Below are 119,478 nucleotides of genomic sequence, written 5' to 3'. Positions count from 1 at the left end.
CCGAACCCGAACCCGAACCCGAACCCGAACCCGAACCCGAACCCGAACCCTAACCCTAACCCTAACCCTAACCCTAACCCTAACCCTAACCCTAACCCTAACCCTAACCCTACCCTAACCCTAACCCTAACCCTAACCCTAACCCTAACCCTAACCCTAACCCTAACCCTAACCCTAACCACCCTAACCCTAACCCTAACCCTAACCCTAACCCTAACCCTAACCCTTAACCCTAACCCTAACCCTAACCCTAACCCTAACCCTAACCCTAACCCTAACCCTAACCCTAACCCAACCCCAACCCCAACCCCAACCCCAACCCCAACCCTAACCCAACCCTAACCCTAACCCTAACCCTAACCCTAACCCTAACCCTAACCCTAACCCTAACCCTAACCCCAACCCCAACCCTAACCCTAAAACCCTAACCCTAACCCTAACCCTGACCCTAACCCCTAACCCCTAACCCTGACCCTGACCCTGACCCTGACCCTGACCCTGACCCTAACCCTAACCCAACCCTAACCCTAACCCTAACCCTAACCCTAACCCTACCCTACCCCTGACCCTGACCCTGACCCTGACCCTGACCCTAACCCCTAACCCTAACCCTCACCCTCACCCTCACCCTCACCCTCACCCTCACCCTAACCCTAACCCTAACCCCAACCCTCATTATTCTCGGCTGCAAAGAGGAAGGATCTTTACCGTGGATGTGGCCCCCAGTTGTCCCAAAATGAAGCAGTGCCCCCAACGTCTGTGGAGAGGCATGCGCTGCTCCACCTTCGCGATGTCCCCCGCGTCTGTGCTGAGCAGAATGCAGCTCCGTCATCGCGTTCCCCCCGAAGTCTCTGCAGAGGAAAACGGAGCTCCTCCTTCGCGATGCTCTCCAGGTCTGCGCTGAGGGGAACGCAGCTCCGCCCTCGCAAAGGCATAGAGCCATCGCAGGCGCAGAAAAAAACGTCGGTGCAGCGCAGGCGCAGAGAAAAACGACGGCGCGTCCCTGGGGGGCGCGGCGCAGGCCGAGAGAGGCATGCCACCGTGGCGCCGGGGCGTGGGGCGCGGCGCAGACGCAGAGACGCACGCCGGCGCGGCGCCGGGATGGGAGCGCGGCCCAGGCGCAGACACGGACGGCAGCGTGGCGCCTGGCCCGAGGCGCGACGCAGGCCCAGAGACACACGGCGGCGCGGCGCCATGATGGGGCCCCGCGCAGGCGCAGAGACGGATGGTGGCGCGGCGCAGGCGCAGAGAAAAACGCCAGCGCGGGGCGGGGGGCGTGGCGCAGGCACAGGCGCAGAGACGGAGGCGGGCGCGGCGCAGGCGCAGAGACGGAGGCGGGCGCGGCGCAGGCGCAGAGACGGACGCCGCCGCGGCGCAGGCGCAGAGACGGACGCCGCCGCGGCGCAGGCGCAGAGACGGACGCCGCCGCGGCGCAGGCGCAGAGACGGACGCCGCCGCGGCGCAGGCGCAGAGACGGACGCCGCCGCCGCGCAGGCGCAGAGACGGACGCCGCCGCGGCGCAGGCGCAGAGACGGACGCCGCCGCGGCGCCGTGGCGGGGGCAAGAGTCACGCGGAGAGATGCACGGCTGCGTGGCGCAGGCGCAGAGAAAAACGCCGGCGCGTCCCCGATGGGCGCGGCGGAGGCCCAGAGACGCACGCCGGCGCGGCGCCGGGGCGGGGGTCGGGGCGCAGGCGCAGAGAAAAACGCCGGCGCGGCGCCGGAGCGGGGGCGCGGCGCAGGCGCAGAGACCCACGCCGGGGCGGGGGCGCGGCGCAGGCGCAGAGACGCACGCCGGGGCGGGGGCGCGGCGCAGGCCCAGAGACGCACGCCGGCGCGGCACCGGGGCGGGAGCTCCGCGCAGGGGCAGAAAAGGACGCTGGCGCGGCGCAGACGCAGAAAAAAAATGGCGGCGCAGCGCAGGCGCCGAGAAAAGCGCCAGCGCCGGGGGTCGCGGCGCAGGCGCAGAGAAAAACGCCAGCGCGGCGCCGGCGCAAAGACGGGCGCAGGCGCAGAGTCGGGCGCTGGCGCGTCGCCGAGGTGGGGGCGCGATGCACGCGCAGAGACGCACGGCTGCGTGGCGCAGACGCAGAGAAGAACGCGAGCGCGGCGCCGAGGACAAGGCGCAGGCGCGGAGACGCACGCCAGCGCGGGGGCGAGGCGCAGGCGCGGAGATGCACTCCGCCAGGCGCGGGGAGGGGGGCGCGGCGCAGGCGCAGTGACGCACGCCGCCTGGGGCGCAGCGCAGAGATAGGCGGAACCTCAGTAATCTGAAAAGCCAGGTTGCCCCCTCCTTGCGGCCGGGCACTAAAGGGCCCACTTGCTGAAGGCGCTGTGCCAGCGTGCCCCCTGCTGGTGACTGGGGCAACTGCAGGGTTCTCTTGCTTCCATTAGTGGCCAGCGGCCCCTGCTGGCTGCGGGGCACCGCAGGGTCCTCTTGCACACAGTATAGTGGCGGCATGCCGCCTGCTGGCAGCTGGCGACATTGCAGGGCCCTCTTGCTCATAGTATAGTGACAGGACGCCCGCCTGCTGGCAGCTGGGGACACTGCCGGCCACTCTTGCTCCAAGTGTAGTGGCTGTTGGCTCCCCTGCTGGCAGCTGGGGACACTGCCGGGCCCTCTTGCTTGCAGTTTACTGGGGGCACGCCCCCTTCTGGCCGCTTGGGGCACTACAGGATGCTCTTGCTCACAGTGTAGTGGCAGCTCGCCGCCTGCTGGCAACCAGGGTACTGCAGGGTTCTCTTGCTCATGGTGTGGTGCCCGTCCACCACCTGCTGGCAGCTAAGGACACTGCAGGGCCCTCTTGCTCAGAGTGTAGTCGTCGTACACCCCCTGCTGGCAGCTGGGGATGCTGCCGGGACTTTTGCTGGCACTGTCGTGGCAGCACACTACCTGCAGGCCGATGGGGACTATGCAGGGACCTCTTGTTCAGGGTGTGAGGGCTGGCACGCCCTACTGGCCGCCTCCTGCACCACTTAAAGTCGGAGCGCCAGTTGTTAAGCACCATCAGTTCTGGAAATTGAAACTGAAATGGAGCTATTACTGAGGAGAGTTGATGTCCCAGTTCTTGTCTAACTTGGAAGAAAGATTTTTCACCAAGAGGCAGTAAAAACATGGCAGATAACTTCATTGAAAACAAATACAGTGTAAAGAGCTTATTGTAGAATAATAGGGAGGAGTGGGCTGATTGTGCAGGAAAACAGCCTGAGAGTCCTGTGCAGGGAATTTTATTTTGGACTTCTTCACATTTCTGCCTCTGTCTCAAGTCTCCACCTGTTTTCTTTGTCTGGTTTTCCTGCTACTGCCTTAGGTCCCTGAGTTGCCCCACTTAGGCTTATGGGACCTCCTCACTGTTGGTTGAGGCACATGTGTGGTGATCAATCCGAATCCACTCTGGTACCAGGCTCCTTCCCCCCATCCCAGGCAGGCTGACAGCGGTCATGTTTCTGCCTACAGCGCCTGCCTATCTCTTTTGAATGTCCTTCTCTACCCTACTCTGTACTTATGGTGCCAGGTTTCTCTTAAGAATGTCCCCTTTGTCCTTCTTATCAGCATGTAGCCAGCAATATTGTGACATTTTTACTGCAGAGTGAATGATGACTGGGGCATCTTAAATGGAGTTCTGGGGTGTTTCTTTCTGCATAGGTACCTCTGCAGTAGTAGTTTCCAAAATACTTTTGGTAATTTTTAACCTTAAAGTTAACCTTAAAGTTAAGCTAAGTAAAAGATTTGCATTAAATATCTAGACCATTTATAAATAAGATACAATACTAAAACATTACTGAAGATAAATAATTCAAGTTTACATACTTTTGGCTACTTATTTTTACAGAGAAACTAAAGATATTTTAGCCCATTAATAAACATGTTTTTGTCTACCACACTGAGAAATTGTACTATGAGGAAACACATCCCTCTAGATGTTGGGAGATGGTATACTCATACATTTTCTAACCTACTATAGAATGCTAACATATGACAGTTTATAACTGTCTACTTCCTAGTTTTCTCTGGAAAATAAAAGATTACTAAGTATTAAAATTATAATCAATATGTGTAAATAAAACTACTGGAAATAATAGAATAACTAGAAACAACTCTATGCAAAGCATGCAAGAAAAGTAGTGCATGTTTTGCAAGTAAAGTAGGACGTATTTTTTATAAGGAAAACCATACAAAAGATACAAATAAAAAGAGATACCTAGCCTTCCCTGTGTTATATTTGTATGGGTAAAATGTCATGTTTTCAGAAATTATATAAAATTCCTGGAAATTTGTCAATGTTCTCCTTATCCATGCTATGTGCCAGTATAGAGTTATGAGTCATAATTCCAATTATTATTTTAAATGTTGTGCTGGGTGCAGTGGCTCACGTCTGTAATCCCAGCACTTTGGGAGGCCTAGGCAGGTGGATCACAAGGTCAGGAGATCGAGAACATCCTGGCTGACATGGTGAAACCCCATCTCTACTAAAAATACAAAAAATTAGCCAGGCGTGGTGGTGGGCACCTGTACTCCCAGCTACTCAGGAGGCTGAGGCAGAAGAATGGCATGAACCAGGGAGGCAGAGCTTGCAGTGAGCCAAGATAGCGCCACTGCACTCCAGCATGGGCAACAGAGCGAGACTCTGTCTCTAAATAAATAAATAAATAAATAAATGTTGTATCCCACAGAAAAAATCGAATATCCTTGTCAGTTGTGGTATAATGAACTCTCATCAGATCTTTCATCACAGCCATTTCATATTCTTTATCATTTAGATATTATTTCCCCCTGATGCTTTCCTGAAAGCTCCTGCAATCAGCTACAGGTCAGAATGTTCATCTCCATCACGGGATTCCCTCTGAGACACACAGAAAAGAGTATGCAAGATAGTCTGGTTATAGGCTTCTGATGATATTGTTTAAATAACTTTAAGACCATACACTTCGCTCAGTGAAGATCTCCAGAAGTCTGCTTCAGAAATTGATGGGTTCATGACACTGCTAACCCAAGATGCAACAAGACTGGAATTGATTACATGGTACTGAATGAACTGATGAAAATTGATTATAATTTTATAGCTTTTTGGAGCATTGCTGGTTCTTTAATGTTCTAGTTTCTGGACTTAAGAAATCTCTTTCTCTTAACCTAACTGTAACATACAATTTAGTAGATTATACTTTTGAAAACAGAAGTGAAGCATTTATCTTTTTTCCCCTGCCTGATTTTTCCAGAATTTTGAAATCCTTACTGAACACTCTTATTTTCACGATGATATAGTTGTTAGCAAAAGTCCAATAAGAATCTGTTCACCTTGAACAGAGACCTCAGAAATAATGCCGCATATCTACAACCATCTGATCTTTGACAAACCTGACAAAAACAAGCAATGGGGAAAGGATTCCCTATTTAATAAATGGTGCTGGGAAAACTGGCTAGCCATATGTAGAAAGCTGAAACTGGATCCCTTCCTTACACATTATACAAAAATTAATTCAAGATGGATTAAAGACTTACATGTTAGACCTAAAACCATAAAAGCCCTAGAAGAAAACCTAGGCAATACCATTCAGGACATAGGCATGGGCAGGGACTTCATGTTTAAAACACCAAAAACAATGGCAACAAAAGCCAAAATGCACAAATGGGATCTAATTAAACTAAAGAGCTTCTGCACAGCAAAAAAAAACCTACTGTCAGAGTGAACAGGCAACCTACAAAATGGGAGAAAATTTTCACAACCTACTCATCTGACAAAGGGCTAATATCCAGAATCTACAATGAACACAAAGAAATTTACAAGAAAAAAACAAACAACCCCATCAAAAAGTGGGCGAAGGATGTGAACAGACACTTCTCAAAAGAAGACATTTATGCAGCCAAAAGACATGTGAAAGAATGCTCATCATCACTGGCCATCAGAGAAATGCAAATCAAAATCACAATGAGACACCATCTCACACCAGTGAGAATGGCGATCATTAAAAAGTCAGGAAACAACAGGTGCTGGAGAGGATGTGGAGAAATAGGAACACTTTTACACTGTTGGTGGGACTGTAAACTAGTTCAACCATTGTAGAAGATGGTGTGGCGATTCCTCAGGGATCTAGAACTAGAAATACCATTTGACCCAGCCATCCCATTACTTGGTATATACCCAAAGGAGTATAAATCATGCTGCTATAAAGACACATGCACACGTATGTTTATTGCGGCACTATTCACAATAGCAAAGACTTGGAACCAACCCAAATGTCCAACAATGATAGACTGGATTAAGAAAATGTGGCACATATACACCATGGAATACTATGCAGCCATAAAAAATGAAGAGTTCATGTCCTTTGTAGGGACATGGATGAAGCTGGAAACCATCATTCTCAGCAAACTATCACAAGGACAAAAAAACCAAACACTGCATGTTCTCACTCATAGGTGGGAATTGAACAATGAGAATACATGGACATGGGAAGGGGAACATCACACTCCAGGGACTGTTGTGGGGTGGGGGGGGAGGGGGGAGGGATAGCATTAGGAGATATACCTAATGCTAAATGACGAGTTAATGGGTACAGCACACCAACATGGCACATGTGCACATGTATACATATGTAACAAACCTGCACATTGTGCACATGTACCCTAAAACTTAAACTATAATAATAATAAAATAAAATAAATTTACCAAAATAATAATACCAATACCAATGTGCTCTAGTTTTGTCAGATCATGAATGCATCATGCATCCCAATAAAAGATTATTGAACATAAAAAAAATCTGTTTACCTTATAACAGGACATAATTGGAAATTTTTGTTATATTATCAAGGTTTTTACTGGAATATCATATTTAGGAAATGTACCTAAGATCACTTATGACCAGCAATTTTAAGGAAGTAAGGTTGACTTTTATGCAGACAGTGCTTACAAAGCACTCTGAGAAATGAGAAAATTCTTCTTCAAAAATTATAAAAAGTCACAATTTCTTACTATGAGATTGCTATCCACTATTTATATGTGTGTGTGTGTGTGTGTGTGTGTGTGTGTGTGTCTTCCAAGTCAGTTGTCCTAGCTTGCTCCAGCATGCCTGGACAGAACTAGACAAGCCCCAGCCCATAGTGCATGCCATTCCTTATTTGGAGATGCTTCCTTAACTATCCCTGGGCAACTTCCTGTTCTTTCTTTGTTCTATTCCCCTTACCTAATTAATAAAGTTTTAAACTAATAGCCAACTGGGTAAAGTGTAAAATGTGAGGTCTTATTCCAGCCAATGGAAACTGCACACAGCAGTAGGGTAGACACATAAGGTTATAAGTAACTCTGTCTCCTTTGTTCGGTGTGTTCTTCTGGCTGGACAGCTATTGAGTAGCACCCTTTCTGCAGAAAGTAAAGCTCACCTTGCTAAGAGATCATTTGTTCCCATGTTAATTCTTTTTTTTTTTTCCTTTTTTGGAACATCAAAAACTTCATTCCCAACAGCACTCTGAGAAAAGCCAGCCTGATACCTAGATTACAGGGTTCACAGCCTTACAGGTTAGTAAGGAAGGTCATTTCCTGGTAGGCCCAGGAATTTAGGGATATTTTGGGGGCCTCAAGAAGAGAGGAATTCACACAAAGCTATAAGGACTGCAGCTGAAATTTGATAGTATGTTCTTAGCTTGGCTTTTAGCCTGAATAAGGCCTTTAAAAGTCAAATCTGAGATTCTATATGAAAACTTCCAGCAAAGAAACTTGAAAGCACCTATGTGGTCATCGCCTGTTCTTGCTGCAATTACATAAATAATCAAGCAAAATCTAATAAAACAAGACTTATTTTTAAAACAAGAATAGTCTTACTTTGATTATGATAAAAAATGATGGTTACTACCAAGAGAAATTTTATATTTCAAAGGAAAACTATAACATGGCCGGGCATGGTGGCACATGCCTATAATTCCAGCACTTTGGGAGGCCAGGAGTTCAAGACCAGCCTGGGCAACATGGTAAAACCCTGTTTCTACCAAAAATACAAAAATTAGTTGGGTATGATGGCATGTGCCTGTAGTCCCAGCTAATCAGGAAGCTGAGGAGGGAAGATCGTTTGCACCCAGGAGGTAGAGGTTGCAGTGAGCTGAGATTGCACCTTTGCACTCCAGCCTGGGTGACAGAGCCAGACCCTGTCTCAAAAAAAATGTTTTTAAAGGAAAACTACAGCCTTTGTGGGTTATCAGATTCTAGTCTTGTTTCTTGTTTCTGGGCTGTTTTTACCTCTTTGTAAACTAGATCCTGCCATCTGATGAATTCTGTCCCACAATGATACTTGGGGAGCAAGAAGCCAATTATTGTCTCTCCTACTAATGTATCTATTGTCAGTTAATTTGATGGTCACCAACCCTGGAACAAAGTTAGAAGAGGAAGGTTTTGCTCCCCAAAATGCATAACCAAATTGTGGTACATTCATGCAATGGAATGCTACTTAGCCATAGAAAGGAACAAGCTATCAACTCACACAAAGACATGAGCGACTCTTGCATGCACATTGCTAAGTGGAAGAAGACAGTGTGAGGAGCATACACACAGTGTGACCTCATTTAATGAGACACTGGAGAAGGCAAACTACACAGATGGGAAGCCATTGGCTCCATGGGGTGGGGGTTAGAAGCATTCCATATTATACTTATTAGTGGGATACCTGCCACAATGCATTTGTCAAAATATGCAGAATTTTACAGCCAAATGGTTAAAGAAAACTCTATTCAAATTAAATAAAATTACTCAGGATGTGGAGTATCTCAGGACAGAATACATCATGTGAAAAAGAATTTAACTATGCTACAAATTACTATCTTTTGGATGTGGCTTGTCCCCGCAAAAACTCATATTGAAATTTGACCCCCACTGTGTCAGTGTGGGGCGATGGGGCCTAGGGGAAGATGTTTGGGTCATGGTGATGGATCTCTCATGAATAGATTAATGTACTCCGATGGGGGTGAATGAGTTCTGCTCTCACAGGAATGGATTAATTCCTGCAGGAGTAGGTAGTTAAAAAGAGTCTGGCTTCCTTGGCTTCCCTCTTGCTTTCACTTTTGCTATGTGATCTCTGGTGCACCCCTTGCTCCCCTTCCACTTTCCACCATGAGGTGAAAAAGACTGAAGCCCCCCAGATGCAAGTGCCCAATCTCAGACATTCCAGCCACAAATATTGTGGGCCAAATGAACCTTTTTTACTTATAAATTACCCAGCCTCAGGTATTCTGTTACAGAAGCACGAAATGGACTAAGACACAAATGGAGGTAAAAACTCACTGAAGGTGTAGGGAAAATGATGTTGACCTAAGTCACTTTGAAAATGAATAGAATCTGTAGGCCGAAGGCAAATGAACTATACTTCATCATTGGATTCCATTTTATAAAGTTCTTTCCAGCAGAAGCAATTGTTAACAGTTGTAAAACCACAGTATCTGTATCTGGAATAAAACAATGACTTACATAAGTTGCAGATGGTAGGAACCAGATCTCTCACTGGTGAAGTGGGAGGTTACAAATTAGCAAGGTGAGAAGGCTAGAATGATTCATGTGATAGTAGATCAGAGGTGGAGACATCAACGTTATAGGAAAAGAAAGAGAGATCAGACTGTTACTGTGTCCATGTAGAAAGGGAAGACATAAGAAATTCCATTTTGATCTGTACCTTGAAAAATTTCTTTGCTGAGATGCTGTTAATTTGTAACTTTGCCCCAGCCACTTTGCCCCAACTTTGAGCTCACAAAAACATGTGTTATATGGAATCAAGGTTTAAGGGATCTAGGGCTGTGCAGGATGTGCCTTGTTAACAAAATATTTACAAGCAGTATGCTTGGTAAAACTCATTGCCATTCTCTAGTCTCAATAAACCAGGGGCACAATGCACTGCAAAAAGCCACAGGGACCTCTGCCCTGGAAAGCCGGGTATTGTCCAAGGTTTGTCCCCATGTGATAGTCTGAAATGTGGCCTCATGGGATAAGAAAGACTTGACCATCCCCCAGCCTGACACCCATAAAGGGTCTGTGCTGAGGTGGATTAGTAAAAGAGGAAAGCCTCTTGCAGTTGAGATAGAGGAAGGCCACCATTTCCTGCCTGCCCCTGGGAACTTGATGTCTCGGTATAAAACCCGATTGTACACCTGTTCAATTCTGAGATAGGAGGAAAACCACCCTATGGTGGGAGGTGAGACATGTTGGCAGCAATGCTGTCTAGTTATTCTTTACTCCACTGAAATGTTTGGGTGGACAGTAACATAAATCTGGCCTACATGCACATCCAGGCATAGTACCTACCCTTGAACTTAATTATGACATAGATTCTTTTGCTCACATGTTTTTTTGCTGACCTCCTCCTTATTATCACCCTGCTCTCCTACAGCATTCCTCTTGCTGAGATAATGAAAATAATAATCAATAAAAACTGAGGGAACTCAGAGACCGGTGCTGGTGCATGTCCTTGGTATGCTGAGAGCCAGTCCCCTGGCCCCACTTTTCTTTCTCTATACTTTGTCTCTGAGTCTTATTTTTTTTCTCAGTCTCTCATCCCATCTGACGAGATATACCCACAGGTGTGGAGGAGCAGGCCACCCCTTCATCTGCCACCCAATGTGGGTGCCTTTCTCTAGGATGAAGGTATGCTAAGAATGTGAGCATTGAGGACAGTCGAGAGATTCCTGAGTACATCCACCATCAGCCTTGCGGTAAGCTTGTGCGCTCAGAGAAACCCAGGGTAACAATGGGGCAAACTGAAAGTAAATATGCCTCTTATCTCAGCTTCATCAAAATTCTCTTAAGAAGAGGGGGAGTTAAAGCTTCTACAGAAAATCTAATTACACTATTTCAAACAATAGAACGATTCTGCCCATGGTTTCCAGAACAGGGAACTTTAGATTTAAAAGACTGGGAAAAATTGGCAAAGAATTAAGCAAGTAGGGAAGGTAAAACCATCCCACTTACAGTATGGAATGATTGGGCCATTATTTTTTATTTATTTATTTATTTATTTATTTATTTATTTATTTATTTATTTTGAGACAGAGTCTCGCTCTGTCGCCCAGGCTGGAGTGTAGTGGCGCGATCTCAGCTCACTGCAAGCTCTGCCTCCTGGGCTCACGCCATTCTCCTGCCTCAGCCTCCCGAGTAGCTGGGACTACAGGCGCCCGCTGCGATGCTGGGCCATTGTTAAAGCAACTTTAGAATGGTTTCAAGTAGAAGAAGACAGCATTTCAGTTTCTGCTGCCTCTGAAAGCTGTGTAATAGATTGTGAAGAGGCGGGGACAAAATCTAGGAAATGAATGGAAAGTTCATATTGTAAATATGTAGCAGAGCCGGTAATGGCTCGGTCAATGCAAAATGTTGACTACAATCAATTACAGGAGGTAATATATCCTGAAACATTAAAATTAAAAGGAAAAAGTCCAGAACCATCGGGGCCATTGGGGCTAAAAGCATGATGGCCACCTCCTCCTCAGCCCAGTGACTTCTGGGGGAGGGAGCCTGAAACTAGGCTTGCTGCGACTTGGCTCGAGGCACTCATTATTGTCCAACCTACAGTTCACTGTGGTGAAGGAGCAATTCAGACTCACCCTGCAGCTTCCTGTATAGGTCAAACAGTGGCCGCTCCCTAAGGAAAAGTTGGGGGTGCTACATAAAATAGTTAAAAAGCTATTTTATAAAGGACATGTTTCACCCACTTTCTGTCTTTAGAATTCTCCTGTTTTTGTAATTCAGAAAAAATCAGGCAGATGGCGCATGCTAACTGACTTAAGAGCCATTAATGCAGTAATTCAACCTATGAGGCCTCTCCAACCCGTGTTGCCCTCTCCAGCCACGATCTCCTTTAATTATAATTGATCTGAAGGATTGCTTTTTTACCATTTCTCTGGCAAAACAGGATTTTGAAAAATTTGCTTTTACTATACCAGCCATAAATAATAAAGAACCAGCCACCAGATTTCAGTGGAAAGTGTTGCCTCAGGGAATGCTTAATAGTCCAATTATTTGTCAGACTTTTGTAGCTCAAGTTCTTCAACCAGTTAGAGACAAGTTTTCAGACTGTTATGTCATTCATTATGTTGATATTTTGTGTGCTGCAGAAACAAGAGGCAAATTAATTGACTGTTACACATTTCTGCAGAGGTTGCAAACGCAGATTCAGACCTCTACTCCTTTTCATTATTTGGGAATGCAAGTAGAGGAAAGAAAAATTAAACCACAACAAATAGAAATAAGAAAAGACACATTAAGAACATTAAATGACTTTCAAAAATTGCTAGGAGATATTAATTGGATTCGGCCAACTCTAGGCATCCCTACTTATGCCATGTCGAATTTGTTCTCTATCTTGAGAGGGTATCCAGACTTGAATAGTAAAAGAACATTAACTCCAGAGGCAGCTAAGGAAATTGAATTAGTTGAAGAAAAAATTCCGTCAGCACAAGTAAATAGAATAGATCACTTAGCCCCACTCCAACTTTTGATTTTTGCTACTGTACATTCTCCAACAGGCATTATTGTTCAAAATACAGATCTTGTGGAGTGGTCATTCTTTCCTCACAGTACAATTAAGACTTTTACATTGTACTTAGATCAAATGGCTACATTAATTGGTCAGGGAAGACTACGAATAGTAAAATTGTGTGGAAGTGACCCAGATAAAATCATTGTTCCTTTAAACAAGGAACAGGTTAGACAAGCCTTTATCAATTCTGCTGCATGGCAGATTGGTCTTGCTGCTTTTGTGGGAATTGTTGATCATCATTACCCAAGAACAAAAATCTTCCAGTTTTCAAAATTGACTACTTGGATTTTACCTAAAATTACCAGACATAAACCTTTAGAAAATGCTCTGATGGTGTTTACTGATGGTTCCAGCAATGGAAAAATGGCTTACCCCAGGCCAAAAGAATGAATCATTGAAACTCAATATCACTCAGCTCAAAGAGCAGAATTGGTTGCTGTTATTTCAGTGTTACAAGATTTTAATCAGCCTATTAACATTGTTTCAGATTCTGCATATGTAGTACAGGCTACAAAGGATGTTGAGACAGCCCTAATCAAATGTAGTATGGATGATCAGTTGAATCAGCTGTTTAATTTTTTACAATAAACTGTAAGAAAAAGAAATTTCCCATTTTATATTACTCATATTCAAGCACATACTAATTTACCAGGGCCTTAACTAAGGGAAATGAACAAGCTGACTTGCTAGTATCATCTGCCTTCATGGAAGCACAAGAACGTCATGCTCTGACTCATGTAAATGCAACAGGATTAAAAAATAAATTTGATATCACATGGAAACAGGCAAAAAATATTGTACAACATTGTACTGAGTGTCAAGTCCTACACCTGCCCACTCAGGAGGCAGGACTTAATCCCAGAGGTTTATGTCCTAATGCATTATGGCAAATGGATGTCACACATGTACCTTCATTTGGAAAATTGTCATTTGTCCATGTGATGGTTGATACTTGTTCACATTTCATATGGGCAACCTGCTAGACAGAAAATGTACTTCCCATGTTAAAAGACATTTATTATCTTGTTTTGCTGTCATGGGAGTTCCAGAAAAAATTAAAACAGATAATGGACCAGGCTACTATAGTAAAGCATTCCAAAAATTCTTAAATCAGTGGAAAATTACACATACAACAGGAATCCCTTATAATTCCCAAGGACAGGCCATAATTGAAAGAAATAATAGGACACTCAAAGCTCAATTTGTTAAACAAAAAAGGAAAAAGAGAGTAAGGAGTATAACACTCCCCAGATGCAACTTAATCTAGCACTCTATACTTTAATTTTTTTAAACATTTATAGAAATAAGACCACTACTTCTGCAGAACAACATTTTACTGGTAAAAAGAACAGCCCACATGAGGGAAAACTGATTTGGTGGAAAGATCAAAAATAAGACATGAGAAATAGGTAAGGTGATAACATGTGGGAGAGGTTTTGCTTGTGTTTCACCAGGAGAAAATCAGCTTCCTGTTTGGATACCCACTAGACATTTGAAATTCTACAATGAACCCATCAGAGATGCAAAGAAAAGTGCCTCCGTGGAGATGGAAAACCCGCAATGGAGCACCATCGACTCGCCAGGTGAACAAAATGGTGATATCAGAAGAACAGATGAAGTTGCCATCCACCAAGAAAGTGGAGCTGCTGACCTGGGCCCAGCTAAAGAAGCTGACACAGTTAGCTGAAAAAAAGCCTGAAGAATACAAGGTTAACACAAACTCCAGAGAATATGCTGCTTGCAGCTTTAATGATTGTACCAACGGTGGTAAGTCTCCCTATGTCTGCAGGAGCAGCTGCAGCTAATTATACTTACTTGGCCTATGTGCCTTTCCCACCCTTAATTCGGACAGTCACTTGGATAGATAATCCTATTGAAGTATATGTTAATAATAGTGCATGGGTACCAGGCCCCACAGATGACCGTGGCCCTGCCCAACCTGAAGAAGAAGGAATGATGATAAACATTTCCATTGGGTATCATTATCCTCCTATTTGCCTGGGGAAAGCACCAGGATGCTTAATACCTACAACCCAAAATTGGTTGGTAGAAGTACCTACTGTCAGTGCCATCAGCAGATTTACTTATCACATGGTAAGTGGAATGTCACTCAGGCCACAGATAAATAATTTACAGGATTTTTCTTATCAAAGATCATTACAATCTAGGCCTAAGGGGAAGCCTTGCCCCAAGGAAATTCCCAAAGAATCAAAAAGCCCAGAAGTCCTAGTTTGGGAAGAATGTGTGGCTGATACTGCAGTGGTACTACAAAACAATGAATTTGGAACTATTATAAACTGGGCTCCTTGAGGCCAATTATATCATAGTTGTGCAGGCCAGACTCAACCATGTTGACAGGTCCCATCCATCTGGCCCATTAATCTGGCCTATGAAAGGCTGGACCAGGTTTATAGTAGGTTAGAATCACTCTATCCATGGAAATGGGGTGTGTAAAACCCCCTTATATGCTAGTTGTAGGAAACAGAGTTATTAAACCAGATTCCCAAACTATAACCTGTGAAAATTGTAGATTGTTTACTTGCATTGATTCAACTTTGGATTGGCAACACTGTATTCTGCTAGTGAGGGCAAGAGAGGGCGTGGGGATCCCTGTGTCCATGGACCAACAGTGGGAGGGTTCCCCATCCATCCATATTTTAACAGAAGTATTAAAAGGAGTTCTAACTAGATCCAAAAGATTCATTTTTACTTTGATTGCAGTGATTATGGGTCTTATCACAGCTACTGCTGCGGCTGCTGGAATTGCTTTACACTCCTCTGTTCAAACTGCAGAATATGTGAATAATTGGCAAAAGAATTCCTCAAAATTGTGGAATTCTCATACCCAAATAGATCAAAAATTGGCAAACCAAATTAATGATCTTAGACAAACTGTAATTTGGATTGGAGATAGGCTCATGAGCTTGGAATACCTTTTTCAGTTACAGTGTGACTGGAATACATCAGATTTTTGTATTACACCTCGAGCTTATAATGAATCTGAACATCACTAGGACATGGTGAGATGCCATCTACAAGGAAGAGAAGATAATCTTACCTTAGAGATTTCAAAATTAAAAGAACAAATTTTTGAGGCATCAAAAGCCCAGTTAAATCTGGTACCAGAAACTGAGGCAATCATGAAAGCTGTTGATAGCCTCACAAATCTTAACCCTGCCACTTGGGTTGAAAACATTGGAAGTTCCACCATTGAAATTTTTGTATTAATCCTTGTATGTCCGTTCTCTCTGTTGTTAGTCTACAGGTGTATCCAGCAGCTCTGGAGAGACAGTGACCAGTGAGAATGGACCATGATGACCATGGCAGTTTTGTCAAAAAGAAAAGGGGGATATGTAGGGAAAAGAGAGATCAGACTGTTACTGTGTCTATGTAGAAAGGGAAGACATAAGAAATTCCATTTTGATCTGTACCTTGAAAAATTGTTTTGCTGAGATGCTGTTAATTTGTAACTTTGCCCCAGCCACTTTGCCCCAACTTTGAGCTCACAAAAACATGTGTTATATGGAATCAAGGTTTAAGAGATCTAGGGCTGGGCAGGATGTGCCTTGCTAACAAAATATTTACAAGCAGTATGCTTGGTAAAACTCATTGCCATTCTCTAGTCTCAATAAACCAGGGGCACAATGCACTGCAAAAAGCCACAGGGACCTCTGCCCTGGAAAGCCGGGTATTGTCCAAGGTTTGTCCCCATGTGATAGTCTGAAATGTGGCCACATGGGATGAGAAAGACCGGACTGTCCCCCAGCCTGACACCTGTAAAGGGTCTGTGCTGAGGTGGATTAGTAAAAGAGGAAAGCCACTTGCAGTTGAGATAGAGGAAGGCCACTGTTTCCTGCCTGCCCCTGGGAACTTAATGTCTCGGTATAAAACCCGATTGTACATATGTTCAATTCTGAGATAGGAGGAAAACTGCCCTATGGTGGGAGGCGAGACATGTTGGCAGCAATGCTGCCTCGTTATTCTTTACTCCACTGAGATGTTTGGGTGGGAAGAAACATAAATCTGGCCCACGTGTACATCCAGGCATAGTACCTCCCCTTGAACTTAATTATGATATAGATTCTTTTGCTCACGTGTTTTTTTGCTGACCTTCTCCTTATTATCACCCTGCTCTCCTACTGCATTCCTCTTGCTGAGATAATGAAAATAATAATCAATAAAAACTGAGGGAACTCAGAGACCGGTGCTGGTGCAGGTCCTTGGTATGCTGAGTGCAGGTCCCCTGGGCCCACTATTCTTTCTCTATAGTTTGTCTTGTATCTTATTTCTTTTCTCAGTCTCTCATCCCACCTGATGAGATATACCCACAGATGTGGAGGGCCAGGCCACCCCTTCAAACATAAACTTATGTTTAGTTTAATATAGATACACACAGTTCTACATAGAAAACTTTATAATCAGGTGTGTATAGGTAGGTTAGACACACACATATACTTCCTAGCATTGCTAATGAGGGACAAGATACAATGTGCTAATTCAACAGCCAGATGTAAGTTTTCCTACCATTCTGAAAGGAATCAGGCTCTTTGAAGAAATGTCTGATACTAGAACTGGGACAGTAAATATAGGAGCCAGGATAATCTTGAAGTATCAGAAAGTAAGTACTAAAAAAAATTAAAATATATCAAAGAAAAATAAGAGCCAATAATAACAGCTACCGAAGGCCAACACAGGAATGAATTGTGCAACACAATGCTGCAGTGTTGAATAATAACTGAAGCTTAAAGTAATTATCTAGGTGTCTGTATTTGTATACATAGGTGAATAAGCTAATGGAGTTGCATAGAAATCTCCTTTGCAAAAGAATTCCAAATAATTGATGTAGACACTCAGCCATCAGGAAGGTGGAGCCAACTCCTCACTCCATGAGTGTGGGCTCTGCATAGTGACTTGCTCCAAAAGAACACATGCAGTATGGACAAGGAGGAAAAATAACTTCACAGTGGAGAAACCTGACAAACAGTAGCTCTGCCAAATGATCCAAGTGAACATCAAAAATGACAGTTTACCTTGAGAACATGAAGTGAAAATGGGGGACATTCTACAAAATTCCTGACCAATCCTCCTCAGTACTGTCAAGGTCATCATGAGATGGAAAGCCTGACACACTGTCACAGCCAGGAAGAGCCTATGTGATGACTACATGTCGTGCGGGATCCTGGATGGGATCCTGGGTCAGAGTAAGACAGACCTAAGGGAGTCCAAATGAAATGTGAACTTTAGTTAATAATAGTCTATCAGTATTGGTTCATTAACTGTGACAAATTATGTAAGATATTAATAAGCCATGTGAGACACACTGATAGAAGATGTTAATGAGAGGAAACTAGGTTGTGGCTACATGGGAAATCTCTGCTTTTTTTTTTTTTTTTTGGTAATTTCTGTGTAAGTAAAAAAAAAAGATGTAAAATAAAACTTTATTTAAAACCTTTTTATATTTTTTAATGCTTCCTTGCTTAATTATTTATACCGTGAATTACTAGTAATTGACACTGTTAACTAGTCCTGTTTTTTTAAATAAGAGCATTTATGACACAAAAAATTAAACAGTGCAGACTGATATATAAATCAAAACAAACGCTCTGTATATGTTTTCTGTTACAGTAGTAACACATATGTGTAAACTTAATTATCGTATTTTTGTCTTGTGCTATGGTTGTGTCCTGGTTCATTCTCTAAAATGCTGATCACCTTAGACCAGGAAAAAAAATAAACTTACAGGATCTGTTTCAATTCATGGCTAAATATTTTCAAAAGAGTGACTGTAAAAATATGTTCCAATGGCAAATTGATTCATTGTGATGGGATCACTTATTCTAAAGACTTCTTGTCTTTACTTTGTTCCCATGCCTACCTTTTAGCCATAATACAACAGAATCAAATATTGGCCATTGGGAAAAAATATTCAAAGAAAGAAAGAATGTGAACAGAACTTACAACCATGATGATTCAATGTTTTACCACAATGCTTTCTAAAAATAAGAGTGTAAAAGGATATTCAAAGTCAATTTCCTCAGCGAGGCTTTGCAGAAAATGAGGAAACTAAAGAAACAAAAATGGCAGGACGTTCTACGGGTGATTTTAGATGTTGCTATGTTTTATGGGAAAAAAATACTTTACCTTTTAAAGAATCACTAAGAATTATTGGAAACCCAAACTCTGGAATGTTTGCAAATTTAGTTGAGCTTCTGTGTAATTATGTCTATGTAGCTAGGCATGAAGTTGATGATTTTTTAAAAATCTTTGCCTTATTTGTGTAATAAAATACACAATAAATAATTAATGCTCATAGGAAAACATGTTAGACCTTGTGAAGGGAAAATAAATCTTGGGGACCCAAAATCGCTAAGCTAAAGGGAAAAGTCAAGCTGGGAACTGCTTAGGGCAAATCTGCCTCCCATTCTATCCAAAGTCACCCATCTGCTCACCGAGACAAATGCATATCTGATTGCCTCATTTGGAGAGGGTAATCAGCAAAGCAAAAGAATGAAACCATTTGTCTCTTACCTACTTATGACCTGGAAGCCCCCTGTCTGGCCTTCTCACCTTTCTGGACTGAACCAATGTACATCTTGCACATATTGATTGATGTCTCATGTCTCCCTAAAGTGTATAAAACCAAGCTGTGCCTCGACCACCTTGGGCCCATGTTGTCAGGACTTCCTGAGGAGGCATCATGGGGGCGCATCCTCAAACTTGGCAAGTAAACTTTCTAAAAAATCCGAGAGCTGTTTCAGATTTTCAGGGTTCATACATGTAATATAGTATGTCAATGTTTATAAAACAGACATTATTCTGTCTACTATTACAACTATGCTGCCAATTAACCTTAGACTTTCTCAACAAAATAAAAAATGATGAGGTACCAACAATATATTTAAACTTAAATAATGTTGCAAGTTTTAATATGCCTACTTTTCAATTTTTCAATACTATTTTTACTACTTTAACACTGTAAGAAAAATGAGCAACTAAAACATGAATAAAAGTGTTTACAGGGGGTGCACATGTTTCCTCCAGCCTCTGCCCATCCCCAGCTTTCATCCCAACTCTTCTGATGGTGGCTCTAAGCATTTCCCCTGTCTCTATACCAAGATCTCTCCCCAGAAACAAGCCCAAATCTTACCATATGTTATGGCACGCTATGGTGATGAGAAGCGATGAGCAGCCGAAGCCTCAAGGAAAGGATGCTTTTGTAAAACAAGACTTGTAGAATAAAACATGTGAAAGTAAAGCCCATGGCAGAGCTCCCTCCTCAGCACATGGGGAGCAGACAGGAAGCTTTTGCCTCACCTTCCTCAATGGCCAGCAGCCACGTCTGCCCAGGTCAGTCTTAAGGACAATGAAACTCTGGTCTTCACTGTAGACATGCTACACTACCAGGTGCTCCAAAGCCATGGTGACCCACCCTCGGGTGGGTCCTGAGGAGAACAAAGCTCTGGTTCTAATCCTAACCCTAACCCTGTCCCAAGACTTTGACCCTGAACCTAAACACTGATCCCTACCCTGGGCCCCAATTCTCACCCTTACTTTGACCCTGATTTTGATCTTGACCCTGACCTTGACCCCACCTCTAACCATATTTCTGGCCCTGACTCTGACCCAGATCCTAATCCTAACCCTAACCCTAACCCTATTATTATCTTTACGATCTATCTCTAATCTTACCCTCTAGTGCTAAATAGCTGTATCCAACAGCACTTTTAAACTGTTTAACTTCTTTTCCTTGAATTCTCTAAGGATATCCTAAAGGAGATGTCATTATGTATTTTGCATTCCCTCTGAGTGGTATGGCTTCAGATATGCAGTTCTAATACTTTGCAAGACATAAAAAGTTTGGAGGGAAATAGCACCGGGTTGTTAGGGATGCATGTTTGCATTCATGATAGTCATTGGTGCTGTTCTCCAAATATTTTCAGTTCATTTGTTTGTGAATGCATTCTGACTGTTCCATCCCACCTACTTAAATTTTCCCATGGCCACATGACTTTTTTGTTTGTTTGTTTGTTTTTTGCCAACGGAGGTGAGAAGAAATAACATGTGACTTTTTCAGAAGAAATCTCCAAGAAACAGAGTTCTATTCCGCATGCTTTTTTCTTTTTTCTATAGCAATGGGGATCTTATTGATGGTCCCTCCTTCCGTCTGGATTCCTGTGTTAGGATGACACAGCACAGAGCTACCTCACATCTGACCCATGATGAGATGTAAATAAATGAGGAAAAAGATTTTTGAACCACTGAAATTTGGAGGTTGTTTGTCACCACAGTTTAACCTAGCCCCCATTGACTGATGCAGGGCTGAAGAATGAGTCTGAACTGGATCTGGACAAGACATGTGAAGAGCACTGCAGGCTGAGTAAAACTCAAGTGTTGTCTCAAAGATAACAGTGAGCACAATATGTTATTAGGGTGAGTGTGGGATAAATAAGGTATATCAGGTGAGAATAATGAGAAACTCAACTTCAAAAGATGGTGCTGATTTGGACTGTGGAGAGATTCAAATGCCCTGCTTAGCATTTGAGATTGTGATGGTTGAACAAACTAATTAAGAGCCCAAAATGAAGGCTTGGGATAAATATCTGAGGGTGTCTAATATCCCAATTTTTCATCCTAGAGTGGGCAGAGTCCTTGATCCCATTCTAGGGAGACTTCCAAAAGAAAAAAGACCTGCATTTCTTCAACAACCCACATTGAGAGACTTTCCTGCACTTTTGACCTATGGTTAACACTCCTCACCTTTCATTCTGTCATCAGTGTTTTGGGGAAACACCTTTAACTCTCTATGATTTACAGGTTATGAAGTGGCCCTTATAATTCCTTCCAGGGGTGGAAAAGACTAATGATGATGGTGTCTGAGCTCACAGCCACAAGCGGGCATGTGTGTTCAGCAGCCATGTGGCTCATGTGCTAGGAGCTTACTAAATACAATGTTCTACATCATTGCTTAACACAAGGGGAGATGCTCCTGACTCAGAGGGTTTAATTGCTCACCTGCTTCTTTTTCTGCCCTCTTGGGCTCCTAAAATGAAAAGAATCCTGGGGTGATAAAGTGAGTCAAAGGGGTGCCAGCCACATCACAGCAAAATAGATTCCTAAAAAAATCCCTGGCCTAAGATGACAGCCTTGGCTGGATAAGTTTGAATGTGCTGATAGTGGACATGGTAGAATGAAGGTGGTTGAAATGTTCATATTAAAGAACTTCTACCCAGATTGCAAGAAAAGAGAGAGGAATGGAGATGGCAGCATGATTCCCTATAATAAAAGCAGATGATTTAAGATCAGTTATCTTTGTTCTGAAAAAAATAAAGACAGAAACAAAAGTTTAGCCTGAGGCTACAATTAATTGGGCAATAAGTGAGAGGCACATATGGCATAGACAGATTTAAACATTTCTCCCTTATATTAATACAAATACTAAAATTACAAATAAATTGATTCCAAATAAAACAAATATTTAAAAAACTTAATGAATAAACACCGGAGTCTACAGTAGTGTTCGAAGGAGATCTCACAAACAAGTTTGGTTTTTGAAGGTTAGAACTGATGGTCTAGAGAATTCATATCATTCCAGAGAGAGAAAGAGAGGAATTTTTTAAAAAGAACACTTGCAGTGTTTGAAGTGACAAAGGCTGCTGTGACAAAAAGGAAGGGAAAGGGAATTTTTTTTAAAAAAGCAAGCAACAACAACAAAACCCCACAAAAAAGCAGACAACAAACAAACAAAAAACAGAGGAAGAAGTCAAAACATGCTGGGCTGTGACTACTTCCAGGAAGGGGCTACAAGAGGCAGCTGGAAATTCTATTTGCTTTGCAACTGTGAGTTTTCCGGCCTGCTTCCTTTCTAAAGTATATTACTTTGTTTTTGGTTCATGAAGTTATCCATTTCTGTTTTCTGGAACAGCTATGTATTTTCTTTATCTATCATCTATCTACCTGCCTATCATCTATCTATCTATTTACTATCTATCTTTTCTACCTTTCACTATCAAGAGCTTGGGTCAAGCAGGATAGAATTCCAGTGTATGTTCACTCTACCATTTAAAACAAGAGCTCTTGTAGGCATTCTCCAACACATCATAAACCTGAGCTTTCTAAAACAGGGTGTGGCAAACTACCATTCATGGGCCATGTCTGACATAGTCTGCGTTTGTAAGAAAAGTTGTAATGGGACACAGCCACATACATGTGTTACATAATGTCTCTGGCTACTTTCATGGTATAACGGAAGAGCTGAGTCATTGAGAGAGGGACCACATGGCTTGGAAAACTTAAAATATTTAACATTTAGCCCTTCGCAGAAAATATTTGCTGACTCTTGTTTTTAAAGATCTCTGTTTAGAATGCTAACTATTGCCTTCTGGATAGAATCACAACTCTTTACCACAATCAACACAGCTTCAACCCTGCTTCTATATCCAGCCTCATCTATTATTTCCGCTCCTCCTCCTTATTTTCCTTCTGGCCATGCTGATGGATTGCCAGCTTCCCAGATGTGCAAGAATCTCTCCTCCCTTCCCGACATTCTCATGCTCTCCCTCTGCCTCTCAAGAACTTCCTGTCCCATCTCTCATGACGAATCTCTTCTTCATTCTTTAAGATGCAGCTCCTTTGCTCCTTCCTTAAAGATGTCTGTCTGGCTCTATTTTGGGTGACATGCTCCTTCTGCATCTCCCAGAGCCAGCCTGTGTGTGTCAGCTACAGCATTTATTTGCATCTCTGTGTCATATATCACCAAATCTGCCTAAGCTTGCGTGAGTCACTGCATGACAACTTCAGCCTCCACCAGCATTGTCCCCACTAACCATGAGGCTTAGATATTTGTCCAGTATGCTCGGGGTTGTGGAGTGGTAGCAGTAACCAACTGGTGAGCATCATTTCTTACATCAGAATCAAATCTGTAGATCTCTGCAATTCATAAGTATTTGGAGTTTAAAATTAGCATAAAGATTTTCTTTAAAATAAGAACAAATGGCTTGAGTAGGCTTTTGGAATGTATAATACTTCTGCTGGCTCCTTTCAGTGTTCAGTATTCCCACATGAATCTAAACACAACTCTGCTCTTAGTAGCTGTGTGACCCTGGGAAAGTCACTCAATCTCCCTCAGCTAAATTTTGTTGTGTGAGTAATGAGAAGAGAGTTGTGATTTGTATTTAGTGAGTAATAACAAACAAAAGGCATTTAGCTTTCTGGAACCTGGTATGTAGTAGATCCTCATGAAATACTAACTCTGTTGATAAAACTAGACTGAAAGAAGCTTTCAAAGTCAACAGCAGTATCATGCAGGGAAGGATGTAGATGAGAAGCTGCTGCTGCTGCTGCTGCAGCCTACAGCTCCTGGAGGCCCGTTTTGTCCATGATTTAGCAGGAATGCACTACCTTTCCATGAGGAGACACTGCCCACAGAAACCAAGGCCATTCTTTGAAGACAAACATGTTTTAATAGCCTTTACATTATGTAATAGTGTAATATAAATAATAATTTATTTACATTATTCTGTTATAACTTTTGTACAGAGCTTTACACCTAGATATTCTGAAGTTGGTGGTCTGTGAGTGGCATCAAGTGGTGAGTGACACACTCTGACCTTGGGTAGAACAACACAAGCATTCTTATACACCAATAACAGACAAACAGAGAGCCAAATCATGAGTGAACTCCCATTCACAATTGCTTCAAAGAGAATAAAATACCTAGGAATCAAACTTACAAGGGATGTGAAGGACTTCTTCAAGGAGAACTACAAACCACTGCTCGATGAAATAAAAGAGGACACAAACAAATGGAACAACATTCCATGCTCATGGATAGGAAGAATCAATATCATGAAAATGGCCATACTGCCCAAGGTAATTTATAGATTCAATGCCATTTGCATCAAGCTACCAATGAATTTCTTTGCAGAATTGGAAAAAACTACTTTAAAGTTCATATGGAACCAAAAAAGAGTCTGCATTGCCAAGACAATCCTAAGCCAAAAGAACAAACCTGGAGGCATCACACTACCTGAATTCGAACTATACTACAAGGCTACAGTAACAAAAACAGATTGGCATTGGTACCAAAACAGAGATATACACCAATGGAACAGAGCAGAGCCATCAGAAATAATACCACACATCTACAACCATCTGATCTTTGAGAAACCTGACAAAAACAAGCAATGGGGAAAGGATTCCCTATTTAATAAATGGTGCTTGGAAAACTGGCTAGCCATACATAGAAAGCTGAAACTGGATCCCTTCCTTACACTTTATACAAAAATTAATTCAAGATGGATTAAAGACTTACATGTTAGACCTAAAACCATAAAAACCCTAGAAGAAAACCTAGGCAATACCATTCAGGACATAGGCATGGGCAAGGACTTCATGCCTAAAACACCGAAAGCAATGGCAACAAAAGCCAAAATGCACAAATGGGATCTAATTAAACTAAAGAGCTTCTGCACAGAAAAAGAAACTACCATCAGAGTGAACAGGCAACCTACAGAATGGGAGAAAATTTTTGCAATCTACCCATCTGACAAAGGACTAATATCCAGAATCTACAAAGAACTCAAATTTATAAGAAATAAAACAAACAACCTCATCAAGAAGTGGGCAAAGGATATGAACAGACACTTCTCAAAAGAAGGCATTTTGTGCAGCCAACAGACACGTGAAAAAATGCTCATCACTGGCCATCAGAGAAATGCAAATCAAAACCACAATGAGATACCATCTCACACCAGTTAGAATGGCGATCATTAAAAAGTCAGGAAACAACAAGTGCTGGAGAGGATGTGGAGAAATAGGAACACTTTTACACTGTTGGTGGGACTGTAAACTAGTTCAACCATTGTAGAAGATGGTATGGTGATTCCTCAAGGATCTAGAACTAGAAATACCATTTGATCCAGCCATCCCATTACTTGGTATATACCCAAAGGATTATAAATCATGCTGCTATAAAGACACATGCACACGTATGTTTATCGCAGTGCTATTCACAACAGCAAAGACTTGGAACCAACCCAAATGTCCATCAATGATAGACTGGATTAAGAAAATGTGGTACATATACACCATGGAATACTGTGCAGCCATAAAAAAGGATGAGTTCATTTCCTTTGTAGGGGCATGGATGAAGCTGGAAACCATCATTCTCAGCAAACTATCACAAGCACAAGAAACCAAACACTGCATGTTCTCACTCATAGGTGGGAATTGAACAATGAGAACACTTGGACACAGGAAGGGGAACATCACACACCGGGGCCTGTTGTGGGGTGGAGGAAGGGGGGAGGGAAAGCATTAGGAGATATACCTAATGTAAATGACGAGGTAATGGGTGTAGCACACCAACATGGCACATGTATACATATGTAACAAACCTGCACGTTGTGCACATGTACCCTAGAACTTAAAGTATAATAATAAAAAAAAGAGTGAAAAAAATAAAGAAGCCCATGAGAAAGATCTCCATCAAGTTCACGCGGAATGAACTCCAGCAAGACCTGGAAAATGCTCAGTTCCACAAAATATCTGCGTCCAAATACTTTGAGTGCACAGCTCTGGCATCAGGTTACTGTGAGGACAGACCCTGAGATGGATTTCTGGATGGAGGCTGCTGCTGGAGGAGACAATGTCACTGCAGATGGCTCATGCTGCTCCCATGCTGCAGGGGCCAGTGATTTGGGGCTCCCACCTGCTGTCCCGTTGGGGAACTGCGGAGATTCACCCCAGCTGGGTGGACTCTGCTGTGTCTCCTGTCAAGAATCTCCTCAGCTTACCTTGGTTTTTCCTTTTTAAATACTCTCTGGTGTTTTCCTCTCCAGTGGGGGCTGCATCTCACCTTAGAAGAAAAGATTTTCCAACTAGGGGCTGTCTTGGTAGCTGGTCCAGAAGAAGGTCTCCTCTCTCTGGAGTGAGGTCCAGCCAAGTAACTCCAGCCAGAACTCTCACTGAGTGCGGCTGGATCTGCCCTGCTCTCCTCCCATCCTCCTGTGGACTGTGGAAACCCATCCATGCCCTATGCAAAGTCCTGCATCTCAGACTGTAAAATGGCAGAAGCTGAATTTAAAATAAATGATTATATTGACTCTATGAGGGAAACAGAGTTCTGAGGTAGGCAATTGGTAAGCAAGCAATTATGTGTAACTTGTTAGAACACTAGGGTGTTTTTTGTCTTACTGATTATTTTCTGGTTAACAGGCTGGCTAGGAGCCAGAGGGAGAGAAAGCTGGCTGGGAATTGAGAGGCATGAAGTCACCTCAGTCCCAACATTTCCATGTAAATGATGATGCGAGATGGGCTGGTGGCAGGAGTCCCTGGAAATCCTCACAATCTCAGCTTTTAACTTCTGTAAAATATTATGTCATTTATGATCTCTTTAACAAATAACTTTTTTTCTAATTATAAAAGTGTATATTCTCTTTGGAGGATCTTTGGTGAATATAAAATGAGTTATAAGAAAAAGAAAAATTCATAATTTTATCACTCAAATTTTGATAATTATATTCCTGCACTTTTAATGAAATGTAGAAATTTTAGATTATACTGTACATAAAATGTTTCTGTTTTTTCATCCAATATTGGATCATAAACGTCTTACATGGCATAAACTATATATGTAAATCAACTATTTCCACACCTGGATGCTTGATTTAACCCTCCTTATACTGTTAGCCATTTAAATGATTTCTACTTTATCCTATGAATAACACTTCCACCAGTTATTATTCTTATATATAACTCATTCAATCATTTCATAATCTTGTTGAGCATTTATTTATAATTTGGTTGCCTATTACCTGAGTGGATTGTGGTTATATGTTTATATGCTTATTCCAAATATAGTGCTAAGATTAGCATTAGAGACAACAAAATATTTACAGGTTTTGAAACTAGAAGGAGCCAAACAAATCCATGATCCAGCTCTGCATACTCTCACCCAGCCTTAGTTCTCTCACACAGAAAGTGAAGACAGTGCTATTTGCCTTGTGGCATTGCTGTGAACTTAAAGAAGGCACCGATTGTACACACAGCAGTGCGCAGACCGTGGAAGGCTGGGCTCCGACCAACTCTAAGGACAATCACCATCGGATGCCCCACGATCCTACTCTCAGGATGCCCATATGCCATATGCCATGTGAGTGTCACTCAGTGAACACATATTTGTTGATTATAAATTACTCCCATGCTGTTTTCTTTGTTTTACATGTTCACAAATCTGTAAAAACAAAGTTACAATTATGAAATTAAAAGTTAACTAAAGGAGGAGATTTTCATTATCTCTGAAATGTAACCCCCCAAATCCAGATTATAAAGCAAGGAAATGTCTTATGGCCCAACACTTGCCATCAATACTTTTTTTATGTTAGTGGGCAGGGGAGGGTAGTGAAAATGAAGGAATCAGAGCTCCGATGGGTGCACATTGTCTTCCCTACAAATCCATTGCTTGTCCAGCCTTCCTTCCTCATTGGGGCTGCTCTATCCTTTTCCACACATTTGAACTGCTCCCCTGTAGGCCTTTCTCATTTGCTTTACTTCCTAGTCTGAATTCCATGGGACCCACATTTAAGGAGAGGGGAACAACTCTGGGACTGGAGGAAGATCACCTTATGAGTTATACCTGCCTCCTTCCTCTACAGTGAACGGTCTCTGGTGTCCCTGGGTGTTCAGTTTCTTTCCACTCATGTGTTACTGACTGTTCAGGTGGCAAATGGCCCATGACCTTTATGGGATTAAAAAGAAAAAAAATAAAAAGCTGTGTTTCTTTTTTTTTAACTTTTATTTTAGGTTAGGGGGTACACGGGAGGGTTTGTTATACAGTTAAATACGTGTCACAGGGGTTTGTTGTACCTGTTATTTCATCATCCAGGTATTAGGCCCAGTATCCAATAGTTATCTTTTCTGCTCCTCTCCCTCCTCCCACCCTCCCCCCATCAAGTAGACCCCAGTGTCTTTTGTTTCCTTCTTTGTGTTCACAAGTTCTTATCATTTAGCTCCCACTTATAAGTTAGAACATGCTGTATTTGGTTTTCTGTTCCTGCGTTAGTTTGCTAAGGATAATACCCTTCAGCTTCATCCATACTAATGCAAAAGACATAATCTCATTCTTTTTTATGGCTGCATATTATTCCATGGTGTATATGTAGCACATTTTCTTTATCCAATCCGTGACTGATGAGTATTTGGGTTGATTCTATGTCTTTGCTATTGTGAATAGTGCTGCAATGAACATTTGCATGCATGTAACTTCATGGTAGAATGATTTATATTCATCTGGGTATATAACCAGTAATGGGATTGCTAGGTCAAATGTTGTAGTTCTGCTTTTAGCTCTTTGAGGAATCACCATACTGCTTTCCACCACAGTTGAATTAACTTACACTCCCACCAATGGTGTATACATGTTCACTTTTCCCTGCAATCTTGCCAACTTCTGTTAGTTTTTTAGTTTTTAGTAATAGCCATTCTGACTGGTGTGAGATGGTGCCTCACTGTGGTTTTGATGAGCATTTCTCTAGTGATCAGTGATCTAGAGCTTTTTTCCATATGTTTGTTTGCCACGTTTGCCTTTTTTTTTTTTTTTTTTCTTAGCCCGAGTCTCGCTCTGTCACCCAGGCCAGAGTGCAGTGGTGCGATCTCAGCTAACTGCAAGCTCTGCCTCCTTGGTTCACGCCATTCTCCTGCCTCAGCCTCCCAAGTAGCTGGGACTACAGGTGCCTGCCACCACACCCGGCTAATTTTTTGTATTTTTAGTAGAGACGGGGTTTCACCATGTTAGTCAGGATGGTCTCAATCTCCTGACGTTGTGATCCACCCTCCTTGGCCTCCCAAAATGCAGGAATTACAGGCGTGAGCCACCACGCCCGGCACACATGTTTGTCTCCTTTGGAGAAGTGTCTCTTTATGTCCTTGGCCCACTTTTTAATGGGGTTGTTTTTCTCTTGTAAATTTGTTTAAGTTCCTTATAGATGCTGGATATTAGACCTTTGTCAGATGCATAGTTTGTAAATACTTTCTCCCAATCTGCAAGTTGCCTGTTTACTTTGTTGATAGTTTCTTTTGCTGTGTAGAAGCTCTTTAGTTTAACTAGATCCCACGTCAATTTTTGCTTTCATTGCTATTGCTTTTGTTGTCTTTGTCATGAAATCTTTGCCTGTCCTTATGTCCAGGATGGTATTGCCTAGGTTGTCTTCCAGGGTTTTTATATTTTTGGGTTTTACACTTAAGTCTTTAATCCATCCTGAGTTCATTTTTGTGTATGGTGTAAGAAAGGGGCCCAGTTCAATCTTCAGCATGTGGCTAGCCAGTTATCCCAGCACCATTTATTGAACGGAGTCTCGAGTCCCGGTCTTTTGTCCCGGAGGAAACCGCCCACTCCCTGGGCCCCGGAACCGGGGCGAATGGGTGGTGCCCCGCCGGCCGGCGCGGCGGCTGTGGGCCCAGCCCTCAGCCCGCGCCGGACGCTGACCGTTTTCCCGGAGGGCGGGGGTCCCGCTACTCCCGGAGGCCGAGGACCGCTTTTCCTCCCTGCCTTCCTCCCCCCGTCCGTCCCCGGCTCCCTCCCGCCCGCCCCCAGTCCCTGCGTCGCTCTGTCTCTCCCTCCGTTCCTCCCTGCCTCCCTGCCTCCCTGCCTCCCTCCTAACGTCCCTCCGCCCGTCCTTCCGCCCCTCTAGGTCTCCCGTTCCTCTCTCCATCTCTGCCCGCCTTCCCTCCCGCCTGGAACGCTCAGCGTCCCCGGTGTGCGCCGGGCCTGGGGTCTGCGTTCCGCCGCCAGGCGCTCCGTGCTGGCAGCTGGGCGGCTGCAGGGGCCCGGGCGGGCGGGCGACGGTGGCGCGGGGGCGCAGAGGAGGCGAGCCGCCGGAGCGGTGTCAGGCCCGGACGCTGCGCGGGGCCCGGTGTTTCGCGGGACGGGGGTCTCCACCCAGCCCAGGGGACGACGCGTTTTCCGGGGGTGGGGGGTGGGGGTGGGGAGGGGGCGGTCAGGCGGCGGGGTGGGCTGGTGGAGAGGCAGGAGAGCTCTGCCCGGGCTGCTCCCACAGCCCAGGCGGCTGCCCGCAAACCCGCGCGTGCGCAGTAGGCGGCCCACCTGCTGGTACCTGGGCCGGCTCTGGGATCCCCGGGATGCCCAGGAAAGAATGGCAGTTCTCCGCGGTGTGGAGTCTCTCACCGGGCCTGGACCTAGAAGGCAGGAATCCCAGGCCGGTCAGCCCGGTGGAGGGGGCGGGGCGGAGACACGCCCCTCCGTAGCCAGCCAGGTGTTCCCCGCGAAAGAGAGGCCACCGCCCTGCCCCGAACCACCCGACCCCGTCCCAACCCCGCGTCCTAAAGCTCCTCCAGCAGAGCCCGGTATTCTTCCTCGCTGAGGGGTGCTTCCAGCGAGGCGGCCTCTTCCGAGGCCTCCAGCTCCCCCGGGGCCTCCGTTTCTAGGAGAGGTTGCGCCTGCTGCAGAAACTCCGGGCTCGCCAGGAGCTCATCCAGCAGCAGGCCGCAGGGGAGTGCAGACCAGGGCGCCGGCTCCTGGAGCGCCTGGGAGGGCGCCGGGATGCCTTGCATCTGCCCCTGCCGCGCGGAGGCGGAGGCGTCCGGGGGCGCGGGCTGGGGAGGTGGAGCTGCCCCGGCTTGGGGTTCCCACGCCGCCCCGGCGACCTGGGGACCCCGGCCCCAGCCCCACCACGGACTCCCCTGGGACGTGGGTGGCGCAAGCACCCCTTGGCCCTGCGGCCCCGCTTGAGCGGGCCCAGGCTGTGCCACCGCGCAGGGGCCCGGCAGGCCGTCGCGCTGCGGGTCCCGGTCCTCCCGGCTTTTGCCCGGGTGCGGAGGCCACCGAGGAGCCTGAGGGTGGGAGAGCGCCCCGTCCGGAGGAGCCGGGGCGGCGTAGGCGAAATCCCCGCGCGCCGGGGCAGGTTGGGAGACCCCCTCTGCCGGCGCGGCCTGGCTGGGCTGCAGCGCGGGGGCGGCCCTCGCTGCCTGGCTCACGAAAGCCCCCTGTGGGAGAGCCCCAGGCGCGCAGGGCACGTGGGGTGCGGGAAGCCCCGTTCCCCACGCGCCGGTGTGGGCGAAGGCGACCCACGAGGGAGCAGGGTGACCCCCGCCGGGGGCCGCGCTGCACAGGCCGCCTGCCTGCGCGGGCGCCCTGCCACCCTGTCCCGGGTGCCTGGCCCTTCGATTCTGAAACCAGATCTGAATCCTGGACTCCGGGAGGCCCGTCTCTCTGGCCAGCTCCTCCCGGGCGGCGATGCCTGGAAAGCGATCCTTCTCAAAGGCTCGGAGGAGCAGGGCGGTCTGGGATCCGGTGACGGCGGTCCGCTTTCGCCGGCCTTCTGGCGGGCCGCGTCTCCCGGGCCAGGGCCGAGATTCCCGCCGGTGCTGCCTCAGCTGGCGTGACCTCTCATTCTGAAACCAAATCTGGACCCTGGGCTCCGGAATGCCGATGGCCTGGGCCAGCCGTTCTCTGGTGGCGATGCCCGGGTACGGGTTCCGCTCAAAGCAGGCTCGCAGGGCCTCGCTTTGGCTCGGGGTCCAAACGAGTCTCCGTCGCCGTCCTCGTCCCCGGGCTTCCGCGGGGAGGGTGCTGTCCGAGGGTGTCGGGAGGGCCATCGCGGTGAGCCCCGGCCGGAATTTCACGGACGGACGCGGGCAGAGAGAGGCCGGCGGGCTCCCGTGCACCTCAGCCGGACTGTGCACTGCGGCAGGTGCAGCCAGGAGGCCTGCCCGGACAGCCAGCCAGCCAGCCAGCCGCCCTTGTAAAGGCCCACAGGCAGGCAGGCTCCACCCCTTCATGAATGGCGGTGAGCCCCCCTGGGACAGCCCGCCCCACCCCGGAAGGGACCCAGGGCGTCGAGGCCTGGGGCCGGCCGGCGGGGTGGTGGTGGTGGTGGTGGTGGGGGGGGGGGGTGGTGGGGGAGGGCGTGGTGGCGGTGGTGGTGGTGGGGCCGGAGAGACGAAGAGGAAGGGGGAGAGGGGGGAGGGGGGAGGGGGGCGCGTTTCGGGGGCCGGCTCTCCGGACCTCTCCAGGGATCCCGCGGGAACGGGAAGCCGCTCTCTGGGCTCCCACGCGTCGGCAGCAGGGAGAAACCAGCCTGGGAGGGTGGAGGGGAGTGTGGAACTGAACCTCCGTGGGAGTCTTGAGTGTGCCAGGCCCTCTCTCCGTGAAGGAGGCAATGCCTGTGGGCGTCGCCGTTGCCGGGACGGTCTCGCACACGCAGGCGTGTGGCTCTCGTTCATTTCCACGTAGAAGACCAGAGCGAGACCCCAGAGAGGAGATGCCTCCCCGGCGTGATGGCCTGACGATGGATTCCCGCGTGCGGCAACGTGGGGAGTCTGCAGTGTGGCCGGTTTGGAACCTGGCAAGGAGAGCGAAGGCACCATGCCGGGCTTGCACCCTTCCCTGCATGTTTCCGGGTGCCCGCAGAGCTCCGGGAGCAAACAGTCGGCATGGCCAGCCTTTCGGGGGCCGGAGAGACGTGAGCAACAGGCCGCCTTGCGGAGGGCAAAGCCACGCGGAAACCAAAATCACGCCTCCGTCGTCCTGCGTGTGGCTCCTCCGTGGCCGGGGCTGTCGGCCTCGCGCCGCGTTGCAGGGCTCAGCCTGGGGATGTGCGGTCTGTGAACCGCGCGGGTGAAGACCCGACGGCAACCCGAGTCCCGGTCTTTTGTCCCGGAGGAAACCGCCCACTCCCTGGGCCCCGGAACCGGGGCGAATGGGTGGTGCCCCGCCGGCCGGCGCGGCGGCTGTGGGCCCAGCCCTCAGCCCGCGCCGGACGCTGACCGTTTTCCCGGAGGGCGGGGGTCCCGCTACTCCCGGAGGCCGAGGACCGCTTTTCCTCCCTGCCTTCCTCCCCCCGTCCGTCCCCGGCTCCCTCCCGCCCGCCCCCAGTCCCTGCGTCGCTCTGTCTCTCCCTCCGTTCCTCCCTGCCTCCCTGCCTCCCTGCCTCCCTCCTAACGTCCCTCCGCCCGTCCTTCCGCCCCTCTAGGTCTCCCGTTCCTCTCTCCATCTCTGCCCGCCTTCCCTCCCGCCTGGAACGCTCAGCGTCCCCGGTGTGCGCCGGGCCTGGGGTCTGCGTTCCGCCGCCAGGCGCTCCGTGCTGGCAGCTGGGCGGCTGCAGGGGCCCGGGCGGGCGGGCGACGGTGGCGCGGGGGCGCAGAGGAGGCGAGCCGCCGGAGCGGTGTCAGGCCCGGACGCTGCGCGGGGCCCGGTGTTTCGCGGGACGGGGGTCTCCACCCAGCCCAGGGGACGACGCGTTTTCCGGGGGTGGGGGGTGGGGGTGGGGAGGGGGCGGTCAGGCGGCGGGGTGGGCTGGTGGAGAGGCAGGAGAGCTCTGCCCGGGCTGCTCCCACAGCCCAGGCGGCTGCCCGCAAACCCGCGCGTGCGCAGTAGGCGGCCCACCTGCTGGTACCTGGGCCGGCTCTGGGATCCCCGGGATGCCCAGGAAAGAATGGCAGTTCTCCGCGGTGTGGAGTCTCTCACCGGGCCTGGACCTAGAAGGCAGGAATCCCAGGCCGGTCAGCCCGGTGGAGGGGGCGGGGCGGAGACACGCCCCTCCGTAGCCAGCCAGGTGTTCCCCGCGAAAGAGAGGCCACCGCCCTGCCCCGAACCACCCGACCCCGTCCCAACCCCGCGTCCTAAAGCTCCTCCAGCAGAGCCCGGTATTCTTCCTCGCTGAGGGGTGCTTCCAGCGAGGCGGCCTCTTCCGAGGCCTCCAGCTCCCCCGGGGCCTCCGTTTCTAGGAGAGGTTGCGCCTGCTGCAGAAACTCCGGGCTCGCCAGGAGCTCATCCAGCAGCAGGCCGCAGGGGAGTGCAGACCAGGGCGCCGGCTCCTGGAGCGCCTGGGAGGGCGCCGGGATGCCTTGCATCTGCCCCTGCCGCGCGGAGGCGGAGGCGTCCGGGGGCGCGGGCTGGGGAGGTGGAGCTGCCCCGGCTTGGGGTTCCCACGCCGCCCCGGCGACCTGGGGACCCCGGCCCCAGCCCCACCACGGACTCCCCTGGGACGTGGGTGGCGCAAGCACCCCTTGGCCCTGCGGCCCCGCTTGAGCGGGCCCAGGCTGTGCCACCGCGCAGGGGCCCGGCAGGCCGTCGCGCTGCGGGTCCCGGTCCTCCCGGCTTTTGCCCGGGTGCGGAGGCCACCGAGGAGCCTGAGGGTGGGAGAGCGCCCCGTCCGGAGGAGCCGGGGCGGCGTAGGCGAAATCCCCGCGCGCCGGGGCAGGTTGGGAGACCCCCTCTGCCGGCGCGGCCTGGCTGGGCTGCAGCGCGGGGGCGGCCCTCGCTGCCTGGCTCACGAAAGCCCCCTGTGGGAGAGCCCCAGGCGCGCAGGGCACGTGGGGTGCGGGAAGCCCCGTTCCCCACGCGCCGGTGTGGGCGAAGGCGACCCACGAGGGAGCAGGGTGACCCCCGCCGGGGGCCGCGCTGCACAGGCCGCCTGCCTGCGCGGGCGCCCTGCCACCCTGTCCCGGGTGCCTGGCCCTTCGATTCTGAAACCAGATCTGAATCCTGGACTCCGGGAGGCCCGTCTCTCTGGCCAGCTCCTCCCGGGCGGCGATGCCTGGAAAGCGATCCTTCTCAAAGGCTCGGAGGAGCAGGGCGGTCTGGGATCCGGTGACGGCGGTCCGCTTTCGCCGGCCTTCTGGCGGGCCGCGTCTCCCGGGCCAGGGCCGAGATTCCCGCCGGTGCTGCCTCAGCTGGCGTGACCTCTCATTCTGAAACCAAATCTGGACCCTGGGCTCCGGAATGCCGATGGCCTGGGCCAGCCGTTCTCTGGTGGCGATGCCCGGGTACGGGTTCCGCTCAAAGCAGGCTCGCAGGGCCTCGCTTTGGCTCGGGGTCCAAACGAGTCTCCGTCGCCGTCCTCGTCCCCGGGCTTCCGCGGGGAGGGTGCTGTCCGAGGGTGTCGGGAGGGCCATCGCGGTGAGCCCCGGCCGGAATTTCACGGACGGACGCGGGCAGAGAGAGGCCGGCGGGCTCCCGTGCACCTCAGCCGGACTGTGCACTGCGGCAGGTGCAGCCAGGAGGCCTGCCCGGACAGCCAGCCAGCCAGCCAGCCGCCCTTGTAAAGGCCCACAGGCAGGCAGGCTCCACCCCTTCATGAATGGCGGTGAGCCCCCCTGGGACAGCCCGCCCCACCCCGGAAGGGACCCAGGGCGTCGAGGCCTGGGGCCGGCCGGCGGGGTGGTGGTGGTGGTGGTGGGGGGGGGGGGTGGTGGGGGAGGGCGTGGTGGCGGTGGTGGTGGTGGGGCCGGAGAGACGAAGAGGAAGGGGGAGAGGGGGGAGGGGGGAGGGGGGCGCGTTTCGGGGGCCGGCTCTCCGGACCTCTCCAGGGATCCCGCGGGAACGGGAAGCCGCTCTCTGGGCTCCCACGCGTCGGCAGCAGGGAGAAACCAGCCTGGGAGGGTGGAGGGGAGTGTGGAACTGAACCTCCGTGGGAGTCTTGAGTGTGCCAGGCCCTCTCTCCGTGAAGGAGGCAATGCCTGTGGGCGTCGCCGTTGCCGGGACGGTCTCGCACACGCAGGCGTGTGGCTCTCGTTCATTTCCACGTAGAAGACCAGAGCGAGACCCCAGAGAGGAGATGCCTCCCCGGCGTGATGGCCTGACGATGGATTCCCGCGTGCGGCAACGTGGGGAGTCTGCAGTGTGGCCGGTTTGGAACCTGGCAAGGAGAGCGAAGGCACCATGCCGGGCTTGCACCCTTCCCTGCATGTTTCCGGGTGCCCGCAGAGCTCCGGGAGCAAACAGTCGGCATGGCCAGCCTTTCGGGGGCCGGAGAGACGTGAGCAACAGGCCGCCTTGCGGAGGGCAAAGCCACGCGGAAACCAAAATCACGCCTCCGTCGTCCTGCGTGTGGCTCCTCCGTGGCCGGGGCTGTCGGCCTCGCGCCGCGTTGCAGGGCTCAGCCTGGGGATGTGCGGTCTGTGAACCGCGCGGGTGAAGACCCGACGGCAACCCGAGTCCCGGTCTTTTGTCCCGGAGGAAACCGCCCACTCCCTGGGCCCCGGAACCGGGGCGAATGGGTGGTGCCCCGCCGGCCGGCGCGGCGGCTGTGGGCCCAGCCCTCAGCCCGCGCCGGACGCTGACCGTTTTCCCGGAGGGCGGGGGTCCCGCTACTCCCGGAGGCCGAGGACCGCTTTTCCTCCCTGCCTTCCTCCCCCCGTCCCCGGCTCCCTCCCGCCCGCCCCCAGTCCCTGCGTCGCTCTGTCTCTCCCTCCGTTCCTCCCTGCCTCCCTGCCTCCCTGCCTCCCTCCTAACGTCCCTCCGCCCATCCTTCCGCCCCTCTAGGTCTCCCGTTCCTCTCTCCATCTCTGCCCGCCTTCCCTCCCGCCTGGAACGCTCAGCGTCCCCGGTGTGCGCCGGGCCTGGGGTCTGCGTTCCGCCGCCAGGCGCTCCGTGCTGGCAGCTGGGCGGCTGCAGGGGCCCGGGCGGGCGGGCGACGGTGGCGCGGGGGCGCAGAGGAGGCGAGCCGCCGGAGCGGTGTCAGGCCCGGACGCTGCGCGGGGCCCGGTGTTTCGCGGGACGGGGGTCTCCACCCAGCCCAGGGGACGACGCGTTTTCCGGGGGTGGGGGGTGGGGGTGGGGAGGGGGCGGTCAGGCGGCGGGGTGGGCTGGTGGAGAGGCAGGAGAGCTCTGCCCGGGCTGCTCCCACAGCCCAGGCGGCTGCCCGCAAACCCGCGCGTGCGCAGTAGGCGGCCCACCTGCTGGTACCTGGGCCGGCTCTGGGATCCCCGGGATGCCCAGGAAAGAATGGCAGTTCTCCGCGGTGTGGAGTCTCTCACCGGGCCTGGACCTAGAAGGCAGGAATCCCAGGCCGGTCAGCCCGGTGGAGGGGGCGGGGCGGAGACACGCCCCTCCGTAGCCAGCCAGGTGTTCCCCGCGAAAGAGAGGCCACCGCCCTGCCCCGAACCACCCGACCCCGTCCCAACCCCGCGTCCTAAAGCTCCTCCAGCAGAGCCCGGTATTCTTCCTCGCTGAGGGGTGCTTCCAGCGAGGCGGCCTCTTCCGAGGCCTCCAGCTCCCCCGGGGCCTCCGTTTCTAGGAGAGGTTGCGCCTGCTGCAGAAACTCCGGGCTCGCCAGGAGCTCATCCAGCAGCAGGCCGCAGGGGAGTGCAGACCAGGGCGCCGGCTCCTGGAGCGCCTGGGAGGGCGCCGGGATGCCTTGCATCTGCCCCTGCCGCGCGGAGGCGGAGGCGTCCGGGGGCGCGGGCTGGGGAGGTGGAGCTGCCCCGGCTTGGGGTTCCCACGCCGCCCCGGCGACCTGGGGACCCCGGCCCCAGCCCCACCACGGACTCCCCTGGGACGTGGGTGGCGCAAGCACCCCTTGGCCCTGCGGCCCCGCTTGAGCGGGCCCAGGCTGTGCCACCGCGCAGGGGCCCGGCAGGCCGTCGCGCTGCGGGTCCCGGTCCTCCCGGCTTTTGCCCGGGTGCGGAGGCCACCGAGGAGCCTGAGGGTGGGAGAGCGCCCCGTCCGGAGGAGCCGGGGCGGCGTAGGCGAAATCCCCGCGCGCCGGGGCAGGTTGGGAGACCCCCTCTGCCGGCGCGGCCTGGCTGGGCTGCAGCGCGGGGGCGGCCCTCGCTGCCTGGCTCACGAAAGCCCCCTGTGGGAGAGCCCCAGGCGCGCAGGGCACGTGGGGTGCGGGAAGCCCCGTTCCCCACGCGCCGGTGTGGGCGAAGGCGACCCACGAGGGAGCAGGGTGACCCCCGCCGGGGGCCGCGCTGCACAGGCCGCCTGCCTGCGCGGGCGCCCTGCCACCCTGTCCCGGGTGCCTGGCCCTTCGATTCTGAAACCAGATCTGAATCCTGGACTCCGGGAGGCCCGTCTCTCTGGCCAGCTCCTCCCGGGCGGCGATGCCTGGAAAGCGATCCTTCTCAAAGGCTCGGAGGAGCAGGGCGGTCTGGGATCCGGTGACGGCGGTCCGCTTTCGCCGGCCTTCTGGCGGGCCGCGTCTCCCGGGCCAGGGCCGAGATTCCCGCCGGTGCTGCCTCAGCTGGCGTGACCTCTCATTCTGAAACCAAATCTGGACCCTGGGCTCCGGAATGCCGATGGCCTGGGCCAGCCGTTCTCTGGTGGCGATGCCCGGGTACGGGTTCCGCTCAAAGCAGGCTCGCAGGGCCTCGCTTTGGCTCGGGGTCCAAACGAGTCTCCGTCGCCGTCCTCGTCCCCGGGCTTCCGCGGGGAGGGTGCTGTCCGAGGGTGTCGGGAGGGCCATCGCGGTGAGCCCCGGCCGGAATTTCACGGACGGACGCGGGCAGAGAGAGGCCGGCGGGCTCCCGTGCACCTCAGCCGGACTGTGCACTGCGGCAGGTGCAGCCAGGAGGCCTGCCCGGACAGCCAGCCAGCCAGCCAGCCGCCCTTGTAAAGGCCCACAGGCAGGCAGGCTCCACCCCTTCATGAATGGCGGTGAGCCCCCCTGGGACAGCCCGCCCCACCCCGGAAGGGACCCAGGGCGTCGAGGCCTGGGGCCGGCCGGCGGGGTGGTGGTGGTGGTGGTGGTGGGGGGGGGGGGTGGTGGGGGAGGGCGTGGTGGCGGTGGTGGTGGTGGGGCCGGAGAGACGAAGAGGAAGGGGGAGAGGGGGGAGGGGGGAGGGGGGCGCGTTTCGGGGGCCGGCTCTCCGGACCTCTCCAGGGATCCCGCGGGAACGGGAAGCCGCTCTCTGGGCTCCCACGCGTCGGCAGCAGGGAGAAACCAGCCTGGGAGGGTGGAGGGGAGTGTGGAACTGAACCTCCGTGGGAGTCTTGAGTGTGCCAGGCCCTCTCTCCGTGAAGGAGGCAATGCCTGTGGGCGTCGCCGTTGCCGGGACGGTCTCGCACACGCAGGCGTGTGGCTCTCGTTCATTTCCACGTAGAAGACCAGAGCGAGACCCCAGAGAGGAGATGCCTCCCCGGCGTGATGGCCTGACGATGGATTCCCGCGTGCGGCAACGTGGGGAGTCTGCAGTGTGGCCGGTTTGGAACCTGGCAAGGAGAGCGAAGGCACCATGCCGGGCTTGCACCCTTCCCTGCATGTTTCCGGGTGCCCGCAGAGCTCCGGGAGCAAACAGTCGGCATGGCCAGCCTTTCGGGGGCCGGAGAGACGTGAGCAACAGGCCGCCTTGCGGAGGGCAAAGCCACGCGGAAACCAAAATCACGCCTCCGTCGTCCTGCGTGTGGCTCCTCCGTGGCCGGGTCTGTCGGCCTCGCGCCGCGTTGCAGGGCTCAGCCTGGGGATGTGCGGTCTGTGAACCGCGCGGGTGAAGACCCGACGGCAACCCGAGTCCCGGTCTTTTGTCCCGGAGGAAACCGCCCACTCCCTGGGCCCCGGAACCGGGGCGAATGGGTGGTGCCCCGCCGGCCGGCGCGGCGGCTGTGGGCCCAGCCCTCAGCCCGCGCCGGACGCTGACCGTTTTCCCGGAGGGCGGGGGTCCCGCTACTCCCGGAGGCCGAGGACCGCTTTTCCTCCCTGCCTTCCTCCCCCCGTCCGTCCCCGGCTCCCTCCCGCCCGCCCCCAGTCCCTGCGTCGCTCTGTCTCTCCCTCCGTTCCTCCCTGCCTCCCTGCCTCCCTGCCTCCCTCCTAACGTCCCTCCGCCCGTCCTTCCGCCCCTCTAGGTCTCCCGTTCCTCTCTCCATCTCTGCCCGCCTTCCCTCCCGCCTGGAACGCTCAGCGTCCCCGGTGTGCGCCGGGCCTGGGGTCTGCGTTCCGCCGCCAGGCGCTCCGTGCTGGCAGCTGGGCGGCTGCAGGGGCCCGGGCGGGCGGGCGACGGTGGCGCGGGGGCGCAGAGGAGGCGAGCCGCCGGAGCGGTGTCAGGCCCGGACGCTGCGCGGGGCCCGGTGTTTCGCGGGACGGGGGTCTCCACCCAGCCCAGGGGACGACGCGTTTTCCGGGGGTGGGGGGTGGGGGTGGGGAGGGGGCGGTCAGGCGGCGGGGTGGGCTGGTGGAGAGGCAGGAGAGCTCTGCCCGGGCTGCTCCCACAGCCCAGGCGGCTGCCCGCAAACCCGCGCGTGCGCAGTAGGCGGCCCACCTGCTGGTACCTGGGCCGGCTCTGGGATCCCCGGGATGCCCAGGAAAGAATGGCAGTTCTCCGCGGTGTGGAGTCTCTCACCGGGCCTAGACCTAGAAGGCAGGAATCCCAGGCCGGTCAGCCCGGTGGAGGGGGCGGGGCGGAGACACGCCCCTCCGTAGCCAGCCAGGTGTTCCCCGCGAAAGAGAGGCCACCGCCCTGCCCCGAACCACCCGACCCCGTCCCAACCCCGCGTCCTAAAGCTCCTCCAGCAGAGCCCGGTATTCTTCCTCGCTGAGGGGTGCTTCCAGCGAGGCGGCCTCTTCCGAGGCCTCCAGCTCCCCCGGGGCCTCCGTTTCTAGGAGAGGTTGCGCCTGCTGCAGAAACTCCGGGCTCGCCAGGAGCTCATCCAGCAGCAGGCCGCAGGGGAGTGCAGACCAGGGCGCCGGCTCCTGGAGCGCCTGGGAGGGCGCCGGGATGCCTTGCATCTGCCCCTGCCGCGCGGAGGCGTCCGGGGGCGCGGGCTGGGGAGGTGGAGCTTCCCCGGCTTGGGGTTCCCACGCCGCCCCAGCGACCTGGGGACCCCGGCCCCAGCCCCACCACGGACTCCCCTGGGACGTGGGTGGCGCAAGCACCCCTTGGCCCTGCGGCCCCGCTTGAGCGGGCCCAGGCTGTGCCACCGCGCAGGGGCCCGGCAGGCCGTCGCGCTGCGGGTCCCGGTCCTCCCGGCTTTTGCCCGGGTGCGGAGGCCACCGAGGAGCCTGAGGGTGGGAGAGCGCCCCGTCCGGAGGAGCCGGGGCGGCGTAGGCGAAATCCCCGCGCGCCGGGGCAGGTTGGGAGACCCCCTCTGCCGGCGCGGCCTGGCTGGGCTGCAGCGCGGGGGCGGCCCTCGCTGCCTGGCTCACGAAAGCCCCCTGTGGGAGAGCCCCAGGCGCGCAGGGCACGTGGGGTGCGGGAAGCCCCGTTCCCCACGCGCCGGTGTGGGCGAAGGCGACCCACGAGGGAGCAGGGTGACCCCCGCCGGGGGCCGCGCTGCACAGGCCGCCTGCCTGCGCGGGCGCCCTGCCACCCTGTCCCGGGTGCCTGGCCCTTCGATTCTGAAACCAGATCTGAATCCTGGACTCCGGGAGGCCCGTCTCTCTGGCCAGCTCCTCCCGGGCGGCGATGCCTGGAAAGCGATCCTTCTCAAAGGCTCGGAGGAGCAGGGCGGTCTGGGATCCGGTGACGGCGGTCCGCTTTCGCCGGCCTTCTGGCGGGCCGCGTCTCCCGGGCCAGGGCCGAGATTCCCGCCGGTGCTGCCTCAGCTGGCGTGACCTCTCATTCTGAAACCAAATCTGGACCCTGGGCTCCGGAATGCCGATGGCCTGGGCCAGCCGTTCTCTGGTGGCGATGCCCGGGTACGGGTTCCGCTCAAAGCAGGCTCGCAGGGCCTCGCTTTGGCTCGGGGTCCAAACGAGTCTCCGTCGCCGTCCTCGTCCCCGGGCTTCCGCGGGGAGGGTGCTGTCCGAAGGTGTCGGGAGGGCCATCGCGGTGAGCCCCGGCCGGAATTTCACGGACGGACGCGGGCAGAGAGAGGCCGGCGGGCTCCCGTGCACCTCAGCCGGACTGTGCACTGCGGCAGGTGCAGCCAGGAGGCCTGCCCGGACAGCCAGCCAGCCAGCCAGCCGCCCTTGTAAAGGCCCACAGGCAGGCAGGCTCCACCCCTTCATGAATGGCGGTGAGCCCCCCTGGGACAGCCCGCCCCACCCCGGAAGGGACCCAGGGCGTCGAGGCCTGGGGCCGGCCGGCGGGGTGGTGGTGGTGGTGGTGGTGGGGGGGGGGGGTGGGGGGGGAGGGCGTGGTGGCGGTGGTGGTGGTGGGGCCGGAGAGACGAAGAGGAAGGGGGAGAGGGGGGAGGGGGGAGGGGGGCGCGTTTCGGGGGCCGGCTCTTCTGACCTCTCCAGGGATCCCGCGGGAACGGGAAGCCGCTCTCTGGGCTCCCACGCGTCGGCAGCAGGGAGAAACCAGCCTGGGAGGGTGGAGGGGAGTGTGGAACTGAACCTCCGTGGGAGTCTTGAGTGTGCCAGGCCCTCTCTCCGTGAAGGAGGCAATGCCTGTGGGCGTCGCCGTTGCCGGGACGGTCTCGCACACGCAGGCGTGTGGCTCTCGTTCATTTCCACGTAGAAGACCAGAGCGAGACCCCAGAGAGGAGATGCCTCCCCGGCGTGATGGCCTGACGATGGATTCCCGCGTGCGGCAACGTGGGGAGTCTGCAGTGTGGCCGGTTTGGAACCTGGCAAGGAGAGCGAAGGCACCATGCCGGGCTTGCACCCTTCCCTGCATGTTTCCGGGTGCCCGCAGAGCTCCGGGAGCAAACAGTCGGCATGGCCAGCCTTTCGGGGGCCGGAGAGACGTGAGCAACAGGCCGCCTTGCGGAGGGCAAAGCCACGCGGAAACCAAAATCACGCCTCCGTCGTCCTGCGTGTGGCTCCTCCGTGGCCGGGTCTGTCGGCCTCGCGCCGCGTTGCAGGGCTCAGCCTGGGGATGTGCGGTCTGTGAACCGCGCGGGTGAAGACCCGACGGCAACCCGAGTCCCGGTCTTTTGTCCCGGAGGAAACCGCCCACTCCCTGGGCCCCGGAACCGGGGCGAATGGGTGGTGCCCCGCCGGCCGGCGCGGCGGCTGTGGGCCCAGCCCTCAGCCCGCGCCGGACGCTGACCGTTTTCCCGGAGGGCGGGGGTCCCGCTACTCCCGGAGGCCGAGGACCGCTTTTCCTCCCTGCCTTCCTCCCCCCGTCCGTCCCCGGCTCCCTCCCGCCCGCCCCCAGTCCCTGCGTCGCTCTGTCTCTCCCTCCGTTCCTCCCTGCCTCCCTGCCTCCCTCCCTCCCTCCTAACGTCCCTCCGCCCATCCTTCCGCCCCTCTAGGTCTCCCGTTCCTCTCTCCATCTCTGCCCGCCTTCCCTCCCGCCTGGAACGCTCAGCGTCCCCGGTGTGCGCCGGGCCTGGGGTCTGCGTTCCGCCGCCAGGCGCTCCGTGCTGGCAGCTGGGCGGCTGCAGGGGCCCGGGCGGGCGGGCGACGGTGGCGCGGGGGCGCAGAGGAGGCGAGCCGCCGGAGCGGTGTCAGGCCCGGACGCTGCGCGGGGCCCGGTGTTTCGCGGGACGGGGGTCTCCACCCAGCCCAGGGGACGACGCGTTTTCCGGGGGTGGGGGGTGGGGGTGGGGAGGGGGCGGTCAGGCGGCGGGGTGGGCTGGTGGAGAGGCAGGAGAGCTCTGCCCGGGCTGCTCCCACAGCCCAGGCGGCTGCCCGCAAACCCGCGCGTGCGCAGTAGGCGGCCCACCTGCTGGTACCTGGGCCGGCTCTGGGATCCCCGGGATGCCCAGGAAAGAATGGCAGTTCTCCGCGGTGTGGAGTCTCTCACCGGGCCTGGACCTAGAAGGCAGGAATCCCAGGCCGGTCAGCCCGGTGGAGGGGGCGGGGCGGAGACACGCCCCTCCGTAGCCAGCCAGGTGTTCCCCGCGAAAGAGAGGCCACCGCCCTGCCCCGAACCACCCGACCCCGTCCCAACCCCGCGTCCTAAAGCTCCTCCAGCAGAGCCCGGTATTCTTCCTCGCTGAGGGGTGCTTCCAGCGAGGCGGCCTCTTCCGAGGCCTCCAGCTCCCCCGGGGCCTCCGTTTCTAGGAGAGGTTGCGCCTGCTGCAGAAACTCCGGGCTCGCCAGGAGCTCATCCAGCAGCAGGCCGCAGGGGAGTGCAGACCAGGGCGCCGGCTCCTGGAGCGCCTGGGAGGGCGCCGGGATGCCTTGCATCTGCCCCTGCCGCGCGGAGGCGGAGGCGTCCGGGGGCGCGGGCTGGGGAGGTGGAGCTGCCCCGGCTTGGGGTTCCCACGCCGCCCCGGCGACCTGGGGACCCCGGCCCCAGCCCCACCACGGACTCCCCTGGGACGTGGGTGGCGCAAGCACCCCTTGGCCCTGCGGCCCCGCTTGAGCGGGCCCAGGCTGTGCCACCGCGCAGGGGCCCGGCAGGCCGTCGCGCTGCGGGTCCCGGTCCTCCCGGCTTTTGCCCGGGTGCGGAGGCCACCGAGGAGCCTGAGGGTGGGAGAGCGCCCCGTCCGGAGGAGCCGGGGCGGCGTAGGCGAAATCCCCGCGCGCCGGGGCAGGTTGGGAGACCCCCTCTGCCGGCGCGGCCTGGCTGGGCTGCAGCGCGGGGGCGGCCCTCGCTGCCTGGCTCACGAAAGCCCCCTGTGGGAGAGCCCCAGGCGCGCAGGGCACGTGGGGTGCGGGAAGCCCCGTTCCCCACGCGCCGGTGTGGGCGAAGGCGACCCACGAGGGAGCAGGGTGACCCCCGCCGGGGGCCGCGCTGCACAGGCCGCCTGCCTGCGCGGGCGCCCTGCCACCCTGTCCCGGGTGCCTGGCCCTTCGATTCTGAAACCAGATCTGAATCCTGGACTCCGGGAGGCCCGTCTCTCTGGCCAGCTCCTCCCGGGCGGCGATGCCTGGAAAGCGATCCTTCTCAAAGGCTCGGAGGAGCAGGGCGGTCTGGGATCCGGTGACGGCGGTCCGCTTTCGCCGGCCTTCTGGCGGGCCGCGTCTCCCGGGCCAGGGCCGAGATTCCCGCCGGTGCTGCCTCAGCTGGCGTGACCTCTCATTCTGAAACCAAATCTGGACCCTGGGCTCCGGAATGCCGATGGCCTGGGCCAGCCGTTCTCTGGTGGCGATGCCCGGGTACGGGTTCCGCTCAAAGCAGGCTCGCAGGGCCTCGCTTTGGCTCGGGGTCCAAACGAGTCTCCGTCGCCGTCCTCGTCCCCGGGCTTCCGCGGGGAGGGTGCTGTCCGAGGGTGTCGGGAGGGCCATCGCGGTGAGCCCCGGCCGGAATTTCACGGACGGACGCGGGCAGAGAGAGGCCGGCGGGCTCCCGTGCACCTCAGCCGGACTGTGCACTGCGGCAGGTGCAGCCAGGAGGCCTGCCCGGACAGCCAGCCAGCCAGCCAGCCGCCCTTGTAAAGGCCCACAGGCAGGCAGGCTCCACCCCTTCATGAATGGCGGTGAGCCCCCCTGGGACAGCCCGCCCCACCCCGGAAGGGACCCAGGGCGTCGAGGCCTGGGGCCGGCCGGCGGGGTGGTGGTGGTGGTGGTGGGGGGGGGGGGTGGTGGGGGAGGGCGTGGTGGCGGTGGTGGTGGTGGGGCCGGAGAGACGAAGAGGAAGGGGGAGAGGGGGGAGGGGGGAGGGGGGCGCGTTTCGGGGGCCGGCTCTCCGGACCTCTCCAGGGATCCCGCGGGAACGGGAAGCCGCTCTCTGGGCTCCCACGCGTCGGCAGCAGGGAGAAACCAGCCTGGGAGGGTGGAGGGGAGTGTGGAACTGAACCTCCGTGGGAGTCTTGAGTGTGCCAGGCCCTCTCTCCGTGAAGGAGGCAATGCCTGTGGGCGTCGCCGTTGCCGGGACGGTCTCGCACACGCAGGCGTGTGGCTCTCGTTCATTTCCACGTAGAAGACCAGAGCGAGACCCCAGAGAGGAGATGCCTCCCCGGCGTGATGGCCTGACGATGGATTCCCGCGTGCGGCAACGTGGGGAGTCTGCAGTGTGGCCGGTTTGGAACCTGGCAAGGAGAGCGAAGGCACCATGCCGGGCTTGCACCCTTCCCTGCATGTTTCCGGGTGCCCGCAGAGCTCCGGGAGCAAACAGTCGGCATGGCCAGCCTTTCGGGGGCCGGAGAGACGTGAGCAACAGGCCGCCTTGCGGAGGGCAAAGCCACGCGGAAACCAAAATCACGCCTCCGTCGTCCTGCGTGTGGCTCCTCCGTGGCCGGGTCTGTCGGCCTCGCGCCGCGTTGCAGGGCTCAGCCTGGGGATGTGGGGTCTGTGAACCGCGCGGGTGAAGACCCGACGGCAACCCGAGTCCCGGTCTTTTGTCCCGGAGGAAACCGCCCACTCCCTGGGCCCCGGAACCGGGGCGAATGGGTGGTGCCCCGCCGGCCGGCGCGGCGGCTGTGGGCCCAGCCCTCAGCCCGCGCCGGACGCTGACCGTTTTCCCGGAGGGCGGGGGTCCCGCTACTCCCGGAGGCCGAGGACCGCTTTTCCTCCCTGCCTTCCTCCCCCCGTCCCCGGCTCCCTCCCGCCCGCCCCCAGTCCCTGCGTCGCTCTGTCTCTCCCTCCGTTCCTCCCTGCCTCCCTGCCTCCCTGCCTCCCTCCTAACGTCCCTCCGCCCATCCTTCCGCCCCTCTAGGTCTCCCGTTCCTCTCTCCATCTCTGCCCGCCTTCCCTCCCGCCTGGAACGCTCAGCGTCCCCGGTGTGCGCCGGGCCTGGGGTCTGCGTTCCGCCGCCAGGCGCTCCGTGCTGGCAGCTGGGCGGCTGCAGGGGCCCGGGCGGGCGGGCGACGGTGGCGCGGGGGCGCAGAGGAGGCGAGCCGCCGGAGCGGTGTCAGGCCCGGACGCTGCGCGGGGCCCGGTGTTTCGCGGGACGGGGGTCTCCACCCAGCCCAGGGGACGACGCGTTTTCCGGGGGTGGGGGGTGGGGGTGGGGAGGGGGCGGTCAGGCGGCGGGGTGGGCTGGTGGAGAGGCAGGAGAGCTCTGCCCGGGCTGCTCCCACAGCCCAGGCGGCTGCCCGCAAACCCGCGCGTGCGCAGTAGGCGGCCCACCTGCTGGTACCTGGGCCGGCTCTGGGATCCCCGGGATGCCCAGGAAAGAATGGCAGTTCTCCGCGGTGTGGAGTCTCTCACCGGGCCTGGACCTAGAAGGCAGGAATCCCAGGCCGGTCAGCCCGGTGGAGGGGGCGGGGCGGAGACACGCCCCTCCGTAGCCAGCCAGGTGTTCCCCGCGAAAGAGAGGCCACCGCCCTGCCCCGAACCACCCGACCCCGTCCCAACCCCGCGTCCTAAAGCTCCTCCAGCAGAGCCCGGTATTCTTCCTCGCTGAGGGGTGCTTCCAGCGAGGCGGCCTCTTCCGAGGCCTCCAGCTCCCCCGGGGCCTCCGTTTCTAGGAGAGGTTGCGCCTGCTGCAGAAACTCCGGGCTCGCCAGGAGCTCATCCAGCAGCAGGCCGCAGGGGAGTGCAGACCAGGGCGCCGGCTCCTGGAGCGCCTGGGAGGGCGCCGGGATGCCTTGCATCTGCCCCTGCCGCGCGGAGGCGGAGGCGTCCGGGGGCGCGGGCTGGGGAGGTGGAGCTGCCCCGGCTTGGGGTTCCCACGCCGCCCCGGCGACCTGGGGACCCCGGCCCCAGCCCCACCACGGACTCCCCTGGGACGTGGGTGGCGCAAGCACCCCTTGGCCCTGCGGCCCCGCTTGAGCGGGCCCAGGCTGTGCCACCGCGCAGGGGCCCGGCAGGCCGTCGCGCTGCGGGTCCCGGTCCTCCCGGCTTTTGCCCGGGTGCGGAGGCCACCGAGGAGCCTGAGGGTGGGAGAGCGCCCCGTCCGGAGGAGCCGGGGCGGCGTAGGCGAAATCCCCGCGCGCCGGGGCAGGTTGGGAGACCCCCTCTGCCGGCGCGGCCTGGCTGGGCTGCAGCGCGGGGGCGGCCCTCGCTGCCTGGCTCACGAAAGCCCCCTGTGGGAGAGCCCCAGGCGCGCAGGGCACGTGGGGTGCGGGAAGCCCCGTTCCCCACGCGCCGGTGTGGGCGAAGGCGACCCACGAGGGAGCAGGGTGACCCCCGCCGGGGGCCGCGCTGCACAGGCCGCCTGCCTGCGCGGGCGCCCTGCCACCCTGTCCCGGGTGCCTGGCCCTTCGATTCTGAAACCAGATCTGAATCCTGGACTCCGGGAGGCCCGTCTCTCTGGCCAGCTCCTCCCGGGCGGCGATGCCTGGAAAGCGATCCTTCTCAAAGGCTCGGAGGAGCAGGGCGGTCTGGGATCCGGTGACGGCGGTCCGCTTTCGCCGGCCTTCTGGCGGGCCGCGTCTCCCGGGCCAGGGCCGAGATTCCCGCCGGTGCTGCCTCAGCTGGCGTGACCTCTCATTCTGAAACCAAATCTGGACCCTGGGCTCCGGAATGCCGATGGCCTGGGCCAGCCGTTCTCTGGTGGCGATGCCCGGGTACGGGTTCCGCTCAAAGCAGGCTCGCAGGGCCTCGCTTTGGCTCGGGGTCCAAACGAGTCTCCGTCGCCGTCCTCGTCCCCGGGCTTCCGCGGGGAGGGTGCTGTCCGAGGGTGTCGGGAGGGCCATCGCGGTGAGCCCCGGCCGGAATTTCACGGACGGACGCGGGCAGAGAGAGGCCGGCGGGCTCCCGTGCACCTCAGCCGGACTGTGCACTGCGGCAGGTGCAGCCAGGAGGCCTGCCCGGACAGCCAGCCAGCCAGCCAGCCGCCCTTGTAAAGGCCCACAGGCAGGCAGGCTCCACCCCTTCATGAATGGCGGTGAGCCCCCCTGGGACAGCCCGCCCCACCCCGGAAGGGACCCAGGGCGTCGAGGCCTGGGGCCGGCCGGCGGGGTGGTGGTGGTGGTGGTGGGGGGGGGGGGTGGTGGGGGAGGGCGTGGTGGCGGTGGTGGTGGTGGGGCCGGAGAGACGAAGAGGAAGGGGGAGAGGGGGGAGGGGGGAGGGGGGCGCGTTTCGGGGGCCGGCTCTCCGGACCTCTCCAGGGATCCCGCGGGAACGGGAAGCCGCTCTCTGGGCTCCCACGCGTCGGCAGCAGGGAGAAACCAGCCTGGGAGGGTGGAGGGGAGTGTGGAACTGAACCTCCGTGGGAGTCTTGAGTGTGCCAGGCCCTCTCTCCGTGAAGGAGGCAATGCCTGTGGGCGTCGCCGTTGCCGGGACGGTCTCGCACACGCAGGCGTGTGGCTCTCGTTCATTTCCACGTAGAAGACCAGAGCGAGACCCCAGAGAGGAGATGCCTCCCCGGCGTGATGGCCTGACGATGGATTCCCGCGTGCGGCAACGTGGGGAGTCTGCAGTGTGGCCGGTTTGGAACCTGGCAAGGAGAGCGAAGGCACCATGCCGGGCTTGCACCCTTCCCTGCATGTTTCCGGGTGCCCGCAGAGCTCCGGGAGCAAACAGTCGGCATGGCCAGCCTTTCGGGGGCCGGAGAGACGTGAGCAACAGGCCGCCTTGCGGAGGGCAAAGCCACGCGGAAACCAAAATCACGCCTCCGTCGTCCTGCGTGTGGCTCCTCCGTGGCCGGGGCTGTCGGCCTCGCGCCGCGTTGCAGGGCTCAGCCTGGGGATGTGGGGTCTGTGAACCGCGCGGGTGAAGACCCGACGGCAACCCGAGTCCCGGTCTTTTGTCCCGGAGGAAACCGCCCACTCCCTGGGCCCCGGAACCGGGGCGAATGGGTGGTGCCCCGCCGGCCGGCGCGGCGGCTGTGGGCCCAGCCCTCAGCCCGCGCCGGACGCTGACCGTTTTCCCGGAGGGCGGGGGTCCCGCTACTCCCGGAGGCCGAGGACCGCTTTTCCTCCCTGCCTTCCTCCCCCCGTCCCCGGCTCCCTCCCGCCCGCCCCCAGTCCCTGCGTCGCTCTGTCTCTCCCTCCGTTCCTCCCTGCCTCCCTGCCTCCCTCCCTCCCTCCTAACGTCCCTCCGCCCATCCTTCCGCCCCTCTAGGTCTCCCGTTCCTCTCTCCATCTCTGCCCGCCTTCCCTCCCGCCTGGAACGCTCAGCGTCCCCGGTGTGCGCCGGGCCTGGGGTCTGCGTTCCGCCGCCAGGCGCTCCGTGCTGGCAGCTGGGCGGCTGCAGGGGCCCGGGCGGGCGGGCGACGGTGGCGCGGGGGCGCAGAGGAGGCGAGCCGCCGGAGCGGTGTCAGGCCCGGACGCTGCGCGGGGCCCGGTGTTTCGCGGGACGGGGGTCTCCACCCAGCCCAGGGGACGACGCGTTTTCCGGGGGTGGGGGGTGGGGGTGGGGAGGGGGCGGTCAGGCGGCGGGGTGGGCTGGTGGAGAGGCAGGAGAGCTCTGCCCGGGCTGCTCCCACAGCCCAGGCGGCTGCCCGCAAACCCGCGCGTGCGCAGTAGGCGGCCCACCTGCTGGTACCTGGGCCGGCTCTGGGATCCCCGGGATGCCCAGGAAAGAATGGCAGTTCTCCGCGGTGTGGAGTCTCTCACCGGGCCTGGACCTAGAAGGCAGGAATCCCAGGCCGGTCAGCCCGGTGGAGGGGGCGGGGCGGAGACACGCCCCTCCGTAGCCAGCCAGGTGTTCCCCGCGAAAGAGAGGCCACCGCCCTGCCCCGAACCACCCGACCCCGTCCCAACCCCGCGTCCTAAAGCTCCTCCAGCAGAGCCCGGTATTCTTCCTCGCTGAGGGGTGCTTCCAGCGAGGCGGCCTCTTCCGAGGCCTCCAGCTCCCCCGGGGCCTCCGTTTCTAGGAGAGGTTGCGCCTGCTGCAGAAACTCCGGGCTCGCCAGGAGCTCATCCAGCAGCAGGCCGCAGGGGAGTGCAGACCAGGGCGCCGGCTCCTGGAGCGCCTGGGAGGGCGCCGGGATGCCTTGCATCTGCCCCTGCCGCGCGGAGGCGGAGGCGTCCGGGGGCGCGGGCTGGGGAGGTGGAGCTGCCCCGGCTTGGGGTTCCCACGCCGCCCCGGCGACCTGGGGACCCCGGCCCCAGCCCCACCACGGACTCCCCTGGGACGTGGGTGGCGCAAGCACCCCTTGGCCCTGCGGCCCCGCTTGAGCGGGCCCAGGCTGTGCCACCGCGCAGGGGCCCGGCAGGCCGTCGCGCTGCGGGTCCCGGTCCTCCCGGCTTTTGCCCGGGTGCGGAGGCCACCGAGGAGCCTGAGGGTGGGAGAGCGCCCCGTCCGGAGGAGCCGGGGCGGCGTAGGCGAAATCCCCGCGCGCCGGGGCAGGTTGGGAGACCCCCTCTGCCGGCGCGGCCTGGCTGGGCTGCAGCGCGGGGGCGGCCCTCGCTGCCTGGCTCACGAAAGCCCCCTGTGGGAGAGCCCCAGGCGCGCAGGGCACGTGGGGTGCGGGAAGCCCCGTTCCCCACGCGCCGGTGTGGGCGAAGGCGACCCACGAGGGAGCAGGGTGACCCCCGCCGGGGGCCGCGCTGCACAGGCCGCCTGCCTGCGCGGGCGCCCTGCCACCCTGTCCCGGGTGCCTGGCCCTTCGATTCTGAAACCAGATCTGAATCCTGGACTCCGGGAGGCCCGTCTCTCTGGCCAGCTCCTCCCGGGCGGCGATGCCTGGAAAGCGATCCTTCTCAAAGGCTCGGAGGAGCAGGGCGGTCTGGGATCCGGTGACGGCGGTCCGCTTTCGCCGGCCTTCTGGCGGGCCGCGTCTCCCGGGCCAGGGCCGAGATTCCCGCCGGTGCTGCCTCAGCTGGCGTGACCTCTCATTCTGAAACCAAATCTGGACCCTGGGCTCCGGAATGCCGATGGCCTGGGCCAGCCGTTCTCTGGTGGCGATGCCCGGGTACGGGTTCCGCTCAAAGCAGGCTCGCAGGGCCTCGCTTTGGCTCGGGGTCCAAACGAGTCTCCGTCGCCGTCCTCGTCCCCGGGCTTCCGCGGGGAGGGTGCTGTCCGAAGGTGTCGGGAGGGCCATCGCGGTGAGCCCCGGCCGGAATTTCACGGACGGACGCGGGCAGAGAGAGGCCGGCGGGCTCCCGTGCACCTCAGCCGGACTGTGCACTGCGGCAGGTGCAGCCAGGAGGCCTGCCCGGACAGCCAGCCAGCCAGCCAGCCGCCCTTGTAAAGGCCCACAGGCAGGCAGGCTCCACCCCTTCATGAATGGCGGTGAGCCCCCCTGGGACAGCCCGCCCCACCCCGGAAGGGACCCAGGGCGTCGAGGCCTGGGGCCGGCCGGCGGGGTGGTGGTGGTGGTGGTGGGGGGGGGGGGTGGTGGGGGAGGGCGTGGTGGCGGTGGTGGTGGTGGGGCCGGAGAGACGAAGAGGAAGGGGGAGAGGGGGGAGGGGGGAGGGGGGCGCGTTTCGGGGGCCGGCTCTTCTGACCTCTCCAGGGATCCCGCGGGAACGGGAAGCCGCTCTCTGGGCTCCCACGCGTCGGCAGCAGGGAGAAACCAGCCTGGGAGGGTGGAGGGGAGTGTGGAACTGAACCTCCGTGGGAGTCTTGAGTGTGCCAGGCCCTCTCTCCGTGAAGGAGGCAATGCCTGTGGGCGTCGCCGTTGCCGGGACGGTCTCGCACACGCAGGCGTGTGGCTCTCGTTCATTTCCACGTAGAAGACCAGAGCGAGACCCCAGAGAGGAGATGCCTCCCCGGCGTGATGGCCTGACGATGGATTCCCGCGTGCGGCAACGTGGGGAGTCTGCAGTGTGGCCGGTTTGGAACCTGGCAAGGAGAGCGAAGGCACCATGCCGGGCTTGCACCCTTCCCTGCATGTTTCCGGGTGCCCGCAGAGCTCCGGGAGCAAACAGTCGGCATGGCCAGCCTTTCGGGGGCCGGAGAGACGTGAGCAACAGGCCGCCTTGCGGAGGGCAAAGCCACGCGGAAACCAAAATCACGCCTCCGTCGTCCTGCGTGTGGCTCCTCCGTGGCCGGGTCTGTCGGCCTCGCGCCGCGTTGCAGGGCTCAGCCTGGGGATGTGGGGTCTGTGAACCGCGCGGGTGAAGACCCGACGGCAACCCGAGTCCCGGTCTTTTGTCCCGGAGGAAACCGCCCACTCCCTGGGCCCCGGAACCGGGGCGAATGGGTGGTGCCCCGCCGGCCGGCGCGGCGGCTGTGGGCCCAGCCCTCAGCCCGCGCCGGACGCTGACCGTTTTCCCGGAGGGCGGGGGTCCCGCTACTCCCGGAGGCCGAGGACCGCTTTTCCTCCCTGCCTTCCTCCCCCCGTCCGTCCCCGGCTCCCTCCCGCCCGCCCCCAGTCCCTGCGTCGCTCTGTCTCTCCCTCCGTTCCTCCCTGCCTCCCTGCCTCCCTGCCTCCCTCCTAACGTCCCTCCGCCCATCCTTCCGCCCCTCTAGGTCTCCCGTTCCTCTCTCCATCTCTGCCCGCCTTCCCTCCCGCCTGGAACGCTCAGCGTCCCCGGTGTGCGCCGGGCCTGGGGTCTGCGTTCCGCCGCCAGGCGCTCCGTGCTGGCACCTGGGCGGCTGCAGGGGCCCGGGCGGGCGGGCGACGGTGGCGCGGGGGCGCAGAGGAGGCGAGCCGCCGGAGCGGTGTCAGGCCCGGACGCTGCGCGGGGCCCGGTGTTTCGCGGGACGGGGGTCTCCACCCAGCCCAGGGGACGACGCGTTTTCCGGGGGTGGGGGGTGGGGGTGGGGATGGGGCGGTCAGGCGGCGGGGTGGGCTGGTGGAGAGGCAGGAGAGCTCTGCCCGGGCTGCTCCCACAGCCCAGGCGGCTGCCCGCAAACCCGCGCGTGCGCAGTAGGCGGCCCACCTGCTGGTACCTGGGCCGGCTCTGGGATCCCCGGGATGCCCAGGAAAGAATGGCAGTTCTCCGCGGTGTGGAGTCTCTCACCGGGCCTAGACCTAGAAGGCAGGAATCCCAGGCCGGTCAGCCCGGTGGAGGGGGCGGGGCGGAGACACGCCCCTCCGTAGCCAGCCAGGTGTTCCCCGCGAAAGAGAGGCCACCGCCCTGCCCCGAACCACCCGACCCCGTCCCAACCCCGCGTCCTAAAGCTCCTCCAGCAGAGCCCGGTATTCTTCCTCGCTGAGGGGTGCTTCCAGCGAGGCGGCCTCTTCCGAGGCCTCCAGCTCCCCCGGGGCCTCCGTTTCTAGGAGAGGTTGCGCCTGCTGCAGAAACTCCGGGCTCGCCAGGAGCTCATCCAGCAGCAGGCCGCAGGGGAGTGCAGACCAGGGCGCCGGCTCCTGGAGCGCCTGGGAGGGCGCCGGGATGCCTTGCATCTGCCCCTGCCGCGCGGAGGCGGAGGCGTCCGGGGGCGCGGGCTGGGGAGGTGGAGCTGCCCCGGCTTGGGGTTCCCACGCCGCCCCGGCGACCTGGGGACCCCGGCCCCAGCCCCACCACGGACTCCCCTGGGACGTGGGTGGCGCAAGCACCCCTTGGCCCTGCGGCCCCGCTTGAGCGGGCCCAGGCTGTGCCACCGCGCAGGGGCCCGGCAGGCCGTCGCGCTGCGGGTCCCGGTCCTCCCGGCTTTTGCCCGGGTGCGGAGGCCACCGAGGAGCCTGAGGGTGGGAGAGCGCCCCGTCCGGAGGAGCCGGGGCGGCGTAGGCGAAATCCCCGCGCGCCGGGGCAGGTTGGGAGACCCCCTCTGCCGTCGCGGCCTGGCTGGGCTGCAGCGCGGGGGCGGCCCTCGCTGCCTGGCTCACGAAAGCCCCCTGTGGGAGAGCCCCAGGCGCGCAGGGCACGTGGGGTGCGGGAAGCCCCGTTCCCCACTCGCCGGTGTGGGCGAAGGCGACCCACGAGGGAGCAGGGTGACCCCCGCCGGGGGCCGCGCTGCACAGGCCGCCTGCCTGCGCGGGCGCCCTGCCACCCTGTCCCGGGTGCCTGGCCCTTCGATTCTGAAACCAGATCTGAATCCTGGACTCCGGGAGGCCCGTCTCTCTGGCCAGCTCCTCCCGGGCGGCGATGCCTGGAAAGCGATCCTTCTCAAAGGCTCGGAGGAGCAGGGCGGTCTGGGATCCGGTGACGGCGGTCCGCTTTCGCCGGCCTTCTGGCGGGCCGCGTCTCCCGGGCCAGGGCCGAGATTCCCGCCGGTGCTGCCTCAGCTGGCGTGACCTCTCATTCTGAAACCAAATCTGGACCCTGGGCTCCGGAATGCCGATGGCCTGGGCCAGCCGTTCTCTGGTGGCGATGCCCGGGTACGGGTTCCGCTCAAAGCAGGCTCGCAGGGCCTCGCTTTGGCTCGGGGTCCAAACGAGTCTCCGTCGCCGTCCTCGTCCCCGGGCTTCCGCGGGGAGGGTGCTGTCCGAGGGTGTCGGGAGGGCCATCGCGGTGAGCCCCGGCCGGAATTTCACGGACGGACGCGGGCAGAGAGAGGCCGGCGGGCTCCCGTGCACCTCAGCCGGACTGTGCACTGCGGCAGGTGCAGCCAGGAGGCCTGCCCGGACAGCCAGCCAGCCAGCCAGCCGCCCTTGTAAAGGCCCACAGGCAGGCAGGCTCCACCCCTTCATGAATGGCGGTGAGCCCCCCTGGGACAGCCCGCCCCACCCCGGAAGGGACCCAGGGCGTCGAGGCCTGGGGCCGGCCGGCGGGGTGGTGGTGGTGGGGGGGGGGGGGGGGGGGGGAGGGCGTGGTGGCGGTGGTGGTGGTGGGGCCGGAGAGACGAAGAGGAAGGGGGAGAGGGGGGAGGGGGGAGGGGGGCGCGTTTCGGGGGCCGGCTCTCCGGACCTCTCCAGGGATCCCGCGGGAACGGGAAGCCGCTCTCTGGGCTCCCACGCGTCGGCAGCAGGGAGAAACCAGCCTGGGAGGGTGGAGGGGAGTGTGGAACTGAACCTCCGTGGGAGTCTTGAGTGTGCCAGGCCCTCTCTCCGTGAAGGAGGCAATGCCTGTGGGCGTCGCCGTTGCCGGGACGGTCTCGCACACGCAGGCGTGTGGCTCTCGTTCATTTCCACGTAGAAGACCAGAGCGAGACCCCAGAGAGGAGATGCCTCCCCGGCGTGATGGCCTGACGATGGATTCCCGCGTGCGGCAACGTGGGGGAGTCTGCAGTGTGGCCGGTTTGGAACCTGGCAAGGAGAGCGAAGGCACCATGCCGGGCTTGCACCCTTCCCTGCATGTTTCCGGGTGCCCGCAGAGCTCCGGGAGCAAACAGTCGGCATGGCCAGCCTTTCGGGGGCCGGAGAGACGTGAGCAACAGGCCGCCTTGCGGAGGGCAAAGCCACGCGGAAACCAAAATCACGCCTCCGTCGTCCTGCGTGTGGCTCCTCCGTGGCCGGGTCTGTCGGCCTCGCGCCGCGTTGCAGGGCTCAGCCTGGGGATGTGCGGTCTGTGAACCGCGCGGGTGAAAACCCGACGGCAACCCGAGTCCCGGTCTTTTGTCCCGGAGGAAACCGCCCACTCCCTGGGCCCCGGAACCGGGGCGAATGGGTGGTGCCCCGCCGGCCGGCGCGGCGGCTGTGGGCCCAGCCCTCAGCCCGCGCCGGACGCTGACCGTTTTCCCGGAGGGCGGGGGTCCCGCTACTCCCGGAGGCCGAGGACCGCTTTTCCTCCCTGCCTTCCTCCCCCCGTCCGTCCCCGGCTCCCTCCCGCCCGCCCCCAGTCCCTGCGTCGCTCTGTCTCTCCCTCCGTTCCTCCCTGCCTCCCTGCCTCCCTGCCTCCCTCCTAACGTCCCTCCGCCCATCCTTCCGCCCCTCTAGGTCTCCCGTTCCTCTCTCCATCTCTGCCCGCCTTCCCTCCCGCCTGGAACGCTCAGCGTCCCGGTGTGCGCCGGGCCTGGGGTCTGCGTTCCGCCGCCAGGCGCTCCGTGCTGGCAGCTGGGCGGCTGCAGGGGCCCGGGCGGCGGGCGACGGTGGCCCGGGGGCGACAGGGAGGAGGCGAGCCGCCGGAGCGGTGTCAGGCCCGGACGCTGCGCGGGGCCCGGTGTTTCGCGGGACGGGGGTCTCCACCCAGCCCAGGGGACGACGCGTTTTCCGGGGGTGGGGGGTGGGGGGTGGGGATGGGGCGGTCAGGCGGCGGGGTGGGCTGGTGGAGAGGCAGGAGAGCTCTGCCCGGGCTGCTCCCACAGCCCAGGCGGCTGCCCGCAAACCCGCGCGTGCGCAGTAGGCGGCCCACCTGCTGGTACCTGGGCCGGCTCTGGGATCCCCGGGATGCCCAGGAAAGAATGGCAGTTCTCCGCGGTGTGGAGTCTCTCACCGGCCTGGACCTAGAAGGCAGGAATCCCAGGCCGGTCAGCCCGGTGGAGGGGGCGGGGCGGAGACACGCCCCTCCGTAGCCAGCCAGGTGTTCCCCGCGAAAGAGAGGCCACCGCCCTGCCCCGAACCACCCGACCCCGTCCCAACCCCGCGTCCTAAAGCTCCTCCAGCAGAGCCCGGTATTCTTCCTCGCTGAGGGGTGCTTCCAGCGAGGCGCCTCTTCCGAGGCCTCCAGCTCCCCCGGGGCCTCCGTTTCTAGGAGAGGTTGCGCCTGCTGCAGAAACTCCGGGCTCGCCAGGAGCTCATCCAGCAGCAGGCCGCAGGGGAGTGCAGACCAGGGCGCCGGCTCCTGGAGCGCCTGGGAGGGCGCCGGGATGCCTTGCATCTGCCCCTGCCGCGCGGAGGCGGAGGCGTCCGGGGGGCGCGGGCTGGGGAGGTGGAGCTGCCCCGGCTTGGGGTTCCCACGCCGCCCCGGCGACCTGGGGACCCCGGCCCCAGCCCCACCACGGACTCCCCTGGGACGTGGGTGGCGCAAGCACCCCTTGGCCCTGCGGCCCCGCTTGAGCGGGCCCAGGCTGTGCCACCGCGCAGGGGCCCGGCAGGCCGTCGCGCTGCGGGTCCCGGTCCTCCCGGCTTTTGCCCGGGTGCGGAGGCCACCGAGGAGCCTGAGGGTGGGAGAGCGCCCCGGCTCCGGAGGAGCCGGGGCGGCGTAGGCGAAATCCCCGCGCGCCGGGGCAGGTTGGGAGATCCCCTCTGCCGGCGCGGCCTGGCTGGGCTGCAGCGCGGGGGCGGCCCTCGCTGCCTGGCTCACGAAAGCCCCCTGTGGGAGAGCCCCAGGCGCGCGCATCCCAATGTCTCCCCATCTCCCCTCACACACTTCTGACTTGAGGCACAATAGATTTATAAATAATGGCATGACAAGGGTCTCCAGAAGTGTGCACAGATTTTCCCAGATCCCCAAAAGCAATGCCAAACTAGTCAGATCATTTATGTTCTCACAAGATTCTGGGAGGATTTTGCCTGTGAGTTCGAATGCACTTTAAGATTCTGGGAGGGAGAGAAAAAGCCTTAGGGGATTGCAGAGTAGAATAAGCATAAGACAGGAAATGTTCCTCTGTTACAGCAAGGAAAATAGAAGTAGGCTTTCTGAAAACAGTTTGCACTGGAGCAGAGATGACCACAGTATATTCAAACTCTGGCCTTGTCCGTGACGTTTAATAGGGTTTTTTGTTTTTCTCTTGTAAATTTTTTTTTCATTGGTGCAGAAATTTGATGAAGTCTGGCTTACAGCCTGTCCACTGCAGTTTATTTTTTCACCCAGAACAGTAACTGGGCTAATGAGAAAATGCCCAACTCCCAGTATCTCCTTCAGGAGAGAATTAAAACAGTAGAATATGTGTTGAAATGTTTGGCTTTTTGATAAATTGTCTAATGACTAGATTCTTTCTCTCCTGATGTGGAGTGCTGAAGGACATGATGGAGTCATATAGATGACAGTTTGTGTCTGCTGAGAAGAAAGATGAGTGTTTGCTACAGCACTAGTGAAACTGCAATACCACAGACAGCCAACTGGGGAAGAAAATAGACAATAGAATCTAAAATACATTGAGAAAAAATTCTCTTTAACTTGGAAACACAGCGAAGTCCAGAGAAAATATATTTGGGAATGTGTTTGTGAAGCACCTAGAATCTATAGCCTGGACTATTGCTGTCGGTATCCCCCTTTACTGAGCCAGTCTTTAAATGCTAGATTTGATGAGTGCTGTATAGATCCCCAGATCTCTTTAAAAAAAAAAAATCACAAGGCACACAGAGAAGGCAGAAAATATTCCCCATTGGAAGAAAAACATAAATATTCAGAAACTGAATTTTAACAAATAAAGATTTTTTGCATATCTGATGGAGAACTTAAAATAATCATCTTATGCATTCTCAGTGAGCAAAACTATAACAGAAAGAGACAACTGAGTGAAATTTAAAAATAACGAATGAGCAAAATATCAACAAAGAGATAAAAACTATTTTTAAAAACCCAACAGAAATCATAGAGTTGAAGAATATAATAACTGAGTTTTATAAATTCACTACAGAGACACAACAGCGAACAATGGAGCAGAAAAAAGAAAATTGAACATATATTATTCACAAATATTGAGTCCTGGAAACTAATATTTTAAAGAATGGGAAAATTACGGGTGAAATATAAGACTTACTGGACACCATCAAGTAGACCAATACATTCAGAGATAGAGTCTTTTAAAAAGAATAGAGGGAGAAAATGGCATAAACATTATTTCAGAGAAAAAGCGGGGATGCTAAGAACTTTCCAGATTTCAAAGCGATGAAAGAAAAAATACTAGCAACCAATAATAATTGATCTGGGAAATACTGTATTTCAAAATTAGAAAAAAATAAAGACTTTCAAAGATTAAAATAAAAAAGCTGAGGTTGTTAACTACTAGAATAACCCTAGGAAAAAAAATGCTAAAGAGAGTTAATTATGTTGAAAAATTAAATGATGCTGGACAGCATCATAAAACCACATGAAAATATAAAGCTCTCTGTTCAATGTAAATATATACACAGATATACAATTTTCTACTATAATGGTGCATTAAATTCTTAAATCTCTGTGAAAATACAAATCATATATAAAGATACAATTTGTAATGTTAAGAAAGTGACGGAAGTAAAAATGAATATATTTTGTATGTTGTTAAGGTGAAGTTGAAGGCAAAAGCCATTTGCCCTGGGGACCTTAGCAATGGGCAAGGGAGGAGGCAAGGCTGCCATTTTCTCTCCCTCATTTCTTCCATCTCCCCTTACTCTGCATAGGGATTTTTCTTGGTCTGCAGGAATAGTCAATGGGCCAGGCTCTGTCCTGCGTGCACAAACACACACACACACACAGGTGCAGGTGGGCATGGCATGTATACGCGGAACCTGGGATTTTAATTTTAAAATTTTTAAAAAGTGGGAAACCAAGGATTTTTGGCATGATTCTCAGGACTTTGGGCTGGGGAAAGGGTAAGTCTTTGCTTTCTGCCATGTGGCATGCCATCAGTTGTTGGGGCTTTCTCCCTCAAGGTGTCCCCCAAGGAGATTGTGCAGGAGATTTACCCGGTGCTCATGGTCCGTGAAGACATGTGTCACCGCACCTGCTTCTCACTGCCCCTGGACAGCAACATGCTGGACCACTTCTCAGAGATGTGCAACATTGAGGAGCGGCAGGAGGGCTCAGGGCTGTGTGTGAGGGAAGGCTGTTTTGGAAGTTCGGTGGACTGCCTTGGGGACGGCCCCCAGAAGCAGGGCCAGGAAGCACTTCCCCACTTCTCTGAGGGCTCTGCGTCAGATGAGAGCATGAAGGTGGGATTGGAGCTGCGCTCTGCTTGTCAGGCTGTCACACCAGCACCTTCTAACTTCACAACCCGTGAGTTAAAGAACAGCGTTCTGATTCCAAAAAAAATGAGGCAGTACCAAGCCAGGCTTGATATCAGCCCAACAAAATTCTATAAAGAAAAATAATGTTTAAAAAAAAAGAAAGAAAAGCTTCACAGCCTTTGAGTAGGGAAGTCTGCCCCGTGCAGCACTGCCAACTGCTGAGGTGAGATTGGCATGGTTGTAAAGCAAAAGTTCTCATGCACTCAAGTTACCTGCGGGGAAGCTACTCATGTTCTCAGGGTCTACCTGCTTGTTAAGAGCAATTGTGAAAAAGATCTGTAGCTCAATGTGTCCCATAATTGATCACAGAACCTTTCCTTTTTCCCAAAAGAACCACCATTAAAATATCGTGAAACACACATTGGAAGACAGTGCTGAACTTGTGCATCCTGAAAAGTTCTTAGGACACCCCTGCATGAGGGCTGCCCCTGGACAGCAGGGCAAGGTTGTGGAGGCCCCAGAGCTCTGAAAGCTATGCCTACCCAAGACACTAGTGCACAAAGAGGAAGTGGCCTTGTGGCTCCCCAAGACCTGCCTGTGCTTCAGAGGCATTTGGCAGAAGGTTTCTTGTTAACAAGGATCCTTGCAGGAAGGAGAGAGAGAGAGACAGAAAGAGACATACAGAGAGAGAGACTGTGTGTGTGTGTGTGTGTGTGTTTGTGTGTGTGTGTGTGTGTGCTGAAACCAGAACTCCACCTTATGTGTTTATTGTGGAATTTGAAAATGAAAGCCTAAAGTTGAAAACTAAAATCACACATGACCGCACCCTGCCAACTATTTACTGTCTGAGAAGGGTCGTTCCAGGGTGTAGGACCCGGGTAACACCCTTTTCCCTTCCTTCCTGAAAGAGCTACACACACTGCTCAAAGCCTGTATCCACATGTTCCATGTCCAAGACGAGCTCAAGAGCCTGGACCCATCTGCCACTTTCAGCAGGGTTAACTGCAGCTGCTTGTTCTTCCTGAGCATCTTCTCCAATGGTGACCTGAGAGTTGAGGGAGGCATTGGCGCCAGGATTGAACAGAGGAAAAGGGAGCACGGACACTCAGGTGGTGAGGACCAGGCCATCTCACCTGGAGGGTTCTGGCCCTGAGACATCCAGACAAGCATCACATTTAGGTGCAGACAGCTGGCCTTGGGTGGCTCTGTGCTTGTCACCGGCCTCGGGTCCCTCAAACAGTGGAAATGGAAGAATGGCTTGGGAAATGGCCCCATCAACTGTGTGTCACCTGAGCACATTCTCCCAGGGGTCCAGGAGGGGCCATCGTGTCTCCAGAACCAGAACTGGAAGGTCCAACTTCCAGGGGAAGCAAGGAAGAGTGTTCTTAGTGAAGTGGAGGGCCTCACAGCAAGATGCCTGGCTTAATCAAGCTTGGACATGCCTGAAGCATGTTCAGTGACTAAAAGTGCCTACCATGAGCAGCTGGAACCCACTCCCTGAGAGCTTCAAGATGCATGGGTACCTCATGTACCTGTTTGTAATTACAGCCAAGGACCAGCAGGCAGCATTACTGCATCCACATGGGGCTTTTACTGGAACCAGTAAGTCTCTGCCAGCCCCTCACAGGCTCCTGGGATGCCACTCATTCTGCGTCTATGGACAGACAACCAGGACACTTGCTCAGTGCCCACCCACTCCTTGTGGCCCACAGCCCATCACTCAACCCCAGCCCCACCATCCCCTGCTTCCTAAGCCATTCCTCATGCCAGAAGAAAAGGCAATACCTTTGTCCCACAGCCTCTGCCTTGTGTCATGTCATGTGGGCGTATGGAATGAACTGGCCAGCCTAAACTCCAGTGCTTATGCCTGAGGAATCTGTCCCCACTGTCTGAGTCCCCCTCTAGGGAGCTGTCAGTGGGGGAGAGAGCAGCCCTGGAAGAGAGGCCCACGTGCTTCTGTTTGACTTCAGGGCAGCCTCTCAGGGCAAGAACCCAGAGAAGATGGTGGCCTCACAGAAGCCTGTGGCAGGGCTCTGGGCTTGGTGGCTGAACATCTCCCTCTTTGCTGCCAGCCATGGGGCCCAGAACCACCCATTCATGAGGGTCACCACCACATTGCAGGTGTGCAGCTGGACGGCTCCCCAGGCAGAGCCTGCCATGGACTCCATGCACACAGAGGATGCACACCTTGAGGCTGGACTATGAGGAGAACATTCCTGAAGAGGTGCATGAAGCCTGGTCCTGCCCTCACTGGGAACCCCCTTCCCTCTGGGTACCAGATAGAATTCTATGCACTTTCCTGGAGGCTCCATGCTGGTCTGTTCATTTGGAAGTTTGAGGCTGTCCATGAGGAAGTAACAAAAAGAGATATCTCAGAGCAGGTTGTGAGGCACAGGCTGAGCCCTTGCCTAGTCCCTCCCTAGTCCCTTTGCAGAGCCGGGGCTGGAACAAGGACCTGTGGATAATGAGGGAACTGCTCTGCAATAACCGGCCTGAGCAGCTGCTTCAAGAAACAGCCACAATCGAGGCACCTATAGCCTCTGGTGAGTGACTGGCAGCCTCAGGCCCACCTGCCATCTGTGAGCAGGTTTTCTTGCTAACAGAATGAAAGCAAAGAAAGCTGGAATAAGCCCAGCCCTCTCAGGCACCTTGAAGTCTGTTGGGGTTCCTTGCAAAGCCTTCTAGCCTTCTGCTTCTTGGCAGCCCACACAAGCACCTTTTTCCAGCCTCTAATGCTTTGATGCTCTGGAAGGAGAGGGCCCTAGTTTTCACTAGGCTATGGGGCCAGGCCTATCCAGCTCCCTACTTCCACTAACAACCACAGGGCTCTCACCTGGGCACACACTGCCCAGCCATAGCCCTTCTAAGGCAGAAGATCATTTGTCTTGCAGTTTCAGCTTGCTAGGGCTTAAAAGTTATCAGTGCTGTTATTAAGATAGAGAAGTGAGATCATCAGCACAGGTGACAGCACAGCCCGGGCTGCTGGGGAGGCTGAGGGAGAGTGTCCAGCCTATTCTGCCAGCTGGGCCTTGCCAGGGGTGTCTCGTGACCCAGTCCCTTAGAGAAACATGCAGACATCTCAGCAAGGAGCTGGAAGGTGCAGATCAGGGCAGCCCAGCACCACTGATGGTGGAGTGGGGCTACCTCCCATCAAGCTGTGTCTCCACAGCTGACCCGTGGAGCCAGGAGGTGATTTACAACATCTGCAAGGCAGTCAGCCCCATCAGCTCTATGCCCTTCAACATTCACTTCAACTCAAACATCCCACCAGAAAGCAGTGGGGACTGGCCAATGCAGCAGCCCTGCAAAGTGGAACAGATCATCCTGGGGTGGGGAATCTGGGGCCTGCCTGCTCATCTGAGCACTGCTCCCTGGGTGTGTGCTCTGCAGGACCCCTGAAGGAGGGCTGTGAGCTCATCAGGGAGACCCTGAGCCTGTGGAACATGCCTGAGGCCATGTCCATGGGGATTTGTGCCTACTTGCACCTCCTTGCTCATCTCACTACGCTATTGGTGACTGTGCTGAGGTGGGCCTCGAGCATCCCCTGGGCTGTGTCAGCACAGGGCTCTGGGCCTGGCCTGGCATTGAGGGACGGCAAATAAGGGGCCTGGGTTTGCATTGTCGCCTCCTGTGGTTCCAGAAAATGAGGAGGTCCAGACCTGCAGTACTGGAACCCTATCAAAGGGGTTAGGAGGCCGCTCACTTTCCCTCAGGGCCCCATGTGGAGGAGCTGAGGGAGGTTAAGGAGACCCTGGGGACTCACTTGTTCTGTCTGGGCTTCCCCCAGCTCCACCCTTTGATAACCATTTTCTGGGAAGAGCTCAGGAACCTCTCGTGCTGTAGTGAGGTGGGGCCTTCCCTCACAGGGTATTGGTGAGGAGGCATTCTGAGACTCTGTGAGTGAGAAGCTAACACAGTGCCTGAGAATACTCATGGGAGCTGTCATCCTCTGTGACCATCACGTGACCTTGTAGTGTTCAGACTGCCTGGCCTGGCCTTGGGCTTGGTAAGGCTGTTTTGGGGTTAGCTGCTTTAGACTCCCACTTTTTTTGCATTCAAACAGTGACTGTTTTAGTGTTTGTCTATGGGTTTAAAAAATCCTAATATTTCATTTATAGTAGTTTCAGCTTGTATGTATGTATTTGTATAAATTTTATTAGAAGAAAGAGGGCTTAAGGCAACAGCATTTTAAGAAGGTCTTAATGGGGCATAGACTTTTATGTCACAACAGCTAATACTGACCTCTTTTTCTACCTTTGCATAAAGTATACGTAGGAAGTGTAGCCAGAGGTGGTGAGGCTAAGTGTCTAGAGCTGAGCTGCTGGGCTTGCTTGCTGGCCTGCAGTCAGGTGGACTCTGGCTGTGAGGCAGTGCCCACCCTGGATCTACATCCCCCACCCCCTCTCCTTAGTCCCTGAGTAACCAACACAAGGCAGTGCTAATAAGCAGGGGAGTGATGGGCATTGGGAACCCCAATACTATCCGGGAAGATCTGAAGGCCATCTGGGCTGGGGCTGTTGGGGGTAGGGGCTGTGGCTGCCTTGGCTTGTCAGGGTGCCACCCACAGATGTGCCTGCCCTGTGCTGCTTCTCCAGCAGCCGGCTGCCTATGGCCCTGAGCCTGTCACACCATGCTTGCTACCTCATGCTACTTGTGTTTGAAAAACCATCCCAAGATGGTGCTGCTGGATGTGAGTGCTGAAAAGGGGGCAGCACCTTTGTCCTGGGGGATTAGGAGCTGACCAGATTCCTCCTGACTCCCTCCCGAAACAAGTGGGGCTGGTGCTGCAATCAATGATGCCCCCCAGAAGATGTGTTTGCACTGGCTGAACAAATACATGATGCAGAGGCCTAAATGAAGACACATGAATGGGGTGTGTAGACATCAGCTAGCAGCTGGGAAACAGGTGTCTCTCAGGCCTCTCATTCTTCAGCAAGTGTGGAATGTGCCCATGCCCTTGAGTGTATACATCTGGAGTGTATACATCTGGCTGTTGCTTTTGCTGCCACTATCCCCAGGCCCAATCTGGCTTAAAGTCCAGGTTTTAAGTAAAAAAGATAAGAGGATTTTCTGTGTTCTGGGATAGGAAGCCAGGGATCTGTGTAGGGCTGCAGTTGGGTGCACATTAGTTTTGTGACAGGATGAGAGCTGCAGTGGTTTTATTAATCGTGATAGCCTGGGCTGGTTGTAGCTTCAGGTGAGGGGAGGGAGTCAGCAGTGGTGGTCCCGGAGACATCCATGTGCCCAGCCCTGGCCTTCCTGCCCTCAGGCACAGCAAAAGGCACCGCCACAGGCCCCGACTTCCTTCTCTACTCTCTGCAGCCCAGATGGGAAAACTTGGAGGCTACAATCTGAATATATTTTTCTCCCATTTTAACCCGAGCTGCCTAACACACAGTGGGGGCAGGGTGGGTGAAGGGCCTGGGGGAAAGCAGGGCTGGATCATGGATCCCGGGGGAAATTTAGAGATACAGAAGTGGCTGTCACCTCTCTGTGGAACCCAGCTCCATACCTGGTCCTTGCCACACCGCCCTTTCTACAGAGAATAGTTCCGGGGCGTTTGGGGATCCCTATGGCCCCGGGTGGCTTCCTGTCCCCCGCTGCCTGTGCTGCTTCCCTTGGCTGCTGGCAGAGCCCAACATGGAGGAGGAGGTTGCAGCCCTGGGAGCCTGAGGGAGCTCTTCCCTTGCCTGCTGGCAGAGCCCAACATGGAGGAGGAGGTTGCAGCCCTGGGAGCCTGAGGGAGCTCTTCCCTTGGCCTGCTGGCAGAGCCCAACATGGAGGAGGAGGTTGCAGCCCTGGGAGCCTGAGGGAGCTCTTCCCTTGACCTGCTGGCAGAGCCCAACATGGAGGAGGAGGTTGCCGCCCTGGGAGCCTGAGGGAGCTGCGTCTGACTGGGGCTTCTGCCTGGGGGTTTGCAAAGAGCTACTTATGAATATAGTCTCTCCAGATTCCTTGTTTCAAAGGAAGTGAGCATGAGCTAGCAAGTGTAGCAACCCCACAGCTGATAAACAACTTTGTCTTGGTTTTAAACCATCACATCTTCATTTCACATTGGAATAAAGTAAGTGAAACCTGCTACTCCAGCCTTGCCCATGTGTTCTGTAACCCAGTCTCCTTTGGTTGTGAGGGCTATTGTCAGAAATGTTATAAGAAAAGATTATGCCATAAATTAAATCAAATGTAAAATTATGCTTATAATGTCACTTGAGTGAAAGGTAAGAGGGTAGAGTCACAGGCACTCAGCTGGGGTTTACCCACCCATCACTTACCACACTCATAAGAGTGTGACACAGGTGAATGTCACTTGACATTGGTGACAGAAGAGAAAAGGCTGGCATGAAGGCCAGGTAGGGGAGAGGTGCCAGGCTGTGGGGCCAGGCCCTGGGCGATGCTGGACCTGTGAGGTCACTGAACATCTAACTGCCCAGGCACTGGCCCTTTTCACATCAGTTGAGGTAAGAGGATGGGGGAGCACTCTCTGGAAGTCACACTGCACTGGGAGAATGGAGGAGAGTCTACAACTCACCATCCTAGTGTAGGTTTTAGAGTGAGATGGACTGTCTTGGAGAGCTAATGAAATGGGAGGAAAGCAGTCCCCCAGGTGCATCTGAGGGCCACAGCCTATGAAGTAAGCAGTGTGTGTGGGAGTGGCCTGTCCCTGTGAGAGGAGAAGTTTAAAGTTATTACAGCTGGTGGCTGCTGCTCAGCCATCCCTCTGCAGAGCAGGCAGGTCCTCAGCTGCATGTATATCTGAATGTCTTTTGGAGTGTTTAGAGAGTCCTCTATGTCTTAGAAATTTTGAAAAGAAAAACAAATTTCAATTCTAATGTTTATTAGTTTCCCTGAGCCAACTGGAAAAAAAATGTCCTTCACCTTGAAGTTTTAAGTGACACCCAAGGGTAGCCACCAGTGTCTCAGCCACTGAAGCCTTGTGCATGCTCCCACTACCAGTTTGATTTGCAGCCTCATGGTTGTGTTGTACTAAATGTTCTTTCTTCTGGCCTTGTCCAGTGAAAACGGTTCACATGGCTAACACCACTTCTTGAGATACGGGCACCATGTAAAGCTGAGAATGGATTGGGTTAGTTACTATTGTGCCTCCTCCTCACCCGAGAGGCCCATTTCTCCTGGTTGATTCATTAAGTGTATTAGTGCTGTCAGTCGCCTTTGGACAACTCAAATGACAAGTGGCTGTTGTTTCATAAAGAAAATGAAGGCTTTAGATGTGAAACACTCCTTTTCTCTTCTGCTTCTCTTAGGTGAAAGATTTTATTTTTTTAAAAAGGGTACATAGTCGTATCCCAGCAGGTGTAGTGTGATAACTGGCATGTGCTAGGCTATGGTTTCAGTGTGTATGGGCAATTCTTCAAGATGGAAAACCAAGTTTCACTGAGTTGCTGGAGCCGCACTCACCTTCCCTCCACATCCCCACCATGGGCTTCCACTTTCCTCCCGGGCTTGAATTTTTTTCACATCCATATTGTTTATACACACACACACACACACACACACACACACACACACACACACACATCTGTCTGTCAGTGCAGTGGCTGAATCATGGGTCAGTGCAGCCTCAAACTCTTAGGCTCGAGTGATCCTTTCACATCAGCTTCTCAAATAGCGAGGACTACACTACAGGCATGCAATGCTACACCCAGCCAATTAAAAAAAATTTTTTGTAGAAACTGAGCCTACTTATGTTGCCCAAACTGGTCTTGAACTCATAGGATCCAGCGATCATCCCACCTTGGCCTCCCAAATTGTTTACATTACAGGTGTGAGCTACCAAACTCAGCCAAAAATATTTTTTAAAGAACAGTTACAACCAAATTATGAGTTATGATTGTGCCACTGCCCTCCAGCCTGGGCACCAGAGCAAGACCTTGTATCCAAAAATAAAGCAAAACAAAACAAGAACAAAAAACCTTATAACCAAATTAAACTTCGAAGATTGTGTCATCTGTGTCCCTCTCTGCCCTCCAGTTATCACCGTTAAATATAATGGTTATTGAGAAAACGGTTAGATATTATTAAGAAATTTCTATATCTACTCCAGCTGAGAATAGGTATTCTGATGTGGCCAAAACATTTTCTCACTGCTACCTTCAGGGTCTAAACTAGCAGACAAAATCAGGACACCTGCAGAGGACAGTTGGCCATTTTCAAATAGAAACAGAAATACCCCCATTAATGAGAGTAATCCAGTGATTTTCAGAAAGACAAGTCAGACTGACATGCAGCACAGTCAGGGCACAATTACCCTGGAATAATCACTTCACACAGAATGGTTGTGGAGCCTTTCTAAGATGAGCAAATATGGGCAACATCATTCTTGCTTATTTATTCCCAGCCCCCGCTGCCCGCCTTATTCTGGCCTGATTCTGGCCCGCCTGATAATGGCCACCCCACAATGTGGTCAGCAGTGAGGTGCAGCGTGGTGAGAGAGGGGCTTCAGGGATGGGATGAGGGTCTTTCCTGCATTATGAAAATGCCTAATAAGTTGTTGAAAAGATGTCCAAATGTTCTACTTCCTACCCTTAAATAGCTGCTAAGATGCATGACTCAACAGATCCTGGTAAGGGAAAGAGCATGCGCATTTCAAGTCTCAGCTCACTTCTTAATTAGCTGTGATACTCTGCGCATGTGACCCCAACTATTCGAGCCTGTTTGCCTGTCCACCCAAGACAATCCTAAGCAAAAACAACTGGTAGCTGGAGGCATCATGCTACCAGACTTCAAACTATACTTCAAGGCTACAGTAACCAAAACACCACGGTACTGGTACCAAACAGATATATAGACCAATGGAACAGAACAAAGACCTCAGAAATAACACCACACATCTACAACCATCTGATCTTCGACAAGCCTGACAAAAACAAGCAATGGGGAAAGATTTTCTATTTAACAAATGGTGCTGAAAAAACTGGCTAGCCATATGCAGAAAACAGAAACTGCACCCCTTCCTTACACCTTAAACATTATCTCAAGATGGATTAAAGTCTTAAATGTAAAACCCCAAACCATAAAAACCCTAGAAGAAAACCTAGGCAATACCATTCAGGACATAGGTATGAGCAAAGACTTCATGACTAAAATACCAAAAGCAATTGCAACAAAAGCCAAAATTGACAAATGAGATCTAATTAAAGAGCTTCTGCACAGCAAAAGAAGCTATCATCAGAGTGAAAGGCAACCTACAGAATGAGAAAATTTTTGCAATCTATCCATCTGACAAAGGTCTAACATCTGGAATCTACAAGGAACTCAAATGAATTCACAAGAAAAAAAAAACCATCAAAAAGTGGGCAGAGGATATGAACAGACTCTTCTCAAAAGAAGATATTTGACTGAGTGTGGTGGCTCACACCTGTAATCCCAGCACTTTGGAACGTGGAGGCAGGTGGATCATGAGGTCAGGAGTTTGAGACCAGCCTGGCCAACATGCTGAAATCTTGTCTCTACTGAAAACACAAAAAATTAGCCAGACATATTGGCAGGTGCCTGTAATCCCAGCTTCTCGGGAGGCTGAAGCAGGAGAATCACTTGAACCCGGGAAACAGATGTTGCAGTGAGCCAAGATCCTGCCACTGCATTCCAGCCTGGGTGACAGAGCAAGACTTCGTCTCAAAGAAGAAGAAGAAGAAGGAGAAGAAGGAGAAGAAGAAGACATTTATGTGGCCAAAAAATATTTTAAAAAATCTCATCATCACTGGTTATTAGAGAAAGGCAAATCAAAACCACAATGAGATACCATCTCACACCAGTTGGAATGGCAATTATTAAAAAGTCAGGAAACAACAGATGCTGGTGAGGCTGTGGAGAAACAGAAACGTTTTTACACTGCTGGAGGGAGGGTAAATTAGTTCAACCATTGTGGAAGACAGTGTGGTGATTCCTCAAGGATCTACAAGCAGAAATACCATTTGACCCAGCAATCCCATTACTGGGTATATATCCAAAGGAATATAAATCATTCTACTATAAAGACACATGCACATTTACGTTTATTGCAGCACTGTTTACAATAGCAAAGACTTGGAACCAACCCAAATGCCCATCAATGATAGACTGGAAAAAGAAAATGTGGCACATATACACCATGGAATACTATGCAGCCATAAAAAAGAATAAGTTCATGTCCTTTGCAGGGACGTGAGTGAAGCTGGAAACCATTATCCTCAGCAAACTAACACAGGGAACAGGAAACCAAACACCATATGTTCTCACTCATATGTGGGAGTTGAACAATGAGAACAGATGTACACCGGAAGGAAACATCACACGCTGGGGCCTGTTAGGGGGTTGGGGTCAAGGGGAGGGAGAGCATTAGGACAAATATCTAATGCACGTGGGGCTTAAAACCTAAATGGCAAGGTTGACGGTGCAGAAAACCACCATGGCACATGTAAACCTCTGTAACAAACCTGCACGTTCTGCACATGTATCCCAAAACTTAAAGTAAAACAAAGAAACAAACAAAAATGCACTAACGCTCAGGGTGAGTGGGGCAGGGGCCGGGGTGGGGTGCGGATGGGTGGGTCCTGGCGTTTTATTCAATCAGTGGCGCTGGTGTGGGAACCACCCAATCGGGCGCACAGTTTGAGAAGAGAGGAGGGCGTGGCTTCCGGCGTTTGGCGGGGCCTTTGTCTCTCGCTGGTGCTGGTGCAGGAGCTTGGGATCCATCTCCTCTTTCGCCTCCTCCACCTTGGGAAATCCAGACAACTCCCTCACAGCCCCTGTTGCCCTGTGAATCTGTAGGTCCTTGGGGACACACAGTTAAGGTGCTGTTACCATGGGGTGGTCTTTGCTCCCAGAGCGCCCAAGATGGTGGCGGGCCACTTCCATAATTTTGGCAGGCCACTTCCAAGATGGTGGCAAGCCTCCTGTTCTCTGACCTGGGGCTCTTGGCCTCACGGATTCCAAGGAATGGAATCTTGAGCCATGCGGTGAGTGTTATAGCTCTATTAGAAGCTGTGGGTCACGGAAGAGAACCGTGGAACCCAGTGACTAGTGTTCAGCTTGATTAGGATGAACCCAGGCGCTTAGCTGTGCAGGAACAATGGCAAGCCTTCAGCCCGATCGGGAGTGGCAATGGATGCCTCGCTGGATCAGGAGCAGAGCGGACACCTTGCTAGCCAGGATGGTCTTGATCTCCTGACCTTGTGATCCGCCCGCCTCGGCCTCCCAAAGTGCTGGGATTACAGGTGTGAGCCATCGTGCCCAGCCAAGAACTGTCTTCACAACAACTGGTGCTGGGGAAATTAGGTACCCACATGTAAAAGAATGAACCTGTGCCCTTCACTTATACTGTAAGAAAAAATTAACTAACTGGATCAAATACCTAAATGTAAGAGCTAAAACTACAAAATTCTTAGAATAAAATATAGGGGAAACACGTCATAACACTGGATTTGGCAGTTTTTTTTTTTTAAACAGGACACCCACAACACAAGAAACAAAAGAAAAATAGACGAATAGGAATCTATCCAGAATATGCAAAGAACAATTCAGCAACAATAAAACAAACTACTTGTTTAAAATATTGGCAAAAACTTAAGCAGACATTTCTCTAAAAATTATGTAAAGTAGCTAATAAGCACATGAAAAGACACTCAACAAAACTCATCATTAGTGAAATGCAAATCTAACCCCAAATGACATATCACTTAATACCCATCAGCATAGCTACTACCAAAAGAAAAAAAAAAACAGAAAATCCGAAGTGTTGGTGAGGACGTGGAGCAATTAGAATCCTTGTACACTGTTGGTGGAAATGTAAAATGCTGCAGCTGCTATAAAATAACAACACAGTAACTAAAAAATTTACACATAAAATCACCATACGATCCAGCAATTTCACATCTGGGTATGCAGCAAAAGATATGAAAGCAAAGACACAAAATAATATACATACACCTAGGTTCATAGCAGCATTACTCACATCACCAAAAAGGTGTTTGAATTACTCAAGTGTTGTTTGAATTACCATCAATGATTAATAGATAAAATGTGATTTATACATAGAGTGGAATGTTATTCAGTTATGTAAAATAAGGAAATTCTGACACATGGTACGTCATGCATGAACCTTAAGGACATTGTGCAAAGTGACATGAGCCAGTCATAAAAGGACAAATACTGAATCATTCCACTTATGAGATACTTAGAGTAGTTAAATTCTAGAAACCCAAATAGAAGAGTAGTTCTTAGGAGCTAGAGGGGGAGTAACAAGGAGCTTATTTAATGGGTATAGAGTTTTGTTTCTGCAAGTTGAAAGAAGGTCCCTATGAGTGGTAATGACAGTTGCAAAACAATGTGAAAGTAGTTAATTTTTCTGAGCTGCACACTTAAAATAGCTAAAATGGTTAATTTTATGTATACTTTACCACAATGTAAAAAATAATTTTAAAATAAACTATAGCTATCTGCAATATCATGAATTAATATCATAAATATAATGTTGCATAGAAGAAAGTAGATGTAAAAGTATACATATTACACAATCTCACTGTTATAAAATCCAAAAAGTGAACACAACTGAGCTTCTGGCTTCCAGTAATAATGAAGTAAAGTAGTTTGTTGAACACTTCACAGATAACTATAACAAAGCTCTTTGGTCACAGGGCTGCAGCACTGCAATCCCAGCATGCACCAGGCTCAGGGAGAGTGCGCTAATCACTGGAGGAAGGGACGAGGCTCCGCGCCTCTCGCTGGTCTTGCTGGGAGATGCAGTCTCATAAACACTCCCAGCCCTTTGGTCACAGGGCTGCGAGCACTGCAATCCCAGCATGCACCAGGCTCAGGGAGAGTGCGCTAATCACTGGAGGAAGGGACGAGGCTCCGCGCCTCTCGCTGGTCTTGCTGGGAGATGCAGTCTCATAAACACTCCCAGCCCTTTGGTCACAGGGCTGCAGCACTACAATCCTAGCATGCACCGGGCTCCGGGAAAGTGCGCGTCACCGGAGGAAGAGGCAGGGCTGTGCGCGCCTCCCTAGGATTGTTGGAAGATGCATTCTCATAAACACTCCCAACCCTTTGGTCAAAGGGCTACAGGACTACAATCCCAGCATGCACCAGGCTCCAGGGCGAGGCGCAGCCCTGGAAGAAGGGGCAGAGTGGTACCCGCCCCACCTAATATGCTGGGAGCTGTAGTCCGTTACCTACTCTCAGCCTGTTTGTCGGTAAGCTTCAGAGCTATAATCCCAGCATGTACCGGGATCCGGGGTCCATAGCCCTGGAGGGAGGGGCAGAGCGGTGTGGACTTCCCGGTGTCCAAAGCACTGCTGAGTTCTGATGCTATGCCGACTCTTTGCAAGGAGAGTGAGTACAGAGGTGCACCTGGAGGGCAGGTCTGGGCTGAGCATTGAGGAGGGTATTACCCTACAAAGATACCTTACCTTTTCCCAAATCGGGCGGGTTGTCCTCACCCGCTTGGCCCTATCCTTCTCAGGTTCCTCTTTCAGTTGCACCCAGGGTTCTTTCCAGAGGAGTACGTCTTCTGCAGCCCAGGGTGCTGCCTTCTTTCCTAAACTGCGTGAGAACTTTCCTGATGTCCAAGACACTGTCATTGTGCCGCAGCCCTCTTTTTTCTCTAGCCAGAGCACGCACTCAACCGTTTTTGAGAGAAATCTTCCACCTGGCCTGCTTGTGAGCAGCTTCAGAGCTCTGCAGGGGTGACAAGGGCTGTGGCTTCTTGGAAAGGTCACTTTCAATGGCGCCTTTTTCACGAATGTGAAAGTCTAGGCATCAGAAAGGTTAATTATTGGGTTGCATAAAATCTGCTAAGAGCAAAGGAAAAAACCCCATTTCTGAGGCGTGAGTCTTGTGAGCCATTTTCATCAACCCACTTAAGTGGACAAGCTCCAAAATGCAACCTGAAGCTACTGAGTATTTAGGCATTTTACACTTGAAATCATTGGTCTCATCTCAAGTCAGGCCTGGCTTGCCAGTGGCTCAGAGCCACAAATGGGACCTGATACCTCAGGAACAGATAGTGTTCCAGCTTTACCGGAGGAACTTTTAAGACGTGGAGCACTTGGGGTCATTTGAAACCCGCTATCTTCAGTAGGGACTTTTAATTCTACAGAGCATGTGCATTTTGATTTTATGTGTCCTCAAGCTGACCCTTTGTTCATTTTAATAGTAAAAAACACATTCCTGGGTGGAGATTTAAGATGCTAGTGAGGCATGCAATGTATGCACAAATATGTACAGCTACTGCACATGTATAACCAGAAGACCAGTCAGAACATGCTTACCGTAACACTTCTTTCCACCTTCTTATGAAATAATCATGCAAAACTCCCATAAAGAGGGTTTCTCCAGCAATAATTAATGCTGTCTCACTTTTATGAGCAGGCTGCCCTGGAATCTCTTTCTCAGACTGTACCGGCTATTCTGCACTTAATTTTCAAAATATTCTTTTTTGGGCAATAAATTATGCTGTACTTCTTTTGCTGTGTGTCTCTTGTTTAAATTATTTTAAACTAAGAAGATAAGAACCAAGGTATTACATCAGCCATCAACATTTCTGGTGCCATGACCTGCGGAGACGTTTGTCTGCTTCATTAATTTCAGTTTCCCTTTACTTGCAGTGAATACTATGGCAGTTTCAGACTACCTGGTTAACTATCGCTGCTGGTTCCAGCGCTGTTCCAGTAAAGTTCTGGGGGAAACGTTTTTAAGTCACCCGCATTCTTTAGAGAGAGAATATATGTCCGCTCTCCTTTTCTCTGCGGCTTCTGTAGTATCGATAAATACGCTAACCACATGGGTTGCCCTCAACATTTCATATTTGGGCTATTTGCCGCTCATTTTCACATCTTTCTGGCCACAGTTTAGACTCAGCTTGTCGTTTGCTGTCCGTTCAGCAATACTCGATCGCCACCTAGTGGCTATTGTAATTTATTTTCTGGTCAGGTTTTCTGTTTACAAAATTTTTGTTTTGTTTTGAGCAGCACATTAAGAGAACCCTGTCCCTTCAGGCTTTATGCATTTCCCAGCTCCTTGAAATTGTTCTTCAACCGGCTTTCTTTGCTGAACAAAAGATGCACAGTCAAGCAGATGCCAAGTCGTAGGGATTGCATCTGAGCATTCCAGGTGTTGTAACTGGGCATCACAAATGGCAAACCAGTGAATTAGAGCAAGGCTTGTCAGCCAGACATCTGCCCCCCAGCCCGCAGTGGGGGTCATCTCCGTAGGGCTGGAGATGTCCACCGCTGGGGGAGCTAGGACGGTGTATGGCAAATGCCTATGACCTCCTAGAGCTTCAGTTAATGGGGTTTCGAGGGGATGCGCTGGACCCCTTGGTGTTTTCACTTGGCTCATGAGGACGCCCACAGCCTCCTGGACTTCAGTAAATGTTCTGTCATTGCAGGATTCTCTCGGCACCATGGGAGCTGCTTCCTCTACTGTCACTGAAACACCCCTGGGATGTATATCTAAAAATTAGAACAGCTTTTGGCTAAATGAACTTAGAAAAAAGAAAACCTTATCTTCTTTTGTAATACTATTTAGCCTGCCTACAGATTAGCTGACAAAACATGGCTGGAGAATGAGACTGTGAGCTTTAACTCCATCCTACAGCTAGATCTTTTCTGTAGCAATCAGGGAAAATGGTCTGAAGTACCCTATGTGCAAGCCGTTCTGGCCTGACAACAAAATCCAGCTCTACGCAGCACCTGTGGGCTAAAGCCTAGTAAGCCAGAAAGCCCCTCAGAACAATTGGAAGATCATCTCTTATTAAGGGGAAGGGACCCCAGACCCCACAGCCCAACACCAGCTCCAGACAGGGGCACTCAGGGGTCCACACCTCCTTTAGAATCCCCAGCATCCCCACACTATCAGAGTCTTCTGTAGAATCTAAGCTTGTTTCACCTCCTCCTTATGCTCCTTTCTATCGGCCTTTGCCAGGTACAATAGAGACCAGCCCAGCTGCAGTTACTCACAGTGGGACTTCACACCATCCAGGGCCAGAGAAATTTCTCCCCTTACAGAAAGTCCCAAATGGAGAGAGGACCATCAGAGTGCTTGTTCTACTCTCAATAAATAATCTAATCCAATATAAGCAACAACTCTGATGGCCCTCAGACAACTTCAGCGCATTTACTGAAGGCTTCCAGGCTCTAACTTTGACCACCATTCAACTGTACCGTCCATAAATGGACCGAATGACTGCTGCCAACTTAGCTGCACAAAATTTTGCTTATTAGCAAAAAATAGAAAATACTTAAAACGTTTGTTGCTTTCACCATTTTAATGCAAAATACTTTTGCAGCATAAATGTCACCATAAGGTGGAGCCTTGGGAATCCAGTATAAACTATCTCAGAAAACCTCAATGGGTCTGCAACAAGCAGCAGAGGGCCTCAATAGACTTCAACAATGTCTGGACTCCATGGCCACTGTAGTCCGACAAAAGCAAAAAGCCTGGGATCTTCTCCCAGCCGGGCAAGGAGGAACATGTTTATATCTAAAAGAGGAATGCTGTTTTTGAGATCAATCAGCCCGGCTTAGTCCAAGAAAATATTAAAAATATCATCACCCAGGCAGACAAAATTGAATCTCTATGAACTTCCATGGGACCATGAAAGCAACGTCTATTACCTGCCTTACTCTCTTTAATAGTAACAGCCATTACTATACTTTCAGCTTTTACTTTTGTTCCAATTTTGTTTAAAATGTTAACTGATTTCTTGCTCTCTTGCTTACGGCAACTCCATGTTTGCATGATGGTTTTGCAAGGCTTTCAACATTTGGCTGCCAACATCTTGCCCACTGGTTCCACGAATTACATGGTTTACACCCAGTTAGATCACACAGGAAGAAACTTTAGGGCCCAGACTAGGTAGAAATAACACCCACTCAGCAGGAAACAGCTCCAGAAAAAGTGACCTAGCCCCTCAACCTCCAATATGATTATGACCCTAAGATCTCTTAGGGGGAAACTGAGGCAGAATAGATCAGAATAGTCAAGAAAATGACCATGATCTCGGGATACAGAAATGTGGGGAAATTATAAATAGAACTACCATATGATGCAGCAATCTCATTGCTGGGTTTATATCAAAAGGAAACAAAATAAGCATGTCAAAAAAGATAACTGCACTCTCATGTTTATTAAGCAGTATTCAAAATAACCCAAACCACTATTTCTTCTAAGTATTTCTAAATTTACCTTTTTTTCATATATTACACCCTAAACTTTTAAAGGTTTCATGTCTGGTTTCCAATTTCTGAAACTTACAAGTCACTGATTCTTTGTTGCCTTCCTATTTAGAGTCTGGTAAAACAATTAAATGCTTTTTATTTCTTCTCAATCTAATCTTCATATATAAATATATTTATATTTTCTATTAATTTGCCTTCTATAACATATATGACTACATTAATTGTGATCAGCATTTCACTTTACTAGCCCTCTTTTTGGCTCAGCCTATTTTAATATGTAATTTGTATGTTGTACATTAAATTGTTTTACAACCCTTTCAATACTTTACTTTTCATTTGCCTCTTTTCCAAAGATAGCTTGACAAGCTCGTAGTTTCTTTCCACATTATTTTGGTTTCTTGTTTTTCCATTATATTGACTTAAACATTTAAATATAAATTCAATATCTGAGATTTATGTGCCATATAATTTCTTCTGATGCTTCACCCCAGTAGCTCATCTCCTTGTGTGTGACATAATTTATAATTTAATCCTCACATATGGGAGACACCGCATTCCAATGCCTGCAGGCAGTTTCTCTTTGTTTATTCCATTTGCCTTGTCAGAAGGGAACAACCCACACGGACCTGACATTCTTGTAATCAGGCACATCTGAGTGGAGCCCTGGTCTCTTAGGTTGATTACTTCTCTGGATCATTACCTTTATTTACTTCCAGTCCTGGGAGGTTTTCTTAATTTCCTTTCAACTATATTAGGCATTCTGTGAATTCTTGTAACTTCTTGGTGATTTTAATTGTCTGCATTAAGTGTTTAAAGTATATTATTTTTCTGAAAAGCAGAAATATCAATAATTGCATATATGAGTGAAATATTTTACATAGATTTTCTATGGCATCTATCACCATGAGAAATTCCAAGTTTTTTTCATTTGAAACACCCCTCTCATCAATAGACCATATTGTAATAATTTGTAGAGTGTGATTACTTTTATACCATTAGAAAATTAATTATATATTATGTACATATTTTTGAAATACTCCACTGCAATAAATAGTATATGGTCAGAAGTATTGTTTTCTCTAACCTAAAACTAATATGAGTAAAATTATCTACCTGAATTCAGACCTTTTGGCTTCAATGGCCATTCTGTCTCATTAGCACTTCCCTGATCCATAAAAGACATCATTCGTACTTTCTGCTTAATTCATAATTTATTGAAATGAGTAATTTAATGTTATAATGTTTTATGGCAATTTAGGACATTTTCAATAAATATATTGAGCTCAAGGCCCTGGCTAAGTATTCCTTTTGTGCTCAAAATCAGATTTTTCTGGCACAACTTCATTGCCTGCAATGGTATTTATAAAAAGTATGAATGCCAGCACATGGACTATTTCAATACTGTACTCATTTTTTCATGTATAAACATTTCATTAGCTATGAAACAAACCAAATACAAATGCTGAATGTACAGTATATATCAACAAATGCAGATTCTTCACCTAAGAAAACAATAAAAGACGAATTTTCTGTGACATGTCACCTGTTCATTAGTTCTTTAATATGATTTAGGCTATTCCAAATATAAGAAAATGTATGCATCACTATTTATGTTGTCTCAACACATTTTTTATCTAGGTCCTGAAGGACAGAAAAAAGAATGTATATTGTCAGATTTATTTTTATAGATTTTAGATGTTTCTTTTGCTGTATTTTCTGTGCATACTACTATGAATATATGGAGACAAGGACAAATGAGCATTTAAGTGGTTATATGAATTTTGCTTATATGGCTAATTGCTTATATGGATGTTGTAAATGACAAGATAAAATAGTAAAGTTTGGTAAACTTATCTGTGCCCTGTGAACTTTAGTTCACTTACTGTATAACTTAATTCAGTCACTAATAATTAATTTAAAAAGTGTTTTTTAAAAACTGCAAACCACATTTTATTACACATTTCTGAATCAGGAAGGGGTAAACTGTGACACAGCTTTCTCATGCCACTGACTTTTTTGGGGAGAAACATTCTGCAATAAAATAAGAGTTTCCAAACTCTATTTATAAAAAAGCTTGAGTTTTCTTCTGTGATTAACCTTCACTCCTCAGTCCCTTTTACCCAAGGAATGGTTCCTAGGTCATCTTTTGGAAGTTTAGTTTCTGGAAAGTTTTCGGCAAACCTCTCCTGAGCTTTGTCCCAGTTGTTGTTGTTCTTGTTTTGGAGAAGGTGAGTCTCTTTAATTGAGGATGGTTTGTCTGTCTCCAATCCTGCATGTGTTTGCCAAGGCTGAAGCTGTACTGGAGTTTTTATTCTCCCACCATCCTTCCCCAGGCCTTCTCCTGTTTTCAACACATCTTTTTCAACATCTTCTGACCTTTGTTGCTATCAGTAATTTCAGAATGAACAGATGCAGGAGCATCATCTCTTTGGAAATTTCCTTCACTTCCAATCTGCTCCCTATGTTTTCCAGCTCTATCTTTATATTTTTGATTCTCCAGTATCTTATCATCTTTGTAGTCTGTATTCTGTAAACCATATTTTACTCGTATATTTTTAAAATCCTTTTCTTCTTTCCAACTCGTTTCCTTCTTAGTTAATGATGGACCAACAAATGATTCATCTTTCTTGTCAAGGAAAAGGTGAGCTCTAACCTGCCCTGGTTCACATCCAACACAGCTATTACTGCCAGTGTGAATGTAATAAGATAACACAGTGTCTCCAACTTTCACTTTATCTCCATGCTCAGGTTCATAAGGCTCACATTTAGTTTTCAGCTGAACAATCCATTTTACATTAACAATTGTTCCATTTTGACTGTCTGATCCAAAAGGACATAACTTTGTAAGTCAAGGTCAAAATAGATTTCTGCATGAAACTTACACCAACTTCAGGGATTTGGAAAGTATGCTCCATATCATTTTCTCTTCCAATTGTAGCAGGTTTTGCAGCAGTAATGATGAAGAATGATCCTGTCTGTAGCACAGGTGATCTAATGACAATCACTCTCATATATGAGGCCACACTTTTTCCTCATCTTCCTCCTCAGTATCTTTTGCAGTTGCATTGCCTTTACTGGTAATGCCTTCATCATAACTACCCTCGGTCTGAGAGTCTGTAATTTCACCTTCTTCTGGTTCACTATCAGTCTCTGTGATTTTCTCATCCTTAAAGATGAATTGAGATGTTTTCATTAAAAGGAGATTCCATAGGATTTCCACTAAATGGAACAGTGAATTTTGGGGATTATTTTTGTGATGAATGCCTATTTTGGCTTTTTTTTTTTCACATTTGTGAAATTGTCTTTCCCGTTGCAGCTTGTATGTTCAACACTGAAGGCTTCTTGATCCTCTGAATTCAAATCCTTTTCCTCATCGTTTTTTTGTAGAAGAATCCTTTCTTTTCTCAATTTTTCGTTTTTGTTTCGTGCTATAAGTCTGATAAGGTTGCAAATCTACTCGAGAATGAAATCGATAGCGACAACTTTCCACATCACAGTGGTAATAAATTAAATCATAATATATTTGATTCTCAGAATCTTAATAGAAACCAGTGCTGTGGTCAAAATACAGTCCAGTATTTTCATCATCACTAAATCCAGTCTGTGACAAAGCCGCTTCCGCTGCAGCTCTCAAACTTCCAGCTAATGACGAACCTTCTAAGGACGTATCTTGTGCTGCTAATGCAGATGCTGGCTCCTGTGAATTGGAGGCAGATGACCCTCTTGTCTACACTTAACATTTGCTGTCCTATCAGTACCAGGGTGAGTGTCATTTTCTACTTATAACTGGTCGTTAGAATTCAAAGCAGGACTTTCAATATCCTGATCTTGCTGATTTGACAGTTCAGTCACTCACTTTATTTGGAAGACTAACGTCATTAGGGTAGGTCTGATAATAATAATCTGAGATTGACCAAGGAGCATGGTTCTCTGCGAGTACTTCTACATCAGACTTTTATTACCTCCATGTCTCCCACAGCGGAGTACGTTACTGAGTTCTTCCAGCTGCGTGCGGAGCTCCTGGCGGTTGCTCGTGTCGCTCTGAGCAGCCGTCCTGGGCGAGGCCATAGCTTCTCCCGTTCCCGCACCTGCCGCCTGCAGCTCCGCGTTCGGGTTCCAGCTTCTCCGCCCTCCTTCTCCGCTGGGCCAGCTCGGGCTCGGGGAGGGGGAGGAGCGGCCACAGCGAAGGCGCTGGCGGCGGCTACGGGCAGAGGCCGCGAGTTCGGGACCAGACGGCTGCGTTCTCGGAGGGGCTGCGCGGGGCCGGAGCGGGGGCCGGCGGAGCCACAGCCCCGGGGGCGCGCGGGCAGCCACAGGCAGCCTCCCCGGCCAGGAGGCCCCGAAACGCGGAGCCTGACGGGGCTGCGGCAAGAGCAGGGGGACGGCGATGGCCCTGCCGGATCTGCGTGCCTGGAATCCGGGGAACGACTGCGCCTTCCCCAGCCCCGGGGGCGCGGGAGGAGCGTCGAAGTCCAGGGGCCAGAAGCGCTCCGGCCGTTCCCGAGTTGAGCTGCGAACAGCGGCCAAGCGTGTTTTAAATCGAGCTTCCGTGTGGCGAGCTATGACCTGCTGGTTACTCTTATTTTTTTTCTCCATTCGTTGAGCTATGATTGACAAATTGAAAAGTGTGTATTTTTAGGGTGTACAATAGAGTGTTTTGAGATGTCAGTGGTCTTTAAATCACCTCAGTTAAGCTAGTTAGCCTGTCTATCCCCTCACATAGTGAATACGCCTCTGTGTGTGGTGAGAGCACCTGAGATCTACTCTTGCAGCAAATTTCAAGTACACAGTATTGTTAACTATAGTCACTATTCTGTACGTTAGGTCCCCAGCAGTTACTCACCTTGTAACTGAAGGTGCGCCCCTTCCATGGAAATCTTCCCACTTTCCCCACTTCCTAGCCCATGGGAACCAGCGTTCTACTGTTTCCATGGCTTTTTTAAATTTTTATTTACTTTTTTAGATTTTACATACAAACGAGATCATGCAGTAGTTGTCTTTCTGTATTCAGCTTATTTCACTTAGCATAATGTCTTCAAGATTTATCAATATTGTTGTGGATGAAAGAGTTTCATTTTTATTAAAGCTGAAATTATGTCTCTCAGTTTATCTGTATCAGAGGAATGCAGATACCCTTGATGATCCTGATTTTATGTCCTTTGGCTATATACTCCTAATTGGGATTAATGGTAGTTCTAGTTTAACAATTTTAAGGAACCTCCATACTGTTTTTCATAATAGCTGCACCAATTGACATCCTCAGCAACAGTGCACAAGTGTTCTCTTTTTCCACACCCTAACACTTTTTATCTTTTGACTTTTTGATAATAGGTATCCAAACACCACGATAAGGTGATACCTCATTGTGATTTTAATTACTGTGATAATTAGTGATGTTGAGCATTTTTTATATACCTGCTGGCCATTTGTATATCTTTGGAAAAATTGCTATTTATATATTTTGCCCAATTATTAATCAAGAAATTGCTTTTAATTCTGCTGTGGGTTTTTTGTATTGATTACTATGACATATATTTTGGATAGTAACATATTATCCTACATATGGTTTACAAATATTTTCTCCCATTCCATATAATGCCTTTATATTTTGCTGATTGTTTCCTTTATTGTGCAGAAAATTTTTACTTTGACATAGTTCCACTTGTTTATTTTTGCTTTTGTTGACTGCGCTCCTGGTGTCAAATCCGAAACATCATTGCCATGACCAGTGTCAAGGAGGCTTTTCCCCATTTTTTTTTTTAGAGGATTCATGATTTCAGTTCTTATGTTTAAGTCTTTATTTCATTTCAAATTCATTTTGTGATGACATGAGAGAAAGGTTTACTTTTTGTCTGTGCATATCGAGTTTTTCCTACACCACTCCTTGATGTGTTTATCCTTTCTCCATTCTGTGGGATTGGTCGAATGTATATTTGTGAGTTTATTTCTGGGTCCTCTATTCTGTTCTATTGGTTTTTATGTAGGTACTATACTGTATTAATGACTACAGCTTTGTAATATAGTTTGAAATCAGGAAGTGTGAGGCTTTCAGCCTTTTTGTTCTTCTCAGTATTTGGCTATTTGAGGTCTTTTGTGGTTCCATACTAATTTTAAAATTGTCGTTCTACATTTTAATAAAATGGCATTAAAATTTTGATAAAAATTTAACTCTGTAGATCACTTTGTGTAGTATGGATATTTTAACAATATTAATTTTTAGAATCCATGAACACATATTTCCCATTTTGTATTCTTCATTTTCTTTCCTCAACATTTTATAGTTTTCAGTATGCAGATCTTTCATATTCTTTGTTAACTCATTCCTAAGTATTTCATTCTATTTGATAATATTGTAAATGGAACTATCTTTATTCCTGTTTCAGATATTTTGTTGTTACTGTAAAAAAAATGCAACTGATGTTCATATGTTAATATTGTATCCTGAGAATTTACTGACTTAGTTGGTTAGTTATAACAGGTTTTTTTTTTTCTGGTAAAATGGTGGTTATTCTGAATTCTGGTTAAACTTTAAATTGATAATTGCTATTATCATTTCAAAATTATTTAAAATATGACCAGATGGATTCCTGCTTTCATGAATTCAATGGAATTCAAATCTTCCCATTTAAAATAATTTTGTCTGGTTGACCTAGACCCCGGGGATCGGGGGCACCCCGTGGGAGCCCGGAGATTCGCCTGGGGGTGGGAGGGAGAAGCCGTCAGAGAGGGGGCTGAGCTGGGGAAGCAGAGAGGGGCTCGGGGACAGCCGGGAGGAGAGAGGGTCGTGTCGGAGACCCAGTGGGGAGAGAGAATGGGCCGGAAAAGGAGGAAGGGTGAGAGTGGGCAACAGGACGGCTTCCCGGCGCGGCAGGGAACTTTGCTGAAACTGCGGGCCCCAGGGACCAGCGCGGGCAGGGTGGGAGGGAGTGGAGAGGACCCAGCAGACCCGAAGGTCAGTGTGGAGAAAGGGACGTTTCCCGGTTCCTTCGTCTCTGCCCAGCGTTCTGCGGGCGTGGCCCCCTCCAGGGGCAGGGGAGGAGGTGGCTCCCGGCGGGCTCGGAGAACTAAGGGGCGCACACCCGCTTCGCAGGGCCGGGGTGACAGGGGAAGCCTGAGACGGCTGCGGATCTCGCTGGCCCCGTGGGTGGGCGCGGGGGACGCGGGAGGGGCCGAGCTCACGGGGCCAGCGCCGGGGCCTGCAGGTGGCCCTGGAGGAATCTGCAAGCACCCGCCCGTGCAGCGGGCCTTCCGGGAGACCAGTGTGGACAGCGCCCTGGACACGCCCTTCCCAGCTGGAACATCTGTGAGGCTGGAATTTAAGCTCCGGCAGACAGGGAAGCGGCTGGAGGAAGGCCTGGAAGAAACCCAAGTGCAAAGCCCAGCCCGAGAGGAGGAAGCAGAAATGCCTGACCTGCGTCAAAATGGACTGTGAGGATAAGGTTCTGGGCAGGATGGTTCGCTGCCCTCCAGAGACGCAGACTCGGCGGGAGCCTGAGGAGCACCAGGGGGCCGGGTGCAGCCCGGCGGAGCGGGCGGTGAGGACCCCACGGCTGCCGCTTCCCTGCACGGTTCGCCTCCTCCAAGGCCCGGCCCCCAGCGGAGCCCAGCGCTGAATCGCATGGCGCCCCCTGGAGCCCTGGCGGGGAAAACCAGTGGAAGACCCACCTCCCAGGGAGAGGACCCCACTGTATCCCCAGATAATAAAACTGTCCTCTCCCCCAAAAAATAAATAAATAATTTTGTCTGGTCTTTGAAAATGTGTATCCCCTGTGTACTGGTCAAAATGCTGCCCATTTATCTATATGCCTAATTAGCCAACTTTTTAATGAAGTTATTTAACATTCTTTTTTATTATGAAACAAAACAGTAAATTTGTTAATGGTTTTAATATCATCTAATATGATTGAAAATATGTCAATTTTTCATTGCCAAAGAATCTTTGTGTTATTTATTTTACTCTGTTATGTATTCTGTCCATAAAGGTCTAAGTGGCTTAGAATCTTGCCTAACATATTGTATGTGCTAAGTACTAACTACTCTAATTCATCAAATTATCTTTCTATACCATTCTTAAAATACAATATTATTTTCTATTTATTTTTATTAAAATTTTTTGCCTAATCTAATTATTTATGAAAATTATGAGGTCTATTCAGTTTGTCCTCTTGATAAAAGCCAAAGTTTTTTTTTTTCTCTCTTTTTTTTTTTTTTGAGACGGAGTCTCCCTCTGTTCCCCAGGCTGGAGTGCAGTGACACAATCTCGGCTCACCACAACCTCCGCTTCCCGGGTTCAAGTGATTCTCCTGCCTCAGCCTCCCAAGTAGCTAGGACTACAGGCATGTGCCACCACGCCTGGCTAATTTTTGTATTTTTAGTAGAGATGGGGTTTCACTATATTGGCCAGGCTGGTCTTGAACTCCTGACCACGTGATCCGCCCTCCTCAGCCTCCCAAAGTGCTGGGATTATAGGCTTGAGCCACCTCACCAGGCCTTTTTTTTTATCTCTTTATTAATACGTGAGAGAGTACAAATGCCGCTCCCTTACAGAAGCATGTTGCATAGTGATGAAGTATGGGCTTTTGGTGTGACAATCATCTGAATGTTGTTTATTGTCCCAATTAGTTATTTTCTCATTCCTAAACCCTCTCCAACCTCCCATCTTTCTGAGTCTCCAGTGTCTATTTTTCCAGTCTCTATATCCAAGTGTATGCTTAATTGAGTTCCCACTTACAACTGAGAAAATACTGAATTTGATTTTCTGTTTCTGAGTTTTTTCACTTACAGTAATGGCCTCCGGTTTTATTCATGTTGTTGCAAAAGACATGATTTTATTCTTCATGGCTGAGTAGCATTCCATGGTATACTTGTATAGCACATTTTCTTTATTCGATTATTGATTGATAAATTTAAATTGATTTCATATATCGGCTATTATGAATAGTGCTGTGATAAACATGTCAGCATGGGTATTTTCTTTATGTAACAAATTGTTTTCCTTTGGGTAGATACCAAGTAGTGGGAGTGCTGAATCAAATGGAAGTTCTATTTTTAGTCTATTTTGAAATCTCCATACTGTTTTCCAGAGGTTGTAGAAAGTTACTTTCCCACAAACAATGTATAAGTGTTCTCTTTTCCCTGTATCCTTGCCGATAGCTCATTTTTCTGCTTTTTAGTAATAGCCATTCTGCAGGGTGTAAGTTGGTATCTCATTGTGGTTTTTAATTGGCATTTCTCTGATCATTGACAAGGTTGAGCATCTTTTACGTGCTTGTTGACCATTGACCATCAGTGTCTTTCTTTTTTTTAATGTTCATGTTCTTTGCTTGCTTTTTAATGAGGTTACTTGTTTTATTTTTGTTGAGTTGTTTGAGTTCCTTGCATATTCTGGACATTAGATCTTTGTCACATGCAAAACTCGTAAACATTTATCTCATTCCATAGGTTTTCTGTTCACTGTGTTAATTAGGAAGCTCATTTTCAGGAGCTTTTTAGTTTAATTGAGTTGCTGTTGTCTATTTTTGTTATTGTTACATCTGCTTTTGAGATCTTAGTCATAAATTCTTTGTCCAAGTCAATGTCTAGAAGAGTTTATCCTAGAGTTTCTTCTAGCATTTTTATAGTTTCAGGTCTTACATTTTAGTCTTTTAATCCATATTGAGTTGATTTTTGTATATGGTGGGACATAGGGGTCCCATTCCATTCTTCTGCATACGGAAATATAATTTTTCCAGCACAATTTGTTGAATAGGATGTCATTTCTCCAGTGTGTGTTTTTGTTGACTTTGTAAAAGATCAGTCATTTGTAGGTATGTGGCTTTATTTCTAGGTTCTCTATTCTGTACCATTGATCTATGTGTCGATTTATATCAGTACCATGCTGTTTTGGTTACTACAGCCTTCTAGCATAATTTTAAGTCAGATAATGTAATATCTCCAGCTTTATTCTCTTTGCTTAGATTTGCTTTGACTATTCAGGCTCTTTTTGTGGTTCCATAAGAATTTTAGTGGGTTTTTTTTCTAATTTTATAAAAAATACCATTGGCATTTTGGTAGGAATTGCATTTAATATGTAGATTGTTTTGGGCAGTAGAGTCATTTTATTGATCATAATTCTTCCAATCCATAAGCATGGGATGTTTTTCTCATTTGTGTCATGTACAATTTCTTTCATCAGTGTTTTGTAGTTTTCCTTGAAGGGATCGTTCATCTCTTTGACCAATTGTATTTCTAAGCATTTTACCTTTTTTTGTAGCTATTGTAAAAGGAAGTGACTTTTTAATTCAGTTCTCAGCTTGATCATCATTAGTGTATAAAAATGCTATCAACTTTTGTACGTTGATTTTTGCATCCTGAAACATTATTAAATTTATTTATCAAATCTGAGTTTTTTGGTGGTCTTTAGAATTTTTGTATATATGATATTATATTATCATCAAAGAGGGACAATTTGACTTTCTAATTACAACCACATAGATGCTCCCACCAAGATCAATAGACAGAGTCTCTGGGGAGGGCACAAGTGATGGTATTTCTTTAAGCTGGCCATGTGATTATGGCTGGAAGCATGGGCCGAGAGCCACTTAGCTAAGCCTTGCCTCTCAAGTCTGTCTGTCTTTCTTTCTTTCTTCCTTTCTTTCTTTCTGTCTGTCTGTCTTTCTTTCTTTTCTTTCGACAGAGTTTTCACTCATTGTACAGGCAGGAGTGCAGTGGCACCATCTTGGCCCACTGCAACCTCCACCTCCCAGGTTCAAGGGATTCTGCAGTCTCAGCCACCCGAGTAGCTAGGATTACAGGCACCAGCCACCACACCTGGCTAATTTTTGTATGTTTTAGTAGAGACATGGTTTGGCCATGTTGCCCAGGCTGGTCTTGAACTCCTGACCTCAGGTTATCTGCCCACTTCCGCCTCCCAAAGTGTTGGGATTACAGGCATAAGTCACCACACCCGGCTGCCTCTCAAGTTTCAATGTGCATATGAATTATTTCCGATTCCAGGCTCTCTCTTAGTAATGTGATTCTGCAGGTTTGGAAGCGGTCCATGAATTGGCTTCTTTAAAAAGTCTCCTCTTAATGCTGATGTTTCTTCCACTACATCCAATATAGTAGCACTCAGCTAGAGAAAGTAGGCACAGCACAGAGCTCCTGACACCCAACACTGTTACCACAACACAAATACTTTTGGCTCAAAGTGGAAGCCACCAATCGCCATTTTCAAACATGTCATTTTCTGCTGGCTCTTTGCAGTTTAGAAAGCCTAGAGAAGGCATCAATGTTTGAGTAAGTCTGCATTTGGAAAACATGTACACATGAGTTAATACAATGTTTATTGAGCACATACTATGTGTTCAGAAGTCTGTTACAGAGCACTGTTCAGGAAACATTACATGATGTGAGTTAATCCTCATAGCACCCTGGGGAGTTGGGTGCTAAGTTTTCTGTAATTTTCAGGACTTAAATGAAGGGCCTAGCATTTCTATTTTTTCTTCCATTTTAAAAATTATTTACCTGGAAAATAAAATGTGCAGAATAAAAGCTATATCGACAGATGAAGGGATAGAGAAAAAAGGATGAACTGTTCAGAGAGATGTTTTATATTTATATTTACCTTCTTGTGCCTTGTGGAGCAGCTACTGAATTTGCAGGAATGGAAAACAAGTTGCTAGGTGAGGTGTCTCTAGAAGCGCTGGCTTCAATGAAAAAGAAAGTATAACCCCCCAATATAGAATTATTTGCTTCCACTTATCTGCTTTTCCATTTTAGGAAATTGTGGGCACCAGCTCAGGAGAGGCAGCAGGAGCCCCCGCCCGAATCTCTGGTCTCCTTTAATGAGTTCTGTGAGAGAAGATTCTAGGGTGAGGCCAGACCTGGATGAGGCCTTAGAAGAGGGTGGATCTGGGCAGGGCTGGAACAGAAAGTGGACCCCATGTTTCTGATGTTCATGCTGGTGGAGTATTTCCAGTTCTGTCTTTCCTAAGCCTTCCCAACAGAGACTTGACTCTTAGAGCTTGTGTAATTTTAATCTGTTTTAGCCACTTCCCTGTCAATTTTTATAACACATGATAACAAGAAACTTAAGCAAAACTCTTAGGGTTTTTTAGGACAATTATATGAGAAGCTAAAAACTTATTTTTACCAAGATAAAAGAAATAGAAATAATCACAACAACAACAATAATTCTTCTGTCCATGAATAGTCCTTCAGGTAGTGACATCGGAACTCAAGGAACAGCATAAGGGAAATGGAGCAAATGCAGCCAAGGCCCCCTGTGCAGCTCCCTTCTCCCTTCCGACTACAGGATGCTGAATTCAGCCATTAATCCATTTCCCTTCCGACCACAGGATGCTGAATTCAGCCATTAATCCATTTCCCTTCCGACCACAGGATGCTGAATTCAGCCATTAATCCGTTTCCCTTCCGACCACAGGATGCTGAATTCAGCCATTAATCTGTTTGCTCTAGATGAAAAGTTACTGGACAGTAGAAACCATGAATTCTTCATCTGTTTTTCTGATGGTCATGTGATATAGTTTAGATGTCCCCTCCAAATCTCATATTGAATTTTAATCCCCAATGTGGCAGGTGGGACCTGGGGAGGAGGTGGTTGAATCACTGGGTGAGTCCCTCATGGATCTGTGCCATCCTTGTGATAGTGAGTACTCGTGAGATCTGGTTGTTTAGAAGTGTGGCCCATCCCTCCCCCATCTTTCTTGTTTCTGCTTCTACCATGTGAGATGCCTGCTTCTCTTTCACCATGATTGTAAGCTTCCCCAGGCCTTCCCAGAAGCAGACGCTGGTGCTATGCTTCCTGTACAGCCTGCAGAACCATGAGCCAATCAAACTCTTTTCTTATAAATTACCCAGTCTCAGGTTTTTTAAATAGCAATGCAAGAATAGCTTAATACCTCATATGAAAAGAAAGCAATTGATATATTTACCAGTTTGAGTACTTACCAGTTTGAGTCTCCAGACCTCTGCCTTGCTTCAACTCAAAGAACAGGAAGGGAGCAACCTCCATCTACTGCTCCTGATTATGGGAGAATCTTCAGTTCATCTTAAAACATTTCAGTCAAAAGCACCGTGTTTTATGTAGAAGAATGAGGGTGTCTGAAAGAATGGGTCTCTTTATTTATTTTTATTTCTGAGACAGGGTCTCTTTCCCTGTCATTCTGGCTGGGGTGCAGTGGTTCACTGCAGCTTTGACATTCTGTGCTCCAGCGATTCTCCCACCTCAGCCTCCCAAGTAGCTGGGACCACACGTGCACACTACCACAACCAGATAATATTTGTATATTTGGCAGAGATGAGGTTTTTCTATGTTGAGCATGCTGGTCTTGAACTCCTGAGCTCAAGTGATCCTCCAGCCTCTGCCTTTCAAAGTGCTGGAATTACAGGTGTGAGCCACCACACCGGGCAGATGGGTCTTAACTGATTTTAATCAGGATACATGAGCATGGAAGACATGCCCTTAATTTTTTTCCTAATACAATATTTGACAGTTATATAACTATGATTTTTTTATTCCTGTGATTCATAAGGATATGATAGTAAAAGGCCTTGAAAGCCTGTAGGAAAAAAGTGCTATATTGTGCTTGAAACCACCTTTTACTCTGAAAGCAAGTGCCATCCAGATACATCTTTTGAGAAGATATTTTCTCCTGCTGCATTTTAGTCAAACAGCTGAGTGTGTCTTGAAGTAGTTTTTTGATTTTTAACAGGACAAGTGTATTTTCTAAGACCCCAAACTCAGGAGTGGCCATGGGGCAAATCACCGCTGCACACATGGAATGCATGCACAGCAAATGCATTTCTCATCCCGAACCAGGGGTTGTTCCCCCTGGGTGCACACAGGAATCACCAGGGAGGCTTTTAAAATTACCTAAACTCAAAAGGCAATAGATAAGTGAACTCAGAATCCCTGCAGTGGGACCTGAGCCATAGTGCTGTTTAAAGCTCTCTGGGTGACTATGGGGTACAACCAAGCCCCCAAACTGCTGCTTTAAATCAGCCTCTTCGGGTGAACTAGTGGCAAATGGTTTCCTGAAATGAATGGTTTAAATCAGCCTTTTCTGGTGAACTAGTGGCAAATGGTTTCCTGAAATGAATGGTTTAAATCAGCCTCTTCCGGTGAACTAGTGGCAAACGGGTTCCTGAAATAAATGGAAAGATTTGCTGCTGGGTTGTGCTCTTCTGATCTTACCTGCATTACCTACTTTTCCTTGCCGAACTGACCTCTGCTACGTATTTTATTCCTGATTCAATCCAGTTCTACTCATACCAAATGCATAGTATGCACTAGGTGCCCTTGCATTGCTGAACCTCACCGTGGGGAGAGGACTTTGCTGAATAATAATTGCATCCTAAAAAAACTCAAAATACTGGACTCAAATGATCCTCCTGCCTTGGCCTCCCAAGAGCTGAGACTGTAGGCATGAGCCACCGTGCTTGGCCTATACCCTAAAAAATTAAAACTATCTTACTTACTAAATTGATGTAAACATGGGAAGACCTAGAAGGTCACCGAAGTGTTACAACATAAGTAAATACCTTGGAATATTAATATCCATCTGATGATGCCCCGAGAAAACATGTCCCACTTTAAAACAGTACAAAACAGTGCTATTATTCTGAGATATGAAGTTAAAATTTTGTGCAAATAGGTAATATTTAAATTTTTATATATGTATAACATTCATGCAGAAAGACGTATACAAAGAAATCATGTAAAGTTCAATGAATTATTACAAAGTGAACACACGTGTGTAACCTAGAAATAGAACCAGCTTCACAGATGTCCTGGTAACCACTTTCTCTCTTTTGCTCCCCCAAAGTCACTAAGATCTTAAGAGCTAACAGTGTAGATCAACTTTGTATTATTATACATGTTTTATTACAGAAAATTTAAAACATACACAAAATAAAAGAAACAGTACAATAGGCCTGTTACCCAGGCTCAACAACAACTAATAACATGCCAATTTTGTGTTATCTATACTTCAACTCATTTCTCACACAGACTTTGTTATTTATTATTATTTTTTGTGGTATAAAATGTGTGCTCATTGAAGGTAAAATCTTGGCTGAGCACAATGGCTTAAGCCTGTGTAATCCCATCACTTTGGAATGACAAGGCAGGAGGATCATTTGAGGTCAGGAGTTTGAGAGCAGCCTGGGCAGCATAGTGAGACCACATCTTTATTAAATTTTTTTTTTAATTAATCAGGCGCGGTGGTGCATGCCTGTAGTTCCAGCTACTTGGTATGTTGACATAGCAGGATCCCTTGATTCTACGAGTTTGAGGCTACAGTGAGTTGTGATTGTGCCACTGCACATCAGCCTGGGTGACAGAGTGAGACTCTGTCTCAAAAAAAAAATAAATAAAGGTTCGACCTTAACTAGCTTTTTACACATAAACACACCCATATAAGCAATCCCTCTTTTAACAATAGAAGTACCAAACTAAAAATCATTAGTGTGAACCCACTTTTAACTCAGACTTTATCTTTTAATAAGTTTCTTTTCTTTTTTTTTTTTTTGAGGTAAGATGTGCACTCATTGAAAGGTCTAATCTTGGCTGGGCATGGTGGCTCACATTCGTAACCTCATCACTTTGGAAGCCAGAGCTCAGGAGTTTGAGACCAGCCTAGGCAACATAACAAGGCCTCACTGGGGCAAGAGAGTGAGACCTCATCTCTACAACAATTTTTTAAAAGTTAGTTGGGCATAGTGGTGCACACTTCTAGTCACAGCTATTTGAGAGGCTGACTTGGGAGGATCACTGGAGTCTGGGAGGTCAAGGCTGCAGTGAGCTGTGATTGCACCACTGCACTCCTTCCAGAGGGACAGAGTGAGGCTCTGTCAAAAAAAGGTACAATTTTAACTGTACATGTTTGATACATCAACACATCCATATAAACAATCCCTCTCTTAAAAATAAAAGTACCCAATTTAACAGTTATTAATATTCATATGAATTACCTAGAAGCTTTTTGTTTGTTTTGGTTTGGATTTTTATTGAAAGGGGACACCTAGAAATGTCATTTACAATCTAGATTTTGATAAAAATAAGGCTGAGTTTTTTCTTTTTTTGAGATGGAGTTTTGCTCTGTCGCCCAGCTGGAGTGCAGTGGATTGATCTCGGCTCACCAAAACTTCTGCCTCCCGGGTTCAAGCAATCCTCCTGCCTCCCAACTAGCTGGGACTACAGGCATGAGCCACCACATTCAGCTAATTTTTTTTTTTGTATTTTTAGTGCAGATGGGGCTTCCTTATGTTGGCTAGGCTAGCCTTGAACTCCTGACCTAAGGTGATCCACCCGCCTTGGCCTCGCAAAGTGCTGGGATTACAGGCATAAGCCACCATGCCCAGCCAGTCCTAAGTTTTGCCTGAGAATTTCTCTTTCTAAGAAAGTACATCATATGGCAGTTACAAGGTCTCTTTTGTCTAAAATAAATAGAATTTAATAAATAAAAATTTAAAAAATTTACCTGAGATTAAAGGACAAATAAAAACACATGGGTAATATGTTCTCTGTAGGAATATATTTTAACAATGACATAAATTATTAATAATCACTAAATGTTGTAATAATTTATTAACTAAAATTAACAAAATTCCTATTACGATATCTAGGAAAATACTTTCTTAGAGTAAAATATTCTCATATCTTGAGAGAGCATTGGTTAAAAACAGCAAAGATGTGCAAGTCGATGTCTTATCAAGTACTTACTATCACGTAAGTAGCAGACCCCTCTTCACAGCTTTTACAGAGTTATCCAAAACGCAGTCATTTACACAAGAGCAGACAATTTTCCTAGCTTTCTATTGAGTTTATAGGTTAATGTTGTTACAAAATTTATGAAATTACCTGACCAAATTTTATATATTATTTCATAATATATCAAAATTTATTTAGATGTCAAATTTCATATCATAATATTATAATATATAACGATATCATATTATGATAAGTTCCATTTACTTTCAGACAATTTCACTAGGCAGTGTCTGTCTACCACTAATTCTTTTTTCGTTCCACTATTTGCACAGGCAGCACAGCTGGGAAAACACAGACTCACCCAACACAGTCTCTTCCCTGTGACTTTCTCCTCCTCAAGGAATCAGTTCATCAGTCAATCAAGTCATTTGGGACTGGAGGCTGAGTACTCCTTAACATAGAAGGTCTCGTTCCTGCATGCTTTCCTCAGCAGAGGGGGAGACAAGAAGGTCCTTTTAGGGGACACTTGCTTGGACATAGACTAGGCTAGTTGGAGGGCTCTGACCAGCAGAGACAGACTCCGCCGCAGTAGGAAGGGATGAGGCAGCTGTTCTGAACCTGGAGCTCCACCACACCTTGTCCTGTCTCACTGAGGCAGTTTTGAGAGGCTGCCCTGGAATACGTCTTGCTGGTGGATGTTGAGAATCAATGTGGGCTTTGACGGGATTCAGGTGGTGTCCGCAGTGTGAAGACAGGAGCTGATGTTCAGAATCTAGGCTGTTTGTCTTGTGATCAGTTGGGTTACCTGTTTGAGACCAAGTCCATTTTCACTAGGGAGGGCTGAATAAAGCCCACAGAACACAATGGCGCTCCCAGGATGACTGAGGAAGGGTGAGAATGGGGGAAAGTTTTTCCACCGAGACTTTTTGCTACCTCAGGAATCGGGGGCTAATTAGGTTAGCACTGACTCAACCTAATCAATTCAATTTTATTGCATTTGATCTAATTATCTTCCCCATTTTTAAGGTAGGAAGGGCCATTTCATTTGGTATTTATTTTTTCTCTGCATTTTTATTTCATCATATATGTGTGGACCTAATACAATCAACCATAATTTGACATTTGTTGTTTCCAAGCATTTAAGAAATTATAATATCTATGCATACAATGTTAACACTATGTATAATAAATTCTCTTTCTGTGCAAAATATATAACATATGACAATATAGGCATGTTTAATTGTGCATCTTGAAAGGTGAACAGGATCATAAATCCTTCCAGGTAGGAACTGGGACAGAAATAGGAAGAAATGCTTCCCCGATTTTCCGGTCCCTGTGCTCCCGGTTCTTTGTTTTCTGGACACCATGACAGGATCCTGAAAATGTCTCCCTTTAACTGTGTCTAGGTCCCCAGTAGAACTACAGCAAGAAACTTCTGATTGAGGCTCTAAGAAGCGGCAGGAATGAGAAAACTCTTCAGCCAATAAGAGTAAGCCACGCCCAGCCGAGGGACGTATAAAAGGCAGGTCTAGCAGACTAACCCACACTCTGCCTTTGGACGTGAGAGAGAGCGCACCTTTCACTTGAGCTTCAACATGGGAAAGGGAAATGAAGACTCCGATCTCCACTGCTCCTCCATCCAGTGCTCCACTGACCAGCCCCCTTTCCAACAGATCTCCTTTACAGAAAAGGGCTCAGATGAGAAGAAACCATTCAAAGAAAAAGGCAAGACCGCCTTCTCCCATTCCAGTGAGAAGCACATACAAAGGCAAGGTAAGGCCTTGGGCTGCTCCTGTGGAGTCTGGAAGGAGGGTTGGAATCAGGGATACTGAGCTGTGTCTTTAGCAGGGTTTTATTTTGAGATTTGGGGATGGGAAATGGCTTAGTGCCCTCAGGGGACTTGAGAAATGTGTTCACTCGTGACACTGGCAGAAGAGCTTCACATGAAAGACTGATCCGCAAAAATGCATCAGAGATAGACTGTGGGACTCTGCCTAGGGAGAGGTGAGTCACCTAAACCTTCTCTTGCAGCAGGATCGGAGCCCAATCCAAACAAGGAGAATTCTGAGGAAACCAAGCTCAAGGCCGGGAACAGCACTGCTGGATCAGGTAAGATTTGACTCTTTCAAGGTGAGAAGGGACAGGGAAGCAACACAGGCTCCCCTGGCAAGGAAACTGGGAGCTCCTTGGCAGCCAGGGCCGTACAGATCCTGGACACTGGAGAACAGAAGAGAGCTGGGGTTTGGTGGTAACCTCAGCTCCTGTGTGTCCAGGATGGACTAGGAATTTCAGGGTGTTCAGTTGGAGGCACTTTCTCAAACTCTCATTGTGTTCACAGAACCAGAGTCCAGCTCATATCGGGAAAACTGCAGGAAAAGAAAAATGAGTTCCAAGGACAGCTGCCAAGACACAGCAGGTAGAATCTTGGTGTTTGTTGTTGGTGGTGGTGGTTTTTTTGTTTTTGGTTTGCCCCAAAAGGCAAATAATCAGGAAACTTTTATACGAGGCTTGAGCGGAAAGGGAGTTACTTATTGACGAGTAAATTTTTGAGATCTTAGCACTCTGAGAATATTTGGGGACTCACAGGGGGTTCAGCCTCACTTCATTCCAGTGCTGAGATGGTCAGGAAGGAGTGGGAGAGACAAGTGGGGTTCACCTGGGTGTACAGGGGGTTCTGGAAATCAGGGTCTGTGGGGACTGCTCTGGTGAGTCTCTCACATGCTTTCTTTGCAGGGAACTGTCCAGAAAAGGAGTGCAGCTTGTCATTGAATAAAAAATCAAGATCCTCCACTGCTGTGCACAACAGTGAAATCCAGGAGACCTGTGATGCCCACCATAGGGGACATTCCAGGGCTTGCACTGGGCACAGCAAGCGGCATAGGTCTCGGGCCCTAGGAGTCCAAACACCGTCAATTCGAAAAAGCTTGGTGACTTCTGTGCGAGCTATGTCAGAGGCTGTTTATCAAGACCTAGCCCAGGTGTGGGCACAGCAGATCCATTCTCCACTTACCTGTGAGCAGCTGACACTGCTCACTCGGCTCCGGGGGCCTCTGTGTGCCCAGGTGCAGACCTTGTATTCCATGGCCACCCAGGCAGCTTATGTCTTCCCTGCTGAGAGCTGGCTTGTCCCAGCCACACTGCCAGGTCCTGGGGAATCAGCCCTGGATAGAGAAGCCCATCCCTTCCCTGGGCAGGAGATAACTGAGACTGTCAGTGGATCAGATGAGGCTAAGCTGTGAGCACCCTGACCCTATTCAGCAGAGATGCAGCTCTGGGAATGAGAACAAGGATCTGCTTCTTCTCAGATTCTTCCAGATGACCAGCAGTGACAATTTTAGACACACTGTGTTAATAAATGACAGAACCTGAAGAAGTCATAGGAAAGAAACTTGAGCGGTATACTCAGAATGGTGAGAGCCCTGAATTTTGCAGACCGCTAAGACTATAGACAAATTTTATATTTCATGTTAGACATTTGATGCCTTTTGGATGTCTGATGACAGTCATGCATTTCTATATAATCAGAAAAACATTAGAATGTAATCGTGAATTTGCATATTTTAGATTGTAGAAAAGTAAATATAAAATTATGTGCTCCTTTTTTGTTTTTTTTTTTTTTTGAGACAGTCTTGCTATGTTACCCAGGCTGGAGTGCAGTGGCACAATCTTAGCTCACTGCAACCTCTGCTTCCTGGGTTCAAACAATTCTCATGCCTCAGCCTCCCAAGCAGCTGGGACTACAGGCATGTACTGCTATGCCTGGCTAATTTTTTTTTTCCTGTATTGTTAGTAGAGACAGAGTTTTGTCACTTTGGCCAGGTTGGCCTCGAACTCAGGTGATCTGCCAGCCTCCGCCTCCCAACGTGCTGGGATTACAGGCATGAGCCGCCTTACCAAGAAATTGCTTCTCTTTTAATCCAGAAAAGGTTGTAGGCTCTCACTCTTCCAGCCTGAACCCATGGAGTACTAATATCCACAAACCATTAATAGCACTCCCTGTGGGAAAATGTCTATATATTTTTAGTTTGATATAATTATAGTAAAATTACTATGCAAGCTGTTTACTTTTAATATTTCTACATAAAATTTAAGTCAAGATATAGTAAATGGTAAATGATTGTACTTATTTATTGACCTGCCTCATGTTTCATTTCATTTTAAACATCCTAAATTTATATTTTATTATATTTTATACATTTCAATTGATTGTACTATATTGCAGGATATGGAGATTTCATCACGTACTACAATACAGTGTATTTTGTTATATTTGACGTATATTCTACTTGTATTTTGTACTGAGATCATACACTATTTCATTATCTAAGTGTATTAATTGTTTGGTTGCTTTATAATTTTCATTTTATGTAATGAAATAAACAATGTTGTTTGGAATTTTAAATTTCTTTCATATGGAATTTGTATTTAATAAAAATGTGAAAAAGAGAATGTCTTATCGTCACTTCCGTGTCATCCTATCCCTGACCTCCCCACAGCCCACAGCTCTTGTCATAGTGCGGGAATAGTGTTCTATCACTACAGGAAATGGGGCCAATTCAATGGTAATACACAGATATGAATTGGAGATACAGAGATTTTATTCTCGAGCACTGCAGTATAAAAGAATCACAGTAACGCGAGTCACACAATTTTTGGGTTGACACTGCTTATGAGTTATGCTTACACTCTGCTGTAGAATAACGCTGAAATAAATTATGTCTATTAAACAAATGCACATACATAAATAATGTGTCTAAATAACAATGTACATAATGAAAATGAATTTTATTGCTAAAAAATGTTAACACACAGATACACACAATGGGATCATATAATGTTGAAAAATAGAGATGGGGAGAGGAACAGAGACAGAGAGAAAGGGAGGAATGGAGCGAGAAAAGGACGGATGGATAGAGGGACATTGGAAAGGAGAAAGTGGGGAGCGGGGAGGGAGGGAGGGAGAGAAGGAGGAGGGAGGGAGGGAAGGACAGAGGGAGAAAGGGAGCAAGAGACAGAGAGGAAAGCAGAGAGGAAAGCAGAGAGGAAAGCGGTCTTCCGCCTCCAGGGCCAGCGGGACCTCGCACTCCGGGAAAACGTGGGGTGCCCGGTGCAGGCCGAGAGCTCGGCCCACAGCCGCGTCTGCTTGCGGGGCGCCCACCAGCTCACCAGCCCTCCGGATCGCCGGCCCGGGTCACTTCATCCCGGAGCAATTCGGACGAATTCCGCCTCCCAAGGAATGAGAGCAATGAGCCGAGACGCGGGTGATTGTCCGTTTTCCATCCACGTGGTTCACAGACGACACGGCCCCGCGTTGAGCAACAGAGCGCGAGGCGGACAGGCCCGTCCACACGGGAGTCACACTCGGGCCGAGTGAACCGTGATTCCGGGTTCCACGCTCCTTCGCCCTCTGCAAGGGGACCTGTTGCTCGCGTGTCTCCCGCCCCCGAAAGCGCGACCACGTTGGCTGTTTCCCGAGCTCTGCGGGGACACAGAAACCTCCAGCGAAGCGTGGAAAAGCAGCATCGTGACTTCGCTCTCCTTTCCGGTTTCCAGACCGGCCACAGTGGAGACTCCCCTTGTTGCAGGAAACAGGAATCCGTGGTCAGGCCGTGATGCACCCGACGTTTCTTTTCTCTGCAGTTTCGCTCTCGTTTTCTACATGAAAACGAACGAGATCCACACCCCTGCGTGTGTGAACTATCACGGCAACGGCGACACCCACAGAGGGCCTGGAAAACTCAAGACCGTCACGGAAGCTCAGTTCCACACTCCACCCTTCGGGGTGGTTTCTGCCTGAAAACTGAGTCAAGACAGCGGCTTCCAGTTTCCATAGAATTACTGGAGAACCTCAGAGAGCCAGCCCCGGAAGCCCCTCTTTCCCCTCCAATCCGGCCCTGCACCCACCCACCCCACAAGGCCCTGGTCCCTGTGGTTTTCGGCTTCGGAGGGCGGGCTACCCCGGGACCTTGGGCCCCGAGCTCATGCATGTTCATAACGCGGTGGAGGTGGTAGGTCTTTCTAAGGGCCTCCTGGCTGCACCTGCCGCAGTGCACAGGCCGGCTGAGGTGCACGGGAGCCCGCCGGCCTCTCTCTGCCCGCGTCCGTCCGTGAAATTCCGGCCGGGGCTCACCGCGATGGCCCTCCCGACACCCTCGGACAGCACCCTCCCCGCGGAAGCCCGGGGACGAGGACGGCGACGGAGACTCGTTTGGACCCCGAGCCAAAGCGAGGCCCTGCGAGCCTGCTTTGAGCGGAACCCGTACCCGGGCATCGCCACCAGAGAACGGCTGGCCCAGGCCATCGGCATTCCGGAGCCCAGGGTCCAGATTTGGTTTCAGAATGAGAGGTCACGCCAGCTGAGGCAGCACCGGCGGGAATCTCGGCCCTGGCCCGGGAGACGCGGCCCGCCAGAAGGCCGGCGAAAGCGGACCGCCGTCACCGGATCCCAGACCGCCCTGCTCCTCCGAGCCTTTGAGAAGGATCGCTTTCCAGGCATCGCCGCCCGGGAGGAGCTGGCCAGAGAGACGGGCCTCCCGGAGTCCAGGATTCAGATCTGGTTTCAGAATCGAAGGGCCAGGCACCCGGGACAGGGTGGCAGGGCGCCCGCGCAGGCAGGCGGCCTGTGCAGCGCGGCCCCTGGCGGGGGTCACCCTGCTCCCTCGTGGGTCGCCTTCGCCCACACCGGCGCGTGGGGAACGGGGCTTCCCGCACCCCACGTGCCCTGCGCGCCTGGGGCTCTCCCACAGGGGGCTTTCGTGAGCCAGGCAGCGAGGGCCGCCCCCGCGCTGCAGCCCAGCCAGGCCGCGCCGGCAGAGGGGGTCTCCCAACCTGCCCCGGCGCGCGGGGATTTCGCCTACGCCGCCCCGGCTCCTCCGGACGGGGCGCTCTCCCACCCTCAGGCTCCTCGGTGGCCTCCGCACCCGGGCAAAAGCCGGGAGGACCGGGACGCGCAGCGCGACGGCCTGCCGGGCCCCTGCGCGGTGGCACAGCCTGGGCCCGCTCAAGCGGGGCCGCAGGGCCAAGGGGTGCTTGCGCCACCCACGTCCCAGGGGAGTCCGTGGTGGGGCTGGGGCCGGGGTCCCCAGGTCGCCGGGGCGGCGTGGGAACCCCAAGCCGGGGCAGCTCCACCTCCCCAGCCCGCGCCCCCGGACGCCTCCGCGGCAAGCACAGATGCCAGCCATCCAGGCGCCTCCCAACCGCTCCAGGAGCCGGGGCGCTCGTCTACAGTCACCTCCAGCCTGTTATATGAGCTCCTGTAGACACCAGAGTTTCAGCAAAAGGCACGACCTTTCCTAGATCCGGCGCCACTGGGGGAGCTGAAGGACGTGGAAGAGCCCGCTCTGCTGGAACCACTCCTCAGCCAGGAAGAACACCGGGCTCTGCTGGAGGAGCAGGTTGGAGCGGGGTTGGGGCGGGGTGGGGGCAGGATGGCGCCCTCTCTTTCGCGGTGAACCTCTGACTCGGTATGGAGAGGCGTGCCTTCCCTTCCAGCTGACCTGTCTAGGATCCCTGAGTTCCAGGTCCGGTGAGAGACTCCACACAGAGGAGGGCTGTCATTCTTTCCTGAGCATCCCGGGGATCCCAGGGCCCGCCCAGGTACCGGGAGGTGGACTGTCTACTGCGCATGCGCAGGTTTGCAGGCAGCAGCCTAGGTTTTCCAACCAGCCCAGGCGGAGCTCTCATTCCTTTTTCCCCAGCGTTCTTCAGTCGAGTTGGCGGAGACCTCAGTCCGCGAAGCGCTGGGCCGGGGCAGAAGCCAGGCCAGTTCTCCTTTCCGTGGCTCGACTCCTCTGCCTCTTCGCTCACCAACACTTGCCAACCCCCGTCCCGCCAGCCTCCTCGCCAGCACCATGGAGCGCCTTGCAACTAAATGTAGACCCGAGACCCCGTGCAAACCAGGGTGCTGCCCTTTCCAGGCAAGAGGCAAGGCAGGCAGAGATGAGGACGGGAACGGAGACAGAGTGGGAGGGAAGGATGGAGCTAGGAAAGGATGGATGGACGGAGGGACCCTGGAAAGGAGAGAAAGAGGGAGGGAGGGAGAAAGGGAGGAAAAAACCAGGGGAGGAAGGGAAGAGCAGACGGAAGGATGGACCGAGGGACAAAAGGAGCAAGAAACAGATAAAGGAAGGCAGACAGAAAAACGGTCTTCTGCCTCCAGAACCAACAGGACCCAGCACTCCGGGAAAATGCTGGGTGCCCAGCGCGGGCTAAGTGCTGGGCCCTCCGGATCGCCAGCCTGAGTTACTTCATCCCGGAGCGATTCAGACGAATTCCGTTTCCGAAGGAATGAGCGAATTCCCCAGAGAGCAATGAGCTGAGACTCAGGTGGTTGTCCGTTTTTCATCCACATGGTTCACAGATGACATATCCCCACGCTGAGCCCTGCAACAGAGCGCGAGGCGGATAGTCCCATCCACACAGGAATCACGCTCAGGCCAACTAAAGCGTGATTCTGGATTCCACGTTTCTTTGCCCTCTGCAGAGGTGCCTGTTGCTCAAGTCTCTGCCCCCGCCCCCCGAAAGTGTGACCATGTTGACTGTTTGTTTCCCGAGCTCTGTGGGGACCCAGAAACTTCCAGGAATGCGTGGAACACCAGCATCGTGTCGGTGCTCTCCTTTCCAGTTTCAAACAGGCTATATTGCAGACCCCCCATTTTGCAGGAAACAGGAATCCATCGTCAGGCCGTGATGCACGGGACGTTTCTTTTCTCTGTGGTTTCGATCTCGTTGTCTACATGAAAATGAACGAGATCCACACACCTGCGTGTGTGAGACTATCAGGGCAACTGTGACACCCACGCGCTGGCAATAGAGTTGGCAGCCTGATCCCAGGACAAAGGTACTGACGGACATCCAGACACACCCCACCACAATCACTAGCAAACCCACTCCCAAACACACAGACACACACGGGCGCACGCGCGGGAACACAAGCACACACACAGACACACAAAGACACAGACAGCTTGAAGAAAAGCAAAGGACAGAGGGATGGAAAGATAGAAACGGAAGGAGAGAGAGAAACAGCGAGAGAGAGAGAGAGAGAGAGAGGGAGGAGAGCGGGCAAGGTGGAGAGGGAAGTAGAGAAAGGGAGCGGGCGAGGGAGCTAGAGAAGGAGAGCAACAGAGCCTTGGAGAAGGAGGCTCTGCTCTGGTAGACAGGGGCCCCTTTGGCCAGGGTAGGGTGGAGCGTGCCTGGGCCGGGCTAGAACAGGGGGGCAGGGCCGCCCACGAGGGAAAACCAAGGGAGCCCTGAGACGTGTTTTCACTTGGATTGGTTGGTGGCTTTGGGGGTGCGTTTCGTAGCGTCATTCCTTTGCTGGCTCCTCCCTGTCCTCTTGGTGCTGTGGGTCCTGAAAGTTGTCGAGTGCGCCCGTCCCTGTGGTGGGAGCAGTGGCCCCGAGCGTGCCCACGGGCCCCGGCTTGGGTTTCTCTCGTGTTTAGAATGGTATGGCCGTAGACAATGGCGGTGGCGCCTGGCTGGTCCAAGAGCCCGGTCCAGCTACGCGCGTCTGATTCCAGGCGTCACCACCAACCCGGGGCCGCGAGGCTGGGATCAGGCACCCCCGGAGCCGCTCGCCCGCGGCCGGGCTGCTCTCCCCCTCTATACGCCCAAGCACCAGTCGCCGCGCTGCGTTTTCCGCCGGCCTCGCAGAGCGTCCCGCTATCGCCGGCGGCCAGACCACGCGCAGGACCGCTGAGGCGCCCGAGGCCTCCATTCCCTGCCAGGGCTCTGGACTCTCCAGGCGGCCTCCCTTTAGCTGACACTCCAGGCCTTCCCCTGGCTCTCCAGCTCCGGAGCTTCCAACACTTGGGGCCTGCTCAGGACGGGGTGTGATCCCAGGTGTCAGGGCCCAGGGCCCACGGTCCTGGGATCCCCTCTGGTCCTCCGCCTTGCCGCGGAAAAATTATTTTGGATTCCTCGCCGCCCCTCCTGCAAGGCCCCCTCTTGCCCCACGCTCCCAGAGAAGCCAGGGCTGCCCGGGGGCGAACAGCCGGCCCAGCCCCGCGGGCCCTTTTTCTCACAACGCCCACACCATTGTCGCTTGTCCCGAGGAAGACCGGCCCGTGGCCAACGGGGCAGGAAGGCCCTGCTTTGTCCCGCGCTGGCACTAGAGCCCCGGCAGCCTGATCCCGGGAAAGAGGGGCTGACGGACACCCAGACACACCCCACCACCACCACGAGCAAACCCACCCCCCCCACACACACACAGATACACACGGGCGCGCGCACACGCACACGGACACGCACGGACACACACACAAAGACACAGACGGCTTGAAGGACAGAAAGGGAGAGAGGGATGGAGAGATAGAAACAAAGGGTGAGACAGAGACAGAGATAGAGACAGAGAGGGTGGGGAGAGACGGAGAGAAGGTGACAGAAGAGCGAGAGGTGGAGGGGAAGAAGAGAAAAAGAGAGGATGAGGGAGCTGGAGAGCGAGAGCCATAGAGCCTTGGAGGAGGCTCTGCTCTGGCAGACAGGGCCCCTTTGAGCAGGCCGGGGTGGGGTGGAGGGTGCTTGGGCTGGGCCAGAACAGGGGGGCAGGGCCGTCCAAGGGAGAGGACTAACTGAGCCCTGAGACGTGTTCACTCTTGGATTGGTTAGTTACTTCAGGGGTGCGTTTGGTAGGGTCCTTCCTTTGTTTGCTCCTTTCTGTCTTCTTGATGCAGTAGGCTCCGAGATTTGTAGAGTGCGCCTGTCCATCTGACCGGAGCCATAACGCCGAGCGTGCTTACAGGGCTCAAGACCTGGGTCTCTCTCGTGTCCCCGAGACTGGATTTTACACGAAGTCGGTGGCAATGAAAATCCAAGTGCACAGGGACGGTTTTCTTGGTGGCTGACGAAGGCAATGTCCTTCCGCGGTGGAAACCAGCCCATGCGTTGTGGAGCGCAGGCGTGCGGAAAAGTGGGAGTAGAGTCAGGGGGCCGTTGGGAAGCACGGCGACAAAAGGGGGAAAGAGGGAGGGAGCGGGGAGCCAAAAGCCTTCAGCACCCTGTATTCCCAGGGGGTCTCGCATCCCAAGTACTAACCAGGCCCGACTCTGCTTAGCTTTCAAGGTCAGTCGAGATCCCGTGCGTTCAGGGTGGTGTGGCCGTAAAGGCCGGCAGTGGCGGCTGCTCGACTCCTGGCGTCACCGCCACCCCTGGGCCGCGGGGCTCAGATCCGGGGCCCCAGAACCGCTCCCCCGCGGCCGGGCTGCTCTCGCCATCAAGGTCCCAGCACCGCCGGCCGCCGCGCTGCGCCTTCCGCCGGCCTCCCAGAGCCACCCCCGTCGCCTGCGGCCAGAGAACGCGCCGTGGCACCGCCCTGCTGCAGCGCGGGAGAGCCAGAGACCTCAGTCCCCTGCCCAGGCTCCAGGCACACCAGGTGGCCTCCCTTTTCGCAGACGCTCCAGGCCTTCCCCGGCTTGGGAGCTCCCAAGCTTCCAACACATCTGGCCGGCTCAGGACGGGGTGTGCTCCGAGGCGTCAGGGCCCAGGGCCAACTGTCCTGGGATCCCCTCCGGTCCTTCGTCTTGCCGCAGAAAAATTGTTTTGGATCCCTCGCCGCCCCTCCTGCAAGGCCCCCTCTTGCCCCACACACCCAGAGCCGTCAGGGCTGTCCAGGGGCAAACAGCCGGCCCAGCCCTGAGGGCCCTTTTTCTCACAACGCCCACACCATTGTCGCTTGTCCCAACGAGGACTCGCCCCGTTGGCCAAGGCCCTGCTTTGCCCCGCGCTGGCACTAGAGCCCCCGCAGCCTGATCCCGGGGGAGAGGGGCTGATGGGCCACCCAGACACACCCCACCACCACGAGCAAACCCACCCCGACACGCACACAGATACACACGGGAGCACGCGCGCGGTCACACACACACGGACACACACGGAGACACACACGGGCACACACACACGGACACACAAAGACACAGACACAGACAAAGATAGCTTGAAGTAAGGGAGGAGACCACCCCTCATATTGTCTTATGCCCAATTTCTGCGTACTGAGACTAACACAGCAACTGTGACACCCATGCGCTGGCGATAGAGTAGGCAGCCTGATCCCGGGACAAAGTTACTGACGGACATCCAGACACACCCCACCACAATCACGAGCAAACCCATTCCCAAACAGACACACATGGGCGCACCGCTTTTAGTAAAAACTAAAAGGCAGAAATGAAATCCATAGGCAGACAGCCCGGTGTCACACCCTGGGCCTGGTAGTTAAAGATATACCCCTGACCTACTCGGTTATGTTGTCTATAGATTACAGACATTGTATCGAAAAGCACTGTGAAAATCCCTGTCCTGTTTTGTTCTGATCTAATTACCGCTGCATGCGGCCCCCAGTCAGTACCCTCTGCTTCCTCAATGGATCACGACCCTCTCACGCAGACCCCCTTAGAGTTGTAAGCCCTTAAGAGGGACAGGAATTACTCAGTCGGGGAGCTCGGTTTTTGGAGACATGAGTCTGCGGATGATCCCAGCTGAATAAAGCCCTTCCTTCTACAACTCGGTGTCTGAGGGGTTTTGTCTGCGGCTCCTCCTGCTACAGAAGGAGAGGAAGGGAGAGAGGAATGGAGAGATAGAACCAGAGGGAGAGAGAGAGACAGCGATAGAGAGAGAGAGAGACAGAGAGTGGGGGAGGAGAGAGAGAGAGAGAGGGAAAGAGAGAGCGCGACAGAAGAGCGCGAGGTGGAAGGGGAAGTAGAGAAAGGGAGAGGCTGAGGGAGTTGCAGAGCGAGAGCGACAGAGCCTTGGAGAGGGAGGCTCTGCTCAGGTAGACAGGCCCCCTTTGAGCAGGCCGGGGTGGGGTGGAGGGTGCTTAGGCCGGGCTAGAACAGGGGGTCAGGGCCCCCCATGCGGGAAAACCAACGGAGCCCTGAGACGTGTTTTTTCTTGGATTGGTTGTTTGCTTTGGGGGTGCGTTTCATAGGGTCCTTCCTTTGTTTGCTTCTTTCTGTCTTCTCGATGCGGTGGCCCCCCAGATTTGTAGATGCGCCCATCCGTCTGGCGAGAGCCCTGGCTCTGAGCCTGTCCACGGGGCCAGGCCTGGGTCTCTCTCGTGTCCTCGGGACTGGAATTTACACGAAGTCGGTGGCAAAGTGCACAGGGACGGATTTCCTCACGGCTGGCGAGGGCAATGTCCTTCCCCCGGGTAAAGCAGCCCACGGGTTCCGGAGCGGAGGTCTCGGCTGGCGTCTGTGGGACCCGCTGCCCCTGCCCGCCCCTTCCCCCGGTTTGGACCGTCGCAGCGGCGCTGGATGAATGAATTGCCTGGGCTTCCGGGGAGCGTGAAAGACACCCGGGACCTCAGGGAACCCGCGCCTGCGCCCTCGGGGTCGGTCCAGTCCGCCTGGGTTGGAGCCCGGCTCCTGGTGGGGCTGCGGCGAGTCGGAAAAGGTGGGATGCTGCTGCCTGGCGGTGCTGCAGTGGCGGATCTTCAGGGGGAGGTCCTGGGCTTCGGCTGGGGCGCAGGGGCGGACAGGGTGGAGGGAGGGGGCGGTTGGGAAGCACGGAGACAAAACGGGGAAAGAGGGAGGGAGCGGGAAGCCAAAAGCCTACGGTACCCGCTATTCCCAGGCGGAATCCATCCAAGTACTAACCAGGCCGGACCCTGCTTAGCTTCACGAGCTCAGAGGAGCTGGGGCGCGCTCAGGGTGGTGTGGCCTAGACACCGGCAGCGGCGCCTGCCCGCCCCGACAGCCCGGCCCAGCCACGTCCGCCCGGCTCCAGGCGTCACCGCCACCCCGGGGCAGCGGGGCTCGGATCCGGGACCCCCAGAGCCGCTCGTCCGTGCCCCCGGGCAGCTGTCTCCCTCTACGCCCGAGCACCGCCGGCCTCCCAGAGCGTCCCGCCGTCGCCGGCGGCCAGGCCTCGCGCAGGACCAATGTGGCGCCGCCCTGCTGTTGCTGGGGGGCGTCCTAGGCCTCCGTGCCCTGCCCAGGCTTCCGGCTCTCGGGGCGGCCTCCCTTCCGCCCACGCTCCAGGGCGTCCCCGGCTCCCGAGCTCCGAGCTCCACCACATCGGCCGGCTCAGGACGGGTGTGCTCATCCCTTCACTTTTTAACTTTTTGTTGTTTCTATTTATATTTTATTGTGCTATGTCTGGAAATGTTGTAGCTATTACTTTTGATTGGATATTATTTAGTATTCCTACTTTGAATAAGAGTAGTTTGCACATCCCACAGCTACAGCGTTATAATATTCTGTTTTGTTTTGTATCCTATTAGCACTGAGGATTTTTTTTACCTTTAGGTGATCATTTATTGCTCATTAATGTCCTTTTCTTCCTGATTGAAGTACTCTCTTTAGCATTCCTTTAGGACAGACATGGTATTCATAAAATACTTCAGCTTTTGTCTGGAAAAGTCAGTATTTCTTCTTTTTATTTGAAGAATATTTTCACTGTATATGCTATTCTAAGGTAAAAGGTTTTTTTTCCTTTAGTACTTTAAATATTTATTGCTTCTCTCTCCTGGCCGGTAGGGTTTCCACCGTAAAGTCTGCTGCCAGAGGTGTTGGAGCTCACTGTTATGTTCTTTGTTTCTCTTCTCTTTCTTCCTTTAGAACTTTTCTTTATCTTTGACTTTTGGAAGATCTATTGAATGCTTTGAAGTAGTCTTTTTTTGGGTTAAATCTGCTTAATGTCCTATAACATTTTTGTAGTTGGATATGGATATCTTTCTCTAGGTTTGGAAAGTTTTCTGTTATTATCCCTTTGAATAAATTTTTCTACCCCTGCCTCTTTCTCTACATCTTCTTTAAAACCAATAACTCTTAGATCTGTCTTTGTGAGGCTATTTTTCTAGATCCTGTAGGCATGATTTGTTGTTTTTATTCTTTTTCTTTTGTCTCTTCTGACTACGTATTTTCAAATAGCCTGTCTTCAAGCTCACTATTTCTTCTGCTTGATCCATTCTGCTATTAAATGGCTCTAATGCATTCTTCAGCATGCCAATTGCATTTTTCAGCTCCAGAATTTCTGCTTAATTTGTTGTAAATTTTTCAATCTCTTTGTTGAGTTTAGCTGACAAAATTTGGAATTTCTTTATTTTGTTATCTTAAATTTCTTTCAGTTTTTTTTTAATACAGCTATGTTGAATTCTCTGTCTGAAAGGTCACATATCTCTTTTTCTCCAGGATTTGTCCCCGGTGCCTTATTTAGTTCACTTGGTGAGGTCATGTTTTCCTGGATGGTGTTGATGCTAGTAGATGTTATTCAGTGTCTGGACATTAAATTCTTGGGCATGCAGCACCATATGAGAGGTTTAAAAAATAAAATTAAAAAAGAGAAAAGGTGAGTATTTATTGTAGTCTTCACTGTCTGGGCTTATTTGTAGCTGTCTTTCTTGGGAAGACTTTTCACATATTTTAAAAGACTTGGGTGTTGTGATCTAAGCCATATCTGCTTTATGGGTACCTTGTACCCAATAATGCTGTAATTCTTCCAGACTCAGAGAAGTACCACCTTGACAGCCTTCAACAAGATCCAGGAGAATTTTCTAGATTACTAGCCAGAGACTCTTGTTCTCTACCATTATTTTCTCTCAAAGATACAGAGTCTTTCTCTCTGTTCTAAGCCACCTAAAGCTGGGAGAAGAAAGACACAAGCACCCCTGGCCACCACCACTATGACTGCCCTGGATCAGACCTGAAGCTAGCACAGCACTGGGTCTTGCTCAAGTCCTGCTGCATGCACTTTCTGATGACTGCCTATGTTCACTCAAGGCCTTTGGTCTCTACAATTAGCAGGTGGCAAAGCCAGCCAGGCCTGTGTTCTTTCCTTTAGGGCAGTGAGTGCCCTCAGTCCCTGGCTGGGTCGAGAAGTGCCATTCAGAAGTCAGGGAGTAGAGTCAAAAGTTTTAGAAGTCCACCTGACATTCTATTGCATTGCAGCTGACCTGACACTCAAACCACAAGACATAGTCCTTCCCATTCCTCCCTTCCTTTCCTAAAGGCAGAGTAGCCACCACCACCTCAGGCCACAATGAGTACTGCCAGGCTACCACCAATGTTCCCTTAAGGCCCAAAACCTCTTGTCAACTTGCGATGAATGCTGCCTGGCCTGGGACTTGCCGTTTTCAGGGCAATGGGCTCCCTACTGGCCCTGGGCAGCTTCATAAATGCCAGCCAAGAATCAAATCCTAGAATCAGGGATTATGAAATTTTGCTTGGTGCTCTACCCACCTCTGGCCTTGCTGGTACCTAAGGGGCAAGACAAAGTCCCCTTTAATTTTCCCTCTACTTTTCCCAAGAAGAAGGAGTTTTGCCTTTTAGCTACCACAGCTGGTAATGTGCTGAGTTCACCTAAATCTAGCAAGTCTATGAGGGTCATCCAAGGCCCTTGATGTAGTACTGGGTATGGCTGCTGGTTATTCAGAGCCCAAAGGTTTTCAAGTTTGCAGGCGATAAATCCTGCCAGCACATGGTTCTTTTCTTCAAGGCAGCAGGTTTCCTTCTGGCCCAGGATGTGTCTAGGAATGTCTAGGAGCCAGAGACTGGAAAGGAGGCCTCAGGATTCTGACCAGTGCACTATCTTGCTGTGACTGAGCTGGTGTCCAGGATGAAAGACAAAGTACTCCCTACTCTTTTCCCTCCTCTCCTCAAGCAGAAGGATGGTGTCCCTTTTGGAGCCATGAGCTGTGCAGTCTGGTGTTAAGGGAGTGATAATGCCAGAACTCCTTTGGCTGCCCCAGCTGGTGTCTCAGTGTGTTGCATGCCCTCCCCACCCCAGTCCACTGTCCCTGGGCCCGGTTCAGCCCTAGGCCTCACCTAAGAGTTGCAGTCCTGATGGCCTAGGCTGCCTTTCAAGTTTTCTTAGACACACAGTGCGGGAGCCCTTAGTTGCCAGGTTTCCAAACACTGAAGTTCCAACCACTGGAATCTGATTCCCCTCTAGCTAGGGCTGGTTTAATTGATCCCTCTGTGGATGGGCATTAACTGCATTTGGTCTGGTTTTCCTTTCTGCTCTAACAGGACAGCACTGAGTGCAGTGCGTCACAATTGCTGTGTTCTCCCTCCTGCAGAACCCAGAGTTGTTGTCTGCACCATGCCATCACTGCTGGGGATAAGGAAATGGTGATTTCAGGACTGTTTTTTCTGTCTCTTCAGTGCCTCTTTCAGTGATCTGAGGTTAAAACCAGATACTTTGAGTACTCACCTGATTTTTGGTTCTTATGAATGTATTTTCTATGTGGATATTAATAGTTATTCATCTGGTGTCCTTGCAGGAGGGACAATCAGTGGAGCCTTCTTTCTGCCGTCTTGCTTTACTCTCACACCCAAGAATCAGAATGCAGAACTTTTAATAAGAAAAGCTTTCAGAACTCAGGAAGGACAAGGAAGACATTCTGGTTCTCCATGCTTAACATTGGACTGTTTCTTCAACTTAGGTGCATAGCACTGACTAAGCAGGGATTATCATAGATAATTTGACTTGGACTATGCAGTTCATTCAAATTCTTTATCTAGACAATTTAAGTACTAGCTGATTTGGCATGAAAATCTGGCAAAGTATTTTCTTGGTATTCAATTGATTTTTATTCTGCTTGGGTTAGCAATTTTATTAACCAGTCAGTCTCTTCATTAAAGTTCTGGAAATTCTTACCCAGTTCAAATAATATAATTCTAAAGTTCTCAAAAACCTATATTCAAGAGTACTTCTCAGGGCCTTCTCCATCCTTTCATGAACCTCCTTAAAGAAACAATATTCCAGGATTTTGCAAGCTTGTAAAGTTTTCAGAAACTGCCTCAGAATTAAGCAATTTACAGTGGAAATGACTTTAAACTATCATAGTTAGACATAATTGGCAAGATAATTTTATTATTTACAGGCGTGAGCCACCATGCCCAGCCTCTAAAGTTAATTTAATAAAACTTTATAAATAAATTTATCAAATGTTGTCATCTTTTAATCCCAGATTTTTGTGAACGTATGCTTTGCATTTTCCCCCAACTTTCTATATTTATCTAGTTTTATCTAGTTTTTTTTTACTTCTTCAATTTGAAATCTTTAAGTAACTTCAAACCAAAAAAAAATTAAAACACATTTTTATGTCTTTATAAGTTTTATCATCAAAAGCGTATGTTCACAAGCCTGTAATCCCAGCACTTTGGGAGGCCGAGGCAGGTGCATCACTTGAGGTCAGGGGTTCGAGATCAGCCTGGCCAACATGGTGAAACTCCATCTCTACTAAAAATACAAAAATTAGCCGGGTGTGGTTGCGAGCACCTGTAATCCCAGCTAGTTGGGAGGCTGAGGCAGGTGAATCACTCGAACCGGGGAGGCAGAGGTTGCAGTGAGCTGAGATCATGCCACTGCATGCCAGCCTGGGCAACAGAGCAAGACTCGTTCTCAAAAAAAGAAAAAAAAAGCGTATCTTGCTTTTTATACACTCTGTATGCAGAATTGTTTCTCTCATATCTAGTAATTAAGTCTTAGGAGCCCCAATTTTCAGTGAAAACCCTAAAAAGTGATTTTCAACTGTCTTGTATCAGTATTTTTAGATAAAAACCATTTTATAACTTTTAAGAAATATAATTCTTCAAATTACTGTTTATTAACAGAACTAAAGATATTTAGGTTTTGTATACCATATACAAGTAACGTGTCATGGTATATAGACCTAAACTAATTTTTAATGGTTAGTATTTCAATATTTTAGCTTACAAATGACTCAAGATATTTTATGGTTATGTATTACTTAATTTAATGTGATTTTAAGATTTTAAATTAATGAACAGAATTTTGAAACTATGACACAGGTGGCATCCGTAATGTCTTCCCTCAGTAATCCTCGGTTCCAAGTAGCCACATGGCACCCAGGAGAACTATGAAGATCAGGGCCTGCCTGAGTCCATTAGGACTAAAGACAGAACTGTGAAGGCTATAACTGGAGGATCCACCCCCGCCTAAAATAGCCAGGAGGCAAAACAGGGAAAGCATAGAAAGAAGGGGCCGATTGGGCTTGATTCTGGCTTGTAGCTGCTGGTCTAGGCACTGAGAATGTGTCTCCATACTTCTTCATGTTCACCTATCAAGACCCATGAATCAAGAAACTCTCAACAAAAGATGTAAGCTCACAGTTAAATCAAGCAAGTATCTAATTATTTTTAATGGATAATTGTAAAGCCATTTCTATTTAACGATTTAAGAATGAGCTTTATTTACAAAATATTATTACATACATGTAACACATATAGACATACAAACACACAGGAGCAGATCTTACAGCTTTCATAAAGGATTTAAAAAATGTTTTATTTTAGGTTTGGGGGTACATGTGAAGGTTTGTTACATAGATAAACTCATAACACAGGGGCTTGTTATACAGATTATTTCATAACACAAGTATTAAGCCCAGTACCCCACAGTTATCTTTTCTGTTCCTCTCCCTTCTCCCACCTTCCCCGCTCAGGTAGACCCCCAGTGTCTGTTGTCTGTTGTTCCCTTGTGTTCATAAGTTCTCATTATTTAGCTCCCATTTACAAGTGAGAACACGTAGCTGCATAGTATTCCATGGTGCATATGTGTGTTCTGTGTGGGAAACGTGTGAGGAAAGAAAAGAAACACACAATACTTTTAAAGGTAAACAGACTTTACCCCGAGTATATGGCAATATAGATATAATAAGCAAATGATACAACAAACAAATTTTAATGGGAAGGGGAGAAGGGAAAAAGTATATACATACATTTATATACATTTACACTCACCAGACTGTGGAGGATTCATCACCAGACTGGGAAACAACAGCCTGGGATTCAGAATTGGCCACTAGTCCGTGCACAGATGAGGAGAGGTCCCAGGAAGCTTCGGTGCGATCTGGAAACCGAGCTCTTTTTGTAACAAGTTGTTTGTCATGAGGCCCAGTCATGAGGGCCCTTCGCAACTGAGCTCAAGGAACACAAAAAGGTCAATTTGTTTTTGCAATTGCCTGTTGTTTTTCAATAACTGTTTTTCAATAACTGTTGTTTTTCAATAACTGTTTCTCCGAAGCAGCACTGGATGGATGCCTCAAGGGGCTCACACAACTCATTCCAGGACTTAGTGACCATTGTTTGTGTCCATGTTCAATTGAGTTCAAATTTAATATTTAACTTTTCCTCCACAGTGTGCCATATTATCTGCATCCAATCTGTCATCGTTGGGCATTTAGGTTGATTCCATGTCTTTACTATTGTGAATAGTGCTGCAACAAACATTTACGTGCTTGTGTCCTTATGACAGAACAATTTATATACCTCTGGGTATATACCCAGTAGTGAGATTGCTGGGTCAAGTGATAGTTCTGCTTTTATCTCTTTCGAGGAAAGCACTGTTGTGCTTTCCACAATGGTGGGACCAATGTACACTCCCACCAACAGTGTATGTGTTCTCTTTCTCCACAACCTTGCCAGCATCTGTTATTTTTTGACTTTTTCATAGTAGCCATCCTGACTGGTGTGAGATGGTGTCTCACTGTGCCTTTGATTTGCATTTCTCTAATGATCAGTGATATTGAGCTTTGTATTCTATGGTTGTTGGTCACATGTATATATTCTTTTGAAAAGCGTTCATGTCCTTTGCCCACTTTTTAAACATTTTTTTATTTCCATAGGTTTTAGGACAACAGGGGGCATTTGGTTACATTGGTAAGTTATTGATTGATTTGTAAGATTTTGGTGCATCCATCACCTCATCTGTATACACTGAACCCAATCTGTAGCCTTTTATCCCTCACCACCTTCTCCCCTTTCTCCCTGAGTCCCCAAAGTCCATTGTGTCATTCTTATGCTTTTGCATCCTTATAGCTTAGCTCCCAATTATAAGTGAGAATATATGATGTTTGGTTTTCCATTCCTGAGTTACTTCACTTAGAATAATAGTCTTCAATCCCATCCAGGTTGCTGCAACTGCCATTAATTCATTCCTTTTTGTGGCTGAGTGGTATTCCATCGTACGTATGTACCACAGTTTCTTCATCCACTCGTTGATTGATGGGCACTTGGATTGGTTCTACATTTTTGCAATTGCAAATTGTGCTGCCATAAATATGTGTGTGCAAGTATCTTTTTTCTTATAATGACTTTTTTTTCCTCTGGGTACATAGCCAGTAGTGGGATTGGTGGATCAAATGGTACTTCTACTTTTAGTTCTTTAAGGAATCGCCACACTATTGTCCATAGTGATTGTACTAGCTTGCATTCCCACCAGCAGTGCAGAAGCGTTCCCTTTTCACCACATTCACACCAACATCTACTATTTTTTTATTATGACCATTCTTGTGGGAGTAGGGTGGCATTGCATTGTGGTTGTAATTTGCATTTCCCTGATCATTAGTTATGTTGAGCATTTTTTCATATGTTTGTTGGCCATTTGTATATCTTCTGAGAATTGTCTATGACCGTAGTGCCAAAAGCAATCTACAAATTCAATGCAATTGCCATCAAAATACCATCATCATTCTTCACAGAACTAGAAAAAACAATCCTAAAATTCATATGGAACCAAAAAGGAGCCCGCATAGCCAAAGCAATATTAAACAAACAGAACAAATCAGAAGGCATCACATTACCTGATTTCAAACTATATCATAAGACCATAGTCACCAAAACAGCATGGTTCTTGTATAAAAACAGGCACATAGACAAATAGAACATAATGAAGAACCCAGAAATTAACCCAAATATTTACAGCCAACTGATCTTTGACAAAGCAAACAAAAACAAAGTGGGGAAAGAACACCCTACCCAACAAATGGTACTGGGATAATTGGCAAGCCACAAGTAGGAGAATGAAATTGGATCTTTATCTCTCACCTTATACAAAAATCAACTCAAGATGGATCAAGAACTTAAATCTAGGACCTGAAAGTATAAAAATTCTAGATGATGACATCAAAAAAACCCTTCTAGACATTGGCTTAGGCAAAGATTTCATGACCAAGAACCCAAAAGCAAATGCAAGAAAAACAAAGATAAATAGGTGGGATTTAATTAAACTAAAGAGCTTTTTCACGGCAAAAGGAACAGTCAGCAGAGTAAACAGACAATCCACAGAATGGGAGAAAATCTTCACAATCTGTATATCTGACAAAGAACTAATATCCAGAATATACAATGAGCTCAAACAAATTAGCAAGAAAAAAAACAAACAATCCCATCAAAAAGTAGGCTAAGGACATGAATAGACAATTCTTTGGACACTTTTTAATAGGGTTGTTTGTTTTTCTCTTGTAAATTTAAGTTCCTTATATTGAATATTAGATCCTTGTCAGAGACATAGTTTGTAAATACTTTTTCTCATTTTATAGGTTGTCTGTTCACTCTATTGATAATTTCTTTTGCTGAGCAGAAGCTTTTAAGTTTAATTAGATCCCACTTGTCAATAGTTGCATTTGTTGTAATTGTTTTTGGTGTCTTTATCATGAAATCTTTGCCTGTTTCTATGTCCAGGATGGTATTGCCTAGGTTGTCTTCCAGGGCTTTTATAGTTTTGGGTTTTACATTTAAGTATTTAATCCATCTTGGGTTGATTTTTGTGTGTGGTATAAGGAAGAAGACCAACTTCAATCTTCTGCATATGGCTAGCAAGTTATTCCAGCACCATTTATTGAATAGGAAATCTTTTCCCCATTGCTTGTTTTTGCCAGCTTTGTCAAAGATTAGATAATTGTAGGTCTGTGGTCTTATTTCTGGGCTCTCTATTCTGTTCCATTGGTGTATGTGTCTGTTTTTATACCAGTACCATGCTGTTTTGGTTACTGTAGTGCTGTAGTATAGTTTGAAGTCAAGTAATGTGATGCCTCAAGCTTTGCAGATTGCCTTGGCTACTTAGGTTCTTTCTTGGTTCTATGCGAATTTTTAAATAGCTTTTTCTACTTCCGTGAAGCCTGTCATTGGTAGTTTAATATAGCTTTGGGCAGTACAACCATTTAAATGATATTACTTCTTTCTCTCCATTAACATGGAATGATTTTTCATTTGTTTGTGTTTTTTCTGACTTCTTTGAGCAGTGTTTTGTAATTTTCATTATAGAGATTTTTCACCACCCTGGTTAGCTGTATTCCTATGTATTTTATTCTTTTTGTGGAAATTGTGAATAAAATTGCCTCTCTGATTTGGCTCTTAGTTTGGCTCTTCTTGGTGTGTAGGAATGTTAGCAAATTTTGTACATTGATTTTGTATCCTGAAACTGTGTGGAAGTTGTATCAGCTTAAGGAGCTTTTGGGTCACAACTATAGGGTTCAGATAGAGAATTATGTTGTCTGCAAACAGAGGTAGTTGGACTTCTCTTTCTATTTAAATACACTTTATTTCTTTCTCTTGTCTGATTGCTCCAGCAAGGACTTCTAATACTGTGTTGAATAGGAGTGGTGAGAGAGGGCATCTTTGTCTTGTGCCAGTTTTCAAGGAGAATGCTTCCAGACTTTGCCCATTTAGTATAATGCTGGCTGTGAGTTTGTCATAGGTGGCCTTTATTATTTTGAGGTATGTTCCTTCAATATCTCATTTATTGAGACTTTTTAACATGAAGCATTGCTGAATTTTACTGAAGGCTTTTCTGCGTCTATTGAGACAATTACGTGGTTCTTGTCTTTAGTTTTATTTATGTTATAAATCACATTTTATTGATTTGCCCATGATGGACCAACCTTCCATTCCAGGGAAGAATCCTACTTCACTGTGGTGAATTAGACTTTTGATGTGTTGCTGGATTCGGTTTGCAAGGATTTTGTTGTGGATTATTGAATGGATGTTCATCAAGGATACTGGCCTGAAGCTTTCTTTTTTTGTTGTGTCACTGCCAGGCTTTGGTATCAGGATGATGCTGGCCTTGTAGAACAAGTTGGGGAAGAGTCCCTCCTCCTCTATTTCTTGAAATAGTTTTAGTAGGAATGGTACTGGCTCTTCTTCGTATATCTGTTAAAATTTTACTATTAATCTATCAAGTCCTGGGCTTTTTTTTTTTTTTTTTTTTTTTTTTTTTTTTTTTTTTTTTTTTTTGCTTGGTAGGCTATTTACTACTGATTGAATTTTTGGAGCTCATTATTGGTCTGTTCAGGGACTCAGTTTCTTCCTGGTTCAGCCTTGAGATGGTGTATGTGGCCAGGAATTTATCCATCTTTTCTAGGGTTTCTAGTTTGTGTGTGTAGATGTGTTCATAGTAGTTGCTGGTTGTTATTTTTATTTCTCTGGGGTCAGTGGTAACATTCCCTTCATCATTTCTAATTTTGTTTATTTGAATCTTCTCTCTTTTCTTCTTTATTCATCTAGCTAGTACCCTATCTATCTTACTAATTTTTTCAAAAAACTTTGATTAAGTGATTTTTTGAATAGTTTTTCATGTCTCTATTTCTTTCAGTTCTGCTCTGATTTTAGTTATTTCTTGTCTTCTATAAACTTTGTGGTTGAATTCTTCTTGCTTCTCTAATTCTTTCAGTTGTGATGTTAGGTTGTTAATTTGAGATCTTTCTAACTTTTTGATGTGGGCATTACTTCTTATGCCCTACCCTAACTTTTCTCCTTCTCCTAGAAAACTCAGAACTATGCTTTCTAAACCAATTCAAACTTTCTCAGTGAATCAACCTGGTCTCCCTGAGGCAAAGTTAGCAATTTTCCATTACGCGTGGTCCTCTTTCTCTCTAAGAATATCTAACGCGACAATGCAAGTGTTTCATCCCTCCTGGGTATGCGAGGAATTCCTTTTGGCTGAGACCAAGACTTAAAACCTCAACATTAATGAAGATCTATTTAGAAAGCCTCCATTTTTTTATAGCAGCATGATTTATAATCCTTTGGATATATACCCAGTAATGGGATGGCTGGGTCAAATGCTATTTCTAGTTCTAGATCCTTGAGGAATAGCCACACTGTCTTCCACAGTGGTTGAACTAGTTTACAGTCCCACCAACAATGTAAAAGTGTTCCTATTTCTCCACATCCTCTCCAGCACCTGTTGTTTCCTGACTTTTTAATGATCACCATTCTAACTGGTGTGAGATGGTATCTCATTGTGGTTTTGATTTGCATTTCTCTGATGGTCAGTGATGATGAGCATTTTTTCATGTGTCTGTTGGCTGCATAAATGTCTTCTTTTGAGAAGTGTCTGTTCATATCCTTCACCCACTGGGGTTGTTTGTTTTTTTCTTGTAAATTTGTTTGAGTTCTTTGCAGAAATAGCTATA

General features: G+C 51.0%; 1 protein-coding gene, 2 long non-coding RNA genes and 14 pseudogenes across 4 annotated transcripts, besides 4 other annotated features; 5 read left to right on the top strand and 12 right to left on the bottom strand.

Annotated features, from left to right (window-relative positions):
- Positions 1–10,372: 10,372 nt before the first annotated feature.
- LOC107986338 (uncharacterized) lies at positions 10,373–17,876 on the top strand. The gene is made up of 3 exons (XR_001741971.3): positions 10,373–10,686; positions 13,995–14,273; positions 15,765–17,876. It is a non-coding gene; the product is annotated as an uncharacterized LOC107986338 (long non-coding RNA).
- Positions 14,085–14,623: an enhancer, noted in NCBI's record as "OCT4-NANOG hESC enhancer chr4:191029654-191030192 (GRCh37/hg19 assembly coordinates)". NCBI's record gives its function as "activates a minimal SCP1, AML or CMV promoter by ChIP-STARR-seq in naive H9 embryonic stem cells {active_cell/tissue: H9 hESC(naive)}" and the evidence as "EXISTENCE:reporter gene assay evidence [ECO:0000049][PMID:30033119]".
- Positions 30,833–32,117, bottom strand: DUX4L2 (double homeobox 4 like 2 (pseudogene); annotated as a pseudogene).
- On the bottom strand, positions 34,133–35,417 carry DUX4L3 (double homeobox 4 like 3 (pseudogene); annotated as a pseudogene).
- DUX4L1 (double homeobox 4 like 1 (pseudogene)) lies at positions 37,426–38,710 on the bottom strand (annotated as a pseudogene).
- On the bottom strand, positions 40,726–42,004 carry DUX4L4 (double homeobox 4 like 4 (pseudogene); annotated as a pseudogene).
- DUX4L5 (double homeobox 4 like 5 (pseudogene)) lies at positions 44,020–45,304 on the bottom strand (annotated as a pseudogene).
- Positions 47,313–48,597, bottom strand: DUX4L6 (double homeobox 4 like 6 (pseudogene); annotated as a pseudogene).
- Positions 50,606–51,890, bottom strand: DUX4L7 (double homeobox 4 like 7 (pseudogene); annotated as a pseudogene).
- On the bottom strand, positions 53,903–55,187 carry DUX4L8 (double homeobox 4 like 8 (pseudogene); annotated as a pseudogene).
- Positions 55,258–58,620, bottom strand: DBET (D4Z4 binding element transcript). Its single transcript, NR_121644.1, has one exon. It is a non-coding gene; the product is annotated as a D4Z4 binding element transcript (long non-coding RNA).
- Positions 60,126–62,043, top strand: CLUHP4 (clustered mitochondria homolog pseudogene 4; annotated as a pseudogene).
- Positions 73,429–73,929: an enhancer, noted in NCBI's record as "H3K4me1 hESC enhancer chr4:190970348-190970848 (GRCh37/hg19 assembly coordinates)". NCBI's record gives its function as "activates a minimal SCP1, AML or CMV promoter by ChIP-STARR-seq in naive H9 embryonic stem cells {active_cell/tissue: H9 hESC(naive)}" and the evidence as "EXISTENCE:reporter gene assay evidence [ECO:0000049][PMID:30033119]".
- AGGF1P1 (angiogenic factor with G-patch and FHA domains 1 pseudogene 1) lies at positions 78,836–82,132 on the bottom strand (annotated as a pseudogene).
- On the top strand, positions 84,699–85,326 carry RARRES2P4 (retinoic acid receptor responder 2 pseudogene 4; annotated as a pseudogene).
- On the top strand, positions 95,866–98,755 carry FRG2 (FSHD region gene 2). Of its 2 annotated transcripts, none has more exons than NM_001005217.4 (4): positions 95,866–96,095; positions 96,357–96,431; positions 96,661–96,738; positions 97,056–98,755. In NM_001005217.4, the coding sequence occupies exons 1-4, from the start codon at positions 95,918–95,920 to the stop codon at positions 97,559–97,561; spliced, it is 837 nt and encodes a 278-aa protein (NP_001005217.1). In that variant the 5' UTR covers positions 95,866–95,917; the 3' UTR covers positions 97,562–98,755. The 2 variants fall into 2 exon arrangements, with proteins under 2 accessions (NP_001005217.1, NP_001273749.1); NM_001286820.2 differs by having other exon boundaries at positions 96,354–96,431.
- On the top strand, positions 100,457–101,953 carry DUX4L9 (double homeobox 4 like 9 (pseudogene); annotated as a pseudogene).
- Positions 101,032–101,686: an enhancer, noted in NCBI's record as "H3K27ac-H3K4me1 hESC enhancer chr4:190942591-190943245 (GRCh37/hg19 assembly coordinates)". NCBI's record gives its function as "activates a minimal SCP1, AML or CMV promoter by ChIP-STARR-seq in naive and primed H9 embryonic stem cells {active_cell/tissue: H9 hESC(naive and primed)}" and the evidence as "EXISTENCE:reporter gene assay evidence [ECO:0000049][PMID:30033119]".
- On the bottom strand, positions 105,308–105,426 carry RNA5SP175 (RNA, 5S ribosomal pseudogene 175; annotated as a pseudogene).
- Positions 106,338–106,535: a silencer, noted in NCBI's record as "fragment chr4:190937742-190937939 (GRCh37/hg19 assembly coordinates)". NCBI's record gives its function as "represses an EF-1alpha promoter that drives an FKBP-Casp9 reporter gene in an ReSE screen in HepG2 liver carcinoma cells {active_cell/tissue: HepG2}" and the evidence as "EXISTENCE:reporter gene assay evidence [ECO:0000049][PMID:32094911]".
- RNA5SP174 (RNA, 5S ribosomal pseudogene 174) lies at positions 107,867–107,984 on the bottom strand (annotated as a pseudogene).

This window comes from Homo sapiens, chromosome 4 (assembly GCF_000001405.40).
Source record: "Homo sapiens chromosome 4, GRCh38.p14 Primary Assembly".
NCBI lineage: Eukaryota > Metazoa > Chordata > Mammalia > Primates > Hominidae > Homo > Homo sapiens.
This window is presented reverse-complemented; position numbering and strand designations above follow the sequence as displayed.

What these genes read in the sequence shown, in the direction of transcription:
- FRG2 (NM_001286820.2), top strand. Translation starts at nt 95,918, where the DNA reads ATGGGAAAGGGAAATGAAGACTCCGATCTCCACTGCTCCTCCATCCAG. An exon ending in GAACAGCACTGCTGGATCAG is followed by an intron (nt 96,432 to 96,660) that starts GTAAGATTTGAC and finishes TTGTGTTCACAG; the next exon opens with AACCAGAGTCCAGCTCATAT. An exon ending in CAGCTGCCAAGACACAGCAG is followed by an intron (nt 96,739 to 97,055) that starts GTAGAATCTTGG and finishes CTTTCTTTGCAG; the next exon opens with GGAACTGTCCAGAAAAGGAG.